This window comes from Alternaria incomplexa (assembly GCF_024043165.1).
Source record: "Alternaria incomplexa strain BMP 0042 chromosome Unknown scaffold_1, whole genome shotgun sequence".
Taxonomy (NCBI): domain Eukaryota; kingdom Fungi; phylum Ascomycota; class Dothideomycetes; order Pleosporales; family Pleosporaceae; genus Alternaria; species Alternaria incomplexa.
Window position 1 is genome coordinate 1,895,167 of NW_026249850.1, and position 115,573 is coordinate 2,010,739.

General features: G+C 52.8%; 43 protein-coding genes and 1 non-coding gene across 44 annotated transcripts; 25 read left to right on the forward strand and 19 right to left on the reverse strand.

Moving 5' to 3' along the window:
* Window positions 1-5,110: 5,110 nt before the first annotated feature.
* PKS1 (Type I Iterative PKS) lies at window positions 5,111-11,692 on the forward strand (the record flags this gene model as incomplete). Its single annotated transcript, XM_051430274.1, has 3 exons — window positions 5,111-5,388; window positions 5,435-11,594; window positions 11,648-11,692. The coding sequence occupies 3 exons, from the start codon at window positions 5,111-5,113 to the stop codon at window positions 11,690-11,692; spliced, it is 6,483 nt and encodes a 2,160-aa protein (XP_051295761.1).
* Window positions 11,693-15,513: 3,821 nt separating this feature from the next.
* PRF1 (peptide chain release factor 1) lies at window positions 15,514-16,082 on the forward strand (the record flags this gene model as incomplete). The annotated part of the gene is made up of 3 exons (XM_051430275.1): window positions 15,514-15,521; window positions 15,582-15,918; window positions 15,969-16,082. 3 exons carry the CDS (start codon window positions 15,514-15,516, stop codon window positions 16,080-16,082), a joined length of 459 nt encoding a protein of 152 aa, XP_051295762.1.
* A 325-nt stretch (window positions 16,083-16,407) lies between these two features.
* J4E90_000680 (uncharacterized protein) lies at window positions 16,408-18,291 on the reverse strand (the record flags this gene model as incomplete). The annotated part of the gene is made up of 3 exons (XM_051430276.1): window positions 16,408-17,375; window positions 17,424-18,117; window positions 18,172-18,291. The coding sequence occupies 3 exons, from the start codon at window positions 18,289-18,291 to the stop codon at window positions 16,408-16,410; spliced, it is 1,782 nt and encodes a 593-aa protein (XP_051295763.1).
* Window positions 18,292-19,289: 998 nt separating this feature from the next.
* J4E90_000681 (uncharacterized protein) lies at window positions 19,290-20,480 on the reverse strand (the record flags this gene model as incomplete). The annotated part of the gene is made up of 1 exon (XM_051430277.1): window positions 19,290-20,480. One exon carries the CDS (start codon window positions 20,478-20,480, stop codon window positions 19,290-19,292), a length of 1,191 nt encoding a protein of 396 aa, XP_051295764.1.
* Window positions 20,481-20,756: 276 nt separating this feature from the next.
* Window positions 20,757-23,052, reverse strand: J4E90_000682 (uncharacterized protein; the record flags this gene model as incomplete). The annotated part of the gene is made up of 8 exons (XM_051430278.1): window positions 20,757-20,957; window positions 21,006-21,517; window positions 21,565-21,976; window positions 22,027-22,299; window positions 22,350-22,643; window positions 22,695-22,770; window positions 22,822-22,909; window positions 22,965-23,052. The coding sequence occupies 8 exons, from the start codon at window positions 23,050-23,052 to the stop codon at window positions 20,757-20,759; spliced, it is 1,944 nt and encodes a 647-aa protein (XP_051295765.1).
* A 364-nt stretch (window positions 23,053-23,416) lies between these two features.
* Window positions 23,417-24,007, reverse strand: J4E90_000683 (uncharacterized protein; the record flags this gene model as incomplete). The annotated part of the gene is made up of 3 exons (XM_051430279.1): window positions 23,417-23,600; window positions 23,650-23,790; window positions 23,841-24,007. The coding sequence occupies 3 exons, from the start codon at window positions 24,005-24,007 to the stop codon at window positions 23,417-23,419; spliced, it is 492 nt and encodes a 163-aa protein (XP_051295766.1).
* Window positions 24,008-25,165: 1,158 nt separating this feature from the next.
* On the forward strand, window positions 25,166-27,583 carry J4E90_000684 (uncharacterized protein; the record flags this gene model as incomplete). The annotated part of the gene is made up of 2 exons (XM_051430280.1): window positions 25,166-25,516; window positions 25,568-27,583. 2 exons carry the CDS (start codon window positions 25,166-25,168, stop codon window positions 27,581-27,583), a joined length of 2,367 nt encoding a protein of 788 aa, XP_051295767.1.
* Window positions 27,584-27,939: 356 nt separating this feature from the next.
* On the reverse strand, window positions 27,940-28,959 carry J4E90_000685 (uncharacterized protein; the record flags this gene model as incomplete). Its single annotated transcript, XM_051430281.1, has 1 exon — window positions 27,940-28,959. The coding sequence occupies one exon, from the start codon at window positions 28,957-28,959 to the stop codon at window positions 27,940-27,942; it is 1,020 nt and encodes a 339-aa protein (XP_051295768.1).
* Window positions 28,960-31,340: 2,381 nt separating this feature from the next.
* J4E90_000686 (uncharacterized protein) lies at window positions 31,341-32,959 on the forward strand (the record flags this gene model as incomplete). The annotated part of the gene is made up of 2 exons (XM_051430282.1): window positions 31,341-31,437; window positions 31,488-32,959. The coding sequence occupies 2 exons, from the start codon at window positions 31,341-31,343 to the stop codon at window positions 32,957-32,959; spliced, it is 1,569 nt and encodes a 522-aa protein (XP_051295769.1).
* Window positions 32,960-34,027: 1,068 nt separating this feature from the next.
* Window positions 34,028-35,797, forward strand: J4E90_000687 (uncharacterized protein; the record flags this gene model as incomplete). Its single annotated transcript, XM_051430283.1, has 4 exons — window positions 34,028-34,134; window positions 34,197-34,250; window positions 34,814-34,907; window positions 34,970-35,797. 4 exons carry the CDS (start codon window positions 34,028-34,030, stop codon window positions 35,795-35,797), a joined length of 1,083 nt encoding a protein of 360 aa, XP_051295770.1.
* A 366-nt stretch (window positions 35,798-36,163) lies between these two features.
* Window positions 36,164-36,820, reverse strand: J4E90_000688 (uncharacterized protein; the record flags this gene model as incomplete). The annotated part of the gene is made up of 1 exon (XM_051430284.1): window positions 36,164-36,820. One exon carries the CDS (start codon window positions 36,818-36,820, stop codon window positions 36,164-36,166), a length of 657 nt encoding a protein of 218 aa, XP_051295771.1.
* A 375-nt stretch (window positions 36,821-37,195) lies between these two features.
* On the reverse strand, window positions 37,196-37,741 carry J4E90_000689 (uncharacterized protein; the record flags this gene model as incomplete). The annotated part of the gene is made up of 2 exons (XM_051430285.1): window positions 37,196-37,333; window positions 37,397-37,741. The coding sequence occupies 2 exons, from the start codon at window positions 37,739-37,741 to the stop codon at window positions 37,196-37,198; spliced, it is 483 nt and encodes a 160-aa protein (XP_051295772.1).
* A 1,011-nt stretch (window positions 37,742-38,752) lies between these two features.
* J4E90_000690 (uncharacterized protein) lies at window positions 38,753-40,594 on the forward strand (the record flags this gene model as incomplete). Its single annotated transcript, XM_051430286.1, has 1 exon — window positions 38,753-40,594. The coding sequence occupies one exon, from the start codon at window positions 38,753-38,755 to the stop codon at window positions 40,592-40,594; it is 1,842 nt and encodes a 613-aa protein (XP_051295773.1).
* A 339-nt stretch (window positions 40,595-40,933) lies between these two features.
* Window positions 40,934-41,545, forward strand: SMD1 (mRNA splicing protein smd1; the record flags this gene model as incomplete). The annotated part of the gene is made up of 3 exons (XM_051430287.1): window positions 40,934-40,947; window positions 40,999-41,048; window positions 41,214-41,545. 3 exons carry the CDS (start codon window positions 40,934-40,936, stop codon window positions 41,543-41,545), a joined length of 396 nt encoding a protein of 131 aa, XP_051295774.1.
* Window positions 41,546-41,912: 367 nt separating this feature from the next.
* On the reverse strand, window positions 41,913-43,268 carry J4E90_000692 (uncharacterized protein; the record flags this gene model as incomplete). The annotated part of the gene is made up of 3 exons (XM_051430288.1): window positions 41,913-42,276; window positions 42,340-42,518; window positions 42,597-43,268. 3 exons carry the CDS (start codon window positions 43,266-43,268, stop codon window positions 41,913-41,915), a joined length of 1,215 nt encoding a protein of 404 aa, XP_051295775.1.
* A 711-nt stretch (window positions 43,269-43,979) lies between these two features.
* POL2 (DNA polymerase epsilon catalytic subunit) lies at window positions 43,980-50,728 on the reverse strand (the record flags this gene model as incomplete). Its single annotated transcript, XM_051430289.1, has 2 exons — window positions 43,980-50,067; window positions 50,118-50,728. The coding sequence occupies 2 exons, from the start codon at window positions 50,726-50,728 to the stop codon at window positions 43,980-43,982; spliced, it is 6,699 nt and encodes a 2,232-aa protein (XP_051295776.1).
* A 454-nt stretch (window positions 50,729-51,182) lies between these two features.
* J4E90_000694 (uncharacterized protein) lies at window positions 51,183-51,783 on the forward strand (the record flags this gene model as incomplete). The annotated part of the gene is made up of 2 exons (XM_051430290.1): window positions 51,183-51,447; window positions 51,506-51,783. The coding sequence occupies 2 exons, from the start codon at window positions 51,183-51,185 to the stop codon at window positions 51,781-51,783; spliced, it is 543 nt and encodes a 180-aa protein (XP_051295777.1).
* Window positions 51,784-52,417: 634 nt separating this feature from the next.
* J4E90_000695 (uncharacterized protein) lies at window positions 52,418-53,182 on the reverse strand (the record flags this gene model as incomplete). Its single annotated transcript, XM_051430291.1, has 1 exon — window positions 52,418-53,182. The coding sequence occupies one exon, from the start codon at window positions 53,180-53,182 to the stop codon at window positions 52,418-52,420; it is 765 nt and encodes a 254-aa protein (XP_051295778.1).
* A 478-nt stretch (window positions 53,183-53,660) lies between these two features.
* On the forward strand, window positions 53,661-53,896 carry J4E90_000696 (uncharacterized protein; the record flags this gene model as incomplete). The annotated part of the gene is made up of 2 exons (XM_051430292.1): window positions 53,661-53,724; window positions 53,772-53,896. 2 exons carry the CDS (start codon window positions 53,661-53,663, stop codon window positions 53,894-53,896), a joined length of 189 nt encoding a protein of 62 aa, XP_051295779.1.
* A 561-nt stretch (window positions 53,897-54,457) lies between these two features.
* J4E90_000697 (uncharacterized protein) lies at window positions 54,458-54,895 on the forward strand (the record flags this gene model as incomplete). Its single annotated transcript, XM_051430293.1, has 1 exon — window positions 54,458-54,895. One exon carries the CDS (start codon window positions 54,458-54,460, stop codon window positions 54,893-54,895), a length of 438 nt encoding a protein of 145 aa, XP_051295780.1.
* A 539-nt stretch (window positions 54,896-55,434) lies between these two features.
* Window positions 55,435-56,352, forward strand: J4E90_000698 (uncharacterized protein; the record flags this gene model as incomplete). The annotated part of the gene is made up of 2 exons (XM_051430294.1): window positions 55,435-55,508; window positions 55,569-56,352. The coding sequence occupies 2 exons, from the start codon at window positions 55,435-55,437 to the stop codon at window positions 56,350-56,352; spliced, it is 858 nt and encodes a 285-aa protein (XP_051295781.1).
* A 681-nt stretch (window positions 56,353-57,033) lies between these two features.
* On the forward strand, window positions 57,034-58,470 carry SDS23 (cell separation during budding; the record flags this gene model as incomplete). Its single annotated transcript, XM_051430295.1, has 5 exons — window positions 57,034-57,396; window positions 57,444-57,916; window positions 57,966-58,083; window positions 58,136-58,317; window positions 58,419-58,470. 5 exons carry the CDS (start codon window positions 57,034-57,036, stop codon window positions 58,468-58,470), a joined length of 1,188 nt encoding a protein of 395 aa, XP_051295782.1.
* A 1,586-nt stretch (window positions 58,471-60,056) lies between these two features.
* On the forward strand, window positions 60,057-60,817 carry RPL12 (60S ribosomal protein L12; the record flags this gene model as incomplete). Its single annotated transcript, XM_051430296.1, has 4 exons — window positions 60,057-60,060; window positions 60,217-60,333; window positions 60,392-60,754; window positions 60,804-60,817. 4 exons carry the CDS (start codon window positions 60,057-60,059, stop codon window positions 60,815-60,817), a joined length of 498 nt encoding a protein of 165 aa, XP_051295783.1.
* A 496-nt stretch (window positions 60,818-61,313) lies between these two features.
* Window positions 61,314-62,612, forward strand: J4E90_000701 (uncharacterized protein; the record flags this gene model as incomplete). The annotated part of the gene is made up of 2 exons (XM_051430297.1): window positions 61,314-61,734; window positions 61,810-62,612. 2 exons carry the CDS (start codon window positions 61,314-61,316, stop codon window positions 62,610-62,612), a joined length of 1,224 nt encoding a protein of 407 aa, XP_051295784.1.
* Window positions 62,613-63,928: 1,316 nt separating this feature from the next.
* On the forward strand, window positions 63,929-65,770 carry J4E90_000702 (uncharacterized protein; the record flags this gene model as incomplete). Its single annotated transcript, XM_051430298.1, has 1 exon — window positions 63,929-65,770. One exon carries the CDS (start codon window positions 63,929-63,931, stop codon window positions 65,768-65,770), a length of 1,842 nt encoding a protein of 613 aa, XP_051295785.1.
* Window positions 65,771-66,219: 449 nt separating this feature from the next.
* Window positions 66,220-66,772, reverse strand: J4E90_000703 (uncharacterized protein; the record flags this gene model as incomplete). The annotated part of the gene is made up of 3 exons (XM_051430299.1): window positions 66,220-66,446; window positions 66,544-66,642; window positions 66,739-66,772. The coding sequence occupies 3 exons, from the start codon at window positions 66,770-66,772 to the stop codon at window positions 66,220-66,222; spliced, it is 360 nt and encodes a 119-aa protein (XP_051295786.1).
* A 3,122-nt stretch (window positions 66,773-69,894) lies between these two features.
* On the forward strand, window positions 69,895-69,984 carry J4E90_000704. The gene has a single exon. It is a non-coding gene; the product is annotated as a tRNA-Thr (tRNA).
* A 525-nt stretch (window positions 69,985-70,509) lies between these two features.
* On the reverse strand, window positions 70,510-73,602 carry J4E90_000705 (uncharacterized protein; the record flags this gene model as incomplete). Its single annotated transcript, XM_051430300.1, has 2 exons — window positions 70,510-71,703; window positions 71,764-73,602. The coding sequence occupies 2 exons, from the start codon at window positions 73,600-73,602 to the stop codon at window positions 70,510-70,512; spliced, it is 3,033 nt and encodes a 1,010-aa protein (XP_051295787.1).
* A 275-nt stretch (window positions 73,603-73,877) lies between these two features.
* On the forward strand, window positions 73,878-74,394 carry RPB10 (DNA-directed RNA polymerase II subunit L; the record flags this gene model as incomplete). The annotated part of the gene is made up of 4 exons (XM_051430301.1): window positions 73,878-73,913; window positions 73,968-74,026; window positions 74,149-74,235; window positions 74,343-74,394. The coding sequence occupies 4 exons, from the start codon at window positions 73,878-73,880 to the stop codon at window positions 74,392-74,394; spliced, it is 234 nt and encodes a 77-aa protein (XP_051295788.1).
* A 260-nt stretch (window positions 74,395-74,654) lies between these two features.
* On the reverse strand, window positions 74,655-76,636 carry J4E90_000707 (uncharacterized protein; the record flags this gene model as incomplete). Its single annotated transcript, XM_051430302.1, has 3 exons — window positions 74,655-76,194; window positions 76,256-76,295; window positions 76,357-76,636. The coding sequence occupies 3 exons, from the start codon at window positions 76,634-76,636 to the stop codon at window positions 74,655-74,657; spliced, it is 1,860 nt and encodes a 619-aa protein (XP_051295789.1).
* A 1,108-nt stretch (window positions 76,637-77,744) lies between these two features.
* J4E90_000708 (uncharacterized protein) lies at window positions 77,745-79,685 on the forward strand (the record flags this gene model as incomplete). The annotated part of the gene is made up of 1 exon (XM_051430303.1): window positions 77,745-79,685. One exon carries the CDS (start codon window positions 77,745-77,747, stop codon window positions 79,683-79,685), a length of 1,941 nt encoding a protein of 646 aa, XP_051295790.1.
* A 640-nt stretch (window positions 79,686-80,325) lies between these two features.
* J4E90_000709 (uncharacterized protein) lies at window positions 80,326-80,602 on the forward strand (the record flags this gene model as incomplete). Its single annotated transcript, XM_051430304.1, has 2 exons — window positions 80,326-80,451; window positions 80,549-80,602. 2 exons carry the CDS (start codon window positions 80,326-80,328, stop codon window positions 80,600-80,602), a joined length of 180 nt encoding a protein of 59 aa, XP_051295791.1.
* A 1,483-nt stretch (window positions 80,603-82,085) lies between these two features.
* On the reverse strand, window positions 82,086-83,874 carry J4E90_000710 (uncharacterized protein; the record flags this gene model as incomplete). Its single annotated transcript, XM_051430305.1, has 4 exons — window positions 82,086-82,106; window positions 82,161-83,597; window positions 83,650-83,799; window positions 83,860-83,874. 4 exons carry the CDS (start codon window positions 83,872-83,874, stop codon window positions 82,086-82,088), a joined length of 1,623 nt encoding a protein of 540 aa, XP_051295792.1.
* A 952-nt stretch (window positions 83,875-84,826) lies between these two features.
* J4E90_000711 (uncharacterized protein) lies at window positions 84,827-85,789 on the reverse strand (the record flags this gene model as incomplete). The annotated part of the gene is made up of 5 exons (XM_051430306.1): window positions 84,827-84,906; window positions 84,987-85,050; window positions 85,099-85,460; window positions 85,514-85,648; window positions 85,696-85,789. 5 exons carry the CDS (start codon window positions 85,787-85,789, stop codon window positions 84,827-84,829), a joined length of 735 nt encoding a protein of 244 aa, XP_051295793.1.
* Window positions 85,790-86,122: 333 nt separating this feature from the next.
* On the forward strand, window positions 86,123-86,746 carry J4E90_000712 (uncharacterized protein; the record flags this gene model as incomplete). The annotated part of the gene is made up of 2 exons (XM_051430307.1): window positions 86,123-86,143; window positions 86,243-86,746. The coding sequence occupies 2 exons, from the start codon at window positions 86,123-86,125 to the stop codon at window positions 86,744-86,746; spliced, it is 525 nt and encodes a 174-aa protein (XP_051295794.1).
* A 374-nt stretch (window positions 86,747-87,120) lies between these two features.
* On the reverse strand, window positions 87,121-88,125 carry J4E90_000713 (uncharacterized protein; the record flags this gene model as incomplete). The annotated part of the gene is made up of 3 exons (XM_051430308.1): window positions 87,121-87,245; window positions 87,298-87,938; window positions 87,989-88,125. 3 exons carry the CDS (start codon window positions 88,123-88,125, stop codon window positions 87,121-87,123), a joined length of 903 nt encoding a protein of 300 aa, XP_051295795.1.
* Window positions 88,126-88,922: 797 nt separating this feature from the next.
* J4E90_000714 (uncharacterized protein) lies at window positions 88,923-92,970 on the forward strand (the record flags this gene model as incomplete). Its single annotated transcript, XM_051430309.1, has 3 exons — window positions 88,923-92,450; window positions 92,502-92,665; window positions 92,721-92,970. 3 exons carry the CDS (start codon window positions 88,923-88,925, stop codon window positions 92,968-92,970), a joined length of 3,942 nt encoding a protein of 1,313 aa, XP_051295796.1.
* Window positions 92,971-94,480: 1,510 nt separating this feature from the next.
* Window positions 94,481-96,474, forward strand: J4E90_000715 (uncharacterized protein; the record flags this gene model as incomplete). The annotated part of the gene is made up of 2 exons (XM_051430310.1): window positions 94,481-96,153; window positions 96,444-96,474. 2 exons carry the CDS (start codon window positions 94,481-94,483, stop codon window positions 96,472-96,474), a joined length of 1,704 nt encoding a protein of 567 aa, XP_051295797.1.
* Window positions 96,475-99,399: 2,925 nt separating this feature from the next.
* J4E90_000716 (uncharacterized protein) lies at window positions 99,400-100,428 on the forward strand (the record flags this gene model as incomplete). Its single annotated transcript, XM_051430311.1, has 1 exon — window positions 99,400-100,428. One exon carries the CDS (start codon window positions 99,400-99,402, stop codon window positions 100,426-100,428), a length of 1,029 nt encoding a protein of 342 aa, XP_051295798.1.
* Window positions 100,429-100,877: 449 nt separating this feature from the next.
* On the reverse strand, window positions 100,878-102,453 carry J4E90_000717 (uncharacterized protein; the record flags this gene model as incomplete). Its single annotated transcript, XM_051430312.1, has 5 exons — window positions 100,878-101,003; window positions 101,057-101,409; window positions 101,473-101,813; window positions 102,050-102,245; window positions 102,300-102,453. 5 exons carry the CDS (start codon window positions 102,451-102,453, stop codon window positions 100,878-100,880), a joined length of 1,170 nt encoding a protein of 389 aa, XP_051295799.1.
* A 4,104-nt stretch (window positions 102,454-106,557) lies between these two features.
* Window positions 106,558-108,215, forward strand: J4E90_000718 (uncharacterized protein; the record flags this gene model as incomplete). The annotated part of the gene is made up of 2 exons (XM_051430313.1): window positions 106,558-106,563; window positions 106,653-108,215. 2 exons carry the CDS (start codon window positions 106,558-106,560, stop codon window positions 108,213-108,215), a joined length of 1,569 nt encoding a protein of 522 aa, XP_051295800.1.
* A 134-nt stretch (window positions 108,216-108,349) lies between these two features.
* On the reverse strand, window positions 108,350-109,408 carry J4E90_000719 (uncharacterized protein; the record flags this gene model as incomplete). Its single annotated transcript, XM_051430314.1, has 1 exon — window positions 108,350-109,408. The coding sequence occupies one exon, from the start codon at window positions 109,406-109,408 to the stop codon at window positions 108,350-108,352; it is 1,059 nt and encodes a 352-aa protein (XP_051295801.1).
* Window positions 109,409-109,713: 305 nt separating this feature from the next.
* Window positions 109,714-110,878, forward strand: J4E90_000720 (uncharacterized protein; the record flags this gene model as incomplete). Its single annotated transcript, XM_051430315.1, has 2 exons — window positions 109,714-109,750; window positions 109,800-110,878. The coding sequence occupies 2 exons, from the start codon at window positions 109,714-109,716 to the stop codon at window positions 110,876-110,878; spliced, it is 1,116 nt and encodes a 371-aa protein (XP_051295802.1).
* A 2,064-nt stretch (window positions 110,879-112,942) lies between these two features.
* Window positions 112,943-113,542, reverse strand: J4E90_000721 (uncharacterized protein; the record flags this gene model as incomplete). Its single annotated transcript, XM_051430316.1, has 1 exon — window positions 112,943-113,542. The coding sequence occupies one exon, from the start codon at window positions 113,540-113,542 to the stop codon at window positions 112,943-112,945; it is 600 nt and encodes a 199-aa protein (XP_051295803.1).
* Window positions 113,543-115,573: the final 2,031 nt, after the last annotated feature.

The following is a 115,573-nucleotide window of genomic DNA, read 5'->3' on the forward strand; positions in this document are numbered from 1 at the left end:
CAGGTCTATGACGGCGTTGTGGACATGTTACACCGTGATCTGAACGAGCTGTTCCTTGTTGCCCTTTAATAATTAGAGAGCCACCTAGATACTCAGACACGTCGCAGCGCCTACGAATATTTAAGCATGCTTGTGGAACTGGTAATCATCCTTCGCATTATGGCGTCGAATATTGACATACAGAGAGCAAAGGTACTGCTAACCCTGGCAAAGGTATTAAAAAAAAATTGTGGTTGGATTCTTCGTCCTGTTGTAACACCAAAATTCTACATGTTTGTTGAAATTGAGGTGCGGGATATCTTTCGGTCGCCGATGAAACCCGAAAGGAACTCACAACTCCACTGTGCACCGGCTTGATGGTCTATATCGTCACCGAACATGCGATTACAACTACTTGCAGCCTCGAATACTAGCACATAGCCTTCGGAACATGATGACCCACTCCGAACGCAACGCTTCTCCATTAAAGCTCTCCACCATTACCCATGTGACTTCGCCCAATCTTGTTATTATCATGACCGATAGTAACTTAATTGAAGGGGTCGAGTGTATGCTTACTTGTACAGCGGCCCCACCCTATGCTGGGATCGGTTCGGACTATGATAGACGGCTATCAAAGCCGCTGTGGATGGAGAAGAGCTGTCATCATGGGATTCTCGGTCCCCGCGGAGGAAATTCGGTGTCTGATCCCGAGAGGTTTTACTGTAAACTAATGCAACATAGTACGTAACAATTGTCCCTTCACATGGATGCGACTCATGTTCTAGCGATCTTTGGCACTGTACAAGATCATGGTTATAGGATGTCATGACGTGACGAAGTGGATTTCATTGTTGGACAGTCGACGAATAAGTCTCAGTGACCTGCAGACTGACTTTTCGTGAGCATCGAGAACATCATTTCTTCTCATTATTCACGCTATTGCAAGCAGTCCCTCCTTTGGACGTTTAGTGCCTTGAGTGCTTGTGGAATACGTTATCCAGAGCTACCCGAGGTCGTTAGCGATGGTCGCAGACACGATCAGCCTCGCAGCAGTGAAATAACACACAGCAAAACCATGCCCTAACACTGTCCCTGCGTTTGAGGCAAATATATTGATATCGGTGATTCTAGATCTTGCTGTTGAAGCGACGGTCCGGCGCGAAGATGCGCTAAGCCTCGTCGTCATTCGCCGCCACGCTATCGTTTCAAGATCCAACCAAGATCAAGCGAATCCTAAGCGATCGCTTTAGCCGCTGACACTTGCTGCACTTGGATAAAAGGGGCGCTAACGATGCTGCAGCTCGTTCCCATGTCTTCTCGTGGGGTGTTCGCTGATCGCGGAAGAAAGCTCCGCGCGCTAGAACAAACTACGGAGTGTCGTTGTGCCAGATCTGACCTTCGAGACCTGGATTATGGAATCCTTCGACATTGATGATGCCTATTGTCGTCGAATGCTTACGCTTCGTTGATGTGGACTGGTTTCTGGCTGCAAAACAGCCAGGCTGATAGATGCGTGTGTCGACTGCATGGGTTGCACACAAAATGCTCGCATCATCGATCTTGCCGTTGCCTTCGGCCCGCCCTTGTCACCTCTACGGCCCGCTAGCCGTCGAACTAGACGAATATTGCCTCGCTTGGGGAACTTGATGTGTTGAGATAGTGAGGAAGCACTAAGTCTTCGATGATGCTCCCAGTGTTGGCGGGGTTAGCCAGTTACGGCAAGGATCTAACGCCTATTTGGAGTCGTCGAACGGGCTTGAAGAGTGAGTCGGTTCCGGCGCGGCTAGTCACGAGATGAAGATATCTTCGAGCACGAGACTTTCTAATCTCAAAGCGATGAGTTTTGCTTACTGGTACATGGACAAATACCGCAATGTACTGCCCCTTTCCGAACTTCTTCCTAATTTCCGCCTTTACTTCCCGTGTGCATCAATATTGGTTCGGGATTTGCTGAGCTTAACATGAGGCCAGACGGAGCCCTGTACGTTTCCCGTTACGCTAACACAAACGTTCCGGACTGTCCCACCAATTGTCCATACGAGATGTCTAAGCTGGTCGCGATCTTCGAGATGATGATTGTATGAGGCGACAATTTGGCGAGCGCGGTGATCACTGTTGCGGCATTGAGTTGATGCCAGCTGTGAGTAAAGTCTGTCAAGCATGTACCCACAAGCCGCATAACAGGATCGGTTATGCCAGTCCGTAGCCTGCCTTCATGACAAGGGCTGTGGTGGATACTGATCCCGCTACGCATAATCGGTACAGCATCCGGCTGCTGCTGTGAGCATCATGCATCTTGAAGTAGTGGCGGTAGGGAAATTAAAAGTCGAGACTAGTTCTACTGTGGAGAGATACGTGTAAAGTTGGGACCTCCTTCTCAACAATGTACCGCTGCATGTATCCGGACAAGAACTTTGGTCGACGTGGGGCCGGCGCTACAGCTGCAGCGTGCGTGGTGCATCTGTCGACTGTGCTAATGTGTAGAATAGCTGGCTGATAGCCTGCGAGCACACGGGCATCTATCACATGCTCGCCTGTAGTTGTTGAGAGAGCTGTTGACCAAGTCCATGCTCTGCAGGATACACCTGGCGACTCTTCGGTCGCTAGCAGAAGGGAATATTCTCGGACTAGCAGCGCGTAGCAAGAGTATGTAGCTGGGTTCGACACATGATAGTATAGGTACCATTGGAAGTGGAACTGCATCACATGCACAGTACCCCTTTTTTCATGCTGTTGGTGTATATGCGCGGGTACGTGCCGTTCCTGAATGCTGCTATCAATGCAGCGAGGGAAAAGTAACTCCAGTGAAGAAAAGAGAAAGAGATGCGGTGGGTATGTGCTGAAAGGGGAAAAAGCGTCTTGTAGAAAAGGAAAAGTGATCTGAGCGCCTTGCACCACTCGATATAATCTGCGACATGGTGCCAAACAGAGTCGATGGTCCTTTTGGGGCGTCGAAGAGAGTGTGAAACGTGAGTCGAGAGGAACCATTTCAGGGCTTCTCGAAGCACCCAGGGCGATTTAACTTTGCGCCTCGCAATACATGCGATTGGCTACGCGATTCGCGACGCGAACGAACTCCACATACCGTCGCGTTTCGCAGAGTAGCAAAATGAGGTCCACAAAGTGAGGTTCTATTCTCAGCGTCAAACATGAAGTCTCGCACGACGGTATGCATCTGGCTGCTGTCAGGGACAGGCGTGGCAGACGGTTGGCCAGGTGTGGCTGGGTAGCGAGCGACACGTGTGGCCGGCGGTGAGGCGCGGCAGAAAACGCACCGTCGATCGTTGGCGGATTTGCTTATTCGGTTCTCCGCTCTCCGTGATGAACGTCACCTCGTAATCACGAACACGCTCATCTCTAGCACGCTCGATAACGCTGTCGCGGGTAGCCCAGCCGCGCCACGAAGCCCATCAACAGCCTCCAGCCAGTCCCCATTGATGCTACAGGGGACGTCACGCCTCGCGACCGCGTTCTCACGACGTCCGTCCGAGCTTGCAGTCCGTTCGTTTCGACCACGACCCAACGCCAGGAGACGCACGGAAACAAGCGAGGACCGCCCGGATCTGCCGTGATGTGCTCAGAGATACCCTAGCAATCTCTAGACTGGGTGCTCTACCTTATACGCCCGGACTACCGTCTGTGGCGTCGATAACAGGGACACCGGAATCTGAGTTGAGCTGACTGTAGCACACGCAGGAAGAAGATCGCTCAGCCTACAGCCATCTGATTCCGCACTGGGAGAGCGCCATGCAGATACACCGAGCAGTTCGTCAACGGCGCTCACTGTGTGGCTGATGGCTTGGACGCCTAGACCCCACCATGGTCAAACATCCACTTTTCTCCCAAAGAATGGTTTTGCCCTATGTGTTTATTCGCAGACCAACCCGAATAGGCCAGCCCGATGAGCTGGCGCTCCGACGATCTCTGTGAGAGTATGCGACTCCCAGTTTCCGAGACGTGGGCCTTGCCTCCTGCTAGCCCTTACCAGCAAGCACCTCCACCCAGCTACGAGTCCGAGCGGGGACTCCAGAAGCTTGATTGACGTCTGCAACGCTGTGGAACCACTCTATTTGGCGCATGCTTGACGAGACGCTGACTGAGATTCGGTAGCTTCTGGTATCCGCAGCCGTATCATATTGCCTCCTGGCTTATCAACACCATGGTTTGGCCTAGCATCGCTTGGTATACTTCGGTTTAACGTGTCGACGACCCGAACAACACAATTAGCCACGAGGGCATGACACGGATACACCACGAGGAACCTGGTAGACTTACAGACCCAACAGTTGCTTGGTGCCTGTAGTACTAAGCATGGACATCGACAGGGCTTGCTGCGAACAGCTTCGACATGTCGACTTTACCATAATCAATTCATCCTGACTGCATACACCTAAGCCTGAACTCGCTTGGAAGATGCTGTAATTGATAGTAGAACCCACGGACGCCATGTCTATCGACCCCGGCTTATGGGAGGGGATCCGACACACTAACCCCGAATTTGAGACAGCGCCCCTACTATCCAGGTCCCCACGTCTCATGTTTGCTATCATCCGCGACGCATTGGCCCAATACCTCAGCCGCTGGTCTCCACACTTAGCATGCGCCATCTATCAATAGGTATGGAGGCACTCGGCGACATACCCGGCACCTGCACGCCATTAACCCTCGGAGCATGGCTGGACTATCCAAGACAGGAAGTGGTCCGCGGTCCACTCTCGCTCTCACGTCAATGTGTTTCTGCAGTACTTCGTTCCGCAATACATGGATGTTACAGATCCGGCATCCACTGTGCTTGTCATCGCGCGATTCACGCCCTGACCACCTTCTTGACATCTTACGCCTATCATCCCCTCCTAGTCCTATACATATAGGAGCGCCTCGAGACCCAAGAGACTTTCAATCCCATCCATTCTCATCCAGTTTCTTGGGCCACTACCCAGACACCAAGTACCATATTCCTCTACTGGATCAGAGTTCCTATCTCCATCGAATACCCTTGCCATACTTCAACCTTGAAGTCCATTCGTCTACTACCACATCCTCCTTCTGTGAGGATCTTCTGCCTTATACGGCACTAACTTCTACTATTTTTCCAATTTTTTATTAATTCTTTTATACCCTTGCCATCATGAACGTCCTCATCTTCGGAGACCAAACCGCCGACCAGTACCCGCTCCTGCGGAAGGCCTGCACCTGGAAGAACAACTCGACCCTGACGAGCTTTCTCGACAGAGTCAGTCAAGTAGTCCGCGAAGAGGTGCAGAAGCTGCCACGAACACAGCGAGACCAAATTCCCAACTTTTTGACAACATGGGATCTTATCGAAGCATACTATGCTAAGGGACTGAAGGTTCCTCAGCTAGAGAGCTGTATGGTCACCATTGCTCAGCTGTCGCACTACATTGGGTCAGTACCTACCTGCGCATCTCAGCCAGCTTTGCTAACTTTCTAGATACTATGCGGAGAACCCCTCAGACCTCAAGAACCCGGCAAACACTCGAGTAGTCGGTCTTTGCACTGGTCTGCTCGCAGGGTCTGTTGTTGCTTCCGCGCGTTCCCTGAGCGAGCTTCTTCCCCTTGCCATCGAGGCTGTCCGCATCGCTTTCCGCACCGGCACTGTTGTTGGTGCCGCAAAGGAGGCGCTAGAACAGACTCCTGTTCCCAAGGAGACATGGTCCACCATCGTGACTAGCATTTCCGAGAAGGCTGCTAAAGACGCAATTACTGCGTTCCACCAGGAGCAGCGGATACCGACCTTGGCGCAAGCCTACATTAGCGCCGTTAGCACCATGGCTCTGACCATCAGCGGCCCGCCGTCCACCACCAAGCGCCTGCTCCAGAGTGACGCCTTCAAGGGCTGCACTCGGGTATCCATCCCGGTTTACGCCCCCTACCATGCTGCCCACCTTTACACTGAGGCCGATATCGACCAGATTCTCGACAAGGATGCTACCAGGCATTTGCAGCAATTCCGTCCGCTTTCTCTGGTGCACTCCGCTTCCACCGGCGAGTGCCACACTGCCACCAGCACATTGGACCTCATCCGAACTGCGCTCACTGAGATCCTTGTTGAGTCAGTTCGATGGGACAACTTGCTCTCGGAGGTTGTGTCTCAGGTCACTGCTACATCTAGCCAAGACTGCTCCGTATCCGCTATCGGTGTCACTTCCATCACCAACAGCCTTGTCTCCGCGCTGAAGAGTGGAGGACAGTCATCGGTCACAGCCCGCGATCACACTTCCTGGGTGGCCGCTGAGCATGACAGCCGCGGTCGCACCCAAAATGACAAGATCGCCATCGTTGGCATGTCGGGTCGTTTCCCCGGTGCTGCCAACCCTGATGCACTCTGGGACCTCCTCGAGAAGGGTCTCGACGTCCATCGGGAGGTGCCTTCGGATCGCTTCGACGCAAAAGCCCACTGCGATCCTACTGGCAAGGGCAAGAACAAAAGCCACACGCCCTTCGGCTGCTTCATCGACGAGCCTGGTCTATTCGACCCCCGCTTCTTCAACATGTCTCCTCGTGAGGCTGCCCAGACTGACCCTATGGGCCGTCTTGCCCTTACTACGGCATACGAGGCTCTCGAGATGTCTGGATATGTTCCCAACCGCACCCCATCGACGAAGCTCGAGCGCATCGGTACCTTCTACGGTCAGACTTCCGACGATTGGCGTGAGATCAACGCAGCTGAGAACATTGACACTTACTTCATCACTGGTGGTGTGCGAGCCTTCGCGCCCGGTCGCATCAACTACTACTTCAAGTTCTCCGGCCCCTCGTACAGTGTTGACACTGCCTGTTCGTCTTCGCTCGCTGCGATCCAGCTTGCCTGCACTTCGCTCTGGGCTGGTGACTGCGACACCGCTTGTGCTGGAGGTCTGAATGTCCTCACCAACCCCGACATTTTCTCTGGTCTCAGCAAGGGCCAGTTCTTGTCGAAGACTGGCAGCTGCAAGACTTATGACAATGACGCCGATGGTTACTGCCGTGGTGATGGTTGTGGTTCAGTGGTACTCAAGCGCTACGAAGACGCCATTGCGGACAAGGACAACATTCTCGGATGTATTCTTGGCGCCGCTACCAACCATAGCGCCGAGGCTGTGTCCATCACCCACCCCCACGCCGGAGCGCAGGAGTACCTCTACAACAAGGTCCTCTCCAACGCCGGTGTCGATGCCCATGACATCAGCTACGTTGAGATGCACGGAACTGGTACTCAGGCCGGTGACGGTATCGAGATGACTTCCGTCACCAATGCCTTTGCACCCCGCCACCGCCAGCGTCGCCCTGAACAAACCCTCCATTTGGGTGCGATCAAGGCTAACATTGGTCACGGTGAAGCTGCCTCTGGTATCAACTCCTTGGTCAAGGTCTTGATGATGATGAAGAAGAACGCCATCCCCGCCAATGTTGGTATCAAGGGTGTGATGAACAAGACTTTCCCCAAGGATCTCGGCCAGCGCAATGTCCACATCTCGACCACCCAAGTTCCATGGCCCCGCAACGGTGCTGAGAAGCGCAAGATCTTCTTGAACAACTTCTCCGCTGCCGGTGGTAACACTGCCGTCATCCTTGAGGATGCGCCTCTTCCTGAGGCCCCCAAGGGTGTCGACCCCCGCACCATGCACATGGTGACTGTCAGCGCCAGGTCCATCTCCTCGCTCAAGAAGAACATCAACAACCTGATGCAGTTCCTCGATGAGACTCCTTCAGTCACTCTCCCCAGCCTAGCATACACCACCACGGCTCGCCGCATTCAGCACAACTACCGCGTCGCATTCTGTGTGTCTGACATCTCCAAGGTGAAGGACGGTCTCCAGGCTCAGATTAAGGACACCTACAGCCCCCTTCCCATGGTTCCCACCAAGACTGCCTTCACCTTCACTGGTCAAGGATCCCAGTACACAGGTCTCGGTCAAAAGCTTTACGAAGATCTCGAGACCTTCAGGATCGACATCGATCAGCTCGACAAGGTCGCCCGCATGCATGACCTTCCATCCATCCTGCCTCTCTTGACAGGTACGGACGTCGCGACTCTTTCTCCAGTCGTCGTCCAGCTTGGTATGGCCTGCATTCAGGTTGCTCTCGCTCGCATGTGGGCCTCTTGGGGTGTCAAGCCCGTAGCTGTCATTGGTCACAGTCTCGGCGAATACGCTGCTCTTCACGTTGCCGGCGTCATCTCTGCCAGCGACATGGTTCTCCTCGTCGGTCGTCGTGCTCAACTCCTCGAGCAGGAGTGCACTGCCAACACTCATGGCATGCTTGCCGTCAAGGGCAGCGTTGAGGCCATCACCGCCGCTCTCGGAGAGAAGATGACTGAGATCGCCTGCATGAACGGACCCGAAGAGACTGTTCTCTGTGGCACTGTCGACCTAGTAGACTCCACCAACGAGGCGCTCGCATCCAAGGGCTTCAAGGCGACGAAGCTGAACGTTCCTTTCGCGTTCCACTCTGCCCAGGTCGAGCCCATCCTTGAGAAGTTCAAGGCTGCAGCTGCATCCGTCACCTTCAACGCCCCCGTCGTCCCGGTCATGTCTCCTCTCACTGGCGAGATCATCCGCGAGGCTGGCATCATTGGTCCGGATTACCTGGCCCGCCACGCACGTGAGACTGTCAATTTCTGGACTGCTCTTACGACTGGTCAGAATGACAAGCTCTTCGACGCTAAGACTGCCTGGCTCGAAGTCGGTGCTCATCCTGTCTGCAGTGGCATGGTGAAGTCTTCCCTTGGTGGAGCACCAGTCGCAGCTGGATCTCTCCGCCGCAACGAGGACCCGTGGAAGACTCTCTCCAACAGCATCACTACCCTCTACCTTGCTGGTGTCTACGTCGACTTCAACGAGTACCACAGGAAATTTAATGATGCACATGAGATGTACACTCTTCCCACATACGCTTTCGACTCCAAGAAGTACTGGCTCGACTACCACAACAACTGGACCCTTACCAAGGGCGAGGTCCTTGAAGCTCCCACCGCCGTCAAGGCCATTGAGGCTGCGCCAGCTATGGATGCTCCATCCAAGTTGTCCACTACTTCCTGCCACAAGATCGTTCGGGAAGAGCTCCACGCCAACTCTGGTACTGTTGTCGTACAGTCAGATCTTTCTGACCCCAAGCTGAAGGCCACCATCACTGGTCATCAGGTCAATGGCACACCTCTTACGCCTTCTTCTCTCTACGCTGACCAAGCCATGACTGTCGCGGACTATCTCTACCAGCAGCTTCGTCCTGGCACCGCCACTCCTGGCCTCAACGTCTGCTCCATGGAGGTCACCAAGACTCTCATTCCTCAGTACCCTCCTCCCGCCAGCGGCCAGCACCTGCAGATTGAGGGTAACGCAGATCTAGAGACTGATCAAGTCCAGATCACCTTCCGTACTGTCTCTGCCGATGGCTCCAAGGTCCTTGCTGAGCATGCTGTCGGTATCGTCAAGTACGAGTCCATCGACGCCTGGAAGGAAGAGTGGGGTCGCATCCAGTACATGGTGCAGGCTCAGATCAACAGCCTCGAGCAGAAGCTCCAGACTGGTGCCGCCCACAAGGTTCTCCGCGGCATGGCTTACAAGCTCTTCAAGGCTCTTGTCACCTATGCCGACAACTACCGCGGCATGGAAGAAGTCATCCTTGACGGTAAGGAGACCGAAGCCACCGCTCAGGTCCAATTCCAGACCACTGCGGCCGACGGAGAGTTCTTGTGCTCACCATACTGGATCGACTCTCTGGCACATCTTTCGGGATTCATTGTCAATGCCTCCGACCATCTTGACTCTGAGAACTCCGTCTACATCTCGCACGGATGGGGATCGATCAAGATTGCAGGAAAGCTTTCGCCCCAGAAGAAGTACCGCTCCTACGTCCGCATGCAGCCTGCTCCTGGCAACATCTCCGTCGGTGATGTCTACATCATGGACGGCGCTGAGATCATCGGCATGGTCATGGGCCTCAAGTTCCAGAACATCCCCCGTCGCGCTCTCAACATCATGATGCCACCTTCTGGCAAGGCCGCTGCCGCCCCCGCCGGTAAGGCTGCCGCTAAGCCTGCCCCCAAGGCGCTTCCCGCTGCTGCACCAGTCAAGGCCACCAAGGCAGCCAAGCCTGTCGCTAAAGCCGCCGCTAAGCCTGCTAAGGCCGCGAAGGCTGTCAAGACTGCCGCTCCCGCTGGTGTCACCTCCAAGGTCATGAAGATCGTGGCTGAAGAGATCGATGTCGACATGTCTGAGCTGGTCGACGAGGCTGCATTCGAGAACCTCGGTGTCGACTCCCTCCTGTCTTTGACCATCTCCGCCAGGTTCCGCGAGGACCTTGACATGGACATTCCTTCTACTCTCTTCACTGACTGCTCCACGGTCGGAGAATTGAAGAAGCACTTCTCTCAATACGACGGCGCTGTCGTTGTTGAGGACGACTCCTCCGATACTTCCGATGAGCCTTCCGACTCCACCCCATTCGAGGCTGCCGAAGAGAATGACGACACACCCGCCAGCTCAGCAGGTAGCGAGGATGGCGAGGAAGAAGTCAAGACCTCCACCGAGGCTGGCGCCAGTCTCGCGCGCAAGCTTGTCGCAGAGGAGATGGGTGTTGATGTCTCTGAGATCACCGATGACCTCGACCTCACTGACATTGGCATGGACTCCCTCATGAGTCTCACCATTCTCGGCTCCATGCGCGAGGCTACCGGTCGCGATCTTCCTGCTGACTTTCTCACTGTCAATGTCACCATCAAAGACATCGAGACTGCTCTTGATATGCGCCCCAAGCCGCAGCAGCAGGCGAAGGTTGCCAAACCCGCTGCTAAGGTTTCAGCCCAACCCCCTCAACTCGCTGAAGTGAACAAGAAGCTCGCTTCCCTTCCTGATGTCTCCCACCTTCCCCCGGCCACCTCTGTCCTCCTTCAGGGTAACCCCAAGATCGCCACCAAGAAGTTCTTCTTGGTTCCTGATGGCTCCGGTAGCGCAACCAGTTACATCTCCATCCCCAACATCTCTACCGACATGGCTGTGTACGGACTTAACTGCCCGTTCATGAAGTGCCCCGAGAAGTGGAGCTGTGGTGTTGAAGGTGTCTCTCGCCTGTACCTCTCTGAGATCAAGCGTCGTCAGCCTCAGGGTCCGTACATCGTCGGTGGATGGTCCGCTGGTGGTGTCATGGCCTACGAGGTTGCTCAGCAACTCGTCAACTCTGGAGAGCAAGTTGAGAACCTCGTTCTCATCGATGCCCCATGCCCTGTCGCTCTTGACCCTCTTCCCGCTCGTCTCCACATCTTTTTCGATCAGATAGGCCTCCTCGGTACTGGCAAGCCCGGCGGTACTCCCTCTTGGCTCCTTCCTCACTTCGCGTCCGCTATCCAGAACCTCAAGGACTACGACCCGAAGCCTATGAACCCCAGAATCGCCCCTCCTGTCCTCGCCATCTGGTGCACCGACGGTGTCTGCCCCAACCCTGAGGACCCCCGTCCTCCCCCAGGTGAGGGAGAGGACCCAGCGCCCATGAAGTGGCTGCTCAACAACCGTACCGACTTCTCCGACAACGGTTGGGCACAGCTCCTCCCCAAGGAGAACTTCCAATATGCCGTCATGGGCGGTAACCACTTCACTATGATGAAGGGTGAGCACGTAAGTCACTCCACTCCTACTATCTCCCCAACGACATACTAACAGCATATCAGAGTGTCACACTAGGCAAGCTCATCCAGCAGGGTCTCAAGCTATAGGCTTCGACTCGCATTCATTCACTCATAGACCTTGTGTATATCGCAAATTGCATGCATCTCCTTTGTTCAAGTGTTGAATATCGAGATGTTGGCGTTGGGCTCTCGGTTACTTGTCTTTGGCATGGCGCTGGCGAAGCTGTCATGACTTGATGGCGTTGGGATTCTACCTTCTTGTGGCTTCATTTGTCTTTTACTGCACGCACACGCTGCGCTTTTTTCTCATGTTCACGCACGTTATGATTTTACACTGTACTTAATGCTTGGTTTACCCACAATGGCAAGGGTTTGTTCATAACATCTGGTCTTCATTGCACCGTGATACTGCCTCATCTGCCCTTCGTGATCCTTCAGCCTCGCCGTACTCTCATGGCACTGCCGCATTGCTCACCTTGTCCTGCTCTCTCAGCGTTACTTCAAAACTCTACCTTCTTTGCTCTCGCGTAGGTGACCTGTTCATAGCCTAACTCTCGGCCACCCAGTCAAGACATTGACCCCTGAGAATTGCCTCCGGCTCCACTGTCCGACAACCATAGTTTCACGAAGAGCCTCAAGCCCAGGCTCATGGTCTCTGCATTTGTTGGGATTCCAAATATCACCCCCACGACCCTATATGTAATCGACGTGTAATACCTCAAGTTACTTGCTTGCATGACAGCGCCATCTCCGAATCAACCCTGTACATGATCGTAGACCGCGCAGACGTGAAACCTCCCCAGGTCCCACCAACAACGCACATCCATGTCTTGCCACGCCTTTGACAGTTCTCTCCGCCGGGACCAAGGGTTCTGATCTATTTACCCAGGTGGCTGCAGGTACAACGAACCACCTGACTCGCGGATAAATCGGTGCATGTTCGATCCTCAAATCGCACATCTCGATAACCTACCCGTTATCCCGTCAACCACACAACCGCTCATGCGAGATAGATCAAGCTTTGTCTAGCACGATCCAGATGGCCCCAGTCCGCAGTGAAGGGTCTCTTCCCATGCGCAATGCAACAGCGGTCCGACGGGAACGCCGTTGGGCGGTTACAAACATATTCTTGCATCTCCGGACGATCACCCATCGTATAGCGGGCGTTCCTATAGTACCACTGCACATGGTTTTTGGATATGAAGAAGTTCGGGACCGCCGTGCGAGGCTCTGAATGACTGGCCGGTGGTTTGGTCGGCGACTCTGCATCCAGGGCCTGGTTCGTGGCGCCCTGCATAAATTGACATGCAATATGGGTTCGCAAAAGATACTGAGCTTGATGATGCCTATGTTGTTGTTCAGCGTTCTTTCGGCCCGGTACCGAAACGGGAAAGTCGCGAACTGCAGTTCCATACTTTGACCACTATAGGGTACCGCATTAAACATCTCGGATCGAGAAGCTAGCGAATTGCTAATCTTTCGTGCGTCGCCACGGTGCAAAGTGAGTGACGTTCGATAAATGCGTGCTTCGCAGATGGTGACGTACGCATTGTTCTCAATGGATGCGGCGCATCCTTCCGACTTCGCTTGGAGGTTTGCGGTGGGGATGTACTTCAAGCTGAGCAGAACAGGTGAATTCTCGGCATACTGAACCGTCTGTGCGACGGATTGGGAACATTTCAGTGGTCCCTTCTTCCGATTCCCGCAGCCCGCAAACAGCCAAGCATCTACTCAGCTGTTCCGGTTCACGTGACTGCAACACTGTTATCACAAGTGAATGTATGCAGTCATATACCCTGATCTCACGCGTCGCACAGCGTCCAAGGTGCATTTCCGGAAACATGGTATCTGGAGCGAAAGTTGCCGAGAGCCTGCCACTCTTCCAACTCTGCAAGCAGGCTGGGCAAAACCCTGGAAGCGCTCTAGGTCGCTATCGCGGCGCAGCAGGATTTCGACCGCATCTCACCGTACGTTATTCATTACGGGGCTACCTGAGCCCTGCCACTGAGTCAAGCTTCAAGTGGAAAGTTGGCTGTCACATCGCTCCCGCGTTCCTCAGCTGGCAAGCGAGCGCCCGCCACGTCATGCCATCACAGTAATGTGCAGGGCGCCTCGCTGACCAGCTACTCAGCCATCTCACTGCAGATGTTCTTTTGCAACGGTACCAAGAGTGAAGTGGGTACATGAAGTCAAGACACGCCCAGAGAAGGAATGTCGATCAGAGCCAATCCGACCTGCAGTCCCGAGAACCGGTCTGACAGCTGCATCGCCGTATGCGCCGCGGGCTGAATGATGATGATCACTACGATGATCAATATCGAATTCCTTCTCTGATGCAGAGTAGCTTTCCAGAAGCGGACGATCGAAACATATCTGCCGATCTATAATCACTTCTAGGATGTGACCCTGATGCATGAAGCATAAGTGCTATCCTTGGCCTTAACGAGACAGGACTAGATCTCATGCTGCGAAGACCCGAACGCTACTAGGCCGTGTGTCCTAAACGGATTTGCGTTGTTCAATCCGTATTCAGCTCCGGACGAAAGAAAGCAATGGTTAGCCAGTGTACAGTGTAGCAGTATTCGCTGACCAATGGATTCGAATCGGAGGCATGCATCGAGGATACGGGCAATGGTCCAATGCGCTGGCAGAAATGCTTGGTCGGCGAGGATACGCCAGAATGATATGCTCGGAGAATAGTGAGGAGGTCCGAACGCGCATCTGCAAGGCCGTAAGCAGCTATTCCTGAAGCGCACTCAACAGTGGCGGCTGCAACCGCTGGTCGCAGCCTTGAGCGTAATACAGCCCATGTTTTCTTTACGATGATTAAGTTTGTGGCTTGTAACGATACGACAGCCTTATGGCGCGACGAGGAGTTGGCGGGACGGGGAGTGATTGGTTCGGTTTTGCCTGGCTGAGTAGTTCACAGGCATCGATGGTCGCATCTTACATGATGTTAGCCTTGCAGTAGTTTTCGATAGTCCTCGATGAGACGACCAGGGCTGCGGATTGCCGTCTCCATAGGGCAGAAAGTATGGCCGCCCGTTGCGCTAGGCCTTTTGCTATCCGTGTATGCGATAGAGGCATGGGATACCAGTGGATGAGGTACGTACTGCATGAGCTCCAGCCACAGATGTGGCAGTTGGCTTGATTGTGACCGGACCCGAGGCCGTCGAGCTGCCGTGCTGTATGTACAACGACCTCATTATCGTGGCGGCTAGCTGCGGATAGGGGGATCCGTGCTCTCCCATCGAATCCCAGGAGAATGGAGTCTTTTCGTAATCCTGATGCTGATGATAACGAGGTGCTACCCGTGTAGCGTTCAGTAGTGTACCAGGCGTACGGCAGGGGCGTGGCATGCAAGCGATGCTAGGTGGTGAGATCATATATTATTAGCCAGATCGGCCAGTGTGCTTGCATAAGCCAGCTAGCCAGGTCGGGCGACGGGCGAGATGTGAAGAAGGCTGGGGCGGGGCGGAGGAATTTGGGGTCTCAAGGGGCGGAGGGGCGGAGGGGGCAGCTGTCCCGCCAAGGAACGCGGGCATAGCGGGGCATTTTCTCCGAGACGCGAAACCTTGAACGCGAGCAACGCGAACGACGCTGACGCAGATAATTTCAATTCGCAATGGCTGATGTAGCCAAAGGCGGGAGGTGAGTACTGCAGCAACTCTTAAATCTATGTCTAATCATTTGGCAGTGGTCCCGAAAGTATGCCTCCCAACTTCGCCGATACGCTCACACATCTCTGACAGCCTCCCAGCGAACCCTCGCGGTATACCCGTTGCGCCCTTCATAGACCGGGTTCGAAGTTCCTCCGCCTCTGGAATGCGTGGATCTAATATCAGCAGGTTGAGGACTATGTCACCGATCGCGCAGATGTGGAGAAGACCATCAACAACTTCAAAGAGATGATCTCGTAGGCCCTACCCAGCCACACAACTCCACATGAATAGCGATACCTAATACACCTTCCCAGAAAGTACCAGTTCATGCAGCAAAACACCCAACGGCGAGCTGCAGGTCTCAAGGACAAGATCCCCGACATCCAAAAGACACTCGAGACAGTGCGCTTCCTGAAGTCGCGGAAAGACGACGCAGAGCCTCTCGAGACTACCTTCGAACTCAACGACACACTCTACGCCAAAGCGGAAGTTCCCCCTACCGACGAAGTCTACCTGTGGCTCGGCGCCAACGTTATGCTCTCGTACTCTATACCCGAAGCCGAAGAGCTGTTACAATCGAAATTGTCGACTGCGAAACAGAGTCTGGGCACTTGTGAGGAGGACTTGGACTTCCTACGTGAACAGATCACAGTACGTATACTCCAGGTGGTCTGGAGGGTATACAGCTGACACAACCATAGACACTCGAGGTCGCTTTCGCGCGGGTTTACAACTGGGATGTTGCACAACGGAGGAAAGAGAGGGAGGGAGGCGAGTCGACAGAAGAGAAGAAGGGTGCATCGTCAAAAGAGTGAGGGTTAGAGTCTCTCTTCCCTCACTGTACAGAAAGGGAGCTCATGTAGCCGAGCGGCGCATGCGACGAAATGTAAAAGCCAGTACCACAAGACCATGACGATGATGAGAATCTTCATGAAAAGTTTCGAGCCAGATCCGTGCAGAACGTGAAGGCACGCTTTTTGTTCGTCAATTTTATGTACAACTAATAAAGCTTCCGACCATGCGAAAGAAAGGACATCAAGCCCCAACTAACGATACTATTAACAGCCATCTTTCCTCTTCGACATGGGAACACAGCCACCATTACCCATGCATTACCGCGTATTCATACATCGATCTACCTCAAAGAGTAATCTTGACACCACCCGCCGCAGTCTCAGTAGCATTCATAGGTGCCATGCCTTTGCCAGTCTGCTCCTTGACGTACTCGTTCATCATCTTGGTAATGGCGACCTGGCCACCCCAAGTAACGGCAGCAACCATGCTGTCAACTTCCTTCATGGTCATGATGATCATACCTTTGGGGGCCTTGACATCACCGTATTTGTCAGTGCTGGAGGCTTTGGTCTCCGCGCGGCGCTCCGGTTTGGCGGTCAAGGTGCTGTTTGAGGCGGAGCCTTCAAGGGCTGGCTTCTGACCTTCGGTCGATGGCTTCTTCTCACCCTCGGTGGACGGTTTCGCTCCTTCAGTAGCTGGCTTTGCGCCTTCGGCTGTTGGCTTCTCGGCCTCAGGAGTTGGCTTGAGCTCGGTTGGGCTAGCAGCGGCTGCGGGGGCCTCACCGGCAGGCGTCAGACTAGAAGATGTAGCAGGCTCAGCAGCAGTGGGCGTCTGTCCCTCTGCAGCGGCAGGCTGAGGCGCGGCAGCTTGAGGGGCTTGGGCGGGCTGAGCGGCTTGCGCACCGCCCATCATCTGCATCGTAAGGATGTACTCTCCATCAACTTGGCGGACGGGAACGGCAATGCGCATGTTGGCCTGGTCGAGAACAGCATTGGCCTGGATTGGGGTGAAGGTAGGCGCAAGAAGAAGCTGAGCTGCGACAGGGTTGTTGCCGTTGGTAGGTGTGCCCTGCTGTGTGCCCTGCGGTACAGTCTGCGGTGTGCCTTGCTGGATCTGGCGGGCAACCTCCTGTCTGAACTCGTCGCGGCTGAGACCACGGCGCTGGGTAGCGGCTACACCAGCGGCTCCACCGAGGTTCCCTGTTGCACCTCCGGGGTTCTGGAGAACACCGCGCTGGGCGACTGCGACAGCGACCTGGCCAGTAGGGGGGACTCCCATGGCTTGCATCATCTTCTGGATACGGACAGGGTTGACTATATCTCTGTTAGCCTCAGATGCGAATGAAAGAAACAATGACTTACGGGGCATCTGAATGACGGTGACTTGCTGGTTCAGATCCGGAGTGACGGCAGCCAGGTTGGTTGTGACCGAGTAACGGTAGTCGTTGACCGGGGCCTGGCCCTGAAGAGCAGCAAGCATACCAGAGTCAACACCATCTTTGACATCGACGTTCATGGTCATGGGCTGAGTAGCACGGGTAGACATCCTGAAGCCGTCCTGGAACTCGTTCTCTTGCAGACCGGTACCCTGAATTGCCACTGAGGTGCTGCCATCACTACCGAAAGGAGTGACCAGAGTGTTGGTTTCAACAGTCTGGCGGCCAACGACCATATATTCACCGTCCATCTGAGTACGCTTGACCATACGGACCGTCATATCAGTGGTGTTGACACTCCTCATAGTCTCCTGGATCATCCAGGACTGACGGTCGGGTGACAGCATAGCCACGTAGGTGTTGTCCGGCTGCACCGCAGCGCCCTGCAAGTTCTGCATGGTCATGGCCATCTCGATCTGGCCACCAACTAGATCGGTAGCGCCATTTGTGCTGATGATCATGGATTGCGGTGAGACAGCGACGAAAGACTGACCAGTCGTTCCTGTGACCTGGTTGGCGGGGATGGCGGGTGTTTGTTGATTAACGATTATCTGCTGCTGTTTCTGGGAGAACGTCTCGACCCTGGAGCGGTCGGGGAATTGGAATGAGTTAAGTTTCATCTACGTCCATTAGTCTGATGCCATTGGGGCTATTCGCAAATATGGGTTACTTACGTCGCCATTGAGATTAAGGACTTGGTTGTAGGACACTTGTTGCGTTTGTCCCGTTTGAGCGAACACCTGTGTACAGCTCAAGAAGAGAAGAACAATGGAAGAGACAGTGCCGGACGTCATGATTGTAGTAACAAAAGCCACCTGGGCTTGGAAAGTATTAAGTAATAAGAGGGAAAGAGAGATTACTAAAGGAAGAGCGAGAGAATGGCGGAGCAACTGACCAGACTTGCTGCAGCAGAAAGGTACTCGAACAGTCGGTTGTGGCACAGCAGCTTATTATGAACTTCGCGTCTCGTACCATGACTTCGGCTTTTGGTCCGGCGTATCCCGATCCGGTCAATGGGGTTTCGTGTCGTGCTCCAAGAATTGATGGCAAGATGTTCCGGAGTGTGGAGTTACATAGCCTTCAGGCATTTTCAAACCCTTCGGACTGACGAGGCCCACACAAAACTTGCTATGGCTTCTTGATACGCCCGTGTCACTCGACGAGACCTGTGTCCTTACAGGTATGGTGTCGGCCAAGAGATTGCTCGACTGACGGCAATGCTTCTTTTCGAATCTGGTTTCAAACGTCAGGCAGAACGTTTAGTTTGCGCATCTGGGACGGATTTGCCGGAAAGCTTAGCCCTAGTGACTTGCGAGACAACTCGGGTAGTGAGACTAATATGGACATTTGTATTCATGTGACAATAACGAGAGGAATCAATGCGATGCTCACAAGTCAGAGTAAGATTCATTGCGTCGAGGGAATTGTGGTTCTTGTCCCTTTCGCTGCGCTGCTTGCAGCAGCCGGTGCAAGTGCCGCCATGGTGTTATCGATGCAGCTTCAAACCGCGGGGGCTAGTCGCAAACGACCGTTCGTGAGGCATGAAGAATACTATGAGTAATTACGTCCAAAGTTTATCGCTCGCGCATCGCATCGTCAAACGACGATGTTTGGAGTGGTGTTTCGCGAATGCAGTTTGTCGCACGAAACGATCGCCCTCGGCTGCCTAGGCTCGAACTAGTCCCAGAACGATAACCTAACGATAACCGGTTAGGTAAAAGTTTGCAGCAGTTTCCCAATCCGATAGACTTGTTCACATTTCTTACTATAGTAGAAGCTACGAAGGTGAGAACTATTGGTAGCCGCGTCCACTGGGTGCCTTTACACTGCCACTCGAGAAGGTGGCCTTGTACTTGCCATCCATGGCCTTTGATCTCTGCTTGCTGCTTATGCCTGTCCGGTCCGTGGTGGGTTGCGCTGCCATAAAGCTATCGAACTCATCATCATCTGCATCGCCTTCCGCGGGCTCGCTGTCGTCCTCCACTTCGGCTTTGGCATTCTTCGGTGCAGGCTCCGTTTGAGGTATGCGTTCGGGTGCCTTCTTATCGCCCTCGTCTTCATCTTCATCATCCTTTGGTGCAGGGTTGGTGAAGGGCTTCGATGCCAAGACACGGCGCCTTAGCTCAGCCATCTCCTCTTCATCGTCTGAAGATTCCGGAATGTTATACGGGTTTCGCGGGTCAACCTCGTCTTCTTCCTCTCTATCATCATCTTCGTCCTCATCCTCATCCTCATCTGATTCGTCGATAACCCGCCGATTCATGTTTCCACCGGCCCAGACATCCTCTTCCACGCCATCCTCTTTCTCTGTGCGACTCGTGTTGTATTCGCGCTCTATTTTCTCTAGCCAGACTTCCTCAGCCTTCTTGATTTGTTCTTCGTTTTCACACGCCATGTAACGCTTGAGCAGTGCGGCATTGATGTCCAAGAACGCTTGACCATAGGAGAAAGTCGAGAGGATCGACTCGGCCCATTCAGGGTGTCCGGTAATATAGTAACAAGCCGCCAGAGCTTCGACACAGTTCAATCGCCAAGGACGACCGTAGTTTGTTGGATTCGCGGCGACGAGGTACGGAAGTAGGCGTTCGCATTTGCCACCTATCCTGCCAAATGGGACTTCGTCTATCCTCTTCCAGCTGGCTTCTACGACCGCAGCGCCGTATTGCTCCATCAGATCCTCGTCTTCGCGACTCAGTATCTTCTTCGCCTTCGGACTGACCACTACACCAGCGAACTTCTGTCCTACGTGAAGCTCGCGCATCATACCCAGGCGCATGAGCCTCTTGCCAGAACAGCGTTTCGCATCGCAGTGTCCGAGGTCCCAGCATGCGGCTTTGAACTCGGGCTTCGCAGGTCTCGGGTTGGCGCCGTCGTTCTCCTCTTCTTCTGCATCTGATGCGCGGCGGGGGCGAGGAGGCGCGCGTGCTTTCGCCGGGTTTCGAAATTTGTTGTTGCCCTTGAAGTCTTTCTTATGGCGGACCATGCTGACTTGTTGATAGGTCTTGAAATAAAGGTGTTTTGCGGTTTGGGGCTGAGTGAGTTGCACAGTGGCGGGGCAAGAGTGAGTGGAATAACATTTGAACATCGTAATCGATAAGGCGCGCTAGTGCAATGACGTTGTTTGATCATTTACGCGCCAAAGGTGGATCGCGTCACTTAGCCCATAAAGTATCGCTGCATGGAACTCATTGTGCAGATCGCGGCGAGTACTTCATTTGTGCTTTACGAGTTCGTGGTTCTGGATGCTGTGTCGCGAAAGCTATGAAACACCAAGACTCGAAATCTCCCCCATCTCCTTCTTCTGCTGTCCACCAAGAGAATACGCAGCCTTCCACCTCATCTTGACACTACTCCCGGTCCCTCTTTGCACGTTGGTCACTCGGATGTTCTGAGTAATGCCAAACTTTTGGTTCGGTCCAAGATTGACACCAGATTGTGGCTCCAGCTGCAGTTGCGCACCCTAACGGTTGTTAACTCATAACCTAGCATTTAGAGCTATGATACTTACCTTTGACGCCGCCAACAGAAACTCCAGTCCGGAGATTGGGAGTGGTGTGTTATTCGATACCCGCGATTGAATCAGCAGCGTGGTGTCCGATTCTCTCGAGACATTGAAGAGGACATTAATGCTAGTGTTGGTAACAGATATCTCCTTAGAGGTATCAGGTACAGATGAGGCAAAGTCCCACTCATCGTCATCATTCGCAGCACTGGTCTGTGCGAGATTAGTCGTTGGTGCAGACACCCCGCCACCTAACAGGTCGACAGCACCGGACGCAGGCTGTGGTGGTTTGATAGATCCTTGGTATTGGAAAGGTGATCCTTGTCGTGGTGTAGAAGTTAGGGCCGCAAAAGGATCAGGTGTCCTAGCTGGCTGTACTGGGGGAGGAGAGAACGCAGATTGAGGAGGAGACGTGATTGGGGATTGCGTTGGCTTTGGCGCTGCTGTGAAGAGATCGGTGATAGCTTGGTTGGATGCCTTTTGCGATTGTGGCACAGCCATACCAGACATGCCCAAAACTAGTGAGCGTTAGTAGGCGGATACTCGTTGTGATCCCATAACTTACCTGAGCCGTTTGAGCCTCCCAAAGATATGCTGCCTGATTGTCCATATGTATCTCCGCTTAAAGACAAGCCCAGCAAATCGTCCTCGAGAGCATTGCCCGCCGCGGCTGGCTGTTGGGAAGTCTGCGACGATCCTGCTGTTTGAGGCGCGGGCTCTGGGTCGCCGAAATCAATTAGATTCAACGTGTTGTTGGGACCCTGTGATACACCAGCACCACTGCGACCAAGTGTGCCTTGAGGAATGTTGTTCGCCGCCTCGATGTCGCCTTTCTTGAACAGCTTGTATCTCTCTATTGTCCGGTGTATGCTGTCATTGATCTCGAAGAGCTTCGCTACGGCTTCGTGGTCTTCGGAGTCCTCTTCGCACATCTTCTGGATCTTCGGCTGCGCGTTTTGGAGAGCGTTGGCAAGTTCCTGTCATCTAGTCAGCCAATGTCGCCTGCCCACTACCTCACTTGGCATACCTCAAAGACATCGCCCTCTTTGATCTGATCGCCGGGCTTGTAGCCCTGTAACATCTCCTCGAGTATCTTTGCCTTTTGCTGTATTCTTCCGACTTCTTCGGCAGCCTTTGCGCGCCAATCCGTTTTGTTCCTGGTATCGTATCCGGCCATGACTTTCATGAGCTTGTTCGCTTCTTGCAGATCCGCGGGTCCACCACGACGAATTAACTCCTGAAGCTTCGCGGATTGTGCCTCTCGCTCTTCTTCGGCCATTTCTTCTGCTGATCTGAGATTCTGCGCTTTGTCAGCCATATGCTTCAACCGGCAGGATTGCAGGTACGTACATCGCTAGGGTTCAATACGGCGGCATCTTCCTTGCGCACTTCGGGAAAGATGTAGCCCTTGTAACTCAGCAGTCTGTGCATATCCCTTATGAAGCCTAAGTCGTCCTTGTACCGCGATGTCTGACATATCGTCTGCCGCCATTCTTCTATCAGCTCGAGGATCTTGTTCTGCACACGCGTCGAGTGCACAGGTGGACGTTCGGGGAATCGGCGGACGAGCTCATTGAGGAATTCCTTTGTGCTGATCTGAAGGTGGAATGGGTAGCCGCAGTTCTTGACGCAAATATCTAGGAGCTATCTTGTGGTGAGCTATACGGTGTCTGAGGCGGGGCAGCGTGGGCGTACATTGAGCGCGAGGAGTGCCACGTTCTGGTTGCGGTGGTTGACGTAGTGTACGATGGTAACAGCTGCTTCCCGGGGCCTGGGACGTAGTTAGCCTGCTGCTGGTAGTGGTAGCGTGGCCTGATCTTACGCGGAGCCTTTCTTGCTATTGATCAGGTCGGAGATCTCGAGGTTCAGGGCCAGATTAGGCTCAAAGTTTTGCGGATCGCAAGCTTGTACTATTTTTTGCCAGGTCAGTTCTGCCTGGCACGGGCGTGGTTACGTTGTGCATACGTATGTAGCGCTGCAGTGGTGAACTGGGTGCCTCTCCGAATGCGCCGTAACGATCCCGGGCGGCCATGCGCGCAGACGCTGCCTCCATTGCGCCGCCGGAGGACTTGGATGCTGAGGCTCTAGGCTAGGAGAGGAGAGCAATTCCGAGGTTTGAGAGGGTAGAGACGCGTCCGTCGAGGCTGGTTGTATCTATAACCTATGTTCTTAAGAATTGGTGGGGACTGGAATCGCGGCAGCTGTCCGCCTACTTCGCATGCCTTGGCGCCACCGCAGCTGCTACGTAATGCGCCTCATTTCACATGTTTCCTCGAGTCTCTATGTCGACCTATGTACGCACATGCATGGTCAATGGTTTTCACTAGGAATAAATCTTCATTTGTAGTGTCTATTTCCATCGCCTGTTTTTGCCAACCCTGAAGGACGACCATTCCGCTACATGCACGTCTTTTTGCTCAAATCATCCAGTAATCCGTGATCAGATACGTCGCGTATCCAGCAATACCTGCCAGTACAGCCTGGGTGCCGTAGAAACCAACAATTCTTCCGGGCCCCTTGGATTCGTTGATCATCAGGCCAAGCTCAGCGTGACTGACACGGAATGCGAACAGAGCTCCAAGTGCGTAGTTTATGTAAGACCTGATGAACGAATTAGGTAGGTTCTGTGGTTTCGGTCTGGTGAGGTTACCTGTTGGCTCCGTTGAGCTCAGCGAGAAGTGCGATACCAAGGACGAGGGGCACGTTCTCAGTAAAGTTTAGCTGCGCGCGTGAGGCAACGTAGAGAGGATCAGTGGTGCCTTTCGACTCGTCCGATTTGTCACCCATGAAGCTGTCGTCAACATTAGTGAAGGTTTGTTACGAATGAGCAGCTTGTCCTACGTTTTCGAGGTGATACGGTGGTAGACAATGCGATTTTGGAGGAAAAGGTAGTAAGCCGCGAATGGGAAAGCCCATGTAGCAGTCGCAGGAGCGAGGAGCGGCATTGGGACGCCGAGACCAACTTTGGTAGCCATGCTTGATTCAGGGACAGAGAGGTAGTTGACCATCGAATTGAGCCAGCGAAGGAGAGGACTTTATAAAGTTGTGGGACCACGGGGTGGACTCAGTGGAGCTGGGAGAGCGGATGAGATGCATTCCCGAGATACATGATCTCGCACTATGTCGTCATTTGGGGGCCTAGCGCACATGTACGAAGCGGGCCGACCAGCAATGTTGGTGCATCGTTGATGCGGTAAACCTCGAGAACATTCGGGAATATTTATACATGATAAAAGTACATAAAGGTGAAGACAATTGGTTGTTCCAGCATGGTATGGTATGGTATGGTATGGAGACGCTAATGCGAAATTCTGCAGGCCCATGAGCTTTTCTTCCTCGATTTTATATAGAATACCCACTGCATTGGGGTCGAAGATTCCAAACTCACTTGATGAGGTGGATGCGCCTGAATATGTCTATAGTTCTACGAAGTACGATAGAGCATGTTTGAGGGATCATCGGTTCTGGACGTTGTTAGCTTCACTTCTATGCCACGGGGAAGAACGTCCGCACTGGCTTCATGTGCTCAGCATCATTTTCCCTGTTGTCGTCCCGCACTTCCTTCAGCATTTTGTCGATGCCTCGCTCGTTCAAAGCTCGCTATGTAACAAGTCAGCTAGGTCCGAGGCCAAGCATCGAGTCGGCTGCGTGACTGACTGAAAGACACTTCTCATACTGCTCGAATATCGGTTTACATTCGTCGGTTGTAGCAGTGCCTCGCAAAAATTCTGCACGTTGTCAGAATCCGTAGGTACTTGGTGCCTAGTTGACGCTCTGCGTACTTTCGCTGTACCACTTGAGGAAGCAGTTATCGTAGCGTCTGGCCTGTGTCAGCGGGTTGCAGAAACAACACCAACAACGCGCACGCTCACTCTTTGACTTCGTTGCATTCCGGTGCTAAGGAGGCGGACATATTGGTGAAAATACAGGTGGTGGTTGAGCAATGGCGCTGATCCGCATGACGGAGGCCGAGGGTCTGGTGAAGGTCGCGCGGCTATCGATAGGGAAAGCGCGCTAGCGAAGATCATTGAAGGTTTCTTTCTCTAAACATTTGCGACACGCGCTTCCTCTCCACACCAACCCTACCTACGACATCCAAGCGAGACGCCACCGTAGACCGCGTCATCGAACACCACCTCGGAGGATGAGCGCACACTAAACTCGCCATGGATTCCTTCAAGACGCTCCAGACAGAAATCGCGGCTGCCCTGAAGTCGACCACCAAGTCTGCCTCTCTCGTAGGCGGCGCGGACATTCCCTTTCAACGATCGCTGAACCCGGACGCTGGCACGCAGCTCGACGCCCAGAATGCGCGCCTCCTTCATCTCGCGCAGCGGCTTCTCGAGAATGCTGCTGCGAGCTCGGACGCTGTAGGTCCCAAGCTGCCCGACGTCGAAGCCATAGACGCCAATTGGAGGGGGGTTGTTGATGTCATCGACAGCTTGCTTGAGAAGGCCGACACCAGTCTCGATGAGTACACGGGCGTTGTGAAGCGCTTGAGTCCCGCGACGGAGCAGGTAAGGAGCGCGCACACGGAAAGTGAGGCGCATCATCTAACGCGTCCGCAGGCACCTGTGAAACCACGCCCCAACATTGCCGACAAGAAGATCATCGCGAAGCCGCAGCTCAAATTCGAGCATGCGCCTAGCAACAGCGAAACTGGCGGCTTCCGCCCGCTGGTCACGTCCAAGCCGCATGCGAAGATCCCGCTAGAAGAATGCTTGCAGACATTCAAGGACAGGCGCGGACGGGAACAATACCCCCACCCATACCAGACCGAGATCGAAACCTACGAGTATCCTTCGACCGTATACGAGCACTCCGAGCCGCAGCAATACCCTCCCTTCGAAACTACCACCGCAACCTTGGTCGATACTCCCGAAGCGTTAGCTACGATGCTCTCTGAGCTAAAGACTGCAAAGGAAATCGCCATTGATCTGGAACACCACGACAACCGCTCATACATCGGCATGGTCTCACTGATGCAGATAAGCACACGCGATAAGGACTGGATAGTCGACACTTTGAAGCCCTGGCGGCGGAAGCTCGAATGCCTGAACGAGGTGTTCGCAGATCCCAGCATCCTGAAGGTTCTACACGGTGCATACATGGACATTGTCTGGCTTCAGCGAGACCTGGGACTATATGTCGTTGGTCTTTTTGACACCTACCATGCTGCTCGGGCCCTTGGTTACCCTGGTGCCAGTCTGGCATATCTACTCGAAAGGCACGTCCAATTTACGGCCCAGAAACAGTACCAGCTCGCGGATTGGCGCGTGAGACCGCTCAGCAAGGAACTTTTCGAATACGCACGCGCTGATACCCACTTCCTCCTATACATATACGACAACATGCGCAACGAGCTAGTCGAGAAGTCCGACTTCTCTAACCCGGAGAAGAACAAGGTCCAAGATGTACTTCAAAAGTCGAAAGAAACGGCCTTGCAACGCTACGAACACCCTGTATACGATACCGAGATGGGCCTTGGAACTGCTGGTTGGTACAAGCTCGTCTCACGCACGCCTGTGCAGTTTACCCCCCAACAGTTCTCTGTCTTCCGCGCCGTTCATAGATGGAGAGATGACCTCAGCCGGAAAGAAGATGAAAGCCCGCTTTTCATTATGCCCAACCACGCCGTATTCACCATAGCTCGTATGATACCTGCGGACAAGGTCGCGCTCTTCAACGCAATCCAACACGTATCGCATATCATTCGAGCGCATGCAGACGAGCTTGTAGCTGTCATTGCTAAGGCTAAAGAGGACGGTGTCAATGGACCGGAGCTGCACAACGTGCTCCAGACGATTGCCGACATGCAGAGGGCGGAAAGGGCCGAGTCAGACGCTGCGATCAAGGTAGCAGAGGTGACTGCAGCACCAGCTGTTGAGGCCTCTGTGCCTCAAAGTACTGTAGCAGTTCCAGCTACCCGAGCTTCCTCTTCAGAGTTTTGGGGCGAACTTTGGAAAGCAAACCAGGCGCCACAACAGCCGGAAATACCAACCATCGACATCGGACTTGCTCTACCATTACCACCTCTCACCGCCCAAGTATTTGCTGATTCAAATGGAACGGCCCAAGCTACACCAAAAGCAGAGAAGCCACAGCACACCTTTGTGCCGAAAGAAGAGAGACCAGCCGAAGACCAACGAACCGACACGTTCGTTGTCAAGCATCTTGGTGGTCGCAAACGAAAGCGAGGAGACGCGGTAGAAGATCAGTCGACCACTGCCCCGGCCCTTGATCCCATGACCAACGACGAGATCATGCTAGACGCACCTGAAGAAACACCGGAAGCCATCCGCGTACGTGAGAAAGCCGCTAGGAAAGCGGCACGCAAACAAAAGAAGAAGGACGATGCTGCTGCCCATGCCGCAGGTCTCAACCACAGCGACGAGCCTGCCTTTGACTACGCGAACGCGAAATCAGTACTGCATGCCGAAGACGGAGATGGGAAGAAGAAGAAAAAGGACAAGAAAAAGAAGAACTCGAGCTTTGCGCCCTTCTCAGGTATGACGGATGCACCCAAGGGACTGCCGAGGGCGCAGAAAGAAGTCGCAGGACGTAGCAAAACCTTCAAGTCGTAGATGTGGAAGCTTGAACAGTCGAAGGGTAATGGAGTGCTTTGCATCTTTGCGTTCTTGTACATATACCTGCATCATGATACCAACCTATTTCTCTCGGTGTCATCAGAATTCAAAGAGATCTGCCCTATGTGGCCAATGCATTGCTACTTGATTAATGCTATGTTGATACTGTAATCGCTGTGAATGCTCTGCCATTATCCATGTTGTTGCCATGTAACGCAGTCTATGAATACGTTCCCCGTCAACCATCCACACCAGGTCTAACGATAACCTTTGCGTGTTGCTTCTGACTCATGCCTGTAACGAAACCGCACACAAGTTGCTGACGACCCAGAGCGATCCTCCTCCATCACTCGTTACACAACCTGACCATGCAAAGTCCGATAGAAAATACCGAAGTTACCGGTTCCATCCTTGCCACCCTCCGGTCCCCGTACATTGTCCAGAACGGCAAACACAATCTTCTCGAACCATCCTCCCTGAAACTCCGGTTCGCGTAGGACCTCAAGAAAGCAACTGGCAACCTCCGCTGGTGGGTTGGAATACACGCCACAGCCCAACGCGCCCAGCACAAGCTTCGTGTGTCCATGTCGAGCAGCAACGCGCAATATGAGGCGGACGTTGTTCTTGGTATGAGCCCTCGCGCCGATGTGCTTAAATGTAATGCCATCGTCTGACAGAGGTGGTTGACGGAGGGCTGCAACGCTGATGACAGAAAGCGCAGGGAGGTCCATGGGATGGGTGGACTCGAGCAGTTCATGGCTGTCGGACATGGAGCTGCGGATGATGACCACATTGGGTGAATATATAGCGGCGAGAGCGGGGATCGGGTAGTATTTCTCTCCATCTAGCGTGAGGTAGAGCGAAGAACGGTAACAGAGACATTCTTCTTGAGCGAGAGCCCCTTTCTGCCAGCCGCCACCGGGTGATCGCTCAGAAGCGAGGTTGAGGACGGCAACTGGACGGACCCGCATGTGCTCAGTGACTTCTCCAGCTTGCTTCATGACTTCGGGGTCTTGAAGTTTTCCTGGAGCGTCCTCTGTGGTGACGTCCTGCATTGGGGCATCGATGTCGGACTTGGGAGCGATCGCAGGCTTGTCGTCCTCCGCATCCATGTCCGTTTTCTTCATGCTACAATGCTGACGGACGGTATGGTTGGGCTCAAGCTGTATTGCTGCATCAAACGAGTCCATGTTGAGTACTTCGATGATGCATGGTTTCTTGATGCCCGGGCACCGTTCTTTAGGGAGAGTAGACCCATCTTGATGATTTATAGTCTCGAGAGTGGCCCACTCGGCATTGAACTTGGACGGGACTTTCGATAGGATACTTGGGAGGACCGACTTGGTCTCGTCGGCGACTTGTTTGAGAGCCATATTGCGTCGGCGATTAGGTGCGCGGTTGTGGTTAGACATGTTGTGCTTTGGACGATTGGTGTTATGACGCTGGTAAGGTTCACCGGGACGAGTGTTTTCTGTCCGAGAGGGACCCGGTCGTGATGACCCCGGCTTCTTGAGGAAGCCGAGGATTGAGCTTTGTTCCATGATTTTTGGAAGGTGCAAGATGAAGGCAAGAACCAACACCAGCGTTGTCTAATCAGAAAGCTGCCGCTATCCCAATGTACTTCTAGGTGAATGTCGTTTGCGGCACTACTCTTTTGGCGTGGAGTGCTGGGAACCGGATAGTGGACGCTTTGAATGATTAGAGGCTCTCACATTAACACCGTGAAGGCAAGGAGCAGATCTATACCAGAACTTGGACCGAGTAAGAGGGATGTTAGCAACGGACAGCGCAAGCAACTGGATCAGGCAGCAGCAGGCAAGGGGAGCGTAAACTGACTAGGCCTATTTCGGAGGGTAAACCAACATAGGAGATTACGACCACGAAACAGACAAACCAAATACAGCGATAGAGGTGCACCTGCATACAACCATGGCAATGACAGCAAGAGTCGGACCGCAACGCACATGTGCGTCCAGTGGTGCGGGCCAGGGTGTCTCTCAGCCCTACAGCGGGCCAGTGCGTCTGCCCCACATTCGCGTAACCGGCGATCATGTGCGATTTGCTTGCTGTTGCTCTTCCACACAACAACAACACCTTTGTAGCCTCCACCAACATCCTTTACCTGCAGTCCCCGATGTAATTCTGGCACCCTGCTCCACCGGCGACATGCCTACGCAACTGGCGCACCCATCCCCGAAGCGCAAGCGCGATCAACCCCCGCCTGTCCCTCTGCTCAACACGGCCCTCGCCCTGCGTCCCGCATCCGCACCGCCACAAGGCAGCCCCGCGCCCTCATCAGGTCCTGATAGCCCCCGAAATGTAGTCGCAGATCAGCTGCGAGGTATGAACCTCGCTGCACTCGCGGCAATACCCATGTCCCCGCTCACGCCAACCGACGATGTGATACGCAAGAAGCCGAAGCTCGATGCCATGAGGGTAGACAGTGGAACTGCATCAGATACATATACCATACGCGAGAAATTCAACAGCTATACAAACGGGGAAGACTTGGATACTGTCGCTGTGACGACTGAGCTGGACCTCTCTCGGGTGATACCAGAGACCCCTCAGGCGTCGCAACCCCGCTTGTTGCCAGATATCGCTTCTTTTGCCCAACACACCAGCTTCGTCTCATCGCCTATACCCACGACCCTGCAGTCGCATGCAGCTGCAAAGCAGAAGTCGCGCGCGCAAAACCCCTCTTCTTCGCAACCCCGCCCTCGGGCTAGATCGCCGTCGCCCTCAATGTCAGCTCTCACGTGGCGAGATAGCGAGATCACGGGACACTTGGTCGATCCTTCGACTGACCCAGATGATGACGGTACTGGACTCAACGGGATCGGCTTCAAGCCTACACCAGCATTAGCATATGCGAGGTCGCAGAAGCGGCGACAACAGTTGACCGAATGGAAACTACGTGAGACTCGCGAGGCGAGAGCGAAACGTAGTGAGAGACGGCGAAGGGGTGTGCGAGACACGCCTTCGCGGGAAGTGACAGTTGAACGGGAAGTCATGCCTGTCAACAAGATCGAGACCACGAAGCGGACGGTCAAGTTTGCTGTATGAACTGTCGAGGAGAAGTAATCGTAATTCCGGAGAAGTGTAATAAGGTGGGTAAGCCCAAACATGGATAATGACCATCTTACGATACTTATGATACGAGCCATGGGCAAGTACACGTTGAATTAGCGGCACGTTTGGAGTACGGCGTAACAAGGAATCCTTTCGGTTTACTATACGGTTAGCATCATTTTTCGGGCGATTTGTTCACCTATAGCGTTAAGAAATCTACTCTCGATTACCTCTTACCGTTTTGCTGAGTGAATTGGCCGCAACATGACTATCGGGGCACAGCGCGGCCTTAAAGATCGACCTCGGGAGTGTGTCTAGGTATCGAGCTCAAGCACGTGTCAACGCGAACCCCTGCGCGTTGTCCGGTTCTCATCTGTCGCATTTACTGAATAAGGCTGAATACACGAATTCGCGATGGATAATCACATGTAAATAATCCCTTACTCACATCGTCCTGTTGCACAAGTACGATGTTCTATTCAGATGCTTATTCGTAGCTGCCGCTGGCTGATCCATGCCGCGTCACCATCATCACCGTTGCCGCGCCCTTCCATACCAACCTTTGTCCTTCGCACCACCATGCCCTGCGACATCACTTGAACCTGACGACGCTTCTTCATTCCTCACACTTGATCCATAATATACATAAAAGCGGCACGGCCTTTTGGGAGGAGTAAACATGATGACGCGGTGGTTGCGCCTTGCCTCGGTGCTACCTTCTGCACTTGCTCTCACACCCAATGATGCGGCTCACCACGTAAAGCAGGTAGCAATTATAGGTGAGTCCATAACCCCCGAAAGATCCATCACAAATGCTGACTCCGAGAAGGTGCAGGTGCAGGTGGCTCATCCGCTGCATACCATCTCGCGCAATATGCCGCCGAAGCAGGCATCCCTACAAACATCACCGTCTTCGAACGCAACGACTACGTCGGCGGCCGTACAACGACTGTGAACCCATGGAACGATCCGACGATATCCGTAGAGCTGGGCGGCAGCATCTTTGTACAGAGCAATCGAATAATGGTGAAAGCCAAGGAGGAATTCAACTTATCTACTGCTGGAGCACGAGATCTCGCAGCGCAAATGGAAATGCCTGATTTGGGCATCTGGAATGGACAAGAATTCGTTGTAGTGACGAAAGCAGGTGATACTTGGTGGGACAAGGCGAAGCTGCTGTGGAGATATGGCGCTGCGCCGCTTTGGACCAACAGGCTGATGAAGAGTGCCGTGGGCAAATTCTTCGAGATGTATGATGAGCCGGTGTTCCCATGGAAGAGCTTGAGTGACGCCGTCGAGCGTGTGGGCTTGTTGGAAGCCACTGGAGTGACAGGAGAACAGTACCTCAGGACAAATGGCATCGGGGAAGCGTTCTCCAAGGAGATCATCCAAGCCAGCACCCGGGTCAACTACGCCTCGAACTTGCCTTATATTCACGGCTTGGAGACAATGGTTTGCATGGCAACAAACGGAGCAATGCAGATTGAAGGAGGCAACTGGCAGATCTTTGCGCATATGCTGAAAACCTCCCGCGCCAATGTCCACCTCAACACTTCTGTCACCCAGATCTCGAAGCAGCACGATGGCAGCTATGAAGTTACCACAAGTACCGGCCACACATCGGTCTTCGACGATGTCATCCTCGCATCCCCTCTTCAGTATTCGGATCTTGTTATCCAACCTGCGCCACAGCACATTCCCGATGAGATCCCCTATGCGAAACTGTACACTACCCTATTCGCATCGCCCTTCCGACTGGACCAAGAAGCTTTCAACCTGGGGCCTGAGAAACCTGTACCGCAATACGTTCTTACCACGCTACCCCCGTCTGAGGTCCCGGTGGATGGTGTCGGGTCGCCCCATTTCTTCAGTATATCTATATCCGATGCTGGTATCAACCCGGGATCTTCCCCGCTTCGATTGGAATACATCTACAAGATCTTCTCACCCGCCCGTGTGAACGCCACCTTCCTCTCGCGCGTCCTTGGCCAACATGTCTCGAACGAGGAAGCCGAACACGGTGACATAAATGGCACGGTGAGCTGGATACACCACAAACTGTGGTACTCATACCCACGCGAATACCCACGCGTAACATTTGAGGAGATTAAGCTAGATGACGGACTGTGGTATACCAGCGGAATCGAGAGCTTTATCAGCACCATGGAGACGAGTGCATTGAGCGGGAAAAACGTTGCTAGACTGATCAGGGATGAGTGGGTTGCCCAGGGCGTTGATGACAGTTATGCGAACGCTCGGAAAGATGGCACCGACGAAGAGTTGTATCAACAGGAGCTATGAGGATTGCGTCTTCCGAACACTATGGCAAGCCACGTTGTTTGAACTTTAAAAGACTTGCATGAACATTGCTACGCGAGTCTGCCCCCATTACTGATTAAGCGGTCACTTCGGCGAGGTAGCAGCACAGACGCTACGCTTCAGGCTTGTTGGTATTCGGAAGAGCGGCATTAGTCGCTTGCACTGGATTTGGGGAAGCTACTCTTCAGTCTAGCCACGTTTGACATCCTTCGGGGGATTCTTCGACACTGATTTGAGATGGCACAATTGTCCCAGTCCAATCGGCTTGAATACCGTTCTGGTAGATCTGGGACGCTAAGGAATTCGAGATCTCAAGGCTACGTCAACCACGTGAGATTAGCGAGGACCCGCCGTCTTGTTTAGCCCGGCGTGGAGTACTGGCCCTGGATAAATGATGTTCGAGGATTCCTCCCTTGACATGCACGTCTGGCTTGATCACATCGATATCTCGCGAAGTATTAAATGCAATTCACGTTAATGCACTCTTCCCCTTCATTATGTTCATGAGCCCACTAGGCTAACAGCGAGCCATCCTATCAGACTTGTATTGTGCTCGGATGTAAATGAGTCAAGGAAGCTAAGACTTCACCCGCAGTCTGGCTTTCTGGCCTACGAGTGGCGTTGGCGTCAGGCCTTCTGTTCTACCCCTAGGAAGCGAACGGCGATCCCCCGGACGTGCTTCCGTCGCAGTCATTAAACTTCCGAACCCAGCACTGACCGTTGTGCATACGAAGTACGGCAGTCCTTTGGCCCCAACAGGATCAGAGGCATGGCTAGCCAGGACGATGGGTACAAGGTTCGATGGCGCACTTTCCAGCCCCGACGTACTTGGGTGCGGATTCTGCGGTAAAGGGTCAATTGCACATGGGATTTCCTACTTCTCGCTGTTGTACCCAGAGCCGGGTTCGTGAGGTTGATCGTGGCTATTCTTTCTCATTTCATCATCCGTAATACCCTACTTTCTTCTTTCTTGCTTCCGTCATATCTGGTCACTTGGACGCGCAACAACCTTTTCTGGTGAGGCTGAAGATACGACACGATACCGAGACCATGGCAGGTCACGTCCTTGCCAACGCGCTGGTGCCGCGAGTGGGACAGATTATCAGTGTCATGCTGGAGATCATTACTTTTGGTGCACTCACTGTTTGTATAAGTAGGTTTTCGACTTCTAGTGCTAGTGCTACTTCAAACGAATGAGAATGCTAACAAGATGTGACAGTGCGACGAACTCAGTCCATCACGAAGTGGATGGCGCTGCCTTTGGCCACGATGTGTATGTGCAACGCAACGCACGCTCTCGGGGCATTTAATGCGCATCATCCTAACGGAATGAATCAGTAATCATCATCATATATTGCGACTCGGCGTTGTTCGTTTTTGCCACAGCAATTATGCTCCACGGGTTTGGCATCAATTTCTCGCCGCAGGTCTGCGAAGGTGGGGTCTTCTTGTGTAAGTCTACGACACCAGATTGCGTGAACCGGAAACTGATTCTTGCACAGGTTTGCTATGTTACATGACGACGAAGATCCTGACATACTACTTCCTTGTTGAGAAAGCTGTGAGTACAAGGCTCTTCTTTCTTCTCCTGTTCGAGTAGTCACTGATTGGATTTAGTATGTCGTTCGGGGGAGTAAAAAGCCTCGCTTGAAGACTAAGCTGTGGCTTTTCAACTGCCTATTCATGCTGCGTACGTTGCGATCAACCGCTCCAGAGAACCCGTGCTGACAATGCCAAAGTGCCGTATACCGTTTTGGTTGTCTTGAATTTCGTCTAGTAAGCCGCAAATTTACACCCTTGCATCGAGAAAGAAGATCCAGTACTGACGCATCGTAGCCGAATAAGCTACATCGATGACTCGGGCGTATGCATTATTGGCATGCAGAGGATTGCCATGCTACCCTTGATCATTTTCGAGGTCGTTGTGAACGTACGTCTCCCATTATCCTACTCTGGTTCCTTCCGACACAGATGGAACTGACCGAACTCTAGATTTGCCTGACTGCTCTCTTCGTCATTCCCCTCCGCAGTCTCTACTCGTATCAAAACAACACAAACCCCACACTCCGTCGGATAGCCAAGCGCTCGCTTATGGGCTCCCTCGCCACCCTCACCACCTCCGTCGTCAACCTGACCGTCCTCATGATACTGCAAGGTGAACCAGCCTGGGTCTGCTTCATCTGCTGCAACGCCGATATTCTGTTCTGTTCGCTGGTACTACATTGGGTCACATCCAAAGACAAGACGATGATGACTACCGACGCAACGAGCGGTACGGGAGGCGAAAACATTGGCTCAAGACACGGCACAACATCACACCAAAGACGGCAAAGCAAGTTGATGTACGGAGACAACACAGAAGAAAAGCTGCGCAGTGAAATCATCACCATCAAGGGCATGGCCGACGTGTCGCCGACCGGCGGCAACAGCAACAGCATCAGCAGCAGCAGAACCAACAGCGGCGCAAACTCCCGAAGACCCAGCCTCAACGTTTTCCCTTGCTCGATCAACACACACAATCCACATCACAACAACCGTCCGCAGACTTCACCACGTTTAGTGCTTTCGAGCGTCACAACGGAATGCAAATCCTCGTCCCCGCCCAGCAAATTCCGCGCCCCAAGTCGCGGCATGTACCGCACACCCACACGAGAGGAGTTTGGGGATGAGGTCGAGTTAAATAATATCAGGGTGCAGACTATTCATACGAGGGAAGTGGAGATTGACGAGGAGGGGAGGGAGCGGACGGGGAGTGTGAGGAGTGAGGGGGACGAGTGGGTTGGCCATGAGCGGAGGGTCATTGGGGACGGTGTAGTTTGATCTTTAATGGATGTCGCCAGTGGAAAGCTTGCCTGGGTGCTTTGGATGTCATGGCTGTTTGCGATTTGAAGTTTGCGATTTATACCTCTTGTTTGGATTCCGTGTGCGGGAATTGGCATGGTACGTGTATATAGTCGCACTTGATGTACTAGGAATGACATTGAGCTCTTGAGACCAAAAATACTACCCATCGTGCTGCATGGGGCTGGCAGCGTAAAGACATGAGAATTGTATTACTAGCTAATGAAATAGCAATAAGAACATAGAACAATTAACTCCAGATCATGTAAAGACCTTGATCAAAATATGCACCTTCATCATCGTCCAGCAAGCATGAACACCCAATAAAACTGCCACAGCCTCAGCTCAGGCCGCAAACCTGACATTCTTACTGCTCTTCCTCTTCTTCCCCCGCTCAGTCAATACCTCATCCACGTCGCGTTGTAGCTCCTGTGCGTGTGCCTCATGACCTAAAACATGTTGCATATATGCCAACACATCGTCGGTGACCTGAAAAGAATGGTTGAGGAGGGCCAGAATGCTACTGTGGAGTTTTGCAGCTGAGACCTTGTCTTCTGTATTGTACTCTTCGGTACGCGCCAGTGGCCCGTTATCGCTGTCCGTGTCGGGCACCGGCTCCTCGATGGATCTTGCTGATGCTCTGTCTTTGTGTTTGCGTGATGCCGTGGGAGACGCTGCCTGGGCGTTTACTCTCTGAGTTGATATTTCGATCACGTCGTCGTTTATTGGGCTGCGAAGTGGAATATTGCCCAGCTGTGACTCGTTCACACGAGAGCCTTTCCTCGTTCTTTTGCCATGGATGATGTTTTTGGGGTCTTTGGGGTCGCCATTGATCTTTTTAGACTGGTCAGGAGAATGATTCAAGGGTCCCCAGCCCTTCATTTGCCGATTGCTTGCTGGTTTCGAGGCCGCCTTGCCATCTGTCGAAGGTTTTGTAACCTTGCGCTGGGTGTCATTGTGAGGCGTAGCACAGGCTATCTTGCTGTGGCTGGACTTTGCCATGATGATGTGCAGTGTTCAGTAGATTCGATCACTGAGATATGAACTTCAAATGAGAGAGTTAAGAAAGACGGTTTTGTGCGTAAGTCATTCTTCGCTGGTGGAGGGATTTTGAAGATACTCTACTGTATGAGTCGAGCGAGGAGTGTGGAGCGGTACATGGGCGCATCTTGGCCTTTTCATGAGTCTTTCCGTTATGCGACACCAACACAACTCACGACGCACTCTGACTGTTTACTAGCGGAACAGAAATGATTGCATGACTGTAATAGCGTGCGTCTGTCGTTGAACCCTGCAATGAAACCCCATCCACATTTGCAACGCGCTGCACAATGGTGCTATGGGATTGTGGCATTCGTTGTCTTGTACAAAAACTCCTTATTTCTTCGCGGCCGGTTTCACAGGCGTCGATGCAGGCGCTTTCGCAGGTGGTGTCTTGGTGGCATCGGTCGGTTTTCCTGGCGGTTTGCCCTGGCTGCTGATAAGATCGAGCAGATGGTCTTCTGTCTGCTTGCCCTGTCCAGAGGTTAGACAAAACATTCGTAGTACACTTTCTCAGCCTCCTTCTCGTTGACATACCTTCTCGGCATCAGTCTCCGCATCCCATCCTCGTCCGAACTTTGTTCTGAAAGCCGCCAATTTTCCAGCCTCATCCTCCTCGACATTGAGTAGTTTGTGTGAACTCGGGTTCCATAGCGGCGAGTTCCGTTGGTCCTTTGCGCTCTTGTATACGGGCTGTGGGTTTGTGGTTCGTAGGGTGAAGGAGCTGCCGTCAGAGAGGGTCACGAGTTGGGTGAAGGTGTAGGGTCGCTTGGGTCGGCGGAGAAGCGTCGCGTGTCGTACTTGGTTCGTCTGGCGTACTTGAGGCTGTATCGATTGTCGCAGGACGCGCAGTGCGCTCATTGAGGGTATTGGAGACGCCATAGTGACTTGTGCTGGGGTCGAGTGTTGAAGTTCGCGAGGAAAGTTGCGGCGAAGAGGCGGAGGTCAGCCTTGGCCGATCTAACATTTCCATCTTCAACCCGCGCACTTCGTCATTCGCACCGAATTGCCCTCCAACAGTCGGGTTTTCTCGAAACATAGCGCGCTTCTGCCCCTCGGCGCATGTGGTCAAGCCGGAAGATCTTAATCTGAATATGGCGCTCTCGCAGCGCCCGGCTTCGCGCTTTTTCGCAGCCTTCTACAGATGGAATCAACATACTCGTTAGTACCTTAGTGCGCATTGATACATACATACTAAATATCCTCTTAGAACGGTCACGACCATGTGCAATTGCCTCTCAATACCCTCGTCGCGATACATATCCCTGCAACGGCATCTGCGCCCCACGCTACTATAATACGACTCGTCTGCTGCAACAACAAAGTCACTCCCCGTCGCAATCGCATGAGGAAGAAGCGATAGGAGCTGGGGAGGAGAATCCGAGGATATCAGGAAGAGGAGGGGTACAAATATTACGACCGGCAGAAAGCATATCAGAGGAAATAGCAAACACGCAGGAGCCTGTGGAAGAGCAAAATGCTTCTTTTGAGCTCTCTGAGGCGGAGCTGGGGGAAGAGCGACTCAAGAACTCGGTGCGCAGAGTGATGCGTAACGTTCCGAGCTCGGTCGCAGTCCTCACGGTCAAAAGTATCGACCCCGATACTCAAGAACACGTTCCCATGGGCGTTGCCGTTTCTTCACTTAGCACCGTTACACTCGATCCGCCTACGATTTCCTTCAACATCAAACAACCGTCAAAGACCTTAGACGCTATCCGGGCAGCCAATGGCCTTTTTCGCGTTCATTACCCCTCCGCTGACAGAGGCGGTGCGAAAGTCGTCGATCTATTTTGTAGAGGGAACCATCCGGATGCCTACAATCTGCGATCAAAGGAGCTTAGACTCTATCAGCCTAAGCTCGATAAGCCTAGGCATCATTATGATCCTAGTAATATGCCTTCTCTTGCGCCGCAGGTACTGGGGGAACAGGTGTTGGCTGCGATGGAGTGCAAGGTCACCCACGAATTTCCCATCGCAGATCATGTTATCCTTGTCGCCAGAATCAACAGCATAGAGCAAAGGGCTTCCAAGGATCCAAGCATCATGTATATCAATGGTGGATACCGTAACCCTGCGGGCGAAAAGCTCTACACTCCTACAAGATCAACACAATCCACAGCTGGTGAAGGGGTTTTCTCGGTATGGGATTATCCTTTATTTCCCGGAGAAGGAGAAAGACAAGAGTATATGAGGAAAATCAAGACATTCATCAAAGACACCCCTGCCTATTACGAAAAGCCATCTGCCGAGACCTATAGGAACATCGAATCGAGTTTACCGTACGCTACAGGAAATTTCGGAATTGATCTAGAGGTTCTTGTCGCAGAGTGCCGAACAGAACTGGGCCTCCCTGCGCGATTGCGTGCCGAAGCGGAAGGACGACAAGTCTTGAGTGACTTCTACGGGCCATTGACACCGGCAATGAGGACACAAATTGTTGATCGAGCGAAAAAGCTCGTTGCGTTAGATGCGCGCTTTCTGTCTCAACATTACCGCACCCTCCTATACAGCCTGGGCGTTAACCCTAGTAGCAGAGATCTCCTACCAAGCGACATCATGGAGCCTCTACGAGCAGCAAACTTAGCACCACCTTTCGACCCCCGCCGAGGACATGTCAATGGCGGTATCGAGGATATCATGAAAGTGGAACAGCTTGAGTTCCACCTACAAGGTTATCTTCGGAACATGAAATACGAGGCTGCGTTGAAAATGCCCCTAGACGCGGCCATGGAAGCCATCAGTGAACGCAAATTAGCGGCTGTATATTTCAAAAAAGCACGAGCGCGCTTACTCACCCAGACCCATCCTCAACTATTCGATACTTCAGTCATCGACATCGCTGGCGAGGTGACACAAGTAGAAGCTCGTGTAGTTCTATGCCGCTTTATCAATGCCCTACAGGTCGACTCTGAAGTGCGCCTTCGAAAGCACATTTTCCAAGACTGGCATGAAATTTTGCGCCGAGTCGGCGTAAATCCTACCATCACGGGGATGGATGTGGGCTTTCTGATGGGCAAGGTCCAGCACTTGTACTATTCGAACAAATCGTTCCGTGGGTTTTCTGACGCTGTTGAGGAGATGCTGCGACCTTGGTTTGTTCAGAAAGTTAGCTGGGAAGACCTTGAGGAGCGCGTCAGAAGCTTTGTTCAGGAGACCCCACTGCGCGCTACAGGATGGTCAGGTAGAGACAGACTTGCCGCTATGGGCCTGCGTTGGGATGCCACAGTTGCGCTACCGAGCAACAATCCTTCTAAGCAGGCGGGTGAGAAACCGCTGAACCGAGGCGTTATTCTGGACACGCTCGTAGCAAAGGAGCTGAAGAATCACTACGGCAGTGGCACTGAGGAAGAGAACCATGCCATCGCCAAGTACTTGAAGGAGACGTACAGCTTCGACATCACACACAGACCGATACAGTACGAACCCACAGCCCCTACATATCAATCCTCGAGTGATGAGATGCAAAAAGCTCTGAACGCAGCTCCGATTACTGCTCGAGAAGAGGCACAGTTTGAGCAGATCTTCTATACACCAGACGGCGCAAGCTCTTCTCGCAGGGCGGGCGGGTCGCCAAAAGTTCGACAGATAAAAGCAGACCGGTCGTTGAAGATTACACGGCCTACTTCAGAACCCCGTACCAAGCACGAAGGTAAAGGCAAGCAGCGCAAGGGTGGCCAAGGATCGGCTGAGGGATGTTGGGGCACTTACTCTTTTATTGAAGGAAGGAATGAGTAACGTGCCATTGTATGTTCGCTATGTATACTATAATTAGCGTACGTAATTCAGAGGAGATATGAGGCCACATGCTTTGAGTCGAAACTCATCTTAATACTTGTGTAGTACAAGTTCGTGATGTTAATGTTGATCTTGGGGGCGTGAGTTTTAGTGCACGTGACTCCGGTCACGGATTAACCTCGGCCCGTGCAGCCTGAAGCTCGATCGCAATTTCCTAGTCGGAGCTTCCCCGCGAGTATCTTCGCGCCGCAGCAGCTATACCATATCCAATCGCCGATAGCATAATACCCATACAACTACTCCGAGTTATACTACTCCCCAGGTCGAAAAGTAGTAATCATGAAGCTCGTCAGGTAGGCTAGCCCTCAACTTCTGCGAGACTTGCAACTAACGGCTTCGCGCAGGTTTCTTATGAAGTGCCAGAATGAGACGGTCACAGTCGAGCTCAAGAATGGTCAGTAAAGCCCATGCTTCCTCTCTGTTTTCTACTTTCATCGCGTTGTTGTCTGGCGACAGCAGCTCTGTTGCGAGCGCGTCTTCTTAGAGTTGCGCAAGCACGCTTTTACATCGAAACCTTCCTTCAGCTACTTCCTGGGAACATGATCTGACAGGAGCGCAGGCACTATCGTAAACGGCACAATCACCTCCGTCTCACCGCTCATGAACGTTGCGCTCCGAGCCGTCAAGTACACGCCCAAGTCTCGCGACACCGTAGCCCTCGACACAATGACCGTCCGCGGTTCCACAATTCGTTACATCATCCTCCCTGATTCATTACCGCTCGACACACTTCTCATCGACGACGCGCCCAAGCCCAAGAACAAGGCAAGGAAAGAGGTCGGTGGTGGTGACCGTGGTGCAAGGGGCGGTGGCCGCGGAGGAGGCCGTGGACGTGGTGGAGGTGGTCGCGGAAGAGGCGGCGGTGGCAGGGGACGCGGACGGGGTTTCTAGGCGCAGAAAAAGACATCAGAGATTGAAGGCCAGAAACATCACCCGCAGATGCGCATCACGGCGTCGCAAGACGGCTGGGGATTGCGCTATGAAATTTGGAAGATTGAAATTATGGGTTACTGCATACACGACACCAAAGCTGCACGCGCAGTAGGATCACCGTTGGATCAGCTGAACGTGCAGAGACAGTCCAGCATGTGTGGCGTCCAAACACAAGGGTTGGTGCAAAAGTCGCGCCTCGAGAGAAGAATGATACCACATTGAATCGCAACACTGTACGGTCTTCTGCGAATCTCCGATTTTCTTTGCTATACAAACGTTCGCAGGCTACTTACAAAGCTAGATACGTATCGCCCGCGATAACCGACTACTCCGCGTCATACGGTGCAACGGGTGCCGTATCGTTGACCTGAATCCCACCCCTCTTCTTCTCGTTACTATCGTGGAACGGCAATTTCCATCCACCCTCTCCCTCCGGCGTACTCAACCACAACCTCATCAAGTGCCTCCTTGGCGCCGGTGGCGCATAGTCTTTGTACGCTGTTCTGGCGTGGAATATATGGTTGTTGGACAGGAACTGGATATCGCCCACGTCCAGAATCATGTGCAGCGCATGCTTTTGGCATGTCTCCTCGAGAATGGTAATGGCGCGTTCTTGGGCGTCGGAAAGAGCGGGGATGAGACCTGCGTCCGAGAAACGGGTCAAGGAACGGACAAAGTAGGGGTCAAATCTGTTGACGGTTCTGTCAGTCTGAAATTCTGAGGACTTCATGGTTCCTCAGGCGCTTGCTTACTTGCTGTAGACCCTTGGATTCTCTCCCGTCTCGAGGTAGAACACGGCGGTTTTAATCCATTCCTTCTGTCCAACGCTTGTCTCGCCTTTACGGTCAAAGTACCAGATAGGTTGGGTGAGTAGTTCGGCAACATCAGTGTGGTTTTTCTGAAGATCATTCCACACTTCATGGCTACTGACCTGTACACGCAACAAGTCAGCAAAACCGCATACTTTTGGAGAGGTCTTGCGAACTCGGGAAATCGCAATATGACTTACAAGATCAGACTCCCCACCCTCCAACGCCTTAGCCACGCACAACAGCCCCACCAGATCCGAATCATCAGCATGGAAGAACTGCCTGGCATTCGTCCGATAAATCCGCACCTTATCAATCGCCGTGGCATCTTCACCCAGATCCTTCACATGTCCAAGCACATGACCCCGACTATTCTGGCTCACAAAGTAACCCAGATACGTTCCGAGACCCATATACGCCACAGCAGATTTCTGGTTTCCCCATTGCTCAACAGGCATACCTTTAAAGAGAATGAATCCCTTGCCATCGATCAATTCTTTTCGCAACGGCTCAAGGAACTTGGAGAAGTTGGGTAGTGGGAATAGATCTTTGGTGATGCCTGTCAAGGGCGTTCCGGAGGCGATGAAGGCATCTGCTGCTTCGCTCATCTCGCGCACTTCGTCGGCTGAGAAGATGTGCGTCCAGCGTTCGGGGTTGGATGCGTAGTCTGTTTTGCTCCATGCTGTTGGGCCGGTGATTTCTTTGGGGAAGGCAGAGTAGGGTTGTAAGAGGGAGTAGATGGGCTCGTGTTGGCCTGATGTGCGTATTCCATCTGGGAAGATGGATTTGGGGGCTTTCTTTGTGGTTGTAGTGGCTGGGTTGGGGAGGGTGTGTGGTGCACTAGGCGAGGGAGAAGTGAGTGCTGGCGCCATTTTGGTGAAGGTTCTCGAGCCAATTGGACGGCAGGAGCTCGGTCTTGAAAAGGATAAGTGGAATTATGAACAGCTGGGTATGTGTGTCTCTTCAATTCCTCGAATGGATGTGATCAAGAAGGTTACACAAAAGCCGTTGAAAACACGTAAAAGCAAGATTGATTTGTCTATATATACTTTTATTTCCATCGATCCCTGCCTTCCTAAGCCTCGTCTCCCCCTCATCCCCTCATTCTGATGTTATCGCATCATATCTGAATCCATGTTGTTGTTTGCGATCATTTAGCCCCAAATGGCGTGCTCGCACGGCATCCCAGGACCAAGTTGACGCAAGCCCCGCTCCTACCTCCCATGTCTCAAACGTAATCCTTTCTTGGCTTTTTGCATTCGGATCGCTGTTCATCACTGTTGATCAGAAATCGGCAGTGAGCAAGGGTCGTGATTTTATGAGCTGATAAGATTGTTACAAGGGTTGGTTGATATATGTACGTCGGGATAAACAAGACGCGAAGTGGACGAATGGAGGACCTTTACCCCACTTAGTCGCTCCAAACGCCTCTAAATGCTAAAGGGCAGAAAAGCCCGGGAAATCGATATCAAAACCCATGCGGAGTAAGACCGAGGACGCCGCGCGCCCCGATTCCGCACACATGCCCAAGACAAGAACGCCGTAGCGATCGATCGCCATCATACCACAAATTTCCATGCCCCTCAGAAACTCTCCAAGCATTCCTCAACAACAGCTTCCAACATACCCAGCGTATAGAATCTTGCAACATTGCCGTACACATTCATATTCCTCTTGATCTCCTGCTTGTTCTTCGTAGCTACCCATTCGCCTGCGCAAGCACAGTGTTCCATGAACTCATTGCTGCGTAGCCTCTTGCACTTGCCGCACTTTAGATCTTGCGTACACCATTCGAGTACCATCTTCTGCACTTCGCCGACGAGTTGCTCTTCGATGCGTCGCTTGTCGTAGGTTGACTCGCAGTTGTCGCACTTCCATTTGGGAAGGACGGGGGCGGCGTCGCTGTCGGGAAGGATGACTGGAAGGAGGGAGGAGTCGCGGCAGAGATCCAGGTCGCGCGAAGATGTGCAATCATCACAGATGACGCCCCGGACGACGAGGGCGGCACTAGGGTTGGTAAAGCTAGCTTCTGCGCTGAACTCGCGAATGTCGAAGAGGTTCAGTAACTCCTTTCGCAGCGCACGCGCTTCGAGCGAGATGGCACGATCCAGACTTAGCACTTGCATGATGCTCTTGACGAGTTGCAAGACCGGATTCGTGAGCTTGAGATGCGAGCCTGGAAGCTCGGGGAAGACATAGTCGGAAGCGAAGAGGGGATCTAAGACCTCTGCGTGTTGCTTCTTGGCGAAAACGTTCATCTGCTTAGACAGAGGTCTAGTGAACTGCTTCGGCAGGATCTGCGATTGCTCGTTCGGATCGACAGTAAGTGGTCGGAGCGGGATCTGGGTGACTCTGGGTGGCGAGCCGTCTTCCATAATCCCAGGGCGTTTTCGTGCGTGCATGAGTTCTATGAACTCCACAACCCAATCGTTGAAGGTCGGCTGGAACTTCGGCGGCAGGAACTGTGCAAGCTGCCAACACATGATGTTCTCAACCGGCTGTGTCTCGTCCTCGGTGACTTCATTGCATCCTTTGCCTCCGTAGTTGAACTCGTCATACCAGACCAGGTAGTCCCAGTATTCTTTGATCTCAAGCTCCATGAACTGGAAGAGCGGTTTCGACTTGATCGTCTTGATGATGTACTGACTGTACGCATAAGCGTTACCCACTTCAGCTTTAGTCGTCTGGAGAAGCAGGCGGTTCGGACTAGCAAATACGATGTGCGAACCGACACGCTTGAAATCCGTCATGAGTTGCTGTAACGTCTTCTTCGACATCATCTGGACATAGTAGTGTAGTGCGCGGTCGTAGAGGAACGATCCCGGACTGCTGACCCAGCGGACGAGATGTTGGACCATGACATCGGCCATACTAAAGCCGTGCCCGGCTTGAACAGCTTCAACCCACCATGCCTTTACCATCTCTCGGAGGACGGTGATACCGGCGCCTGCAAAAGCGTTGTCTGACACGATGACGTGGGACCCGTCACCCGTAGAATCATAAGATGGGTTGAAGGAAACAGAGTCTGCACCCTCAAGCTCGTTGACCAGAGACGACGACAGGATGGTGTTGATAGCGAGGTTACGAAGGTTGATGTCGATGCATACTGACGAGTATGTACCTGGGTTGTTTACCGACGGCATGTCCACCGTCTCCAGGGGCCCAAGAATGTCATCCTTCTCGTACCCAGCGTGATCTGGCTTCGCCTGACCAGACCACCAGAGTATCACTCGTTCCTTCTGCAAGCGTCGTGCATATGCGATATCGATCAGGAAGCGTGGGTCGTTGCTCTCCAGGTTGCAGAGCGGGACGTCTCCATAGCGAGCAAGCTCCAGCAGATGGGCAACCCAGGACCCAAGATCAAGATAGTGGCCTACTAGTCGCCTGGCAATGAACGCCTGCCAGCCGAGTGGTGGTAGTTGCTTATCAGTCTCATCAGGGTGAAGCGGTAAGATGGGTAGTTTCTTAAGGATAGGAATGTCGTGGGAGAGAAGAGCCTGGTTTGGCGACTGCATGACCACAATCATGGGCCCGCTTTCGTCTGCCTTCATCTTTTTGACAATGTCCCCGACCTCAAGAAGGGCCTTCCGCTTTGTAGTCACCATCGTTGTCTTGAAATGAATGTCATCCTGGTACTCGATCATAGTCTGCCACGGTTCGCCATTGCTGTCTTCCATCCGTCGTTGCAGTGCATCCCGGTAGATGCGGTCGACGTTAGGCATACCCTGAGAATCCTTGGACTTGTTCTGGATGACAATGTGCGCCTCATTCTTTGATGTTGAGAAGATACCGTAGATGTTGCGGTCTCCGCTGCTGACGTGATAGAGGTATAGATAGTTGAACGGTGCCTCAGCCAGGTATGGCTCTTTTGTCGGCACCTTTCGCAGTGCCGACAGATCGAAACCTTGTTCAAGACCCTTTCCGAGCACACCCTTCTGCGACTCGTCGAATGTGCAGGTACTACCCAGCTCAAGTATGGCTCGTATATTGAGTGGCACATGCTTCTCGTATACGCCTTCGACACTGGAATGGTTGAACAATGCTGAAATACTGTTTGCTTCCTGGACGTATGTCTCTTCCGACATCTGGAGCTTGAACAGATGGATCGATGGATGCCCGTTCGGCAGAGAATGGTTGACGACCTTCTCCACAGAGCACCCACTAATCGAGACATCTGGAAGATCTTCACTCCTCAGGTTCAGATACAATTGTCGAGGCACGATGATCTTGAGGGCGTGTATCTTCTTGTCGATCAGAACGAAAGCTCTGACCTCGCCTGGCGTCTCGGTCGGTCGCAGCTGAACAAGCTGCCATGTACTGATGTACAAAGATTGAGCCTGGTTCCTGAAAAAGCTACCGATCGCATCGGACGCATCAACAGCCTTCTCTCCGAACAGTTGTCGTCTGCGCTTCCGTGCTTCTCGCTGAATCTTCCACTTCTGTTTCTGGTACATCAACCATCCGGAATAGTCCTTATCGATGCTTGGGATGACTTTGGGAAGTGCGGCGTATGGGTCGACAATAGGTACTGCAGGCTCGGGCTCCTTGCGCTTCGCCACCATCTTAGTGACTATGCCCTTCTTCATCTGGGATTGATTCTGCGTTAGCTTTGCAGAGCCGAAGTCTTCGAAATCCCCAGACAGCTTGTTGTTCGCAACGTTGGCGTCGCCGTCGGTTAACACCTTTTTGCTGAACATATCCGTCATCTTTGTCTGTTGGAGCTTGTCCTCCTTCTGACGGATCCTGCGGTCAAGCCAGTCAGGATGCGGCACCCTGGGAACGGGGTTTCGGACTTTCTGGTATGCTGCAGGGATGGTAATGAGCTTTTGGATGACAGATGCCAGACGTTCGCGGTAATAATCCCAGTCAAGGATAGAACGAAGGTCCATCTCTCCAGGATCGTCTCGCAACCATTTCCTCAAGAAGTACCTTTTGACAGTTTCCTCTGCCGAAAAGATCGCCAAAGGAACGGCACGTTCAGTGACGGGAGCGTTCCTGGGCGTCTTGGAGATGATGTACTTGCAGTTTAGACCCTTGTCTTTCACCATCTGTTCGCCCAAAAACTCAGCGAGACGTTTGGCAGTTGTGATAGCAGTAGACTTCTGCGCTCCATACTCCTCCAACGTCTTCGTCATACTCTTGTTCTCCACAATGAGATCGATGAGCTCTTCATCTGCCAGTGTCGCTCCACGAGTGTCGAGAATATCGAGCCATCGGTTGGCGACCTTCGCGACGGCTCCATACGTTTCTTCCAGTGTTGTACCTTCCAAGAAGAACTTGAAGATCTGAGCCTGGAAATTCTTGATGAGCTTTAGCTCACCACGACGCTTCACCTCAAAACCCTTCAGTTCCGCCAAGCTACCGTCGTGGTTGAACACAGCATAACGCTTCTTTAAGTTCTTATCCTCTTCCTTCGATGTCGGCAAGATCATGGCCTTGTACGGCCCATCGACTTCGAAGAAGATGGAGTTGTCGCTATGCTTCTCGTACCGGAAGGTTTCTGGGTCTACCAGTGTCTCGTACTGGTGGTTGGTGTACTGCGCGTGGACCAAGTGGTTCAACATCGTGCAAGGATACGAGATCGTCAGCTTCTTGCCGTTGCTGAGTTTGAAAGCAAAGTTTTCCGGAAAGGTCGCTGGTAGAATAGCCCAGATACCGTCGGTGTCAAGCTCCAGGGGTCGTCCAATGCGCTCGACTAGAGAGCGGGCCAATTGGATGATGCGGGCACCAGTCAAGCAAGTGACACCGGCCATCTCGAGGGAGTACCAACGGGATCCTTTTCGCATGACGTATCCGTAAAAGGAGTTGAGAATGACCTTGTGAGCCAACTGCATAGAGTCAAACAGAACAATCATCTTCTTTGCATCCTCAACTTCGGTAGCAGGAGCGCCGGCTGCCTTGAGTGCTTCCGTCTTGCCCTTCCAGACCTTCTGTTTGCCCTTGAAATCGTAACGTCGGTCACGGAAGCCACTGACGGTGTCAACGTAGAATGGATTCTCACGCTGACAGATGATGGCCTCTCGCTCGATTGTCGTAGCATCGTGAACCTTGTGGTAGATCTTCTTGGAGTAGTCGGTCAGACGCTTCCTAATCAGAGTAGCCTGTTCGTCTTCCGACAGTTCTTGAAATGTTCTCTTTGGCGAATTGGGAAATCTCCCAGGGAATTGCTCGTTTTCCAAAGCATTTCGGACCATGTTGTATTCGTCACGTTTAGCTGGGAGGTACTCACCTCTCCAAGCCCATGGCATTCGGCGATCGCACGTCTTTCCTGGGCGGTTGAAGTCGCAAGCCGCGCAATTTGACTCGTCAATCATGGAATCGGGTTGTAAACGATTAGTTGTCATGATGTTCGGATACATAGACGCAACGTCCAAATGGTAGATGAGGGGTCGCTCGTTACGATTCGGTGTAGTTTTGAGCTGCATGAGCTTCTCAACGATCTCGGCCTTGATCTCATCGTAGTTGACGACGTCCTCCATCTTCTTCTTTTCTTCAACCTCGATGCTGAACTTCAGCGCTGCATCGAGATCGTGGAGCAGCTCATCAATAGCCGTAGGGTCGACAGCGAAATTATATGCGATGTCGCTTCGGAACACGCCAGCTTCCAGCGCTTCGACGTGACCACCAACATAAGTCTCGGACTCCAAAAGATGACCTTCCCAGAAAGCTTCCTTCGGCGCCTGATGCTTGTTCGGTAGGACGATGCCTTTCTGGTATGCCTGCACCATCAAAAGCATCTCGCAAAGGGTACCTGTACCCTTGCGCAGCGCGTCGTCTGGTCCGAGTGGTAGGATCTTGCACAAAGCGAAGATGAATGGGTGCACATACTTCATGTACAAGTAGTAAGTCGCGACAGCGTCAGAGACAGAGTACTCTGCAAGCGTTTGCGGTCGTTCAGCTGCATAAGGTGTCATGAGTTCTGGATCGAGCTCATCGGGGTCGTATCCAAGCTTAGCCATAGTAACAGCCTTCAGACCACGACTTCCTTGAGGTAGGTAACTGTCTCGACTGACCCAAGAGAAGGCATCCATATGCGCACAATAGTCTGACTGGTAGATGTCCTCGCTATTCTTCCTGAACCCAATCTCTTGATACATGTCGATACCCTGTACGCTAGCTCTTGCTTCAACGAACGGCCAATCGAAGAAGTCTCCGTTGTAGGTGACCATGACCGTCGGCTTCGCTTCTTTGATGTGTTCGAAGAAACGTTCCAGCACTGCCTTCTCGTCCGGCTCGTTGAATATCATGAATGGACCCTGGTATTCTGGTTTTGGCGTGTACTCAAAGTCTGAAATATCTTCCGATACGATTTCGCGGTTGGTGATGAGGAATCCCTGACCGTCAATCATGTACGATATCATCATGATCTGATCGATAGCAGCGTCGGGGAATTTCAGCGGGAGCTTTGTTGTTTCGATATCGTAGGCCATGACGACGGGATCCGCTGGTGTAAGGCGGTCCTCTATGCACTTGATGCTTATTACACCATGCTTGGCCTCGACAGTGTACCAATTTCCGATCCGAACGTCCTTGTCGATAGCCACTCGTACGTGGTAGGGAACATCGTATTCCCGAATGTCTAAAATGAAATCGCTCGCGTCAACGGTGGTCGTAAATCGTTTCTCGTATTCGTACTCGTCGTTATCAAAAAAGTCAAATGCGCCGTTGCCACTGTGTGGGTGTTAGCCATTGCATACGCAGAGGGGACGAGCTGGGCTCACTTTGCAACCTCGGCATATGTATCCATCGCATTGACGTTCTTCTTGTTCTTCTCTACCACTGGTGCGACCGCTTTCCTGACAGCCAAGAGGTCGTTCACGTTGGCGAATGTGAGTTGCAAGAACTTTCTCCGGTATCCTGTCAGATGATTTGGCATGCTCAGATCCTCCTTCTCGACCGTCTTGATCGACTTGATCAAGCCCTCGTACGATTTCTTGCAGTATTCTTCCACGTCTTGTTCCCTGCCCTTCTTGATCGCCAGCAGAAAGTATGGGTCGTATTCGAGCGTCGCTTTAAATGTGTCGCCTTCGTCGCCAATGAAGTAGAAGTCTACGCCGGCTCTGCCACCTGGTACGTCCTCGTCTTCTATTGTTGTCGAATGCATGTTGACGAGCCATCCCACTTTCTTCTTGCCCGAGTCGAAGCGTGCGAAGCCCATAGTCTCATCGATGCGGTGGGCGAGGCGCGTGGATTCGAGTTTCTCGTTTTGCGAGGTGCCCTCGCCGCTGCGGAGTGACGAGGCATCGACCGTCTTGGGTTTCCGTGGGCCGTAGGATGTGTTGCCCAACTTGCCCACCCGGCGGAAGGGCTGACCTGCGCGTCGTGGCGCCATGGTGTATGGTGGCAGAAGGTAAAAGAGTATTAAATGCTAAGTATGCAGGTCAGGGTATCATTGGGACAGTGAAAGAGCGAAAAGACGGGGTATCGACAATTGGCGGTGGGAGTGTCTTGTCGAGGGTCTCGCAGTCCTAAAGGGTGGATCGGCAAATGCTGGACGCGACGCGCGCGAGCGTGTTTTGCGCTTTCCCCGTCTGGGCAAATTGATTTTGGTGTGGCTGCGCACAGCCACACCCTGTCCCCGATCTCGTGGGATCATACATGCTGCATATTTTCGGGCCTATTCCGCATCCTGAGAAAGTGAACCAACTGCGACTCACCCTACCACAGTCGGAATACCAGCAACCAGCAACCACGACTACGAAAACTCTCCTCGAATCTCCAGTAGAGACAACGCGCGCGAATTTTGCCTCCCCGCCGTCCTCCAGTAACCCACCCATCACACCACCATGGCCGACGATACGCGGAATACCGTCGATTTGAATGCGCTGCCGCCAAAGCCCCGCGCGCCGGCAAACACTATGCCCGGAGGCACAGCGCATACAGCAGGCGGAGAAAAGACATCAGATGGCGGCCCTACATATATCGACGCAGTACGAAGTCTTGGGCCGGAGTACTACTTGAACTTTCACAAACGCCCTTGCGTACGAGACAGTCAATTGCAAGGACTAGCAGCTGGCTTTGCAGGAGGAAGTTTGGCCGCTATAATAGGGAGTACGTGACAAGAAACCCCTAGATTGCACTCTAGGGCAATGTACTGACAGCACCATAGAGCCCGTCATCACATCCTCCAACTGGGCCGTAGCAACCTGGTGTGGCGTCTCCGTCGTGTCCTACCAAGTATGCCAGTACTACCGATCCAAGGAAAAGGCCGGCATAAAACAAGCACAAGAGCTCATGGAGAAGAAGCGTGCGAGTATTGAGGCAAAGAAGGAGGCTCGGCGGAGGGCGAGGGAAGAGCAAGATCGACTGGAAATGGAGCGGAAGGCAGAAGACGAGAGGAGAAAGAGCTGGAGTTATTGGTACCAGAAGAACGTCAAGTTCTGGTAGTGTTTCGCAGTCAGGGCGCTGGGGAACGGGCAATCTCACGTATAGTTGTGTATAAGAATATGTATGATATGTCCTGATGTGACACGAAATCGTATTAAACGATGTATGTGCTACTATTTGGCTTTGTTGATCTTGACAACATATCGCGCAACAACACCTCCTCCGGGAGCTCGGTTTCTTTATCTACCCATACACTCCTGCGTCAACTCCCAACCCTACTCCACTCTTCCTCCAGCTGGCCAGGATTATCTCCACTGTATCTCATCCATCACAACAACGGCCACGCGCAAAGTAACAACAGCTGCTGAGGCTGATCACTGTGTTGAACGCACCGAAACCGAAGCCTTCCTCTGGAAGCCAAACGTCTGGGAGATCAAGCGTGTTACCACTACCGAACTATCGCTGCTCGTCGCGAAGGCTTTTGACCTGGACGACAAGAAGACGCCAAAATAACGAAGGCTGACGCTCGCTCTCCTGCCTTACCAAAATCGAGTGGTCAAGTCGGCCCACCACAATCACTATCCTGATCGAAGGTCAACTCTGGTCGAGATGGACGCAAGGTTCGCTGCCCACGCTTCAACCCTCAGTTGAACCAAGTCCACTCGCGTTCTTGGTGCCAGGCACAGCTTCCTCCTCACTCTGTGTCTCGCCAGATTCTTACGATCACCAACTTTTCCCAACCCGCCTTCTTTCCGCTCGATCCTACCGTCTCCGCCATCCAACCCGGACCCCAATCTCTTATCCGCTGTTTGACAGCTTCCGGCTTGTTCTGCGCGCACAATAGCACATATGCGACACCTCGATCCGAGTTCAATAGTTCCGGTAGCTGCTCCAACATTCTATCGGTTACCACCATGCCATCCTCGCCTCCGGCGTACGACAGCTCTAGAAGGTACGAGTCCTGTTCGAATGACGTCGCTGTCTTTCCTTCCGGCACAGTGTTGTACTTGTCGTGGCTCGTCAGATCGGGCAACTCAGCTGGGACATATGGTGGATTGAATATGAAGACATCGACAGAGTGCGGTCGGATAGCACTTGCTAAGTCGCCGTTCACGACATCGATGAAGACCGAGCGTCCATTCTCCCGCTCTCTGATGGCATCGCGGACTGTTTGAGAAGCAGCTTTGCAGGCGAAGCTGTTTATATCAACCCCGAGTGTCAGCACATCGTGGCGACTGAATATGGTGCTTGCATTCGCAGCGACGAAGGCTAATACGACGCCTGATCCTACGCCCACTTCAAGCACCAATGGCGGGGTCGTTGAAGCATCGCCAAATCGCTCTTTCAGGTATGCGGTTTCCGACGCAGATGAGAGCGTATCGAGTAACAGATATGAGTCTTCGGCTGGTTCGTACACGCGATCAAAACAGACGTGGGATGTGGACGGTGTTGGCAGCATGGTTGCGATTTTGTTTCGAGATCGGAGTTGTCGGTGTGGGCCAATTGGAGTGGAAGGAGCACCCTAGTCTAAAGTAGAGCCGAGGCTGAGGTCATCACTTCCTGAATGCATCACAGTTCCTCTGTCGCAACATTTTGAATCTTCATCCAGTTCTTGTGCCAATATGAGAGCCTACACGAGATTGCTAGCTACAGCGACAGATGCAGGCGCATCTAGGCCCTTTAGGCCGGCACCTGCTGCCTTGTTGCCGCCAATACCGCTTTACCGTCGCCTGCTACGCTCACATAGGAAAAGGCTGGGCGTGGAAGAGCGACTACTTGGTGACATGTACGTCAAGGCCGAGTTCAGAGCGCACAGGGACATCGAAAATCCCGTACAAATAGTGAGTTGCGATCAATCCAGGGTAGTGGCTTTGCAACGTCACAGTTTCTGACATGAACAGATCGGATTTTTATCGGAATGGCAAACATATTGTCAAATGCTCGAAGGAGATTCATGGAAGGAAGCCAAGATGGACAAAGCAAAAATTGACAAGATGAGCGGTAGGTTTACCAACTAGTGTAAACGTTGCCTACTGACTGGATCACAGATCAACAAATTGGTCAGCTGTACGAGCTCATGCAACAAATCAAGAACCAGGCTCAGGAGGACGCCGATGCCGAAGAAAAGCGTGTGGTTGACTTGCTTGACAAGAAGGATCCCAAAGAACAGTGATCGCGCCACGCGTGAATTACAACCTGGAATTCGACAACGATCAAGGGGCAAACGTGGCAGACTTCACTCCGAACGATGAATGCGTAAACACGAAAAGCCTCAATACTTCACATCGCGCTCCAGGATGTACTATATATATCAGCAATATCAGATGAGTCTCCAATGTCCTCTACGCCCACGTCTGTCGCTCCATGATCGCACTCCATCAAAGACTCTTCGCTTCACGATTTGAAGCCCTCTTCAGCCCATCGCAACTACCAACACCCCTTCTTGGCCGAATCGTATCCTGCTGAGAGTGGTGGACTATCGACACTCGACCTGTGTCGTCTGACTACCCGAGACCTACACCTTGTGCAACTTCTCTGTCCGTCCGACATGTGCGGCTGCACTCTATACGACTCGCCAACATGCGGTCATTCTTGGATCTCCATGAGCCAACCTTGCGGCTTTCTTTCTGATCTCCTCAATTGCCCCAACCGCCAAACCTATCAGACACTAATTGCACCGCCATACACCTGTCCTATTTGTAACGGCGGATTTGCAGATCGAGAGACGATTGAAATGGTTCAAGGACCTTGGGGTTGTAACCAGATGCTTCGAAACCACGTTGGTGGCAACTACGCGATCCCGGGTCAGTGGGGCAGCGCGCCGTTCATGTCTGGTGGGTGGGGAGGCCCAGCGATCACTTCTGGACCCATGTCTGGTGCTATGATTCCCATGAATCAGGGCTTTACCTATGACCACCGCCTCACTGGCCCTTATGGCCCTCAAAGCATGATGTCGCATGCTCCGATGATCACGAACGGACCGATGATGGGCTCCTCAGGGATGGTTATGCATGAACCGATGATGTACGACAACGGATTTGGTGCCTACGACGATGGCTATGCCAGCGACTACAATGGATACTGCGATGGCAGGCGAAAGAGAAGGAGGCACAAGAGCCATTACAAGTACAAGTATACAGACAAGCCCGCGACCAATTGTACAGTTATGTAGATTGTTGGGTTGTTAAAGTGTATGAGATATTGCAGTGGGGCTCTGTGTATATAGGATATTGCAGCTGTTTCATTACCTGGGCATGCATAACGTGGTAGCGGAATTGAAGCACGTTCCTTAGATACTTCGCTGGACAGCCAGGTGAAGAGGCGATAGTGAAGCAACCACTGCCCTGGTAGCGAATCAGCGGCTCGGTAAATTTTAGGGCAAGAAGACCCTGCGTCAAGAAACGCCTAGCCAACGGCCAAAGGGGCCCAAGAGTGAGGCGGCGAGACTATCTCAAGTTGACTCAAGTCAGTCTAAACTACATATCTAAGCTGAGTGTCGATCGCGTAAAGACATTCAATCTGTTACAAGAAGGCGTGATCAGCCCCCTTGCCCTTGCTTTGTTCGAAGCGCTACCAGTCCGTCGGCTACGTCATTCGTCACGGGGCCCGGGCTCCTTGTAACCAGACTTCCTAAAACATTACTGTACTTCTCCTGAGCCATCCACCACTCACAGCACATAGCAAGAACCAATCCAGACCACACAATCTACAATGGCAACCAACGCGCCCACCTTGATCAACCTGCCGCCTCCGCCGTCTGGCGACGAGACGCCTGGTGATGCTCCGTAAGGCATATGCGCTTGGTGGGGTTCATTGAAATAGTTGGACTGACGCTGTATACACAGAGGTACCCCGAACTCGGTCACCACGACCATGTCTGAGCTCTCGACTGTCGCCATCAAAGACGGACATCGCGGTCATTTCCCCCACCACCGGAACCCTGCTGAAGCTGAGCGTGCCGACCGCATCTCGCGCCTGGCCGGTCTCGAGCGCGTTGCAGTCTCGGGCCGCACTCCCCAAGGACTCAACCCAGGCAGCGCCGCCAATCCTCCACCAGGCTACTTTGACGCAAACAACCAACCGCAGCTCTTCCGTGAGCGTAGCACGGTTGGTAGTGCCAGCGCAACCGGATCCGTTGGCGGTCGCACGACGTGGGCAAGTGGCAGCGATGTCTACGAGCCGGACCGCATGAGCGAGGACCAGGACATGGACACATCAAGCATCGGGGGCTTCAGTGACGAAGCCGCCTCTCTAGTCGGCTTCGGCGAGGGTGCGCGCACACCAGCTCGGCAGCATAGTCAACTCGGCAGCCCTGCTGTTGGAAAGGCAAGCGCTCTGCCGGGCTACTTGCGAGAACAGACGCCGACCAGTCCAATGTCCGGCGTCAGCGTGCCTGTCAGTTCTGGTTCGACGCAGACCATGTCCAGCACGGAGCAACAGAAGAAGGAAGCACGCATGATGAACGGTATGACCTATGATGACAACGTCGTCGACACAGCGAGCCATGCGCCCCCCGCCAGTGGCCGTGATGGAGACTCTACTTCAGGAGACGCCATTCGCGAGCGTATGGCGCAGCGTCAAGCTGACAAAGATGCTGGCATGGACTATGAGCAGCAGAAGGACGCTTAGGGAAATGTTTCTTGTTTCACTCGAGTCATGCTTTGAGGCGGGCGTTGGGCAAAACCCTGATGGATCACGGAAGGCTATTCCTTGACAATTGTTCAGGATGTTAGTATGGGCGGAAATCAACCAGCCTGAGGGCTGCGAACAAGTGTTTTTTTTATGAATGCAATGCTATTATGATTGACCACCGCTTAGAGCCTTGGACCCCTTGCGCGGTTGGCGGGCGTGCTTCCCCGGTTTCTCTATACCTCAGTATGACGTCGCTCACGCGATTGAATGGCTTGGAGCACCCGTCCGCCGCCGTCACTCGCGGACGCGTCTGTAACCCCGCAAGGCTGTGTCAGTCGATGCGCAATCTTGGGCAACACGGTTGATAGTAATGGTACGCAGCGAATCACACCCCGCATTTTGGCTGCAGCTTGCGGCCCAAGTGCCCTGGCCAGGCAGGAGACGATCTTCTGGGCTCTGCATCTGCAGGCAAGCCCTCCCCACCTCATTGCACTTCACATGCCGCAAACACCACTCAGCCCAACTTGAAGCTGCAAGACGCGCGACTGCTCGTCTTCTTGCGACAGGACCATTCAGAGCATCTAGCCATCACGCGCATACAAGTACCTCCGCACCCGCGCGTTCCGACAAACACTTTGTGTGGAGCCCCGCATACGCCAAAACATAGCCGCCGTCACCATGGCAGACCACGACACCACGGAGGCTATTGACGTCAAGGACACGTCCCTCAACAGCTCTGTATCTTCCATCGGCCGCACACCTCCGACTGCGCTCAAATTGGGCTCCAGCCCCAGCCCGGCATCGTCCCACCGTTCGAGCTTCGCGGAGCACATGCGAGGAACGCCCACATCACCACGCGCGTCACGGCAGCCTTCGCTGACACAGCAAGCGCTACAAGACCTCCTCAACAACCCACCAACCAAGGGTGGTGATCCAAAGTTCCAGGGACGTGATTGGAAGACCGTCAGACTGGGGGAGATTGTCGATCCTGACCTGGTCAGGTTCGTCGAGTACGATACCAGCGTTGAGGATGCGACGAGCGTGGGTTATACACAGCTATCTTCGTGCGCATGGGCTGATTTGCATAGATACTAGTCAAACATGGCGCCCCCAATGTCGTCCTCCTGCGCGAAGACGCCAACACACGGCATGCGACCGGGACCTTCGATTACAGCGACCTGAACGCGTACCTCCTCCTCGTAGTCGGCCTCGCGCACCCCGAAGAAGGCGACATCGCCTCGTTCGACGAGCTTGCACAGAAAGGAAGAGAAGGAAAACCCATACCGCTCAAAGACGTAAAAGAGGTTGGTGGCAGGAAGGAGCCGTTGATTACTCTCGACGAGACAACAGATCTGTCCAAGGCCATAGAAGTCTTCGGAAGCGGCGTACATAGAGTGTTGGTCGCAGAAGAAGGCACATCGAACGTCAAGGGCATACTTACCCAGCTAAGACTGGTGCAATTCTTCTGGGAGAACCGATCGAGCTTCCCAGGCGTAAACCAGCTGTACCCACAGCTGATCAAAGACCTGAACCTTGGATCCAAGACCGTTCTAGCCATCAAGTAAGTAGAGCGCGGGTTCGCAGAAATCACACAGCTGACTGGATGTTAGTGGAGATAAGCCTCTTGCGGCGGCTCTGGAGCTCATGAACAACGAAGGCGTGTCATCGCTGCCAGTCTTGGACGCGCAAAACAACGTCATTGGCAACATATCCCATGTGGATGTTCGGGTAAGTCTCCTCTGTTCAGTTTCGTATTACGCGACTAACGGCTGGTTCATAGCTCTTGACCAAATCCACATCTCTCCCACTGCTTCGCTCATCCTGTATTCACTTTATATCTGTCATCTTGTCTGAACGGGGAGTGAATGACGGCAAGGACTCCTTCCCCGTGTTCCACGTCAACCCATTCAGTACCCTCGCACACACTGTGGCCAAGCTAGTCGCAACCCGCTCGCATCGCATGTGGGTCGTAGATGCGCCGTCTCCGGCCTCATCAGGGCCATCGACTCCAGCGATAACACCTGCGATTGTTGTTCCTCCTTCGCCAATCACACCACTACCAGGGATGGCCGGCCCAACACCCGTCAATTCCACTGCGCCGACCCACCTCGCTAGTACCGGAGCGGTTGCCCCAGCTATCTCTGCATCAGCAATCTCTACTATGCCAGGGGCTAGCTTATCCGGCAGACTAAGTGGCGTCATCAGTCTCACGGATATCCTGAATTTGTTCGCAAGAGCAAGCGGGCTGAATCCCCATGACCCCGACGAGGCGAGACGTGCTAGGCGCAGGTCTAGCTCCAGTAGCATGAGGCAGAGCATGGATAGTTCAAGGAGCGAAAGTGTGTCGGCTATCGCTGGGAGAAGGAGCAGCGTGAGTGAGAGGGAAAAGAATGCTCCCGCAGCTCAGGGACTGGGCATCTCCAGGGGACGAGGCGCGTGATGATTTGTTCGAGAAAGAATTATGCTCTGGAGAAAATCACTACTGAGGTATTTTGGATATAGCTATTGGCTCTGTGGTATTGATAGGCGTTACCAGCGAGTTGTCATATCAGGTGGTCATAGAGTAAATATTGCCAGCTTTTCTTATGGCACACATTTCCCTCAATCGGGACCCTCATATGCTTATAGAAGTCGCATGCTTGCGCGCGCGAGAAACGAAATAAAGATATTGTATCAAGGCAACTCAGCATGTCCCATTGTATCATCCAACTTTCCTGAACAAGAGACCGTCGTGTATGGCGGACGGGGGTAGAGGCCATTTAAGGGTTACGGTATCGACATCAGGCGAAGACTTGGTAGCGTCGGGTTTTGACTCTTCCTGAATACATTCAGACGCTGGTGTTTCGTCATCCTTCTTCTTCGAAGTGTCCTTGTCGTTTTCGGGTCGAGTCTATTCCACGGTGTTTAGAATATTTCCACGAGGTATAAAGTCATTTTGAATCACACATACAAGGAAGTCGATCTGATCTCTTATGCGAATTGCCTTCTCACAGCGTCTGTGTATGTTTCTGTGGGGAGGCTGTATGACGATGGTTTGCTGTGTTGTGCTATTGTTCCCGTGGAAATTGGATATAGAGACAGTTACGAGAAAGCAATAAGATTATCGGTCTTTGGAAGGAAACATGATACCAGGTCTTTTATTCGTGCATACTGATTGCCAATCTGGTGAAGTACATGGTGTTTGTGCTGTCGTGCTGCTGTCGGCTGTGCACGTGTTGCTGGCTGGTGGGCGTTGGTATATGAAGGGGTTGATAAACACGAATGACCTGTATCAGAGGAAGGTCTTGTCACTGCAGAATATAATCATGATGAGGGCATCTTCACATTGTCTCATTGTGCAATGTTCTGGCATCGTGGATGGCGTGATGTGAAGCGTGTCGGTCACTGGTTTGGACGTGTGATGTTGAAGCAAGAGAGCGATCATGTATTGACATGGAGATGTTCTCTCCATGCATTTTGAAGAACAACTCACGTGGTGGTGGAATAAGATGTGAAGCAATGCGGCGTTGCCCGAGATGCCCGAGATGCACACACAGAGGCTATCGCCCATTGGGGAAGGCGCTGCCAAGGCTCGCTTCTCTCACAGGTCGACCAATATTGCTCCCCACCGAGAATCCGTTGCTCACGAACTTTCGAACCGACAAAATTAACGGCAGTCTCTCTTTACAACCAGAACCGATTGACTACCTCAAGCACTAGCCATGCGTGAGTATCATCCTTCTGGTCGGCTCTTACGAAGATGCGCGAAGTTTTTGAGTGGCTAGGACACCCATTGGAGGGTGTTTCTTGACACTCAGAGAGTTCACTCATCTTCCACAGCCAGGCTTACCTAGAAATCGCCATGCGCTTACATCCCCAAAGCTCCCAAGTTCGATCCCTCCGAGGTGAAGGTCATTCACCTCCGTGCGACCGGTGGTGAAGTCGGTGCCTCATCCGCGCTCGCCCCCAAGATCGGTCCCCTCGGTCTCTCGCCCAAAAGTACGCAACGAACCTATCGACCAGCGCATATGCATGGAAATACTAATTCGTTATGCAGAGGTCGGTGAAGATATCGCCAAGGCCACTGGTGACTGGAAGGGTCTCCGTGTCACCGTCAAGTTGACCATCCAAAACCGTCAAGCCGCCGTTTCCGTCGTTCCCTCCGCTTCCTCCCTCGTCATCAAGGCCCTCAAGGAGCCTCCCCGGGACCGCAAGAAGGAGAAGAACATCAAGCACACCAAGAGCGTTCCCCTTGATGAGATCATCAGCATTGCCCGCACCATGCGCTTCAAGTCCATGGCCAAGTCTCTGCAGGGTACCGTTCTTGAGATTCTCGGAACTGCCTTCAGCACTGGCTGCAAGGTTGACGGCCGTAGCCCCAAGGATGTCTCTGACGACATCAAGGCTGGCGAGATTGAGAGTATGTTATACTCGGCAATTTGCGAAAATCAATCACTAACAGAGCGCAGTTCCTGAGGAGTAAGCGTTTGCACCAAGAAGTGTTCACGATCACGATGGAACGATATATGCCATAGAGGGTGCTACATAGCTGAATGAGGACAATGTCTCCCACCCAGAGTTACCCGTCCCGGGACCGGTGGAGTTTGCACAGCCGCGGCGTTTGGGATGTTTGATACCATACTACAAAAAGTGACCCTGGCATACGGCAATGACACAATGCATCTTGTCGAATCAAAACGGTCTCATGCGTGTTGTGATAATCCTATGACAGATCTTACACATATGCCATGTTCCTCCCTTTCTGACAGATACCCGGTGTTAATTTCTATACCTAGAGGGACATAGTGCGCACTCTAGTATATAAAGCTGCCAATGCAAGGCCGTAATGCGTCGCAGCCTGGAAGTTCGGAGTTCCGCACTACACTTCCGCGATTCCGCGTCACCAGTCGCTTCCTGACACCTGAACAACCAACACAATCGCTCGAACATGTCGGTCGAACGTCAACGCCAACCGTACAATGCGTCGGCGACGATCAGATGAGCTGCCGCGGTTCATAGACGAAGCTAAATCTCCCTCGTTCCGCCTGCGACGCCGCCACACGTACTACTTCCTCGGCTTCTTCCTTATCTGCTGGATCCTCTATCCATCGCGCAAGACGACACCTCATACTGGAGATACTATCAGGGTCAATTGGTCGAATTATGCGTACAGCGTGTACGCGACCGACAGCACCCAACTATGCCACGCCGTGATGGTCCTGGACGCGCTCGCTCGATTCGGTAGCAAGGCAGACCGCGTCCTCTTCTACCCGGAGTTTTGGGACACAAAAGTAGACAGCGCCCAGGACCGAGACAGTCAACTACTCAACTTAGCGCGCGATGTATACAAGGCAAAGCTTCATCCTATCAGGCTGCTTGAGGTAGCAGGCCGTACAGAAGGTATGCGTTGCGCAAGTGCCCATTCGCCCGGCACATGAAGCGAGACTCTACAAGCATATGGCTGACTGTTCTCAGGTGACTGGGTATGGGACAAGACCGTCACGAAGCTCATGGCCTTTGGTCTGGAGTACTACGACCGCGTAATCGCTTTAGAGTCGCAGATCACGCTCCTCGACACTCTCGATGAGCTCTTCCTCCTCCCTCAGACGCCGATAGCGATGGCACGGGCATACTGGACGGATAGCAAACCGTGGCCATTGTCGACGACGCTCATGGTTGTCAAGCCTAGCCTCGACGAGCTTGCGAAGTTCAAGAACCGCATGGAAGGGGGTGGTGATAGCATGTTGGTCGAAATGCACAGATATGACATGGAGATCCTCAACGAACGCTTTGAGGAGAGCGCGCTAGTACTTCCACATCGACCTTACGCCCTTCGTACGGCAGAGTTCAGGCGCCACAATCATTCCGAGTATCTGGGCAGCGCTGATGAGACATGGGACGCTGAGAAGGTCTACAAGGAGGGGAAGATCATCCAGTTCAGCGACCTGCCGCTGCCTCCCCCATCAGTCATGTGGTCAGAACAGGCGTTAGAGGAGATGCAGCCCGATTGTGGCGGCAGCCCCGAGGGAACCTGCGCTGAGAGACGGATATGGAAGGGCTTATATGAAGATTTCAGAAAGAGGCGGAAGGACGTTTGCAAGCTGCTCAGCGTGCCAGCACCGGATTGGGCCAAGATCAAAAGCGAGCTTCATCACGAGGTTGTGACTGGGTTTCGTAGTGTTGCGCCGGTAGGTGAGGCTGCGTCTGCGTCTGGTTCTGGTTCTGGTTCTGGTTCTGGTTCTACTTCTACTCCTGGTGCACCTTCACATGAGAAATAGCTAGCCATCCATATCCGCAAACCCGTGTACCTGCATGTTGTCTTACATTTGGCCCTTGCTTACGGCCCGATTGTAGTCTTCGCCAGTCCATGCCGAGGAAAATCTGAAACTGGTGAGCAAACGGTGCACAGTTATGCAATGATATGGCGGATAGGTATGGTAGCGTCATCTTGGAGGAGACGGTAGCAGTGCCGCCAGCCGTGGCTGTCGCATCAGGGCGCAAGCTGAAGCTTATTTGATTGCTAGAAATAAAAGCGTCATGATTGGTACATTGAAACAGCCCATGACTACAGGCTTAGACAAGTGACCACATTGTCTCCACGCACCAACAACGCAGATTGAGTGATAAGACATGTCGACAGCCGATTGCTGTGCCTCATGCATCAGCCCGCACAGGCTCGCAGCTCGGAAGGAAGAAGGACGGCGCCACGCGTTCGCGGATCCACCAAAACCTCCGAAGCGCCACCCTTCCAAGTCGTCGCTGCATTCCTCACGACAACCATGACCACCACTGCACTCGTGTATGAGACTGTTACACCAGACTTCCCACATGCACACTCACCCCGGAATGTCAAGCCAAATTTGTCACAACAGAAAGAGCAGGTCATGGTAACACGAGGCAAGCATGTTGGGGTACCAGCCGTTTGTTTTAGCGCGGATTCCGAGGGCTCCATTCGCGGTCGGGTGGTGGGGAACCCACTTTTACTCTAGCCTCCTGCTCGGGGGCCGTCACGCCAACCCCAGCACTCGCTGCAGGTTGTCAGCGCGCAGGGTCCCCATGGCTATATTCCAAGGCGTGGACACAGAACGTAGTGTCGAACCGGCGGCACACACTTCGTATATGCTCCCAAGGATAAGTAAAGCAGGTGGGGTACGTTGCATCACGGCAGCAGCCACAAGAGAAATGCGGTACGGATGCGAGCGCGCGGGCGGCGCGGTCTGGTGAGAGCGGGAATGGGTTGCAGCAGAGGCTGTCGAGAGCCAGCATATGCAGCAAGGCTGAGCAACTAACTGGCTCTGATATACCAGCTAAGGGGCACTTCCCGGTTAGTGCACCGCCCAGTCGCTGATCTGTGAGCTTGGGATGCGAATAGCCTAACCAGGATGGCAAAGCTGAGCTACTCAATGCGAAATTGATAGATATTCCCCTTCCCTCCCCACGTTGTGAGTTTACTTCGAAGTACACCGTCAACGCTGTTCGTCGTCACCACTCATGGTTGTTGGCCATTTATAACAACAACATAAGAACCCACTCTCTTCCTGCAGTCGTTACTCCCACTCTCCTCTCAAAGTAGCATCCTAACAGTTGAACAACCATGCGCGATTTCATCTTGGCCTCCGTGGTCACGGCCTCAGCCTTGCTCGCCAGACAAGTTGAAGCTGTCGCTGCAAACCCTCTCCCGAAACCCACAAACATTACCTGGGGCGACTCTGGCTGCTTCTCTTTCGGATCTGTCGCTCTCGATGCGCCGGACCATGAGGTGCTCTCCGCTGCGTTCGACCGCGTTACTAAGACCATCGCGGAGCTGAAGTGGATTCCGCAAGCCACCGAAGCCTCGGTCACATCGTTTCAGCCTTTTCCAACCCCAACCGCTGCTTCAAGAAAGCGCAAGAGGCAGTACAGTGCACCACCCGGAAATTGCACAGGCACAATCACGAAGGTCAAAATTGACGTCTCCAATGCCCACGCTGAGCTTCAACATGGTGTTGATGAATCCTACACGCTCGACGTCGCAGCTGGCTCGGATACTGTCGATATTACTGCTGGAACTGTCTACGGCGCCCTCCACGCTCTCACCACGCTCCAGCAAATTGTGATCAACGATGGCTCAGGTAAGATGATCATCGAACAACCCGTCGCTGTCAAGGATGCGCCACTCTATCCGGTGCGCGGTATCATGATCGATACAGGCCGCAACTTCATTACCAAGGCCAAAATCTTTGAACAAATCGACGGAATGGCTCTTTCGAAGCTCAATGTTCTGCACTGGCATCTCATCGACTCGCAGTCCTGGGCCATAGAGATCAATGCGTATCCTGAGATGACCGAGGACGCCTATTCAGCCAACGAAATCTTCACCCAAGATATGCTGAAGGAAGTTATCGCCTACGCTTCCGCACGCGGCGTACGCATCATTCCGGAAATCGATATGCCAGGACACGCCAGCTCCGGTTGGGCGCAAATCGACGAGTCCCTACTTACCTGCCAACACAGCTGGTGGTCAAACGACAACTACGCACTGCACACAGGCGTAGAGCCCAACCCAGGTCAACTTGACATCCTCAACAACAAGACCTACGAGGTGACAGCCAAAGTGTACAAGGAAATGACACAGGTCTTCCCAGACAACTGGTTCCACATTGGTGGTGACGAGCTCTTTGCAAACTGCAACAACTTCTCCACTGCAGCCCTCGCATTCTTCAACAGCGGCAAATCAATGGGCGACCTCTACCAAGTCTGGGTTGATCGCGCGATCCCCAACTTCCGTGCACAAGCCAACAAGACTTTCGTCATGTGGGAAGACGTCAAGCTTTCCGCTGACGTGGCCGCTACAGGTGTAGTACCCAAAGACGTCGTCCTACAAGCTTGGAACAACGGTCTCGACCACATCAGTAATCTTACCGGACAGGGCTACCGCGTCATTGTTTCCAGCTCCGATTTCATGTACCTGGACTGTGGATACGGAGGCTGGGTAGGCAACGACCAGAGGTACAACGTCATGGTCAACCCCAATGCGACAGACGGTTCAGCGAACTTCAACTGGGGCGGCGGCGGTGGCTCCTGGTGCGCACCATACAAGACATGGCAGCGCATCTACGACTACGACTTCACTCTCAACCTCACCGACACCCAAAAGGCGCTTGTACAAGGCGCCATCGCGCCTCTCTGGTCCGAGCAAGTCGACTCTGTCGTCATTTCTCAGAAAATGTGGCCGCGCGCTGCTGCGCTTGCAGAACTTGTCTGGAGTGGAAACAGGGATGAGAATGGCAACAAGAGGACCACAGAACTGACGCAGCGTATTCTCAACTTCAGGGAGTACCTTGTTGCAGCCGGTGTCCAGGCTAGTCCGCTGATGCCCAAGTACTGTCTTCAGCATCCACATGAGTGTGATCTGAATCTCGATCAGACCGTATTGCACGAAAACCCTGCTGCCTGAGAGGTGGGGCATCCTTCTTTTTAGCATCAGAATGGTGTTCAATTCTTCGTTCTTCGTTCTATGGGTAGGGATTTCAGAAGATGGGTAGAAGGTTTTGGGTGAGAGGGTAGATGAAGGGTTGAGGCATATTTGTATCTTCGTACATACCCACTTTGACTTCGAATACACGTCGTTATTCTACGTACCCGTGTCCGCATGTGCAACTGCTTCGTGTTATGAAATGCGAGATGTGGTCTATGAGACCTTCATATATGTCAGTAAAGGGTGCTGGGGAAATTTGACGTAATAGAGATTTGCTATTAAGTGACTATTGCCAACCAGGTCATGAAATACCGTAACTCCGTTGCGCATTCGTCCCGCGCACAAAGAATGTCTGCAGCTCCCGCGGCACCATTGCTTCTTCCCCTGCAAATCCCTCTTTGTTTCCCTTGCCTCAGCCAGTATTTTGCTTACGGCGACTTGAGGTCCTTCGCTGCAAGCACCTCATTTGCAGCTGCCATCTCGGGACTGGTGATCTCCTTCTTGCCTAGCGTGTGAGGGTCGGAGGAGTTGTCTGAACTGCCAAACGGCTTCTTCACTGCGTCCTTCAGTTTGTCGGTCGTGGTCTTGTGGAGCGAGTTATCATTGTCGTCAGTGGATGTAGAAGTGGACGTCGATGTCCCTGGAACAATCGGCTCTGTAGAAAACGTGTTAGCTTGTGTGTTGAGTGTCTACACGAGTGGGCCTAGTAGGCCATACGATCGAACAAGATGATGGAGTAGAGAGACACGAACCTTGGAATTGAAAGTCGATGTTGTCATGCGAGGGTGCGGTGCTGTCGACAGAAGGGGAGGTGGTGCTGGTAGCCCCTGGAAGCCCATCCGTAGGAGGCTCTAAAATTTGTTAGCATACATAGGTATACGCGCTTGTTCATCGCCAAACTAATAGCAACAAGACCGTTGAAATAGCGCAAGACTAGATAAACATACCCTGGAATTGTGCCGACTGGTTGCTAGTAGCCATGGTTGATGTGATAGGTTAGGTAGGATTTGATCGACAAACTATGAAATTCGAGTGATTTTGGCGTATCGGGCTTGCATCCGCGGGGAGGCTGGCATCGTGATATACAACAAGCTCGCGCTACGTCACCGGCTGACAGTGCCTGTCGTGGCTGTCGCGTGCCCAGATGATTGGGAGTGGCCGAGGCGCAGCCGCCCCACTTATCCCGCCTCCTAGCGCTCCAGACCCTGACTGAACCCTGAACATCAGCACGGTTTGGGCCAAGTGCTCGTCAGAGGCGGGCTATCGAGATCTAGAAAGGGACCTCGGGATCTGGATTTCTTTATGCGGAAAGAGGAGGGTGTCTGGAAGGATTGTATGATAGCCTTGGCTAGGGCTAGACGGCGTTCTAGATGATCCGGATCGTATGAAGCCCGTTCTCGTAGCGGAGACAAGGCAGACGAGCTTTTGTTTCTTCGTCCAACTCCACCAGCAATTGGTCTTTGCCTTGATGCGAGCTAGCCTCGACAAACCCTATCCTCTCAAACAACCTTTGTTCCTCATCAACAAGCCTTACCATTAAGCAAGAGACCGGATCCCTGTCTTTCGGTTTACCAGGCACGTCTCGCTCTAATTGATATGGCATGAAGAAGAGATTGCCGCTCGCGCTGTCATCGCTGAATGCAGTCTCGGTGACCAGGGGAGTGTCAAAGTGTAGCCAGGGAAAATCTCGCCAAGTCTCCTGACCGTTCATGTCGTTTGAACAAACCAATGCTCCGTCGACTACCACGGCCATATTTACGGGTGGACGATCGAATTGTTCACCTACCCCATACACATGGACCTTTGGGCACAGTTTCATGGGCTTTAGTGAGCCACGCAAGTCCAACCATCCACTCGTCACTGCACCGGTTATATCTTCCGTCGCGTATTGGAGAGAAACATCCTCGACTTGCACTAAACACTCTTCTTCTGGGCAATTCCTAAACCCTATAGGCCCATCAATAGAAGCCCAGCTCCACGTAGGTGCTCTATATACCTGAGACCGGGAGGTACGTGGATCAGGCATGGTCATCCAAAATAGATGCGTTCGAAGACTCTTGCGCCACATGCCAGCGACGTAAGTGTCCCCATTGTGAGGCATTATATGTTTGGCGATACCGGAAAGCGCAATTAGCTTATCGCTTGGTACTGACAAATCCATGTTTGTATAGTGACCAAGGACCTGCCGATGCCAGAAGCTTAGATAGAAGTCCGCGGCGTTTGAGGCCTTTATTTGCCAGAGCTTTTTCATGTCATGACCTTGGCTTACACGTGATGAAATCCCCTCTGGGGACGTTTCACAAGCGCCAAGTTCCCGACACTCCCAGAATAGCTGATAGCGACAAAAGTGAAGGACCCGTGGCGCGAGAAGCCTCTCCTGGAAAACCCATCCCCTGCTATTAAGCTTTGCATCCAGTACGTGACGTTTCCACAAGATATCTTCGTGCAAGACATAATCCGCGGGTTGGGTATCCGGGTCCGCACGGCTAGTTTCAGCCTTAAAGCTGATGGACCCGCAGAACTGAGGCTGACGGAACCGAAAAAGGCCTTCAGTGCTGTCGCTGGCATCCGCCGCAGACAGATTACAATAGGAATTGAAATAGACTTTGTCCATCAGGCTGGCTTCACGGTACCAGTCCTGGTGTTCAGTTTCACCCTGGATAATGCAAAGGCTGTCCACCCATAGATACCGAATTCCAAGTCTTTTAGCTGCTTCTACTGCGTCTCGGAATGTTCTTGGTAGATCATCGATTTGGTATACTGGACGATGGCTTTGCGCCATTGCAGTGGTCAGCTGTATCAGCTTTGCGCTTCCCCAGCAATGACTGAGGGTGGCGTAGGGGCCCGATGGCGGCGTTTCTGCTGTATGTATGAGCCATACACAGCTGATCTCATTGTTGCAGTGTCCTAGATCTAACAGTCGCGTCGGATACCAGGAGCTCCTGTCGTTACTTGCGTTGCAGTCTCTGTGGTTTTGACTACAATCTTGCAGCCATTTGGCAGCCACCTGGAAGGACGCATCTGAGCCTGTATTGTCAGTGGTGACACGGCCCAGTGGTGGTAATTCCGGGCTGCGTATGTAATCTGTGGTAACTTAGTTTCTGCCGGATTGTAAACGGCTAATCAACCTACCGATCATTTCTTGTAGCGAAAAAGGGCTATGTTTTGGATACAACCTCGGAAAGTTTGGCAAGTCGTACCTTACACAGAAGCTAACTCCGTTCGTTCGGTATTGCGGAGTCATAACTATCTTAGTGACCCACGAAGACTCGGCGCCGGTATCGTCCACTAAGACTCCATCATGAGTTCGTGGTTGCGTGGCATGAAAGTATTCCTGTTCAGCCTTCGATAACCGACTCCAGACCAACACACATATATAGCATCCATTAGCTACCGACCTGAAAAGTGAGTCTCGTGTACGATGATGAAGTTTCTGATAACGAAGACGTTAGTGTTGCTTCTTTTCAAGACTCATGATGCATATTGCTTGTCAGACTTACGCTGAAGCTTCTCCGACTTACGCTGAAATCATATTCGACCTCTGGGTTATGCTTTGACTCGGCGTTCTTTGAAAACCACCATAGTATGCGATGCTGCGATAACGAAGTTCTACAGAGCTCACAGAATATTGCGAGTTCACTAAGAGTCTGAGACGGTGCTTGCAGCGCTTATGTAGTTGCCTATGTCTCGTAGAAGAGGAAACTGCAGGCTTGCGGCGTAGTCACCCCCACCTTCCATTGCTCCATCTTCGCAAGTCTGTCTTATCGAGCACACAGATGAAAAGAAAGACGCGTAAAGGCGAATTTTTTCCAACGAAGAGCTTGGATATGAGCATAATACGAGTTTGTTTAGTGGCATAAAGGTTTCGATTGATTCAATGGTTGACTTCCGAGGTCGTGTTGCAATGCTCGAGACGCCATACCCAGACCAGCATTAGCAGCGGAACCCCAACCGAGCTTGCTTGAAAGATACGTAATCCCGCTGCGGCATTGCCCCACCATCAAATCGTTCGCAGCTGATGCATCCAGCCGCCTGGGACATCCTCCAAACTCACGAACGTATGGTTATATATTTTATAATTTTCAATTTCGTCAACCACGTCCGCCCGTTTAGCACAGTGGTACTGCGTCGCACTCGTAACGCAGCATATGTTCGATATGCGAAGATCCACGGTTCGATTCCGTGAACGGGCAACCCTCATTGTTTTTGAGGTTTGCGATGCCTGGTACACCGTGATGTATCCTCCGATTTGTTTTTGCGTACCCCTAGAGCAGTCAGCAATTGATTTATTTTTTTTAGACAAAACAGGTTCGCGTAGGCTCCATGGTGCTCGGCAATACCGTCGAAACAACTGGACTCAAGAATGGTGTGCTACGCAGAGGGAAAGGATGATAGCGGCAGTCGGAAGCATGGAGGTGTGGCGGTGAGGCGAGCGCGGCTGCGGCCACGCTCAGGGGCACTGGCTAGTCGAAGGCGGAAGAGGCATGCGTATTTAAATACAGCTTTTGGGAAAAGAAGAGAAAATGTGTAGTCAAAGTTTGCTACCAAAGTCATTCTGCTTTCTCATGCAGTGTCACGACTCTTCGTGCACCTATCCGACGGGCCTCGTCCTCATGATTATATGCTAGCTGCACCGAACGCATCAGTACACTCGGCATGAACAAACGCATCTCAATGTCGTGGTATTTTATCAAGACTATAGTACATCAATACAGCTCCTATGCTGCTGCCTTTTGCGGCTTCCCGCCAATCAGCGCCAAAATGTTGTCGAACAGACCCTGCGGTGGCGGAGGGACTGAGCCGTCATGCAGCACATTCTGCAGATCCTGCATATTGAAAACATGCTCGTCGCGCTCAATGTCTTGAGTAAGATCTTCAGAAACCAAGAGGTTCGCCAAAGGTCTACCGGCCTCTTCTTCTTCGTCTACTGGGTAGGCGATGGACCGCCTGCCGACGTGTTCCTCTGGCGGGGGAGTCGGCAGCTGTAACGATCCAGCGCTAGGAGTGATTGTCCTGAAGTACGATCTAGAATCAAGAACAACGTAGCCCCCGCTTGTTCGGGATGCGAGTCCGAGCGTGATGCTGAAACATGTATCTTTCCAAATTGCCTTCTGGTGCTCTGGGCTGTGGATGGAGATCCTCGACGAAGTCCTCTTCTCGAATTGAGGAAGTGAGACGGCGAATGTACCATCGACTTCGTTGCAAGCTAGTCGAACGAGCGGTACGCGCTCCAGCCGTCCGATGCCAGGGGTTTCTATCGGGGCACTGTACGCGAGTGCGTCCGAAACCATGTCCCAGACAGTGATCGCATCAGCAACCACTACCAGATGTTGTCCAACAAATCCAAGGCCAGAAAGAGCTGTGACATCGATCTCTGTAAGTGATCGTCGAATGGTTGCAGAGTGAGTGTCGATCAGGTGCGTGACACCAGCATCTTCATCCAAATCCCAAGAGATTGAGACAGCAAGGACGGAGCCATCGGATGAGAAGGCTAGTCGGGAAGTGCGCGGTGGTAAAGATTGTTGTGAGCCTTCGGTGATGTCGAGCTTGTCATTGATCTCAACTGCCCGGTCGAGTGACCAGGTGACTAGACCTTCCTGTTGAGCCCCACGGACGATGACTCCGTCCCGTGATCGTGTCTTGGGCCTCCAGATCCGTACGACATGGTCTTCACCAACAGTCGCGAAGCCCGGAGCAGCAGGATCAGCGACAAGATGGAACACTCGTCCGTTGCCGCATACGTCCTCGAAGAAGTGTGGAGCGTCGATGCGAGTTTCCAGCTTCCATTGCGCACTGGTCTTGTCGCGTCGCCAGATCTTGAGGTAGACTTCACGACGATTTAGACGTTCTTGCTCGTTGAATTCCGGAATGCCTTCATTCAGATAGCGAGCATCTGATCGTGGCGGAACCCACTGCGAAAGAAGTAAAAGTCAGTGTGTGTGTCAAATGCGTCTTGTGCAGTTAGAACTTACCTCATCGATTGTGGCAAGCCATTCTCCATCGTGGCTGACTTGAATGTGCATGACGGTGGGTTCTTTGATCTGACCTCCATCTGGCGCGATATTTGGTTCAGTCGCGTTGTTGCGAGTGAGCGCCTGGCGCCCTTTGGCACGTTCATTTGCGATATCATAAGTCTGTAAGTATGGCTCAGGCTTAAGACCTTCCTTCCGACGAGGTTGTGATGAAGGTACGGAAAAGAAGACTTCGGCTGGATTGGCTGGATTTACAGCCATGGGTACCGCATCAAAGAGGCCATGATACTTGCCAGACTTGGTGTCTTTAGGCTGTTGTTCAAAGTCGATTCGACGCGATTGGATGCCGATAATGTTCGTGCGGGCTTCGAGCTCGGTGGTAGAAAGAACGATGACGGAGTTGTTGGCCAGTGTCAATGCGTAGGCTGAGCCGGTAGGAGATACAACAACATTTTCAATAGCTGCAGAAAGATGAGGTAGGTGTTGAGGTTGTCCTGTGGCAAGCTGCCATATCGTAAGGACCGTCTCGTCGCCACCTGAGATGATGTAGTTGCCGTCCAAAGACCACTTGACAGACCCTACCGCATCCCTGTGCCAATGGAGTCTCTTGGGCCTGAAGCTCGCGGCGTTGTCCGCTCCTTCCTTGTTGCTCTTCTCAATCGCAGCAAATGAGGCCAGAATGTCTTCAAAGAGAAGAATCACGCCGGTCTCCTCACCAACAGCAATGTCCAGTATATCTCTTTGGTTGCCGTTGTCTTGTTGCTCGCGGTGGTAAACGCTGAACGTGGTGATCTGCTTCGAGAACTTGAACTCGCGCCAAACATACTCAAAGTCCTCAAGAGCCGTCTTGCTGGCCTTTGCGCGCTTTCCAACGACGATAGAGTCAGTTGTAGCAGCTACAACATATTTGCCTTGTAAAAGCACCTGGAGACCGCGGATCGCAGAGCTTGCACTCAGCACTTGCTTGACTTCCTTCAGTTCCCGGGTATCTTGGCGCCGAGTACGAAGGACGCGCACACTGATGGTATGGCGGCCTTCATCAACATCATGACAGTATACGAGGTCATCGTCGGCCTTGGCCTTGGAATCAGACCCAGGTGGGGAAATGACCGTCATGTGCTGGACTGTAGCACCAATGTTCCAACGACCAGCCGTCTTGCCAGCCACCCAGTTCCACAGTATTATATGCCCGTTCGAGTACGCGGCGTACACGAAGTGAGGGCTCGCGGGTGATAGGGCATACGTTGTGAGGTTTCCTGTGTCGTCTTGGGAGAGCGTGTTGACAAGCAACGAGGTTTCGGTGGCATATACGCGTAGCGAATTGGAGTCGGCTATTATCAGATACTTTTCGTCGGGAGAGAAGACAGAATCGGCTGGTATGAACCATCCACCTTGAACTCGTGAGGAAATCCATCTCTCTGTCTTCTTGTTCTTTCTCTTCTTTACTATGGCTTCTGTCGCGGTGCCTGTCACTACAGCCTCCATAATTCCATCGCGGTCTTGTCTGTTCTTTTCCTTTCGCTCCTTCTTGTCCTTCTTTTTCAGCGCAGACTTGGATAGTCCTGACTTGGCGAGCTTGCCATTGACTTCAGCCGGCTTAGTTGGGGTGTCGGTCGTCGCATCTTGGATCGCGCCGTTCGTTATCGGGGTTGCAGCCGATTGCTTCTTTGGCGTAGGCGTGCTCGTGGATTTGGGTACTGCATTGGTCGCGCCGTTTACAGGTTCGCCGTTGCGACCGTCAAGTTGCGCGGCGGCATCGCTCTTTCTCTGCTTCTTGGCCTTCTTCTGCGCCGCAGCTTCCTCGGCCTTCCTCTTCAGTTGTGGAGTCGCATCCGCCATACTGGCTGATTCTTGGTGGTGTTGGCGTGAGAAACCACGAATGTGGGCGACTGTCGTAGAGTGTCTGGAGTCGACATGTCGAAGACTTCGAACTTTTTTGATGGACCTTGGCCCAAGCTTTTCACCGCCCGCGTCGTTAGCGCACCCGCAACTTTCTTTGGCGTCCACCACGTCCAACACCGCGAGAACCTCACCTTAACTTTACGCGCTCTCATAGCTACTGGACTGTCGTCGCATACTCTCTCACATAACACCAACACTTCGGAAACCCCAAGATGATTGTTCCTATCCGTTGCTTTTCTTGCGGAAAGGTAATAAATAGGCATACTCTTCAGCTCATGCGCGCACCCACTCACAATGCTCAGGTCACCGGCGACCTGTGGGAGAAGTACATGACCATCCTCAGCGAAGGCAAGGAAGAAGCGTAAGAAGCCTTTTCGCGATTGTACTTGCGCGCGCGCCTGCCCTCTAGCCAAACCCGACCACCTTTTGCTACTCGCAGTCTTACACAGCAGCAAGACCCTCACTAATACGTCTTTCATCTAGTGAGGCCCTCGACGAGATCGGTCTTCAACGCTACTGCTGCCGCCGCATGATTCTCACCCACGTCGATCTGATCGAAAAGCTCCTCAAGTACGTGCCCGCTGCCGATACCAACAAGGTGTTGCGTCGCCAGAAGGAAGAGGAGGAGAGGCGATTGCGGTGATTACGTCCCGGACAGGGGCTGACACTTATCACAGGTACAACGCCAGCGAACGAGAACAAGCCCGCGCCGCTCGCGGCGGACGATAGTCAAAGAACGATACGAACAAACAATCTGGAGTTTGGGAACGACATACTTTATCATGGCAAGGCGTTATTCGGGCGAAAGCATATTGGGTTGCACTAGATCTCATTTCACCCATAATCTGGAGGTTTGTGAGATCAGGCTGTGCTTGAGTATAGTAAGAGCCACAGGCCCGTATTGGAATTTGGTCGACGCGTAGGCATATGTACAAAACGCGCAATCTCAACATCTACCACTCGGACCGATAACAGAGCCTCACTTCTGATCATTCCTCACACTTCTTGCCCTCACTGCCCCAGTGCTCCTCCACCCACTCGGTCATAATATCTGTAAAGCTCTTCTCGTTGTCAAACGCCTCGGTATCCTCCAGCCCTCTTTTTGCCCCCAGGTACTCGAGCGCCAGCAATATCCATTTCTCAATGAACTGATTATACATGAGATCAACAGTCTCTGGCTCCACGTTTGTCTCTGATTGGTCGAAGCCGACAGCTGACTGAATACAGTTCGGAACGTTATAGAAAGCGATGGGCTCGTGAATCGTATCGTCGCCGTCTGCCCCAGCATCGTCCTTGGTGGTGTAACCTGGGAACGGTTGTGGCCCATCGATGCCATGGAGAGGTGCCTGGCCTTCGGGGAGTTTAGCAAAGGCGAAGTCAGATGTAAGCATATGTGGTCGAGACCGCGCTGCCGAAACCTCTGGTGGCTGCAGGAATGCATTGCTCTTCATCATGGCCAACATAATGGGGCCCTCATTGTTTAGTAATTTGAGCACCTGACTAGCGGCCTTGTAAGGTACATCCTTGATGTATCGGATCCCACTGGTGAACGGCGAGACCAGAAACTTTGTGTCCTTGGTGAAAGCTCCCTTGAAGATGTCAAAGCGGATAGCGCCAGTGTTGGTAATCACAAATGCCTTCTTTCCACCCTGGATGCGATCAGACTTTTCAATAGTCTGCGGCAGCAGTTGCTCCTCGATCCAGGTAAAGATACTCTCGTTGTGCGGGTATGGGCGACGGCTGATCCAAAGATCTTGTGGAGCACAGCCGTATACTTTGCCCAGCCCAAGAGACGCTCTGGCATCACCAATCGCCTTGGAAACCTTCTTACCGTGATCGGTCGCGAACTCTTTGGTGTCTTTTCCGCTGTGGTGACGCAGCGAATAAAGATTGTTGTCAATATATCGACGAGAGAAGGTGAGCTTTGGACTCTGAGCTAGAGGCGTTGCGTCTTTGGTACCGCCAGTACTGAGACCGTCAATAGACATGAAGCCGAGCGTCTCCATATATCGCCCACTTTCAAGAGCGACAGCTTTGTTATCAAAGATCTTGTAGTCGCGGATGTGGCTATGACCTCCGAAGAACTGGATGGGCGTATCCCAATGCATCGACCGTATAGTAGAGAACAAAAGCGCATATTCTTCGGAACGGATGTCAACATGGCCAAAGACGATGATCAAGTCGATGTCCTGGCTTTTAAGGGCTTCTGTGAACCACTCCTCGTGCACTGTGTCCTCAACCCTCTGAACGACAGTGTTGTTTGCGTTGCCCGTGAAATCGAATAAGAATCCGAAGGCCAGGATGCGTATACCTTGGTTTTTAGTAGTGAATCTTTTGAAGCGGGGTGCGAGTGGCTCCCGCTTCGCAGTCTCGGGGTTGTAGATGTCGAGGTTGGAGGCCAAATAGTTTCCTTTGAAGTCTGGAACCGTGTGGAAGTATTCGCCCTCGGCAGTGTTTGCTTTGTACAACTCATGATTGCCTGAGCATATCAGATCGATGTTCTGTTCTTTGGCGATCTCGTAGGTAAACCTAGATGTTGGTGTGCGAAGTCAGTACTCATCTCACCTGCATTTTGAGAAAGATTACTAACTTTCCACGAGGCTTTGAGGAGTCGTAGATGGCGTTTCCTTCTGCATGGGGAAACATGAAGTTAGTATAAATATCATATGCATCTTGTACACCCCAACTCACCAACACGGTCACCGGTATCGATAAGCAGCAAGTCCGAGCCATCCGCGTCTGCTCTCTCACGCATGTGTTTTGCAAAAGAGACATAGTCGCCCCAATCAGAAGAGAAAGACGCCTCTTGGAGATGGCCGCCCCACCACCCATGCACATCGGTAGTATGCAGGAAGTTGAGCTGTGCCCACGGTAGGTCGCGCAGAGGAGCCGCTTTAGGATGCGGCGCTTCAGGTTGCACACAGGATGCCGCTTTGAGAAGGGCAAAAACAACAAGGGATTTGTGAAACATGGTGAAAGACATGGCGCTGTACTACCCGTCCCCGTCGCAAATGAGGTTGTCTCAAGCAACCATCAGGGTGCCAACGATGCTGGAACGTAGTCTGATGACGACCTTGGGAAAGACAAAGGTCGAGATGGAACGCGCAGGAGAAGGAAGCGAAAGCAGCAAAGTGGTTGCAGTGGTGATGAACAGGTGATGTTGGATGTTGCGGTCAGTGAGTCGATAGCCAGCCACCCGGCCCCGCTTTTAGCCTAGTAGTAGCACCAAAAGGTAAGGCATGATGCATCCGCCGCCCGCGACGACGCCAGCAAGCTGCAAAAAAGTGCAAAAAGATAATGTCAGCGGTGGGATTCGAACCCACGCAGGTTGCCCTATGAGAAACCTCTTGAGAGTGCGTCTTCCGGAGAAGACAAGCTTTCGCTTGAGTCACACGCCATAACCACTATCGGATGTTAGATGAGAAGATGTCAGGAGCTGGGAGAAATGCTTACCTCGGCCACGCTGACTGATTCGATGACAAATTTTCAGCATAGATATTATATTACACAGGTGTTCTTTGAGCTCTAGCTGCATGCTGTGGGGTGGCCTCCATCCCCTTGTCTTGAAGTGTGTAAGCTCGGCAACCATTTTCGTGTAGCATGAACCAGACCCATTCTCAATATCCACACTGTGTAGATTACATAAGAACATCGTACGTGTGAGCGGTACACTTCTCGGTCAGCCGTGGTTCATAAGACGGCCATGAGTGAAGGTCGCCGACACCTAGGATCGACATAGTGACTTGCTGAAAATAGGAGACAAAGCAGCAAAAGGCTCGCAGTGGTGACAAGACAGATGATAGTAAATGTTACGAACGAGTGTCGGACGGTCAGTCAGTCGATGGTAGCCAGGCTGCCTAGGTAGCCAATCAGGCAGTGACGCACGCGGTGAATGGTTGACGGGCCGTGGCTGCAGCGAGCTGGTCCATGTGAAGTCTAGCGCCAGCCTTGCTAAATGCAGTTCAACATTTTTCTATGTACACGACAACACCAGCCACCTCACAACAACTTCCAATCCAAACACTTTCACGCGCATCAACCTTTGTTCGTGTCGCCAACTCTCGTTTGTGTCGCGCGCAATGGCTAGAGCTTCCCGTTCTGCGAGCGCAAAGCCCGTTGAGAAGAAAGACGCCAAAGATGTCAAGGTGAACGGCACCCGTACGTCACGTCCACCCACAGTAACCATGCTATCGCTGACAAACCTCGCAGTCCCACGAAGAGGCGCAAAGCAAGCCGAAGACGCGCCTGTCGCCAATGGCATAGCTGAGGAAGCCGAGGAAACTGAGGACGTCGAGATGGCCGACGAAGACACCAAAGAAGTCGAGGCAGCTCCACCAAAGCGTAAGCACAACGCGTCCGAAACAAGGTCAACCGCTAAGAAGACAGCAGCTGCTGGACGCAGTCGCGCAAAGAAGACAGAGACTCCTGCACCTGAACCCGCGGCCGCGCCTAAGAAGACGACCAAGCGCAAGAAGGACGATGAAAGCGAACCGGAGGTCGAAGACGCGCCTGCGCCCGCCGTGAAGAAGCCCAAGGTAGCGAAAGCTGCCCCCAAGGCTGCCCCGAAAGCAGCAGCGAAAGCCGCCCCGAAAGCCGCGTCAAAGACCGCAACGCCAGAGCCCGAAGCCGCGAAGGTCGATCCAGCTCTGATCCCGAACCCCAAGGGCCCGCGCCGCAACAAGGGCAAGAAGACTGAGATCAACGAGATCCGCTACACGGAACCTCTGAAGGTTTTTGTCTTTGGTGAAGGCTCTTCTGGCGAGCTCGGCTTCGGCGCCACAAGCAAGGCCATCGACGTGAAGCGGCCGCGCTACAACGAGCCTCTGTCCAACTTGAACGTTGTCAAGATTGCTACTGGCGGCATGCACGTTGTCGCACTCACAAAAGACAACAAAATCCTGACATGGGGTGTCAACGACAACAATGCCCTTGGACGCGACACGTCGAACGCACCCGTCAAGATGCGTGATCTAGACGCGGACGATTCCGACTCCGACTCTGAGGATGAGACCGGCGGCTTGAACGACGCTGAGGCCACACCAACACCCGTACCATCCGAGTTCTTCCCTGAAGACACCACCTTCGTCGACGTCGCTGCCGGCGATAGCTGCTCTTTCGCACTCACTACTGAGGGCGCGGTCTATGGATGGGGCACATTCCGAAAGAACGAAGGTATCATGGGTTTCGAACGCGACAATCATACAGCGCCTCGACCCGTCTACATCGACAGCATAAAGAAGGTCATTCAGCTCGTGTGTGGTACCAACCACGTCTACGCCCTGGACAAGGACCACCACGTATATGCTTGGGGTAACGGCCAGCAAAACCAGCTTGGACGCCGTGTCACTGAGCGCAATCTCATCCAAGGTTTGCAGCCCAACAAGATTGGTTTCCACGACTCTTCCATCAAGAAGCACAGCCAACGCATAACACACATCGCATCCGGAGACTACCACGGTCTTGCCATCGCAGAAGATGGGCACGTCTGGGGCTGGGGTGCGAACAACTACTGCGAGACTGGTTACACCAAGAATGCTGGTGCAGATGATGCTAGCGTTCTCCAACCCAAGATCATACACAGTTTGGAAGGCAAGGGCGTCCAATCATTGGCAGGAGGCTCGCATCACAACTTGGCCATCACCAAGGATGGACAGGTGCTAGTCTGGGGTCGCTGCGACGGCTCACAGACTGGTCTTCCTCCGTCCCAGCTTGATGCAGAGACGGATGAGCACAAGGTTCTCAAGAACAACGGCAAGGCCAAGATCGTCGTGCAGCCGACACCGCTTCCCGACCTCAAGAACATTGTCGCTGGTGCATGCGGCCCTGATCACTCCATCGTCGTTGACAAGGACGGCAAGGCTTACTCATGGGGTTTCTCGGTCAACTTCCAAACGGGTCAGGGTACCGATGACGACATTGAGGTCCCTACCTTGATCGACAACACCGCTGTACGTGAGACGAAGCTTACATGGGCTGGTTGCGGTGGTCAATACAGTATCCTGGCAAGCAAGAAGGAGTAGGCTGTCCCGCCTGCATCTCAGCTTGACGCTGGGAATATTGATGGTGGCAACTCTTCATCAGGATGCTCTCCATTTTTTCACATTTAGTTGTTGTGTTTCACCTTTGGGACATTCAGACCAGCATTCACGGCGTTCTAGTCTTTCACGGGTCGTTTTGGGATAGCGAATATCTGATTCTGCACACGGGGTTATCCAACGTATTCATTGCGCGGCTGAGGGTTAGGCCTTGGAAAACGACATGGTTATAGTAGAAGGCGTAGATTGGGAGGAAGGCTCAGCCGTGCTTGTGAATAACTTGTAATAGTACGATGCCATGCTATCTTTAAAGATGATTTCCTGTACATGTATGCGGTGATGTCTCTTATCTCAGAAACCTTGCGCAGACATGTTGTGCCACGAGACGAAAGACTTAGGGATGGTTCATGATGACTGGTGAAAGACAGACCCTTACATAAGCAACCGATGACGCTCGACCCTTCTTAGCCAAAAAACATCATCACCAATGTCCAAAGCGCATTGATAACAACCCCGCAACGGCCCACTCCCACGATCGCAAGCTTCTTCGTACGCCCTCCGCAGACCAATACCCAAAATATTCGAGACTGACTGATTGCGCAGCGTCTCACCCGCCTCCGCAACGATGCCACCCAAGCAGATGACAGGCAAGGGCCGTACCCTCAACGAGCCCAGCTTTGCGTCCAGCACCATCTCAGCCTTCACGAGCAAGGATAACAGGAGTATCGTTACTGCCGCGGGAATGTTCGCTGTAAGCCACCCTAGGTTCTCGAAAATATCAGATGAAGGATAGAGCACGATACAGAAGGAAAAGAGAGGCAAGGGCAAATGCTAATGACCGCGTGTAGATTGGCGTAACATTCTTGCACAGCAGCTGGGCCGAGATCCTACTTCCCGCGTAAACCCGAATCGGTCTCATACGAGTAGACAATGCGCCCGCGTTAGAGAACGAGTTAGGCGGAAATGCGAGTAGCCAGCGCAGGGCAACGAACGATCCTCGACGCCATGTACAAAGAAGCAAACTCTGCTTTGAGGAAGAGCATTGAAAAGGAAGGCGTTCAGGCACGAAAGCACACCTACTGGTAGTGTGAAACCAATATCCCCAAAGTCTTCTCTAAAAACGGTCCTATAACGATCTTGTAACATTATGTATAACAATGACGAGAACACGCCCACAAACGCTGTCCTTCCTGTTTGTCATTGCAGTGTCTTCAATTAGGCTTTTGACAGTTCGTCTCACCACCTCATATCTTTCGCCATCAGTCATCGCAGTACGTCACTGCTCTCTCCACACAAAGATCCGAAACACCATGCGCGTCACCCGCACCGACGCGTATGAAGGTTCTGTAACCCACACAACTGGAACATACCAAGCACTGTCTTGCTGTCACAGAAATGCTTAGCAAAATAGACTTTTCGGATTGAACCGCATCGTGTTCGTCTTTTTATTTTTCTTCTTTTTCACGTCTTCCGAGACGCAGTCTCAGCTTGGCTCGAGTTTCACTTCGCCTTGTTGAGCTTTCCCTCAACTTCCTTTACGAGTACTAACGTTATTGGCGAGAATACGCGCGTTGGCTGTTGAGTTTGACATAACGGTGTGTGACGTCCTTTCTTTTGCACGATGGCGAGATCGGAGACGCGGATTTGCCATTTGCCGTCCGGATTTCCCGCGGGTTTGTCACGAGCTGTTTCGGGCGCGTAATCGGACGTATCGGAAGCACACGCGTGGCGTACGCACATACGTCGGGATGAACAAGTTGGTGGACGGTATCGTTTGGCTATCGTGGAGTGTGCCTTGGCGCTCATGAGCTGTCTGTTGTCATTGCACGCGCCAGTCAGTTCGCCAAGATAGGCTTTGGATTTATTGGCAAGTTGCAACAACGATGGTGATTCGTACTCGGTAGATTACTTTCATACGGCACGGTGGCGTCAAGGACTAGTTGGTCTGCGGCGCAGCAAAGGTAGCCGGAATGGTACTTTGAAAACCTGGTTGTTGGTACTTCCACGCGCTGGTGGCGCATGCAGAAGGCCTAAGCTGCGTGGTAGCTATCTACTGCAGGCACTCCGGGTACCATTGGACGTATTTACACGATATCACATTGCGGCGGAAACAATTGTTGGTGGTAGTTCTTCATTCGTAAGGTTCGATTACGCCTTTCATACATGCAAAGCCGACTCTAATAGCGGATCAACAGTCCGGCTGTGAAAAAAGAGTGTACAGGTGTTTATGCATGCCAGCAAAAACCAGCAATTATGCTCGCTACAAATACAGCAAGATCGAGCGCTGTCAAAGCAAGGACACCGAAGCATTCAATATGCGTTCGCGAGGATGAAAGGAAATGTAATGTGGATCGTAATAATGCGTGATGCTGGGGTATCTCTAGTCTATACTTCTCTAACCCAAACCTGATGAAGTAGTTAGTACGTAGTCTTCAAGGTGAAATTGAACGAAGAACTTACCTCCATCTTGGCCATATCGCTGCCTTCCTTCCTTGCAACACTCTTCGCCGTCTGGATGGCCATGTCAAGATCGTCCTGGTCGGCCATGGTGATCATGTCGCCATCGTCTTTGAACTCCACCTTGAACTTATTTCGTACACCGAACTTCTCCCGAATCTGTTGCCAGAATTCAGTGATTAATTGATCAGAACTGATAAAGACGTAACGTGTGTCGCTAGAGTGGACCTTCACTCTGACTTTGCTGCCTGCACCGCGGGTGCTACCACCAGATCTGGCGGAGCGGGCGGGGGATCGTCTCCTGGATTTTGTGCGAGACATCATCTCGAATTCGGCGTCATCAAGATCACTACCATCGTAGTCGTCTTCGTCTTCTTCTTCGATGTAAGCCGGTCGCCTGCTCTGTTTTGAGCGAGCGTATGCCCCGCGGCTCCCACGAGAAGGCGGGTAGGGGTCATTGTCGTAGTAGTCGTCAATGATATCATCGTCAGACCCACGGCGACGTGGCCTGTAGTCACGGTCTCGCTGGTCTCGCTGATCCCGCTGATCACGTTGCCCTCGGTCTCGCATTGACTCTGAGCGACTTGGTGGTGGACGTTCAGAAGCGGAGCGCTGTGTTGGCTGGCGACGAGGCGGCTCGTTGTTGCTTTGCTGATCAAAGGCAGCTCGTCCAAGGTTCAGAGGCTGAGGCTTGGGGCCACCGCCTCGTACGGATTGCGCGCGGCTCATGGGAGCATCGGCGGCAGGTCTCCGCTCTCCACCAGATCTCCTGTCACCAGACCTCCTGTCTGCCTCCGGTGGCGGTGTGGGTGGGAACATGTTACGGTTCATTGGTGGTTCTGACTGCTGGCGTGCTCTGCTCTGAAGTTCTGGCTTGACAAGGTTTGTCGCCGCGTACGAGATCTTATCCTCAGTTCTGTCATCTTTTGCGGCCTGGCCTCCCTTCTTGATTTCGGCGCCAGCGAAGCCAGTAAAGGCATTGGCCCGGTCTGAAGCAGCGACCAGACGGGCTTTTCCAAGATAGTCCTTCGTCTTCAGGTTCTTGACCTTGGCTTCGTTGGGACGGTAGACAATGCCAACGGGAATGGAGAAGACGGTGTAGCCTTCTGCTTCCTCCCGAATAGCCTCGTCGATCACATCATGGTCAGGTACCACCTTCTCCTTGGCTGCGAAAGACAGATCCTGTAGACCGGCGTCTCTTTGCTGGAGGTAGATGTAGCAAAGACCGCGGTTGAACAGCACCTCGCAGGAGTATAGCTTGAACTTGAGACCCAATTGTTCGTAATCGATGTTGTTGTTTCCGCGTAGGTAGAGGAGTGTGTCGTTGAAGTTGGCGAGGGCTTCCTCGAAGTCGCCCATGAGGAAGTTTGACACACCCTGCTGGAAGTATGCCACGGCGAGGTACTGGTCCAGACGCACAGCGCGCTGGTAGCAGTCGACCTGTGTAGCCATCAGCACGTGCTCCTACTACTGGAGCCATTGCCCAACTTACCGCCTTCTCATGCTCGCCGAGTGTGGCATGGATTACGCCGCAGTTGAACAGAATCTTGGACGTATCGGAGATTGTGTCAAAGACCTTCAATGCGACGTCGAACTCATTGTTGTCGTAGCTGGCGAGGGCTGCCACCCAGGTTTCGATTTCCTACCCCACCTATCAGTAATTGAATTCGGCAGGAGCGACGCGCGGGAGGAAGGAGCGCACCTGCTTCAGAGACATGACGAGTGATCTTCACTTGTTACCCGGCAGTATGGTGTCGTCAAGCCTCAAGGTAGTGCCTTTCCTAGCACTCCACCGTTGGACGAGGGGTCGTGTTCCTTCTCACGCGCAAACTTCCGGATGTGTTCGTCTCAATTCCACCAGATTACAGAGTAGCCGCCGGGGCTTGTGGGTATGCGCGACGAGGTGGATTAGTGTCCAGTAGGTGTGTGTCGCTATTAAGTCGTCGAGGTACACCAAGATGCGGTGGGTTGCGCGGGGGAGTTAACGATCGTACAGGTGTGGGAATTAAGGCACAGTTGGGAAACCGGGAGAGAGAGGAGGAGGTTTCGAGGGCAATGCTCGGAAGAGACAGGGACACGGTGGGAATTTGGCGGGCGGTTGCAGGAGGGCTACCGGTGGGGAGACCAATTCTGAGGTCCAACGCGTTTGAGAGACAAGCCTTGGCCGACACGGTACCCGGCACCGTGATTGGATCCCTGCACCGTGAAGCCCGAGAGCCACAGCGCTACGCGCCTGTCCAAGACGCCTCAACCCGGCCGACTCGAGCATGACACCACCGTCCTGCGATGCTCCGAGAGCCTAGCGATTTTCCCAAGCGCCTCTGCAGTCCCCATAGCCTCGCTTCGTGAGGCTCACTGCCAGCAACCCACCGCGGCGCATATCGGACTGCTGGCCCCCTGCGATCATCGAGTGATGGCGTTTGAGGTCTGTAACGTGCAAATCCGCCGACTGAGACAGCCACGTGACGCAGCCTCTTCGCAGCCACTCATCCCGTCGCCTGGCGTTTTCAGGCATGAACGCATGACGATTCCAGGCCTCGCAAAGTCCGTGTTCGCGCAGTCTTAGTTTCGGCCTAGATTTCAAGGTGCAAGCCTTATCTCTCGTCACCAAACCAACACGGCATTTCGACGGCACTTTATTACTTGGTCTATCTTGGTGTCTCTTGAGCTCATAGCATACCGCGATCGCGCTGTTCTTCCCTCTCCTGCCAGACCGTCTTGCCAGAACATGAACATACCGTCTTGTCGTCTGCATAACCGTTAGCACATACACACGCGAAGAGTACCACACTCCATGCGCAGAACACGTGGGGTACCAAGAGCACTCACTGTCCCAAACACCAGCGCTACGTGCGATGACACCCACTAGCGTATCCGGATCGTTCTTGTCAAACTGTGCAAGGTCAGAGTAGATCTCAGATCAACTAGCGGTTTCGCATACCTGGCCGTCTTGCTCTCGCGCAACCACGATGCTACGTCCGATCATCTCCCAGATGTGGATGGGCTTGTCCAGGAACACAGATCCGACTCCACCCTTTCCTACCTGGACGGTTCCAAAGATGCCCCGACACGGCTTGTCTTCCTTTTTGGCCTTGAGATACTCCCAGATGGCGCCGGTAGATTCTGGTCCGTCGGATATGTCGCCAGATTCGCGAACTGTAGCCTGGTACGTTCCAGGCGACAATCCCCTTATGCTCAGATCGATGATAGTCATACTCGGAGCTACTTCAACCATGCGCACTAATCCTCGAACTTTGTTCTCTACATTAGGTGCGTGCGATTCTAAGATGCATACTGCGGCGCCTGTTCGAACGTTAGAATCGACGCACATGCCGACTCTTCAAGATGAAGCATACTGTCTGATCTTCCAGATCCTCTTAGAATTGCATCACGGCCAGTTGCTTGGATAGCTTCAACAATGGCCGACGGCGCTGCTGTGCCCTCGACAGATACCAGTTGATCTTTAAGGTTGGCAGTGATTTTGTTGACGCCTACATGCTGTTAGAAGCCGGATGACGTGCATCGGGATCAGTCGTACCACCCAATTGCTGGAGGGAGCCTTCGATGTCGTTGATGCACGACTGGCAGGTCATAGGCACCGCGAAGATGGTTTCAAACGACGGAACAGTCATGTTGAAAGTTGTGAATTCGAGTGTAATGTTGTTTGAAACTCTGTGCTATTGGTAGAATGGTCAAGTCGTGAGCATGCCACTTCACCTTTGGGACGCTTTGAAATCGAGGCCCCACCTAACCATGGTGTGGCGCAGGGCGGGCGGGCGTCCCCGGGCCATATTTTATCGCCAATCCACGTTGGATCTCAGGCTTGGCATCGACTTGCATCCACGCCGACAAGCCAACGCCGCTCGTAGCTTTGCCAGTATCTCTCGAGCGAAGACCCTAGACTCCAGGTCAATTCCGACGCCCGACTATAGCTGGCCTACTAGGCCATTGACTTCACAGCCGCCATGTCGCAAGTCATAGGAAAGGTGTGTATTCTGTCGGACCTCCGCATCTCAGAACTCCATGACCGCAGCCAAAGTCACCATCGCGCGACGTGCTATTTCTAGGGCTAATATGTTATCTAGACGCGTCTGGCCTACGCCCGCTCATGGCACCATCTCGACATCGGCTCCGACCCACGCGCGCTCGGCCGCGTCGCCTCCGCTATAGCCCTGACCCTCATGGGAAAACACAAGCCCATCTTCGACCCTTCGACTGATTGCGGCGACTACGTTGTAGCCACAAACTGCTCACAATTGCACACCACCGGCAAGAAGCGCTTCCAGAAACTCTACCGCACACACACGACTCGTCCGGGCTCCCTCAAAGAACTCTCCATGGACAGGATGATCGCCAAGTGGGGAGGAGGAGAGGTTTTGAGGAAGGCGGTCAGCGGCATGTTGCCCAAGAACAGGTTACGGAAGGACAGGCTGGCGAGGTTGAAGACGTTCGAGGGGAGAGCGCACCCTTACAAGGAGAATATTCTAAAGGTGGGAAACGGCGGTGGACAGAGTATAGTGGAGCACGATGAGGTCAAGAAGACGTTTGCAGAGGTCAAGGCACAGAATGCGGAGGCACCAGTATCATGACGAGGGGTGGTCGAAGGGGGCAAGAGAAGATATACCATAGCATCAGGGTGCGTGTATAAGACATGTAAATCTACATAATTGTGCTTGAGCCAGGTTTTATGTTCTACGGCCACATGGACTTGGTTAATGGGTTTGACGTGGGTTCGATAATCTCAGGCGATCTCTGATTTGTCACATCATATGCCGCGAAAGTGAATAAAACGGTTGCATTCGCTCTACTCGTAAGATAATATACTACTCTCGCTCGTCCCCAACGAACAAAAAGAAATGGTGGTATAATGTTCTACTCTCCTTTGACAATCTCTCCAAAACTCGCTCGATGACCTAAAGAAATGTACAAGAAACCAATGTGCGACGGCATAATGCTACTGCATCTACAACTTCGACTTGGTACCCTTGCGAGTAACAGTGCAGAAAATCAGACCGTTGGGGTCCGATTGAGGAGCAAAGACAGTGGCGTCTTTGCCTGTGTTCTTGATGCTCTTGTGCCACGAGAGATCTAGTGCCATGTTAGCGAATGAATGCAAGAGGAGACAATTGGTCCCACGTACCGACTTCAAAGTAGTGCTTGTTGGGCAGCGCATAGTCCACAGCGTCCACCTGAGGAACAGCGGCCAAGATCAGGTCGCACATCTTGTACATAGTTGCTTGCACACTGGCGCTATCATCCTCGGCGAAGACCTTCATAGTGATATCCCTTGCCGCGGTCCAGGCACTGTTGAAGTCTACGGCCTTGGCCTCATCCAGGTTCTTGAACAGCTTCCATTGCCAGCCAGCTTCAACCTCTGTACTCAAAATGCGGTCCCATGTTTCGGGCAGACGCGTGTATTCGTCACGGTGGAAGCCATGGAATGCTGACCCTGTGCTCTTCAGAACAAGGAGCTTCTCAATCTTGGAGCGAATAGAGACACCCTCGTTCTCGCGGGTCACGGATTCGACCACGCGAGTCTCTTCACCGTCGCGGAAGAACGAGTGTGGGTGTGCTTTTCCGTCGATAGTCATGCGCGTCCATCGGTGCTGGATGATCTTGACGTGCGCGGCGTGAATGTGAGGGTAGGTCTTGACGAAGTGGTCGCCAATGATGGCAGCGAATTGCTCGGGCGGGTCGATAGGGTTTTGTTTTGCGAGTATGTAGGTTGTTTGCTTTTGCGTGTCGGTCGCGACTATGACAGAGTTGTCTGCTTTGGTGTAGCTGGAGGTCGTTAACATAGGGTATGCTAGAGTCTCGGTGGAGAAGCGTACGAAGTCTCAATGTCTCCCTCAAGTAGGACACAGACTGTTTGTTCAACGACGGTGTGGACACCGGTGTTAGGGTCCTTGTCGACCTTGTAGAGACGGACGTTGTCCTTGCCGTAGCGGGCGTGAGTAAGCTGAGACATTGCGAGCGAAGCTGTGCAGATTAGGATAATAGCCTGGAATGCTTCAGATAAGGGCGCGAGGTGTATGTAATTAGGCGAGGGTCAGTTGGGAGCTGAAGGTGAGTGGATAGAGTTATCAAGAAGGGCGATCAAGCTAGATATACTTATGAAACGGCACCTTATCTGATGGACGGCACACGGAGGATACCGAACTGTACAGGAGCGGTTTGCGATTGAGGCACGAGCAAGCTATGGAGCGTCGGCAAAGAGGCGGCCAGAACGCGTTTCCATTCGTTGAGATGGCCATCGGCGAGCTCCGATCGAGGGAAGAGGCCCTGGATAGCGGCGCAAGGCGCGCACGTGACGGCGTCAGAACCGCTCCTCGCCCGGAGACGCATCAGGCGCCATGGGACTATGGGGCCTGAGTTGTCGGCACATGGAATTCTGCGGCATGTCAGGCCATGATGGTGAGGTGCAGGGCGGTGGATCTGATGGACGCGAGCTCAGCGTTGCAAGGGTAGGTGGGTAGGGAAATGTGCACGTCCCCACGCTCAGCGGCTGCTGCCCGCAACACGTCGAGATGGCGATGCTGCGCGCCATGCACCATTCACTCACACTGTCATTACACCAGCTCCACACTCCCTAGCCTCTGCCCCAGCCGCTCCTTCCCCGAATCTCCGCCACATTTCCGTTTTTGGCTAGGCAACGCAGCGACAGCGACTTCACCTGGGCCCGCGAATGCTCATGAGGCAAGAGGAGGGCACCGCCGAAAGACAGATATGCGATGCGGTTGGCGGGAACACGGTTAAGGCGCGCTCATGACGCCATCAGCTCGCTCCGTAAACACACAGGCCGATGCCGCCGACCAGACGTCTCTCCTTGCACCTACGACGAGTAGAGATGGGCGCTCTGCGTCGTCGGTCGGCATGGCCAGCTCGCGGGGAGGCCAGGCCTCGTATGCCTCGTATGCAACCGCCAACACAGGCCCTGGCAGCTTCAACACCGCTTTGGTACGGCCCTCGACGGCGCAAGACGGTCGAATACGTCCCGATTTCGACATGCACGCAATTACCGTGGGGGACAATGACAACACAACCACTGAGCAGAGGCAGGCAGAGCTGCAGGATCAGATTGAGAAGGAAACCAAAATCAAGATTGGCTCGGAGAACCTGCTGGAGGCATTGAACGCTAAAAACGCAAAAGACAGCAAGAACCAGAGGCTACAGGTCGAGGAACAGCTCAATATATCAAACAGGAAATTGGCGCAGTTGCAGTCGGGACTGGCTGCGGAGAAACAGAGAGCAAAGGAAGTCAAGTCACCACCAGCGGACCCACAGAGCAGACTTTCATATCTCTTCCGACGGAATCTCTCACGTTCACCGTCGCGGCATATCGTTGAGAAAGAAGTGGAAGAGGAGGAGGAAACTGAATCGCCGACCTTCGTTCTGGCAGAGATATTGCAGGCCCTCGAAGTTCAGGGCTTGCAACCGGAATACTATGTAGAGAGAGCCAACTCTCTGGTCCTTCTCTTCAAGCGACACCCTACGCTGAAGTACGACCTAGCCTGGTCCATTTTCGGACTACGAATGCAAACCATGCTCCTGAGCGACAGCCGCGAAGTTGTTGCAGCAGCATATCGAGTCATGCGCTATTCCTTCACTGATCGCAAATCTCTCCGGATCATACGGGCTCTTCATACAGACCATCTTGTCATCTTGTCATTAGTAAAAGAGTCCAAAGCCAGTGTGGAACGTGAACAAGCACTAAAGTTTGTCCGAGCGTTCCTCGACGTCAAGGGAGGCGTTGAGGAAATCGCCCGCGCCGTAGTTCGTATCATCGTTGCAGTGGCCGAGCACGCAGAAGACCGACTGAGGAATATTGCGACCCTGACTTTGGCCGAGATTCTTGTCCGGAAGCCATCTCTTCTGGTTGCAGCCGGAGGTATGGGCGCTTTGGCTGATGCTCTTGGGGAAGGAAGCTATCACGCGGCCGAAAGTGTTGGTACTTCGTTCCTCTATCTACTGGATACTCCCAGACGACGCCGCTTTTTGCGCTCTGGGCGCGAGCTGGAAGCTCCCTTCGCCATGTTCACCGACGCAAATACCACTCATGGACATTTACACGAAGAGAAACTGAAGGTCAATGCCAAGGTCATAGCATCCTTACTCCGAAGTTGGCCTGGACTACTTACCCTCTCCATGAACAATTTTCTGCCCCTTCGATCCTTACTTTGGTCCTTACAGATTCCTACTCCTCATGTTCGGAACATCATCTTGGAACTTTTATTCGATCTTCTCAGGATCAAGCCTCCCTCCTGGTCATCCTCTTTCCTTGCTGGTCGGCGTTTGACTACCTATGGCCGCGTCACGAATCTAAAGAACCAGCAGATCAAAGAGACTTCAACCTCCAGTAACACCGAGGACGACACCACCAAGTGGAGCTTACTAGACCATTATGTCTCTGTAGTTCTGGCTGCATTTCTACATGCAGGTTTGATGCCAGCACTGCTACAGGCTGAAGAGGAGTCTCTGACATTGCCGTTGAAGCGCAAGACAACCCTTCTAATTGGGGAAGTTTTGAAAATGGCCAATGAATTGCTACCCCCCTCGTGGAGCGCGCAGATCCAGGTACTCCCGCAACTTTTGCACTCAGCGGCGCGGTTCGACTCAGAAGACCGCTTTGTCGCTATTGGTACCATATATCAAGTGGACAGCATCAACAGGACTCTTTATCGGTCCGGACCTACGTCTCTGTATACCACTAAGAGCACTGCGCTCTCCGATAGCACATCGACAAACAGACAATCTGACCATGCGGCCAAGCTACAAGCCGCCATGCAGGTGGACGAGGCCCACTTTCGCAACCTCATGGTCGAGACCCAAGTATTGAACACGGTCACGTTCACGAAATGGAAGTGGGATTTAATTCTGAACATCATCGAAGGCCCTCTACTCAATCCCAAACGCCTGGACGAGGCTATCAAAGTAACCAAGTTCATCCATCGTGTCTTGGGGTTCTATCGTCCATTCAAGTACCGTTTCTCTGAGATCAAAAATACCAAACCGAACCAGCGATACGTGCGAGCCGGTTGCGCCCTGATGCAAAGTCTCCTGCAAAACCCAGAAGGCGTCAAGTATCTGGCAGAGAGCAAATTTATCCGACAGCTTGCCGAGTGTTTGTCACATTTCGACCGGATGAGCGGGCTAACATCTGAGTCACCTATCTTTCAGACGGATCGGATGAACGAAACGCTCACTGGCGGCTACTTTGCGCTTCTGGGTGCTTTGACTAAAGACTCTCGAGGAATTCACATTCTAGAAAGATGGAGAGTGATCAATATGTTCTACCACATCATCGAGCTCAATGACCGCGACGACCTGATCCGAACGCTGTTGAGCAATATGGACTACACTTTGGACGGTCATCTACGCATCATCATCTCCAAAGCCATGACATCATGCTCCAAAGAGATTCGTATTTTTGCAACCAGATTGTTGCGCAAGTATGCGACAAAGCCTATGGGAGTGAGCAGCTCTACCAGTGTAGCGGAATGGGCTATAAGGCTCCTTGTGACGCAGCTGTACGACCCGGATGTGGAAGTGTGTGAAGTGGCAATCAAGATATTGGAAGAGGCTTGCAACCAGAAAGAGTCGTTGGAATTCGTCGTGAAATGCCGCCCGGCATTGGATCATCTGGGCGAGATTGGTGCTCCACTTTTGCTCCGGTTCCTCTCAACTTCGGTAGGCTACCACTATCTGGATGGGTTGGATTACATCACGAGAGAGATGGACGACTGGTTCCTGGGAAGAAACGATACTTACGTGGCTTTGATCGAAGCCTCCATGGCTCGCGCACTCGCGGACATACCCGAAAAGCCGTCGACTCAATTGACGTACGACGACACGCCTGAACCAACCGACTACGGCCTCGTGCCACCGCACTTCTATCGGGAACTGACCAGAACCAAGGAAGGATGCAAGCTACTGAAGCAGAAAGGTCATTTTGACGAGTTCGCTGCGACCATTCGAGACTTTGCGTCGGAGAATGACGACCCTGAGATAATTCTCAAGGTCAAGGGCTGCTTATGGGCGGTTGGCAACGTGGGCTCGATGGAATTGGGGGCGCCATTCCTTGAGAGCTCAGATGTGGTCAAGTGGGTCGTGCAGATTGCCGAGCAGTCTGAAGTCATGTCACTTAGAGGCACAGCCTTCTACGTACTAGGCCTGATCTCCCGAAGTCTCCATGGCCAGGAAATCCTGCTGGAATATGGATGGGACGGCGTCGTCAATGACTCTGGCGAGGCACTAGGGTTTTGCCTGCCGTTAAACTTCAACAAGCTCTTTGCGGTCAGTACTTGATTTCTTTTTCGCCTCGGATAATGATCTAATGCATTATAGATGAGACCCTGGGTTGCCCAGGCGGAAGACATGAGCTGGAACCCCAATGCAGAAATCAAGGTTGCGGTCACCGACAGGGATCCAATAAACGCGCGCATCTTAAAGCTCGCGACTGACTTGGGCAATACCGTGCTTGCCAAAAAGGCAGCAAACGACTTGCAGGCGTAAGTAGTCCCTTGTTCAAGGGCTGAAAGTTACGAGCTAATGTATGCGGCTTAGAATCAAAGCTAGAAAGGCACCCGGTTTCAGCAAGCCTGCGATCTTCCACAAGGTGATGCAGATTCTGGAAGCACATCACTTCCGTCTCCCAGCGTGCCGGTTCATGCTAGACTTGTTCGACAAACGGGTTCTCGAGCAAATTGTGCTGGAGGAAGAAGACGACGATGAGGAAGATGAGTCGAGCATTGAATCAGACATCAACTCAGAGGCGGAACAGCCAGGTACAAACGGCGGGCCCAGGGCACCGTGAACTGGTGTTCGCGAGTACGAATCCGAGATTTCGGAAATGGGCGTTGAGGAGCGTTATGTACAGGGATGTCAATGTACAATAGTCATGTTCTGTGTTGGTGGAGCCGAGCCAAAGCGTGCATGGAGGTTTCTTTTGCATATGGAGTTTCCCTGGTACGTTTTGGGAGGCTTGCCGAGGATTGTCCACTAGTCTAGCGCTTCATTCGGTTATGCCCAGGTGTCTGGTGAAGCTGGTGGAACCGCAGCCAGGGACAAGAGCGTCGAGCGATATTGAATTAAACAACAAAAAGGTCCAGACTTGATGGGTGGCCTGGGTATCTACGGTCTGTGTAGCCGCGACTAACAGACGTTGTAGCTCGGAATGTGGGCGAGACACGAGGCACAAGCATTGTTTGCCCTTAATGGTGAAATGCAAGTCGTCACCACAATCGGACCCTCATGGTGTCCTTTGCCAGATTTACAGGGTCTTCTGTGGCGGCTAGTCTTTTCCGAGCGAGACACATGGGAAAATGACAGCGAGCGGACCCGCCGTTGATTGGCTGCGTAGACGTGATCCATGACGACGACGACTTTCGCTTCTTACATGTATTACCGCCGAGCAACGATAGAAAGACACGAATATTTGCAGATAGACGCACCTGCAATTGCGCTGGGCTCGCGCGGCTACGCTGCTGGTAACGAAGATGGGCCTTGCGAAGCCATGCCGCTCGAAAGGCATTGAAATGGCTGGAATTACATGATCACCGCCTTTGCCGTGTCCACTCCGGATAGGCGGCGCAATCAATGGGCCGCGGCAGTCATCCCAGTGCTCGGGATACCGGTTCGAGGCGCATCTGGTGTGGGAACAAGCAAGGCTTTGCGTTGTCTCTGGCTGCGTGGACATTTGTCTTCGTATGGACCGTGCCGTTCTCTCATGGGGCCAGGATAGGCTTAGCCTCGATCCGAGCATCCCAGCGTTGGACACAGACATCGGGTGGCAGCCTTCCATGACTGATACGGGGCGCAGAGCAACATCGCCGATCTTTAACTATCCGTCCAGCATGGATGACCACTTCAAGTTGTTCTCTCTTGAACATGGCCCTCGTCCGCTCTGCGCTCTACTGCTAGACTGCACCACCTCCTCCCACTCGCGAGCTCTCGTGTTGCCACCCCGCGTGCTCCTATAAACCTCGACACTGTCTGCCCCCGATAATATCAGCACCCTCGGCAGCCTCTGTCGTCATCCGTCCCTGCATCAGCACGCGCGTTGCTGATCCGCCTCGACCCAGCGTCCGAAAGCATCGACCGTTCCGTGAAAGACGTTTCAACCCTCTCTTGCCTATTTCGAAGGTTTGACTATCTTTGAAGTACGCAGCCTCGCTATCGACTACATAACCGCCCTCCCTCCCTGCACACCTGCAGTGCGCATCCGCTTGACCACCTCGGAACCAACCAAAACCGCAACCTGACCCACCGACGGGCCTGCGACTGTACATGGCTGCCGCAGTCATTGCACAACATAGCGAATCTACATGAATCACCAACGGACAAAAGGGTGCTCTATCGTCGAAAGCGTTGAGCATTCCTTTGAGCCTCAATTATCTGCACAGGCCTTCATGTGCGACAATGAGCGCTCGGCAGAGGCTTCGGAGGCGGTCGCCCTCGACGCCCACCGCGACGCCCGACAGATGGTCCGCCTGGTCCAGTGCCCGCGATGCTCGAAACCTCTGAGTGTCCCCGTCACACTGCCTTGCGGCCACACCGTCTGTCGCGGCTGCCTGCCTCCCCCGCAACCTCGCACCAACATATCCTACCCGAACACGCCGGATCGCCTCATGGGCATCGCGTGTCCGCTAATGGGCTGCGGGGCCGAACATGCTTCCGCTGAGTGCTCTGTCGACGTGACGTTGACCAAGTTGATGGACTTGATAAAAGCCGAGATAGTCGCGCATAGACCATCTGCGGAAAATACTCCGATGCTTCTGATCGAGGTACCTCAGCATGAAGATTCACCCATGGACGAGAAAGAGAAGGAAAAGCCTAGTCACCATGGGCATCAGGAGGAACTGCATGGCGGACGTGTCGTGTCTACGTTCACCATGGCTGAGATGGGCAAACTTCGGTACACTTCCGAAGTCCACTACCAGTCGTTATCGGCAAGCGGGGACAACTACGACCATCTTGACATCACGCTGCTGGAACGCTTGCGCGACGTAACCCACAAGGAGTTAGACTGCCTTGTCTGTTACAACTTGATGCTCGACCCGACTACGACTTCGTGCGGTCATACATTCTGCCGCCGCTGTCTCGGTCGTGTCATGGACCACAGTAGCATTTGCCCCTTCTGTCGCAGAGGACTGCATGTGCCTGCGTCCTTGCAGAATCAATCTAGCAACGTCATACTCAACTCCTTGTTGAATGGGCTTTGTCCAGATATGGTCAGTGCTCGTGCGGATGCTCTCAAAGCGGAAGAACAGGCCGGGGACAACGTCTTGAACGTTCCGCTCTTCATCTGCACACTGTCATTACCTGCAATGCCGACTTTCCTTCATGTGTTTGAGCCCCGCTATCGGCTCATGATGCGACGTGTCATTGAAGGCAGCAGACAATTCGGCATGGTCATGTACAATCGCACTCACGCCCCACAAGGCGATCTTGGTCCCACCCCGTTTCTGGAATACGGAACGCTACTCGAGATCGTCAACTACGAGTTACTCCGTGATGGGCGTAGCTTTATCGAAACACGCGGTATCGGTCGTTTCAAGGTGAGGGCTCATGGCTTGCTTGATGGGTACAACGTCAGCCGCATCGAGCGCGTTGAAGATGTCTCTCTTGCCGAAGAAGCCATTCTAGAGCAGCGCGAAACCACCATGGCTCGGGACTATGCAGAAGCATTTTTCCGCGACCACCCTCAAAATCAGCTTCCTGCGGAAGTTGCGATCGAAACCCTTTCTACGCAACAACTACTCGACAGTTGCACAGCGTTTGTGCGGGAAATGAGAGAGGCTAGCGCGCCTTGGCTTCGTGAGCGCATCATCCAAGTCTACGGCGAACCACCTGAGGACCCCGCGATATTTCCATACTGGTTTGCCTCTGTCGTCCCAATCGTGGAAGAAGAGAAATATGTTTTATTACAAACAGAAAGGGTTCGCGAGCGTCTGAAGATTGTTTACTCGTGGATTGGCAGGATCCGCGGGCAAAGATGGTAAGCATCTACCTTTTCCTATCTATTCATCTCCACAATCTCTCGGTTCTCGGCACCAGGAACCCGGCACATGCATCAAGTCTTGGGTGACACAAGCACAAACGGTGATCGTCCCGCCGTCATGCAGCATGGCTTCCGCGGAGAGACGTGGATCATTGCTTGTGCGCTGATCACTATGACGATAGAGATACCGCATGAGTGTCAGTGACACATTTCCGTCCATGCCATTGGTTTTGGATACTTTCGACGCAAAGATATATCCGGCGCAGTAGCTGACAACGTATCGATAGGTCTTCGGGCAGCGCATGCAGTATCCTATGACTCTTGATTGCTATAATTACCATGGGCATCTCGATCCTGTCTACGCCTCCACCTCAGCCTACCACCAACTCCCACTAGGAGGACGAGACACTTGCATCACATTAAGCTCACGACTTTCCAATATCACCAGATACCCTTTGCTCATGGCCAGAATTTGACACCAGTCCCCACGTCTACATGCCTTTCGGCATTACGAGGCACTATTTCCTTTATGTGTATTGCACTATTTTACGTTACGAAGATCTCGTTTGCTATGATATGTTCTTTCGCTTCTTCAACGATTACCCCCTTTCAGGAAGGACCCGGAGCTTGCCGCGGTCCATGTTCAAATGGCTTTTTTAGACCCAGGTGCCAGCCTGGCCTTTGTGGGAAAACTTTTTTTCAGGACGGTTTTCGAAAAAAAAGGCATGCTGTAACGAAGGGTGAGGAGTAAACTTTGCATTTGGCAGGCGTTGTTTCTATCGTGTCGATTTTAGCGGGGCTGCTTTTGCTAGAGATGAGGGGAAGATTGCTTTGTAGATACTAGAGTATTTGCGAATGAGATATGTGCATCTCCGATCTATGTGCTGTGCATTGCCGTACTCTATAACACGGTCGCTGATGATGACTTCACAATTACTCGTAGTCAAAATGTCTGATTGCAGAAGTGCAGATCGGAGGATGATATGCCCCGTTCAAGTAGGCACTTGCCAACCAGCATAAACAGAATTGAGTTTCGAGAAGGCGATGGTATGCTTCTACTTGGATCTTCTGTATCCAGTTTCGGCCGCTGGGTCGTGGTTTGGCACATCGGCGTTCTGACAATGCTGCAACATCTTGCGGCCGCTAGGAAGACCCGTTCACAGACTAGGAAGTTGACTGTGAGTGTTATTTTCATGCTCTTATCTGTACCTTGGTGGCCTTCAAGAGACCACTCTGGAGCCTACATTGACGATAGATCTTCCGATTTGCTTGTTTTGTCATAGCGTAGTCTGCAGAACTGTTCAGTTTCTTTCCTTTTCCGAGGTGATGGAGTCTAAGGCTTGTTGTGCGGAGAGACACGAGGCACGGGTTCCCATCGTCATCCTGCCGCTGCCATCCCGACAGCTGCTGGTACAGCGTCGTCAACATGTTCTGGTAGACGGGCTTGTCAATACGATCCATAGTTGGCATAGCTTCTTCAATCTGTTCAATATCTCGGAGTATCTTAGTGTTACCGTTGCGCACAGGGTAGGGTTCATGTTCTCTTGTGGGGCATCTGAAGTCGATGTGAGTATTCTTCTTCTTCTGGGTCCAAAACTTCCTGCCGCAGTAAATGCATTCGAGGCCGAGAGTATAGACCCAAGACTCTCATCTACGGTGGTCTTTCGGGCGGTGTCCATTGCGTGTACGGTTCGGTGGTGTTCCTCCAGAGTCACTTTGTTGTTGAAGGTCTCCGGGCAGACAGAGCACTCGAATGAAGAGTTGGATAGTTCTCGGTGGTGTGTGCGCAGATGTTGATCCAAGTTGTTCTTAGTGGTATGTATTTTGCTGCATTTTGCGCACTTTCATGTCTCTGCCAATATCTCTGCCTCACGGTATCGCGTCCTTGATGCAACTTTTGCTTTCTTCGCTTCATCGTTGTGTAAAACCATGTGTGTCCTCAAGCTTATTTCATTCTTGTAGTCCTTAAGACATATAGGACATTGTACTCTCTGTGCTGTCATGGTAGCGGAAGGAACGAAGGACGATTCTAAATCGCTAGCGCAGGTCTGCTCCGACGATGTTGGTAAAGACCCTTGGCGTCAGGCGGTGTCGATGCACAATGAACGCAGGCAGGCGCGGCGTAGTTGTGAGTGCAGGTACGCCCAGGCGAGGTTGGACATAATAAGATGCCCAGAACACTCATTCTGGCTTCTACGAGGGCGTGGCAGTCGTTTGTTCCTTCCAACTATCCATGGGGTTGTTGCCGCGGGTCCACTCTTCGCGCGCATAGACGGTCTAACCTCTTTGGGCGAAAGACCGCATTCACCCAACACACACATCGTGTTGCGAATACTTACGCCCTGCGAATCTTCGCGTTCTGCCGTTATTGCCTAATTCCCCTAAGTTGCCCGCTTGCGACGCGGACCCCGTGGCTGCTGACAGGTTATTCGATCTCGTGCCATTTGTCTCATCAAATCATACCGTCTCGGGCGTATTCAGGCGCGCGAGGCACGTAGAGCTAGCTTTCCACGTATGCAGGAATCAGTTGTACAGTCAGAGACGTAACCAACGGGAGACAACATCAACGTCGAGCAGAGCAGCACCACCACGCGCCGCTACAACCGCCGGCACTCGGAGCCTCCTGTTGCCGCGCCGTAAATATTTGAACCTTACGAGACGCCAAGGCCATCAGCAATAGGTACAACCCTGGGGTAATACGGCTGATACGGCTGACACTTTTTCCGACGCCGCTTCATCAAGCCTGCACACCCAGCCCCCAAATCTAGTCACAGCTTCTCCTTCAATGCCATACGATCGCAACACCAGGCCACGCACATCCAACGCTATAAAAGCGACCATATAGGAAACGCTCGTCAGTCGTCCGGCTATGGGAAACACAATGCACTCATCGCATGCCGATGCCTCCCAGCTAGCGAGCTGGAAAGCGGCAACGAACACTGGTGTCATTGCTGTGGCCATCATCGTCCTCCTCATCATCTTTGTCGTTCGAGTGGCGTCGAAACCGAAACCGTACCAGCTGTTTCCCGTCTGGGCAACACTTGAGATTGGGTTAACTTCGCATCTTCTCTCCGAGAATGGACTGGGTCGCCGTATTTTGTGAGTACCATGAAGCTTTATTCATCCCGAAATAATACTCATGTCCGCGTTTGTAGGATGCTGCTGCGGCGAAACAGTGGATCTCTTGTTGGGCTCTCATCAAAACACCAAATACTCATCGATTCGCCGCACATCACACGGTTGATGGCAAAATCCATCTTAGATCCTTTGCCGTCTCAGTACACCCTTCTCGTCCGTGTATTCGGCGGCGTAGACTCACTGCAATTCAAAGAAAAGCTGGACGCTTCAAACAAGGATCTACGAACACCCATCGAGAAAGTCTTCATGAACGAGATAGCTGCCACTGCTGCTTTGGAGAGAGCCTGCATACCCGAAAAAGTGAAGTCCTTCGTGAGCTTCCAGTCTAATCCTCGCGACATGGAGTTGTGGGAGCATTCGGCACAAATTCGGGTGATCAACCCTGAATCTGGTGGTGTTGAGAAAGTGGAGGCAAATTTCCAAAGCTTGGTTCGAGACTTTGGTGCCTGCATCGCTATCCCACAGCTATACGGTCGCGATTTCCTGGATCGATATCCACAGGCACTAGAGGATCTGTGGAAGTTTGACAACGATCTCTTCCCCCTTTTGATGATTGGCCTGCCACTGTGGGCTCCTTTGAAAGTGATGAAAGAGGGTCTCGCTGCGCGGACCCGTCTCATCACTGAACTCGAGGCTTTGTATCGCCGAATCGATCAGTACCAGCAGGGAGATCCTGTCGATTTCGACGCTGATATGCGCGACGTCGGTGAAACAGCATTGGGAAGGAACAACGTCTACAGGAGGAAAGGTTGGTCCTTCCCTGAGCGTGGTGCTGGAGACCTCGGACTCCTTTGGGGCCAGAATGCGAACACGCAACCACTCCTCTTCTGGCTGCTAACCTACGTATATTCCACGCCCAAGATATTGGAGCAACTCCGCGAGGAACTGACCCCGTATGTTACGATGTCTACGTCCATCCCCAGAGAATTGACATCGCTGGATATGCAAGGCTTGTCGAGGAATTGTCCGTTGCTGAAGGCGTGTATTTACGAGACCTACCGCCTTGTAAACGAACCAACGTTTGTATCCCCGTTCGAACTTTTTGTAGGACATTTACTGACCTCGTGCGCCCACATCTTAGGTCCATTAGATCTGTTGGTTCAAGCACAGTTCACGTTACGGACGGGGATTTGAGACATGAACTCAAGCCGGGTACATTCGTGTCAGTACCTTATTCTTTGGTGAACCGCGATGCTTCGATCTACAGCGATCCCGATAAGTTTGACCCTGGACGATTTCTGGAGCTGGACCCGTCATCTGGGAAGCTTACTGCTCGATATGGACGACTGAAGCCATGGGGATCTGGCTCTGCAATGTGTAAAGGAAGAATATTTGCTGAGAAGGAAATTGTGACATTAGCTGTTGCTATCATTACAATGTGGGACGTTGGCCCAGCGGACGGGTCATGGAAGCTTCCGGGCAAGGTTCCGGGAACCGGGGTGAGAAAGCCGACCAACGACATACGTGTGGTGATTACAAGACGGAATTAGTATATGACATAGTTAGCGTAGTATGCATGTAGCATACAGCTCTCACCAAGTATCGCAATCGTTGCAAACATTCGAATTTTATTTCCGATTACATTAACGCCTCAGTCCCTCGTCCCAAGCAACAAACGTTTGGTGTCGATAGTCTGGCATACACTTCACTTTCTCCGGCGGAGAAACCTCCCACTCGATTTTGATATCATCTCCTTCGTCCGCAACATGCTGCAGACAAGTCAGTATATGTATCACATGCACTTCGCACTGTCAGGACTTACCTTAGATGTGGATCCTTTCAAAGCCCTGAGCTTCTTTGTTCCTTCGTCCGAGTATTCCACGTTAACGCTAGGTACTACCGCTATTTTACCATAACCGTTAAACCACATGTCCTTGGCGAATAACTTTGGCTCGCCTTGAAAACACTCGCCCTCCTTATGTGTCCGAAACTTGATCTTTTTCTCCATGAGCGGTTTCGCGGTGAAGGCCGTTATGCCGTTCCAGCATGAAAACACCTGAAATGGTTTCGAGCTCGACCAGCGCGCGTGTGCTTTAGGGTCATTGTAGAAGAGATTCCAAGCGTTATCCCATGATCCGTCTTCCGGGATATTGAAGAATAGGTCCCCAGTCATTCCTAAGAAATGGGCATACTCAGTCAGTATATGTCTCACATGCGCTTCGCACAGTCAAAACTCACCGCGACCGATCCAAACATCATAGTAAGTCGGGTTGTCCCCAACGTATGTCCAATCCATGGCACACGTTTGATCTGCTCCCTGGAACTTCCGCTGATGGATTATTTCTAGAATATCTTCCATACACAAAGCCACGTCGTTGGAGAAGATGACCGTAGTATCCTCGTCGTAATGCTCCGGATGTGCGATAAGGTCTCTCAGAGCTAGATTGCGGAGCTTTGCAAGGTTCTCGATGCGATTTTCTCCTTTGGCTAGAGGGTTGATATCGCTCGATTTGAAGTAGTATCGAATACCTAGGAGTTGCTTAGCTTTTTTATCTCTGAATGTAAGCTGCCTTGGGTACCTAAAAGTTGCATGCTAGAGTGAAGTTGATTGAGTATATCAAAGGTGCCATCGTCGGATCTTCCTTCGACTATAGATAGCACGCAGTTTTGTGGCCCAAGGAAGTACATAGTTTCTACTATGGAACCAATCAATCGCGGAAGAAGGTCAACACATTGATGTAGATTGAGGGCAAAGAAGTATCGAGGAAGTTGCCCATGTTGGAGTGATCCAGATGATCCACCGAGATACGCATACCTTTCAAGGTTTGGCTGCGGGCACTCAAGTCGTGGGAAAGTCGTAGACGCAGGATTCATGATGGCGTGCAGATATGCTGGTATATCAATGACGGTGGCATTGTTATTTTCCGAAAGTTCAGAACCGCCGCTGGCATTGGGAGGCTCGGGGGTTTGTGATGTTGTTGGCGAGTCATCTAGATTGCTCGGCTTCGTTTCTAGTCCCAAATGTTAGATTCGACTCACATTATCGGGAAGCAGAGGCTACACACCTGCCGGGGTTGGTTTGACAATACCAGTGACGATAGGTTTTATTCGCGAAAGGGAATCGCCATAGTCGAAAAACCCAAAGCCGGCTATCAGGAGGAAGACAACAGCAAGCAACGCGGTCGCCTTGAAGACCGATCGCAAGCCCCTCGTTGTCATTAGAAAGGAGCGACGAAGAAGAAAGAACAGGGTGCAACTGAGAAGCAATAAAGCCGATGAAGTCTCTTTCAAAGAATGTAGCTGCGTGACTGAGAGTGGCAAGTCGGATTCGCGCCGTTTCGCGTGGAGGTAAGCGCTCAGAATAGGCCCACGGGTTGCGGCACGGCGGCAAATGACGCAGACAGTTATCCCACTAGCAACACTGTTTGGGTGAACATGTGGCCCGTGCATGCCTCCGGAGCGTCTGTTACCAGTGAAACCAGTCAACATATCCCTTCTGCCTTTCTCCCACAACAAGAAAAATTTCAACAGCGTCACGCAGCGTCTACCAGTACCGAGAGAATCGCTCACTTATGCGCGCTTTCGCTAACTTAGTGAGCTCCGGGATATGGATTCTAGCAGCGAAAGTTAGGTGTTGGTGGCGCGCGCGGTTGTTGCTATCTCTGCCCAGGCGTTGCCAGGACCTCGGGATTCCAGGACAGATCCACGCGCGAAGAGAGAAATGCATATTCCAGTGCATCTAAATGCTTGTTGTGCTCGGGATGCGTCGCTCGTTGCCATCCTTGCCGGTTTTGCCCTGGTCGCCGAGAGCATGTCGTTGGTGTCAAACGATAAGGTCTATGGCGATACTGAATCCGCGACGATACTAGAGGTGCGAGTGTATCGACCTAGGAGATTAAAGGCGAATGGGCATTGTGGCTCGATGGCAATAATCAGGCCTACTCAAGACAACTCAACATGGACGCTACGTGCTGACATTGTGGCAGATGGGGGCCGTTTCCCTCAAGGCTAACACGACATCTTCGCCCCATTGACTGCATAAGCCCAATCTAAGAAATGGCTGTATTATCGCCCCTGCTGACCGCAGACCTGCGGTAGGGTCAGCAGTAGCCTTTAAGTCGCATCTATGCCCCCTACGTGTCGCACCCATCGTCGCATCTGTTCTTTCGCTTCTGGTACTGTACCAATCAACGCGCCGTCGTCACCATCAACACTGCCTTTGGGAAATGTTGAGGTTCCTCGTGTATCTTGTCGCCTTCAGCTCCGTGGAACCTGTTCGTGGCCGTTTTGCACCCCTAGGACCACGTGCAACACAGCAAGCATCTCACGCCCAGGAACAGATTTTCAGACGACAAGACGATGCATCTGCTTCTATCTGTGGATACACCGATGGCGATCCCAGTAAACCTCGAGGGGCTGGCCCTGGTTTCCTCTGCCTGGCGGATTCCGCCAACGGCTTATGGGGCTTTTGTCACCCTGGCGATTCAGCCGAACTTTGTCTTTTAGTCGGTATATGCGCTGATCAAGGCTCTTGTGCGTCTGGATGCGGCAAACTGTCTGATCAAACGGTTCGCCGTATTTCATGGTCGGTCTCTCTATAGCTTCAGAAATACTGAGGGGCTCTTCTAATTAAAGTGTCCAGCGCATCCGACCAGTTCTGTTCCACTGCGCTCTTGATTGAGTCGGATCAGTCGTTGTCATACATTGCCTGCGGAAGGGAGCCGAAAACCGAAAGCATCTTCGTGACACCGAACGACGCGGTCGCAACAACGACATCCACTGAACGCAGCGAACCTTTGGACAGTTCGACCCCAGCTACACAAACTTCGATACCTCCATCTTCTACTACTACTGCACCTTCAAGCGCCAATGTCCTGTCCGGGGCTTCTTTGCCGCCGTCAACGTCAAATCCGACGCCCGAATCTTCCGAACACAAACCAAATAACATTGGGCCTATCGTGGGAGGAGTTTTAGGAGGGCTTACAGTGATCTGCTTGACCATTCTTGGCGTCTTTTTCATTCGACGAAAGCGTGGCGCTTCAAAAGAGAAAGTACAGCCATCTGGATACACCTACGGTCCCCGGGATGAATTCGCACAGGAATCTGAATTGAGCATGGGAAACACGCGACACACGCGGAAGGCATATCAATGGGATAGCAGCCGTGGACCGGTTGAGATGTCTGGAGGTCATCATGTAAACATGGAGCCTGTCGAGCTGCCAGGAAGGGTCCACTGATGCCTACGTGCCCGATGATAGAAGCAGGATGATGCATCGAGGCGCGGTGCGGTGTGATAGTAATGTTGGAGGCTGGTATTTATTTTCTTATCGGTAGAGACGTAATGTAAAGAACGTGATGAGACCAGGCGCGTGCTTGAAAGATACCACAGATGCATTTAGTTCTCCCGCCAATAACGGACCACATCGTTCTACGACGACACCTGCTTGTTCATGCCCGATGCGATCAGTACCTAGCATACTGAATTTGCACTGACTTGAGGTAATATACGAATGCTGTCGGCGGGTCTGCGGGTGGCGGTGGGTCCTGACGCTAGTTGATTCCCCCGCCACCCCCAGCAGGCAGGCCCCAGCAGACCCGGTCATTAGCTCCTGACAATCGCGTTTGCGAGAACATTACACCTATGAAAGCGCCTACTCTTATGACTTACTCTGCAGTTGCGGTTAGTGATGAAAGACTTCGCAATGCGGATGGATTTGTTGTCTCGACCAGCTTTTCATCGACGGTTCCGCTCGGCTCATCGCTTCGCCTGCAACATGTCTGCTAATTCACACAGGACGTCTCGCATCCCAGTAAGAGAGTACACATCATCTGGCAGTTATACAAAACCGATGTCAGATCACAAGCCTGAGAACCCAGAGGCTTCCTTCCCGATGTATAAGCCAATGGAAGATATCGAACCCTTCGAGCGTTGCACTGTTGGAGACTACTATCCGGTACGAATTGGCGAGCGCTTCTGCTCGGCTCGCTATCACATTGTACATAAACTGGGCCATGGTTCCTATTCAACTATATGGCTAGCGCGTGACGAGATTCTGGCAAAGTATGTTGCTATCAAGTTCTGTGTATCAGGGCTAGACCGTCCGTCCGAAGGTACCGTCTTGAAGGCTTTGTGGGATGAGGGAAGATGCGCTGACGAAGAGCACATCGGAGCTACGCTGTTTCCAAAACTTTTGGGTGAATTTGAAGTGGAAGGTCCAGAGATACGTGGTACGAAGAGAAAGCACCGCTGTCTCGTCACGACACCTGCAATGATGAGCGTTGCCGAAGCGCGAGAAGCGTCTCCTTACCGTTATTTCCAGCTACCAGTAGCTCGAGCGATAGCTGCTCAGATTATTCAGGCAGTAGCATTCATGCACTCTCGTGGGATAGTTCATGGAGGTATGTGATAGAATAGATAATATCGGTAGCTTATCAATTTGCTGACGGTGAATCTAGATCTACATGAAGCAAATATTCTTCTGCGCCTTCCCATCACCATCGATGACCTTACACCAGACCAACTTTACGAAAGGTATGGACAACCCACGCTCGAAGATGTAGAAAGGGTAGATGGACGACCTCTGGATCATTGGGTGCCCGACAATGGTGTCGTACCAATCTGGCTTGGGGGCCGCGGTGACAAGCTCTCAATCACCGACTCCCAGATCTTCCTAAGCGACTTTGGCGAATCCTTCCAGCCAGGATCTCACGTGCGAAAATCGACCCACACGCCCTTGATGCTAAGGCCTCCAGAGATACTGTTGGACTCAGTGTCACAATTTTCATTCCCTACAGAGATATGGAGTCTCGCATGTGCAGTGTTCAGCATTATGGGTCAACGTGCCCCGTTCTATGAATGGTTTCCGAGTAACGACCAAGTCTTAGAGTATCAAGTCGCTGCTTTGGGGCAGTTACCTCAAGATTTGTGGCTGAGATGGGCGAATCGCAGCCAGTATTTTGACGATCAACTGCGAAGCCTTAGAGGATTGGATTATCAGTCGTTGGAAGATCTCCTGGAGAATTCAATACAAGAACCAAGAAACAAGAAAAAGGTGGACGTGATGGACGAGGAGGAGAAGCAGTCCTTTGTCAAGCTCATGAGATTGATGTTGGCATTTCGACCAGACGAACGACCTTCAGCACAACAGGTTCTTGAGTCTCACTGGGTGCAAAATTGGGCTATACCAACAATGGGCTTGATGGATGATGGCCTTGTGCAGTGACAATCTCCATGGCCCGCCCTCCCTCTTTTCAAACGATCTTCAGCTAAGAGAACTACTGGAAGCACTTGGCTTTTTCACCGATTGAAACATCAGGATTGCTATGTTTGTTTGGTCTCTTGAACAAACACAGGGGCAGCCCATATATCGATCACACGGCGTGCCTCCAAGCTGCTGCACTTGCTGACGCTGTACCAGCAGCTGTCGGGTGAGGACCCAATCGACCAGCACCAAGGGCCGCCTGACTCGGATGAGGACATGTCTGACTCGGATGAGGACCCAACCGACCAGCACGAAGGGACGTCTCACTCTGACCAGGAACCGCCTCGTATAGATCCACTACACCAAGAGCTCTCGCCAGACGAAGTGATCGCATTAATATCCGCCTCATTCCCTGGTCTCTCCCCAGCATCGCCGGACATTGCAGAGCTGTTGAGATCTATCAAAACGCACATGCAGACTGTGCCACCTCTGCACATCCCTGAGATCCTGGAGTCGCCGTCCACATGGCCCGCTACAAATGCCATCGTCGACGCCCTCTGGGCAGAGGCGTCACATGATGAATGCAGAATCACCTTACCGTCGACCCCTACAGTAGGACTAGATATGCGCCCGGATTACCTGGTGAAGCCGTTCGGGTCGCCGGAAGACCCGCTGATGGTCATGAGCTCTTACCCGACAAGCGACCCGACAAGCGACCCGACAAGTTCACTTCACATGTCGTATGGGACACTGAACGACATGTCCAACAAGTCCATCGCTGTGCTATTGATCAAACTCGGATACAACGTCGCCAATGTTCGCACAACCGGCGTGTTCATGGTGGACGTCTTCTCCCGACGCCTCGACAGAAAGCGGATGATTGGTCTCTCTGAAAAGGTCCTCGACAGCGTACCCAGCCAGCTTCGCCTTTATTGGCAGACTTTCGCGTTTATCTGTCTCGACAAGTCCACCGCTCCAGTTCTCTTGTTAGCAGGAGGGACAGCGTTCCGGGACTATTGCCAGTATCTAAAAGAGCGAGGCAGGACAGCAAAGGTCCTATATTTGTCCGGCACCCAACGCTACAAAGCAGAAATCCCGGCAGCAATGCTAGAGTACTACGACAACAGCCCAACTACAGTTCGTCGTATCGCCATCATCACGTTCCACCCCGAGCGCTTCGCAAGAGAAAAGAGTAATACAAAGTCAAGCCGAGACGACGACATCGCGATCCGCGAACGCCTAATTGATTATGCCCTAATCATTCTATACGGGCAGCCCAACGTCCAGGGCTTCCTCTCCACATGCGCATACCACTTCAACCTCCGTTCAGGAGCGCTCGTACGGAAGGACATCATCGCCAAAGGAGGGAGCGCTCTGTCCTCATATCTCAAGCTACCTCTAACGCTTAAGGATCCGCTGGACACATTCCGTACCGCCATGAAGACGATTAAGATGCCATTGTCCAAAGACGCCATTGCGAGGATAAGTGTGCTCGCCATGGATGCCGATAAGGCACTCGATTGGCTCGACCGCCCAGAACTCCAAGCCATCTATGGGCCCTACGTCGCAACCTACAAGGCGTCTGTAATACAGACAGAGGATATGAGAGTAAGGCGGGGTCTGAAGCAGGTAGAGAAAGTCGAAGGCAGGCACAAGAGTGAAGATCAGCGTAAGAGTCTAAGAAAGGCTTTGGACGACGAATTTGGACCCCCAGCTAAGCGGCACCAGAGCGTTTTCGAGCAAGACCAACGGCGACGACTATATACTCAGAAGTTCTAGAATTAGTAACATTTTTGGGGGAAACAGAAAGACCAAGACACGGGGATGTACAGGACCGCAAGCACCAATTCGAACGAGAAGGTGTGCTTCGTATTGGGGTATCATAGTAGAATGTGAAATGGCAAGACTGCGGCTCACGCAGCTTCCTTGGTCTCATCTGCGACGGCTGACTTCTCCTCCGCTTCAGTCTCTCCATCTTTGAACAGCTCCTGGCCCAGCTCTTCCAGAAACTTTTCTGCCTGCCCTTTACTTCTCTTCTCCTGTATGGCCCTCTTCTTTTCTCTGACCATGGCCTTTCTCTTCTCCACAGCCTCTTTGCGCTCCTGTCTCACGCGCTCGGTATCTTCCCTGTCCTTCTCAATCCGCCTCATCTGTTCTTGTCGTTCCTCTTCGTCCTTGGAGAAGTTGAAGAAGCCCATGCCGCGCTGCCTGACCTCGGCTCTGCCGTCAAAGTGTACCTCGGGTGGTGGCGTGAGTTCCTTGTCGCGCTTGGCGGCTAGATCAGCCATCTGCTGCGCGATGGTCTCATCGGGGTTGAAAGCGTGTGTTTGTACGGTGTCGCCGAAGATTATATTGGTGGGCATGCTGGGTCGCGCGGTGAAGCGGTCGGGTTCGTCGGCAGCAAGGGTGCGCTTTCGACGCTCTTCCCGCGCAGCTTCTGCGCGTGTGCCCTTTCGTGTCCGCCCAAACTCATCCGTATATTCTACAAGTTCTTCCTCTTCATCCTCTTCCGACTCGGATGAGCTGGCGTGTTCCGCCTCGCCCTTTTCCTGTTGCTCAGCCCATTTGCGATCAAAGTCTACACCGTACTTGTCGTCGAGATCTTCTACATCGCCGCGCTTCAGGGCATCGTATAGGCGTGCCTTTTCTTCCATGCGCCGCTTTGTGCGCTTCCATGCGACTTCATCTTCGCCCTTCTCCTCGGTTGTGCGCCCGCGGTGCTTCTGAGTGAAGTCTGTGTCTTCCAGGTCCTTCAGTGCACGCTTCTTGACGTTCTTGTTGTGTGTCTTGAAGATGTCTTCCTTCTGTGGTCGTGCGCGACCCGCGGTGGGCTTGTGCGGTTCCGTGGAAGAGTTCTTGATGAGGTTGGAGAGAGTCGAGGAGAAGGCGAGACTGCTCGAGCTGGAGATTTCTTTCGCCTTTGCGCGTCCCTTGGGCCGCACGCCATAGAGATGGGCGTCTTTGGAGGACATGGTGGGGTTGGTGATGAAAGTCAATTTGGGTGGTGGCAGTCGCGTGCTGAGCGCGTAGGCGCGGCGGCGATGTTCGGAGCTCTGGGCTTGTTGCGTCACTAACCTCAGGAGCTACCCCACCTGGGTAACATTTGATTCACCAACCCCACATCGCAGTACCTCTGAGAGCCGCACCGCGCTTTCCGCGAGCCGCAGTCTTTCTCTGTTCAAGTCTGGATAGTCTCCCATTGTCTTCTGAGAGCTGATACAAACTTCACGTCCTCAGCATCAAGATTCGCACAATCAATTGACTACAACAAACAAACATGCCTCTACCTCGTCAAGTATTCATCGCCGTTATCGGTACGCGCAACAATCTTCCCACATAAATGCTTTATACTGACAACCACAGGTGCTGGCGGCGTAGGCAAAGCCTTCCTCTCCCAACTATCTGCCCTCTCCAAACGTCTCTCCCAATCGCCCTCGTCGCCGTATTACCTCTCCCTCATCTGGCTCAGCACCTCGAAGAAAGCTGTCTACCACGCCGACTACAAATCCCTCTCCAACTGGGAATCCGAGCTCCAGAACACTTCCAATCCCACATTGCCTCTCCCACAACTCTGCGAATACCTACAGAAAGCGCCTGGCAAGGTAGTTCTTGTCGACAACACCAGCAACCAGGACGTTGCGGATAGCTACCCTGCTTTCTTGAAGAAGGGAATCAGCATTGTGACACCAAACAAGAAAGCTTTCTCGGGAAGTTATGGCCTCTGGACACAGATCTTTGACGCTGCGAGCAACGGAAATGGTGCTGGTGGCTACGTCTTCCACGAGTCGTCCGTCGGCGCGGGACTGCCTGTTATCTCCACACTGAAGGATCTGGTTGAGACTGGAGATGAAGTCACAAAGATTGAGGGCGTTTTCAGCGGCACCATGAGTTTTCTTTTCAACTCCTTCCAGCCTCTCGGCGGTGGAGGTGGGAAGTTCTCAGCTGAGGTCACTTCAGCCAAAGAGAAGGGTTACACTGAGCCCGACGCTCGCGACGATTTGAACGGACTAGACGTCGCCCGAAAGCTTACCATCCTCGCCCGTCTCGCTGGCCTAAAGGTCGAATCGCCAACATCATTCCCGGTTCAGTCACTTATCCCTAAGGAGCTCGAGTCCTGCTCATCCGGCGACGAGTTCCTCGAGAAACTCCCACAATACGACGACCAAATGGAGAAGCTTAAAGCAGAGGCAGAGAAGGAAGGCAAGGTCATCCGATTTGTAGGAAGCGTGGATGTACCAAACAACAAGGTCAAGGTCGGATTGGAGAAGTTCGACACAAGCCACCCTATTGCGGCACTCAAGGGAAGCGACAACATCATCGCATTCTACACAAAGCGATATGGCGACAACCCGCTCATCATCCAAGGTGCTGGTGCTGGCGGCGATGTCACTGCGATGGGTGTAACAGCGGACCTGGTCAAGGTACTTCGGTTACTACATTGAGTAGTCTTTATGTAAACTAAAAAGCGCATACAATGACCCGTTGCTACCACAAAGCCTGCCTACCCAGAGCGGCTACAGTAACATCGTACACTAGCCATCATCTTGCCGGTCGCACATTAAAACCGCTGTCTTTGGTTTACTATGCTTTTGCGTTGCACCGAGCGTCATGATCGTCGCCCCCGTCGATGCCGAACTTTATTTCTCTGCCGATCAGAACCCAACCAACAAAATCCCTTGATGCGAACCCCTCACTCGGCGAGAGTGATGTGCAGTGATGGAACCTTCCAGCTGGCAGGTTGATCTCTGGGCTTCAATTGCTTGATCTGCCAAATTGCTTGTTTCGCGACACTGGTGCGAAGCTTATGTGGTGATATTGAAGGCTTGTCAATGTGTGACGTTGGCGTAGAGGCTGTGCACGTCGTCCCTGCGTGTCGTGCGTCGAATATATGTCCTGCTATCTCTTCTTGCGCGTGAGGCGAAGCTGTCGAAATTGATCAGGTGTGATGCGACATTTCTTTGGCTTTGTCGTTGTGGCTCTATTGATCTCCACGCCTGTTACTCTCCGCTCACTATAGTCCTTAATCAGAATTGTAGTCATAGGATCGCAAGTGTACCACAATGTCGAGTCGCAACCCCTCAGGAAGGGACATGTGACTTGGTCTGTGAAGTAAGGTACAAACTTAGATCTTCAAAGCGCGATGATGATATTTATCACGCAAACCATCGATGCCCTGCAGCACGAGAAGATCAAGCACGCTGATCTCAGGCTTGGTGTGCTTGTTCCTCTTGGGGCAGGTTTATTTCCCTTTCACACTCTAGAGTTCATGGACTTCTCCGGCAGCTGACGATCTGCAGACGTTACTCATGGCGCAAACCAGATTTCGAGCAAGCAACAAACTTTGTGACATTGTCCATGCACTTGTCACTAGAGCTTGGACACGACATTCGGCGAGAAAGGGATCCTTCACCGACGGGCAACTGAAATTTTGGCCACGACAACGAAAAGCTCGCTTTTTCTCCATCTTGGTGGGGAGAATATGGTTAGCTTGGCGGACAGAGCGGAATATACGGTGTAATAGTATATGCCTGCATGGCTTGGCGGGGTGGAAAGGGTGTCATGGTGCACTTAGTGTACATGCCTGCATGCGCTGGTGGGTATCGATATCGCGTAGCTCCAAGCAGCGGTGACGCGTCTGTACGTGCCAGAGCGCAAGGTCTAGATTGCTTTGCGAAGCACCTGCATGGGAGCGGAAGTGTGGCACGCAGGTGTGGCACAGATTCGTAACCATGCATGGGTGTGGCAGGCAATCTGGTAACATCCGTGAGTAAGGGTGCTTGGAACACTTGCAACACTCGAGAGATGGGTAAATGCGCGATGCACGTAATTGTTTGCAAACAAATGTGAATTCTGTAACAAACTAGCTTCTAGAACACTCTTGAGTCATTCGTAAGTCATAGCAACAGCAAGCGAGAAAGAAAGCGACGAAGCGCCTGCCGCTTATGACGCACAAACGTTTTGCTGCCCAACGCCAAACAACCCTGGTAATTCCAAACCAAAATGGAAGCAAACGCAGGTTGCCCTTGCCCTCTTCGTGTTCGCCTGAAGTACTCCCTGTCGTTTTTACGTGAGAACGCCGCGGCCGAAATGAGTGCGCAAGAGTACCCGTCGCCGGGGCACGTTCGCGTGCGCAGAATGCAAGAGCAGAGTGGGTATCCGAAGTAAGAGAGAGATGAGAGAAACAGGCCAAAACGCGCTAGGCGAGGTTGAAGAAAACAGATACATGAAGTGAAGAGTGGAGTTTCGGCAGTCGTCGTGAGGAGCTGGGAGGTTCGGCTCAAGAGACCAGACAAGTGTGGCTGATGGCCTGCACGGTCCGCGGAGTGCATGATCACGGCATGTGATTGCCGTTCGGGCCGAGGAAAACGTGGCTAAGTGGATCAATGGGGAAGCGACTCCTCACTTCAGCCACAGCCTAGACTCGGACGCGATGCGGACTACCAAGAGCTGAGGTGGGTTGTATAGGTACTGACGTGGCTAAGGAAAGCGCAATATCGACGGTCCGTTCATCTGAAGATGGTGGAGATGCGCTTGGTGCGCTGCCGGACACGCGAAAGCATGTTGGCTTTGTAGGGCTCAGCCGACATGGAGATGGACGAGTGTCGCATGCTTGCGCGGTCGTTGCTTGATGTGTCGCTTGGGCTGGTCGCGCTGCTGCTCTCGGCGTCGTCTTCTCGTACAGCGGGGTAGGGCTGATCAGCCGAGGGGAAGAAGTAGGCGTCGAGTCGGGAGTTCATTGCGCGGTTCTTCTCAGAGGCAGCTGTGACCAAGCTGCTCTTGCTGCCTACGCTGGTCGCACTGTCGGTTCGGGTGATGTTGTCGAGGCGGATGTCCCGGCGTGCTGCGTTCAGAGACGTCGAGTGTGCGCGTGCGAGGCCTGAGAGGGATCCGACAGGTGGTGCTGGACCGTCGCCGATGAGCTTGTACTCAAACTCGGAGACGTGGCCGTGGCAGTAGGGGCAGTGGTCGCACTTGACTTCCCAGCCGGAGATTCCCAACTTCTTGCCGCATGTGGAGAGGTTGCTGGAGGGGCTGCATGGGCGAACCAGGTGGTACCAGCGGTGCTGGCACGGGAGGACCGTGACACAGAGTTCGGCGACGCACATTGTGGTGTTTTCAAGTGATGTCGAGGTAGATTCGTTTTCGGGGTGTGGTTCCGGGAAACGTTGCGGGTGATGGCGACGTCGTGGTGGGAGACGTGGTGTCGGTCTTGGAGGTGACGGGCGGGATGCAGTCACGAGGTCAAAACGGGTGGCAATCTGGGGTAGACGCTAGTGGCCACTAGTGAATAGGTGGTAGTGAAGCGGTAGTGGTAGAGTGCTGGCGTAGATGGAGTCTGCGGTGATGTCCAGAAAAGCGGCGGGTCCGATTATAAGGGCAGGAGGGCCGTGGAGTGGAGATTGACAGTGTAGGATGCCGTGCGCCAAGGTTTGATGGCTGATTGGGACGCGCGTGGTCGATCACCCCTTACCTACTTGTTTAGGGAATGGCGGGCGGGGAACGACAAGTGCGGCGGAGTTTAGAGCGGGCAAGCGCGATGGGGGACGACAGGTGCGGCGAAAAGCAACGGTGTTATGTAGACTCAGCCCAGGCCGGAACTTGGTGGAATGACGATGGGGTCGGTGCCGGCGGCTTGGTAAGGTTGCTTACTGCAGCGAGGGGACGGACGAGCAAGGCAGCCGGGCGATGAGTCAGGACAGCTGCGGCAGGGTGGTGATCAGGTCAGGCTGATCTAGCTGGTAGCTGGCAGCTGGTGTTTCTGAGTAAACCTTGGAATGGTACGACGACGTGGACTGCTAGGGAGACGCCATAGTATTTAACACAACGGACCACTCTGCTGGGCAGCGGAGGCGGCAGGGGTCGAGGGTTCCAGCTTCTAGCGTGCAGAGGATTGACCAGGTGTGCCCAAGCCTAGCAACGCCCGTGATGCCAAACAAGGCGACTCCTTCATGTCCGTCGCGGCACCGGGACACAAACGCGGGCTCTGGCACTAACGGCGGACCAAGAGAGTTTGCAAGCAGATCCGTGCCAGGCTGCTGGATCCGTGTGCTATCGACTCTCACCGCTCTCAGATAACGAGGTGCGCCGTCCGCCATGAGAGCCCTTCCAAAGCCTTCACCTCGCAGCGTGTCGGAATCCATTGGCGCTGGACCCCTGTGCCACCCTGTGCGACAATGACAATCATAGAACTCTGCCCTGACACGACTGCGCTCAGACGCTCTGCTAATCAGCGCCGCGACAAGGGGTTTGCTATTTTGCCAAAAGCCATCTCCTGCCCTCCATGCCCAAAGTTTCGCTGCACTGTGCTACACTATGGAGACTTCCAAGGCTATCGGACCGGTAGCGAGCGGAACATATTGAATCCCAGGTCAGCGCTGGCGGGTGAGCATGCGCATCGCCCGTACAGGCATGGCCGGAATGCGCTTCAGATGAAGTCATGCCTCGTGGTCTCTCATGTACTCCACTTTCCGCTGCGATTTTTCACCCGTCATCACCAGATCGCAATCAAAATCGTCAAGTCGACACTGTGCTTTGCGAAGCAAAAGTCCCCTCGCTTCGCTTGAGCAGATGCCGCTTTCTCCCGCCCTGCAGCCCGAAATCAGCTGTTTATGCGAAGAAGCAACCAAAAAGTACACGGCACTTATCTCGGACTCTTACCACGGTGTGTAACACAGACGTCAACAGTGGCCCCATGCTGGGATGCCGCTCGCGTGCATCGTGATTGACTAGAAAGGCGGCTACACATGCACCTCTCCGGTAAGACATGCTCTATCACAGGCTGCACAGCAGTACCCTGGCCGTGGGTGCATAGTAGCAAGCCTCCGATAGTGCCATCAATCAGACAAGTCCCGTATGCAGCAGGATACCCGTTACGCAGCGCAGCGCGCTAGCACATCAGCCCTGTCGGTTGATCTTCACCCCTTCATCTATCCTCCCGCCCACGGGCCTGCGAAAACTTCTGCTACCCGAATCAATTCAGGCACTCATATTACATGCCGCCCAAGGGGGTGGGAATTCACAGGAACGCCAGATCAGAGCTAAATTGTCAGTGTGTCAGAACCCATGACAGGAGCGCCCTAATCGAATCGGCCCACCAGCACAGCCTCAACGCCTTTATGCATCAGCTCGCCTCGCGA